At 43.9% G+C, this 142739-nt stretch overlaps 7 protein-coding genes and 1 long non-coding RNA gene across 13 annotated transcripts; 4 read left to right on the forward strand and 4 right to left on the reverse strand.

Moving 5' to 3' along the window:
* Window positions 1–8896: 8896 nt before the first annotated feature.
* Window positions 8897–23020, forward strand: ncln (nicalin). Of its 5 annotated transcripts, none has more exons than XM_004570178.4 (15): window positions 8897–9197; window positions 9801–9991; window positions 11314–11458; window positions 11538–11632; window positions 15218–15298; window positions 15472–15575; window positions 18244–18332; window positions 18505–18644; window positions 18745–18923; window positions 19540–19627; window positions 19716–19754; window positions 19961–20124; window positions 20244–20297; window positions 20485–20563; window positions 21661–23020. In XM_004570178.4, exons 1-15 carry the CDS (start codon window positions 9023–9025, stop codon window positions 21721–21723), a joined length of 1686 nt encoding a protein of 561 aa, XP_004570235.1. In that variant the 5' UTR covers window positions 8897–9022; the 3' UTR covers window positions 21724–23020. The 5 variants fall into 5 exon arrangements, with proteins under 5 accessions (XP_004570235.1, XP_023009939.1, XP_012779848.1 ...); XM_023154171.2 differs by having other exon boundaries at window positions 19964–20124; XM_012924394.3 differs by having other exon boundaries at window positions 11317–11458; window positions 18745–18971.
* Window positions 23021–23029: 9 nt separating this feature from the next.
* cers1 (ceramide synthase 1) lies at window positions 23030–59833 on the reverse strand. The gene is made up of 7 exons (XM_004570179.6): window positions 58718–59833; window positions 38030–38189; window positions 31841–32021; window positions 31017–31178; window positions 30701–30848; window positions 30449–30588; window positions 23030–26371 (listed from the first exon to the last, which is right to left on the reverse strand). Exons 1-7 carry the CDS (start codon window positions 58964–58966, stop codon window positions 26329–26331), a joined length of 1083 nt encoding a protein of 360 aa, XP_004570236.1. The 5' UTR covers window positions 58967–59833; the 3' UTR covers window positions 23030–26328.
* Window positions 59834–60060: 227 nt separating this feature from the next.
* Window positions 60061–68785, reverse strand: cope (COPI coat complex subunit epsilon). Its single transcript, XM_004570174.3, has 10 exons — window positions 68648–68785; window positions 68432–68494; window positions 68238–68338; window positions 65948–66100; window positions 65410–65463; window positions 63511–63592; window positions 63074–63229; window positions 61358–61426; window positions 60623–60697; window positions 60061–60397 (listed from the first exon to the last, which is right to left on the reverse strand). Exons 1-10 carry the CDS (start codon window positions 68747–68749, stop codon window positions 60344–60346), a joined length of 909 nt encoding a protein of 302 aa, XP_004570231.1. The 5' UTR covers window positions 68750–68785; the 3' UTR covers window positions 60061–60343.
* A 2110-nt stretch (window positions 68786–70895) lies between these two features.
* On the forward strand, window positions 70896–94486 carry tnfaip8l1 (tumor necrosis factor, alpha-induced protein 8-like 1). 2 transcript variants are annotated; one of them, XM_076880035.1, is made up of 3 exons: window positions 70896–71019; window positions 89723–90002; window positions 92154–94486. In XM_076880035.1, the coding sequence occupies exons 2-3, from the start codon at window positions 89731–89733 to the stop codon at window positions 92440–92442; spliced, it is 561 nt and encodes a 186-aa protein (XP_076736150.1). In that variant the 5' UTR covers window positions 70896–71019; window positions 89723–89730; the 3' UTR covers window positions 92443–94486. The 2 variants fall into 2 exon arrangements, with proteins under 2 accessions (XP_076736150.1, XP_004570230.1); XM_004570173.6 differs by lacking the exon at window positions 70896–71019 and adding an exon at window positions 73460–73842.
* Window positions 94487–102856: 8370 nt separating this feature from the next.
* On the forward strand, window positions 102857–109241 carry LOC101466866 (uncharacterized). Its single transcript, XM_014411474.2, has 2 exons — window positions 102857–104878; window positions 108181–109241. Exons 1-2 carry the CDS (start codon window positions 103769–103771, stop codon window positions 109096–109098), a joined length of 2028 nt encoding a protein of 675 aa, XP_014266960.1. The 5' UTR covers window positions 102857–103768; the 3' UTR covers window positions 109099–109241.
* A 5716-nt stretch (window positions 109242–114957) lies between these two features.
* mydgf (myeloid-derived growth factor) lies at window positions 114958–123733 on the reverse strand. The gene is made up of 6 exons (XM_076879978.1): window positions 123500–123733; window positions 121314–121364; window positions 121153–121214; window positions 120632–120713; window positions 117840–117912; window positions 114958–116488 (listed from the first exon to the last, which is right to left on the reverse strand). Exons 1-6 carry the CDS (start codon window positions 123659–123661, stop codon window positions 116409–116411), a joined length of 510 nt encoding a protein of 169 aa, XP_076736093.1. The 5' UTR covers window positions 123662–123733; the 3' UTR covers window positions 114958–116408.
* LOC143414940 (uncharacterized) lies at window positions 115118–118455 on the forward strand. The gene is made up of 2 exons (XR_013095546.1): window positions 115118–115249; window positions 118202–118455. It is a non-coding gene; the product is annotated as an uncharacterized LOC143414940 (long non-coding RNA).
* Window positions 123734–130239: 6506 nt separating the features above from the next.
* loxl5a (lysyl oxidase-like 5a) lies at window positions 130240–134943 on the reverse strand. Its single transcript, XM_076880501.1, has 7 exons — window positions 133623–134943; window positions 132328–132436; window positions 131610–131747; window positions 131070–131226; window positions 130851–130946; window positions 130652–130767; window positions 130240–130568 (listed from the first exon to the last, which is right to left on the reverse strand). The coding sequence occupies exons 1-7, from the start codon at window positions 134629–134631 to the stop codon at window positions 130562–130564; spliced, it is 1632 nt and encodes a 543-aa protein (XP_076736616.1). The 5' UTR covers window positions 134632–134943; the 3' UTR covers window positions 130240–130561.
* Between the last annotated feature and the right edge of the window lie 7796 nt (window positions 134944–142739).

The following is a 142739-nucleotide window of genomic DNA, read 5'->3' on the forward strand; positions in this document are numbered from 1 at the left end:
TTCCACTTACTGTTGTCCTCCTATCAGCTGAAAGCAGTCTGGCAATTCTCCTCTGACCTGTGGCATCAACAGGATCATTTGACCCAGATAACTGCTGCTCATTCTAAACTTTAGAGATGGCTGTGTGGGAAAATCACACCAAATCAGCTGTTTCTGAAATACTCAAACCAACACATTCAAAGTGAATTAAATCACCTTTCTTCCCTGTTCCGATGCTTTAATGTACCTAATTAAGCGGCCGGCCAGTGTATAATATTAATGGGACAACTTTAAGTGATAAACAGAGATGGACAGTAACGCGTTACTGTAATCCGATTACTTTTTTCAAGTAACGAGTAAAGTAAGGGATTACTATTGCAAAAATGGTAATTAGATTACCGTTACTTTCCCGTAGGAACGCTGCGTTACTGCGTTACTAAAACCGTGATTTTTTGCGAGAATGTCTCATGACAGTGATGTAAGCGAGTGCGACGTTCGTGACAACAGCTGTGTGCAGATCAACAGTGGATCATATATGGAGTGCAGAGAGAGTATGAGCGTGCAGCGTTTAAAGCGTGGAAGTACTGACCTTACTTTGAGTTTGATTCCATAAAAAGTGACAAAAACATTAGTGTCCGCTGTGCGTGGGAAGAAAACTTCTTTTTACAGCGAAAAAACCCCTAAACTTCCAACAAGCACCGAGTAGCTACGACGTAATGGGAAACTCACAGAGAAACTCGCGGATTCTTCCACTGACCGCGGCACACCTGCACCAGGGTAACCCTCCGCCTGCCCCACTCCTGCTTTACAGGTGAAAATAGAGCAACAGGACCGCTGAGTCTTTGACTTTATTTATGTTCTGCTGTGTTTTACTTGCATCTATTTGAAAGACTGAGTGTAAACACAAAAAATATTTTATTTATGAGCTGGAATGTGCAGAAAATAGGTTTAAATGTTAAACTAATTTCTTCCAGTCAGAGAATGTTGCAGATAATTAAATTTTTGCTTGATGCATAAAGTTAAAAGATTAAAACTAATAAAACAAGTTTTAAAAAGAGACTTTTCCATTTGATTACATTTTGTATGATGGATTATGTAGAAAAAGTAGAATTGGGCTGAAAGATCTATCACTTTATCACCTACTCAGGTTGTAAATCGTGTTTTTAAAAAGTAACTAAGTAATTAATTACTTTTGAAAATAAGTAATCAGTAATGTAACGGGATTACTTTTTGGGGGAAGTAATCTGTAATTAGTTACTAATTAGTTTTTTCAAGTAACTTGACCAACACTGGTGATAAACGTGAGGCAGCTCGGAAAGACTTTAGCTTTACAGATTTGGTTCACTGTCGCTACCGATAGAAGCTAATTTTAAACAGCAGGCAGTTTTCTAAGCAGATCGAAGCTCTAAAAAACCAAATCCCAACTTATAAAACACATTTTTAAAGAAGTGCTGCGCTTTAAACGAACAGTTACACAGTAAAATAAGAGACGTCATACATACACAAACTCATATCGACAAACACAACAGCAGTCTAAATTACCTACGATCTCCCGCTTTGTTAAAAGTCAGAGAATAAAAACGAGTTTTAAGGCGTACTTCAAAAATGTGCTCAGTGCGGAGCAGCCTAACATGCAAAGGTACTTCCATACGTTGTGAAATGAGTTACGTCGTGTGTAATGAGGGAACTTCTAGTAAGAAGGTGAACAGCAGCATTTTGGACCAGCTGAAGGTGTTCAAAGGAAGGCCTGATTTATACGATCATAAAGGGCATTACAGTAAAAACACGTACGACTCTCGCATGTTTAAGACTCGTTTGACCAAACACTAAACAACAGGTGAATATTCATTTTTTAAGCTGCTAGCTTCCAAGCAGAGAGTCTGTGTAATCTCTCTTTGTGCTAATTTTGGCAGTTTTTAAGTTTTCTTCATGCATCCTGATTGCTACACGCAGCACCTTTAGTTAAACCAAAGAAAGTCATCTCAGTACAGCTCGGCTGATGCAACATATTTCCTGCTGTGAGAGCGATGTTCTGAACTGTTACTGTGCAGAGTTCACGCGAGCTAGATATTGTTTCTGCTGATTATTATTTTAAAAATGTATTATTTATTTCTAGCAAATTGTTGAACGAGACTAAAACAGAGCAGCCAGATAGATGCTTTCCCGTCCTGATGTCGGACAGAGCGAGTCGACAGTTTTCACTCTTGCATGAACCAATGATCACTGAAACACCTTTTAATAACCACGACTTCATTAATAATTAATTATTTTGAATTTAATCAGTGAAATTAAGGAATTTACTTTAATATTGTGGCCTTTATTAAAGCCCTTTATTGAGTCCACATACCATGACTGTATTTTTGACTGATGTATCATTGAGTCGCTTCAACTTTTAAAGTTGATTTTATGCAAGATTTGACAAAAAGTGATCAAGTCAGTAAAGATGGGCCACAAAAAACAAAGTACATCAACATGGAAGCAACTCTGAGTGTCTTTGACGCTCGATCCTCCAGGTTTCTGAGATCAGGCTTCTCGGTCACACATCACAGATCAGTGTTGGCAGACAACACATCGGCTTGGTCCAGCTATTGATCTGTGGTTCAACACAAACTATTCTTAAAAGAAACAAAACTACGACTACCTTTACATGGAAAGCTGCAAAAACATTTCCCACTTGACCTGAGTATGAGTGAGACACACATCCCCAACTGACGTCTTTATTTTTAGCTTGTTAGTGAAAAACTGATTCAAGTCAAATGAATCCATCCAAACAAAAAGGAATGAACGACTCATATTGTGTAAGCTTTAAATACAAAAAGAATAACAAAAGAAAAAAATTACATGACCCACGAAAATTACAAAATACATCCTCCCCTCAAAATTTTGTGTGACCACTGCAAAGTGGACAGATGGTCGTGGGAGATAATTCCACAGTGGCCTCTAATGTGGCAGAAACAAACCCCACTCTACACTATACATTTCCATCGTTACACACAAGGGTGATTGCCACATGCAGCATATGCAAAAAGACACACCCATGTCTCCATTCATGAATTTCTCTTTGTTCCGCCTCCCAAAATGTAAAGTTTACACTGTACAGATAGTAGTTCACATTACACGCGCCTCTTGCTCAAGCCCAGAGTTCCCAGTTTGCCACACACGCATGTTGCACCCACACGGTTGCATAGTATTTGGGAGGCGCACAAATCTAAAAATAATATTCTAAGAATCTGGATTACAAAAGTGTGAATCAGCCACAAATCCCTCAGAGTAGTAAATCAGAGACAATATGTACCCCTTCGCCTTGTGCAATGATGCTGCAAGATCAGCTAATCTGAAACAGCAATGCCCATGATCGTCTGAGACTCAGCACAGAGAAGGAAACAAAGGCTAAAAAAAGGCAGAAACTCTGAGAGAAGAAAGGAGAAAGCAAACACTCTGATCTGCTGAAAGACTTAAGAGGAAGTTAACTGCAGAAACGGAGACGATGGGAAGAAAGAGAGAGAGAGAGACGGGGAGATTGGTTGAAGCAACCAGCCAGCAAGAGTGAGCGTCTCTGAAAGTGGATATGAAGGCGGATGAGCCACGCCAACCTCCTCTGACTGCATTAACGAAACCTAATGGAACGGCTGGCTCCGAGAGGCCTCGTCATCCATTATCTGACTGTTGCCCTGCGCAACCGAAGAGGCTCAGGGTCTGGGTGGCTGCAACTCAGCTGTCATACACCATTTTCTCCTTTTTCCTGTCTTATTTCCACTGGTCCTAATGAAAATGACCAATAGTCAATTGCCTGTTACATAAAGAAAACAGGGTATTATTGCATCCACCAGGCCACAAATCACTGTAAATCAGCAGGAGGAGAAAAGAGAAGGATGGCCTGTTTTCTACATGTAGTAGAACCACGAGGTCTTTATAGTCAAATATATGATGTCACAGTAAACGCGGCACCTATGGCACGGCCCTGCCAGCACTGGTGGTTATTAAGTGTTTTATTTTAGATTCAGGTGCTCTGTGAATCCTGGTATTTGTTTAATCTTATTAATTTATGTTCGTAAGATTTCATTTTACTGATTTATTTATCTGTTTTCAACCGAGTTTGTGTGTTTGTTTGGTTTAAGCTTTTATTCAAGGTTCAAGGTTCTTTATTTGTCACATGCATAGTTATACAAGTATAACACACAGTGAAATGTAGCCTGACACGCTCCTCGACATGTGCAAAAATGGGGGTGGGGTGGGGGGGGGGGGTGTAGAGGAAGAACATTATATATATATATATATATATATATATATATAGTGTATACATTGGGTGAATATAATATTACAAGACGTCTTTATCAGAGCTGTGAACTGAAGCATGTAGCTTCAGCTTGTTCTGAAGGTTATTCCATGATCATTTGTTATAATTAATAATGAAATATTATTAAATAAATTGGAGATATTTAAAATAAGTGAAAGCATTCAGAAATTACTGAACAATCGGGCAACAATTTGTGAAGATGGGAGAAGAGAAATGTGAATATTTAGAGGTTGTGGGTGGCGTCCCACAGGGGTCCGTGTTGGGGCCAAAGGCATTTATTATGCACATAAATGATTTATGTTAAGTGTCTGATTTGCCAACAATACAAATATCTTGGATCTGATTAGAATTTACAGCAACCTTTGAATTCGTTCACCTCAGAGATTAATAAAATATTTTATGGTTTGAAAAAAATAAGTCAGCGTTAAATCGGAATAAGACAAAAATGCTGCTATAGTAAAACATAGTGTCAACGTAGAACGTGAATTTATTTAGTCAGAAGTGGGACATGTTAACGAGCAAAGCACGTAATAAATGAGAAATCATTCACATTCTTTACTGGTGCTTCCGCTTTATAACTCCTTTATGACTGCTGTTTGAAATGTTGTAAAAGTGAGAAAAACAGCTGTGAACTGCTGATATTGTTGGATTTGTTGAACACACTAATTTTCTGTTCTTACAGTCAAAAACTGTAAAATTCAAAACCACACAAACAACAGAATAAAATAAAGTAAAAACGAAGCTTGGAAACAAACGTTAAACAGCTGAATAGAAATACAATGATATTATTGTTACCAGGTAAGGAGACGCACAGGTGTCCAATCAGGTTAGTTTGTGAACTGCATGTTGGATGTATGTGTGTGTATAGACTTGTGTATGCTTATGTATGCATACGTGAGCTGCTTAGTTCATAATTCATGTGCTGCTCCTTTTCAACAATGTAAATTTTCTGCCTATTTTTTATTACATGTTCAAAATCAAGCGATCAATCGATCAGCCAAAGAGGAGCCGTCTAATGTGAGGCCAATCACAGCAGCAGTCTGTGAGCGTTTGCAGGGCTAAGAAGGGCGTCTCTTTATGCTTCCTGACAGCCAAGAAACCAGCCAAAGTACACAGTGATGACTGGACAACTAGTTTGACATGAAAAATAAAGACGTGTGATGCACAGTTAGACAATGTGTGTAAATGATTTCACCATAATCAAGAATATTTAGGATTAACGCCTGTACAAGTGTATTCCTGGGTGCTACATTAGAAGAAGGCCGTATTTCCATAATAAAACTCTAAGTGCTCAATATGCAGACTAACGAGAAGTCCCTCCTCAGTTAAGCCTCCTCTTGGTGTATAAAGAAGGTAATGTGATTAGACATTGAATATATATATTGAATAAAGTTGGGTTGTAGACAGTGTGACTGCACATATCAGTAAGACTAATATAGGAAGATGGACTTTAGCTACTCCTAAAGCTCCATGAGGCTCACAATGGGCTGTCATATCATGGACCTCTGCACTTATTCTCACATTTATCCATCGGATGGGATCTTGTTGTTTTCCAGGCTTCTGCTCATTAACAAGGGGATTACAGCCGGTGGTGTTTTAAGGGTTGAATGTACCCAGACGAGCTGCTCCGAGGGTTTAGTCAGACAGACCACCATTGTGCCGTAATAGTGGTGTCTGTGTGGGGAACTCTGGCCCGAGAGCGCTCCCCCTTACAGTGTATCTTTGGCATTCTGCAGTGCTGACCTTGTCGTTGAAGCACTTCAGTGTGACCATGTGGTGAGAAAATGACAGCATCCTCTGAGAATGGGACGGGGGGGCTGCTACGTACACAGGCATGCTACACAGAAGTTGCTTACTTACAGCTCGGTAGATAATCTTTCGTTAATCCACCGTACTTACCCCGACACACACACTGACTGCATCTTTTGTGTGGTTTCACAGAGAAAGTGTTTCTCTGTGGCTCGGGGTCGGGAGCAGGGGCCAGACTGATTCAGGACATTCCCAGGAGCACTGGAAGGAAATGAGGACACTGAGCAGTTCATGCAGGGTGTGTTGGGCTGTTGTTGTATCGCTCAGGCTTCAGTAGAGGAAAATGATTATTATTATTTTTTAAGTTTTTGCCAAGGCGACATCAAGAGAAAAACGTGACCGCACACATTTCTGTGCGCCAGTGTGTCGGGTGACCGCGCGATAACAGAATGTTATGAATTTTGAGCGATTGGACTCATGTGATGCAGCTGCTGCCATGCCGCTCACGCTCCAGCCACACAAGAACATCACTTTCCTCCACGAACAATTCTCCTTTTCTACTTTTGTCTACAGCGGTTTGTTTTCCTTCAAGCAGGCGGCGGGCCGTGTTAGCGGATCTCCAGATGATCATTTCTCAATAATGCGAAATCATTACAATGAGAGTTTCAACATCCACACTAAATTGGTTTTGTGCTTTGTTTGCTGCCTGCCCTCTCACCAGCCTGGGCATGGATTACTCATACAACAGGAAATAATGACGCCAAGGTCCATTAAGTGGGATGGCAGGACATCATATCAGCATTAATCTCCCACTTAGCAGAGAAGCCCCGGGAGAAAAGGAGAGAGCGATGGAGGGGAGATGAGAGAGGGAGAATATAGCCTTTCCCTATTGTACTGGGGCCTTTAATTTTTATTGTTTTTGTTTTTTTAATTATATAAAACTTCATTAGAAATATCTTTTTGATTTGTCAAATCTGCACCCAAACACGAACACCAATGATTTAATACTCAACATGAAGAGACTTTTGAATCGAACTTTAGTCAAAATAGACAATTCGATTTGACTGGATGCCTTTATTTGATATAAATATTATAAAATGTTCGTTACTGCTGTGCATAATCGAATCATAGAATCTGTTTGCAAAGAGAAACAATACACGATCAGGCGTCACTCTGAGGGAAATCAGGGGGAGGGTAATTATTAGCAGTCTGTAAGATCCTGTGAACAGCAGGTTGTTAATGAATTAAATAAATGTATTATACCTTCCTGTGAAGTAACAAAAAAAAAGCTTGCTAAAATATTTATTTCGTTTACATGTTTTTCTTTTTTTGGGGGGGGTCCTCAGAGGAAGTCTTCTGGTTTTCCATAAAACTGGACAAAAACTCCAATAATGTAGGCCTCACTATAACTATACACATCTGAGCTTGTTTGTAGGCATGAACACCTCAGGAGAAATAGTTGAAATACTCAAATTAGTCATAAATGGTAAATGGCCTGTATTTATATAGCGCTTTACTTAGTCCCAAAGCGCTTCACACTACATTCAGTGGTCCACCCATCCACACACACATATTCACACACTGGTGATGGCAGCTACATTGTAGCCACAGCTGCCCTGGGGCGCACTGACAGAGGCGAAAAGTCATACAAAATCTATAAAATGAATTTCCAGTCAAATTTGACTTACAGTTCAGTGCAAAATTCTTGAGCTACCCCATATTTCTTAATACTTTGGTAGAAAAATGGGAAAAAGCTGCAGAAATGTATTGCTTGCGTATACTAAAATACAGTATATAAGGCTTCTTGAAGGTAATTCAAAGCGCTTCTTTGGATGTTGGCTGCCTTTAGTTCTGTTCTCTGTCAAGATGATCCCAGACTTTGGGTTCATTACTCCGTAAGTTCTGTGACCACGGACATGGACATCAGTGGCTCAGGAAGTAGCACTGGTCCTCTAAAAGGTCAGTGATTTGATTCTCCAGTCTGCATATCAAAAGATGGGAAATCATTTTAATATATCAAACATAAATAAATTATAACCCTGTGTTGCTTCCATCTGAGTATGTGTGCGAATGTTAGCCTTTGTATGAATGTGTGTGAATGGGTGAATGAGGCTTGTAGTAAAAAATGCTTCGAGTGCTCAGTTCACAGGTCCATTTACCATTTCTGACGGGGCTTCAGTGAAGAGTATCAAATGAATGAGCAGATGCATCATTCAGGTCCTGTATCAGGTCTTGGTTGGATTTCTTTTTTCCATTTCAAAGACATGACTTTCATTTCTTCTGCAAATAGTTTTTAGGCCCACTCCTTCTTTTCTTCTCCATTTGTACAGTTTTCATGGCTGTTTTTTTAAGGAAACACTGCACACAATGCTGAGGTATGCCAAGTTGTCAGCTAAAAGGTCTTTGGGAATGACTTTGTTGATACAAAAATACAATTTTATGTCAGTCAAACTGTCTTTGGCCTTTTTTTGTGGATTCAACGAAAGAAATGGAAACAAATGATTTGAAGTGCTTAAAGATACAATTTAAAGTCGGCTCTTTGCTAAGTTTTGTGTTATGTGTAGACACAACACTGATTCTCGAGTTAGTGCTTTTGCATGCTTCAGCATGATCACGCAGGGATTCTTCTGGTTTCCATGGTGCATAGCGCCATCTGGTGGTAGTAAATAATTTACAGTTCTTCCGTTATGGTTGTCCTACACGATCCCTGAAAGACCCATAATTTAACTCAGTCTAAAATAAGAAATTATCGATTGACTATTGTAAATAAAAAATAACATGTCTCTTATTGTTTACTGGGCACTTTAGCAAATCGGTTTAATGAAAAAACAAAAAACAGCGGCGTCAGACTCGTCGGTTTCCCGTCCAGAGGTCGTCCAACTGCCCGCCTGATCAGAAGTGGCTTCGGTTGCGGTTGGCTGGCTGTCAGTCTGTGGGAGCGGTGACAGCTCAACGGGTCGTTTTATCTTTAGCTTTGTGCCCAATACAGTCGCCACAATGTTTGAGGAAGCCAGCGAGGTGTTCGATAACATGTTTAAATCTTCGTTTCCCCTCACCTTCATCGTCTTCATCCCGGCGGTGCTGATCCTGGTGTCTCCGCTCCCGGCCGAGGCGTCGCACGAGTTCACGGTGTACCGCATGCAGCAGTACGACCTACAGGGACAGCCGTACGGTAAGGTGGCTGCTTCTTTAGCCTGCTTGTCACAAAAAAGCAGACGTCCCTGCGTGAAGTTGGTGAGACTGGGCTCAGTGTCCGACACCAGTTAGCCTTGCTGTCATACACAGTAAGCGCCCAATTTCCTGAAGCGGAGTTTCAATGACAACAGGCTGCTAATGTAGCTTAGCATAAGCTAGCTCATTTCCCCATGGCCCAAGCAGGAGCCAGGCTCCTTTAAATAATGCAACCAGAGCTCAGAGCTGAAGACGTATCCTCATTTAGTACGTTTAATGATTTTAACTTAAATGTGAGAGGCGCAAAACCCTGGCAGGCCGTTGCTCCTCAAATTGATAACTAGCTGGATGAGTGAATGACCTGTAGGGCTGTATAACATGTACACTGAAGAGTGACTGAGGAGATGAAGGGTGTCTTAAAGGGATTCCTCTGTCTAGTATCTGTGGCAGAAATAAGTAAATAGCAGCTGTCAGCCTTGACAAATAGTTCACCACTCCAAGGTCTGTGCCGGGCAGCTTTTTTCACCCTCAGCATCCCTGTGTTGAAAGATTAGTTTCAGGTCTCACTCAGTGCTGCTCCAAACCTTGTGTCTTGTGTCCTCAGGTACCAGGAATGCCATCCTGAACACGGAGGCCCGTACTGTGGAGGCAGAGGTGCTAAGTCGTCGCTGTGTAATCATGCGGCTGGCGGACTTCTCCTATGACAAGTACCAGAAAGCCCTGCGCCAGTCAGCGGGGGCTGTGGTCATCATCCTGCCAAGGAACATGTCTGCTATGCCGCAAGACATAGTGCAGGTAGCGTGCCAGTCTGTAACACCACAATCCACTATCGCATGCTTCTTCATTTTCAGTTCAGTGCTGTGTTGGTTTCCACGGTGGGTTTAGTATATAGTGAAGTCAGAGTTTATTTCTATAGCACATTTTAAACAAGTTGACCCAATTGCTCCACAGGTTATGCAAAATATACACTCTGCATGAGGTTCAGCGCACGTTCCTTTGACTGTTTCCAGGTTGATTGTTCTTTCATATTAAAGGTACTGTGTTAGGTTTGAATCCAGTCAAGGCCACACGATCAGACTTCAAAGGCTGAAGTTTTGGGATTGCGTTTGCACCGTAGCACCTTTTGGCCCATCATTCTTTTTAATTTAGTGAAGCTGTGGTTTTGCTGGCCAGAGTGCTTTTGTTTCAATCAGGGCAGGTCGCAGTCACATTTATGACAAGCCCGTCTGATTTGTATATTATTGGCTTATTTTAGTAACTCTGGTGTTTGTTTTTACATAATCGTCGGCCATTTTTTTAATGAAAATTCACTAAAGCAAAGAGAAATATATAAGCCTAATAAAAGCTCTGCTACCATTGAGTGAGTCATCACTGATTTCGTTAGTGTGCGCTATAATTTATTGCATTACAACAGCAGGTAAGCTACTTTGTGCTCACAGCTTTAGTTTATATTTATAATTTGCAGAAGATATGACCAAGTAAGGCATCAGGTCTTGAGAGAAAAATGTGCTCTTGATGGTTGTATTAAGACATTTCAGAACGTGTGGCTTACACGTTTACATCGCAGGAAGGCACAAATGCAGACACACCCAGTGTTGACATTTTTTTATGCATAGTATATTTTTTCCCTTTCTGCTGCTAATAGTCTGCACAGAGATAAAACTAAAGCATAATTTTACAGCAGTAAGTGCCATGCTCGAGGGCACCTCAGTTGTGATAGGAACAGGAAGGCAGTTGTTTTTTTGACAGCACCACCCCTTTGAGCTGTTTTTGACGGGTTTCTTTGCACCATATAAGCCTGAGCGTGTGCTGTGTTCCTGTGTTCATGCTCTACATCTTGTGACTAATTAAACCTCCCACTTCACGCGTGGGAATCTTCTGGAAAAGGAGGGACGTATAGTAGTAGTAGGCATTTGATGTGTTATGTTAAACTAATTAACATGTCTGGTGAATTGTTATCTGCACAGATTTTTGTTACACAGCTCTGTAAATGTGTAAAGCAGTTTGCTGCTTCCGCCCATCATTTGTTCTTCTCGGCGCTGGCAGAGATGAAGCGGTTGAGTCACATTTCCTTCCCTTTTATTAACTCTGCTGTCCTCGACCGTGTCTCCCGGTAGCAGTTCATGGAGTTGGAGCCTGAGATGTTGGCTACTGAGACCATCGTCCCCGTCTACTTCGCCATGGAGGATGACGAGCTGCTGTCTATCTACACACAGACCCTGACCTCCTCATCCTCACAGGGCTCCTTATCAGCGGCCGAAGGTAGAGAACCTGCTGATGATGTGTATGATTTTAAACGTCACGTTTTAGATTTTTATAATGTTTTTTGTGCTTTCTCTAGTCCTGCTGCATACGGCCACAGCCAACGGCTTTCAGATGGTGACCAGTGGAGCTCAGAGCAAAGCCGTCAGTGACTGGGCCATCACCAGTTTAGAGGTGAGCCACATTACAAACTGATTGGATGTTCATTTATCTTTTCTGATTTCATCCTTGTGTTGTTCCTTGCCAGACTTTGGCGGTGGATAATGCTCCTGCTTTACAGCCATATGTTAACCATACTTACCTCTGTAACAACTGATCCATGAGATAATTGCCAGAGTGTTTACTGCGCCTTATGACAAATAAAAAAAGGAGAAATTAGATATCAGTTATATGCATTTTAATTTGCTTTATGTTTTAGTTTGTTGCTCACAGTTAGTTTATATAAAAATATATATTTGGGGAGGTTGGGGTTTAAAAAAGTCACGTTGATGTAGAAGTCTAAAAAGCTCATGTAGCAGATATGACACCATTACTAGAGGTGGGAACATCCCATAATACACTATTATTTTTTATATTTTGTTATGCTGAATATTGCAATAACATATATGTGAGTTATCAGCTTTTTTCAACTGCAAACGATGTGCTTAAAGGTAAACTTTATCAATAACTTTTATCTTACTGGATAAAACAAATAACTCAAAAATTATTTATGCAAAATGAGATCATCGAGCACACAAACGCTGTCATTAAATCCAACCATAACTGAAATCAGTTTGCGATCGAATACGGTCATTCGATTTGTTTCTGATCATCACAAAGACACAAATGCAGAAAGTTTCCAGATTCATGTTTAACTGTTACATTTGCACCCAGCAACGTTCCTCTGTGGTGCATGAGGTGGGTCCTCTTGTTCTTGTGTTTTAATTCATAAAATATTTAATGTCCCCTGTGTAAATACAATATTACCACACAAAATACTGCAATACTATGCTGTATCGTGTTTTCCCCCCCACCTCTAATATTTAGATTGCAGGGACCTCCAGTGTAAGATTACAGTTTCCATGTTTGCTACGTGTGTGTTACTTCCAGTAACACTTCCACCACATGGTCAGTTGTCATTGTTGTCATTGCTGTTGTATCTTAGTCACTATTGTAAACTCTGTGTAGGATACCTGCATGTTCATGTCAGGTAGATGTAAAGTATTAGGTGGCTCCACAGTGTCGCCGTTTACACGCTTGTTTGACAAATGTCGCTCCCGGGAGAAGAGACGGATCCCTTTGGCAGTCCTTTGTGAATAAGGAAAAGTAGCTTCATGTATGTTAGAATATTACAGCCTTTTTGGAAGATAATTTTTTTGTCTACAGCCAAAGCAGTACGGTGGTTACGACTATGTTTTACATAATGAAGGGTCACAGTTTTGTTTGGATCGTTTCTCTGAGAGCTTTTGAAGGCGTTTTCGTCCTACGGTGAACACGAGGAAAATCAACTGAGTGAAATGAAACGCGGTTTAATTTACTCATTGGGAACATGGTGCTTGATTCTACTCATTGGTCTCTTAAATGTTGCCAAGGCGAGTTGTGTTAATTAGTATTTTTGTTTTCATAAAAAACACTAATACATAACAAAAACCTATTCAGAGGATTTTCTCTCTGCTTTGAGGTGGAACCTGCTGCTGCCTGAAGCTCTGACTGTTGGTTTAGTGTTTTGTGTGCGACTTCTGAATATGTGGGTGGGCTTAAACTCCTGAACGAGAAACAGTCGAGCAGGTCAAAAGCTGTGGATTTACTCAGCAGGGATTACTCTGACTCAGTGTTTCTGGATGGGAAATAATTCAAAGAGTTCTTACAATAAACTGCAGTTTTAAACTGCTTGGCGCTGTTTGACTTTAGGTACTTGTGTGTAGAGCGATATGACCAAAACCTCATCTCCCGATATCAGACATCTATCGTCCGATAACGATGTAAATCACAGAAATGTAACATTTTCTGTAAACTCTGTGAATCTCGGGCAGCTCGACTTGCGTGAAGTGTTTCCAGCTGCGCGTCGTGTAGCTGGAGTCGAGTGTTTTAACCGATGCATGAAACGATACATTTTTAGACATAAGTTGTAACGGCGCCGTTTTCTTTGTGAGTATTTATTACACGGCGTGCTGCGGGGAGAAGCCTGTTCTAACGTTTGAGTCTAAGATCTATTTTTTAGCACCTGGCGGCTCTTTTTTACTTCTCATCCGTAAATAATCTGCATCTTTCACGTGATTCAGTTTATTTTGAAAAGTCTCAACAGGATCTTGAGCTTTATTGTGAAAGGTTTATGTGGAACATAAACAAGCGGATACGCGATGGCGTTACCGTCGTTGTTGCTAATGACAACGCATAAAAACAGGCGCTTGTCTGTCCGTGGTGTGGTTATATCAAATATAAGAGAAAGAGAGAACTTTAAGAAATTAATATAAACACTGCAGCGACATCAGAACATGAACAAATATTGCTGTAAACAGTTTATTTTGTGACACCACGAAACAAACGACAGCGTAAAATGAAACGACAGACGCTTTTATATCGTCATCAGATATATATGGTTATATCGAACAGCCCTACTCATGTGTAAATAGGTGATGATGAAGAAGAATAACTGTAACACTGCTAAAAACTGCTAAAACACATGATCATATCTTTTGCTCTCAGCACATTAATTTGCCAAAATAGACTGAACGCAATGAACAAAGTCATTGATTTTGACTGTTAGCATAAATAAATATTCTAATAAAAACACTTTGATTAAAGGCTGCATGTGTTTTAGTCATTACATTTTTTTCAGGTTTCTTCCTGTTTTTCCTGCCCGCTGTTGCCAGGTGTTGGCGCATAAGTGGTCATGTGATTGCTGGACTGTTGTTGAGAATCAACACTCTAAATTAATAAAATATTCATAAAATAATAAAATAAATGCGTATAAATAAAATTGAATTGTTTTCTTTTAAACATGTAAATATAAATAAAAGAATACAGAACAAAAAACATAAATGAATGAATAACAATTCATGTTATTTAAAATTTACACGCTCAAAATGAATCTGAAGGCTTTGTCATCTGTCCTGCACAGTTCACAAGAATCTCTCCTCCTCCGAGAGTGGTCGTCAGATTTTAATGAAACAACAAGATTAGTTTGTCCTTGACTCTTAGTCTGTAAAGTCGGGACACTGATGGGAGCAAGACTTTACATTAGAGTAACCTTTGAACTGTATCAGACGAGCGCGTTGATGTTGTGATGTCCAAATGGACAGAAGCTGTGTTTGCCTGAGAGTTTCATGGACTATCTCAGTACCACAAACTCACCCCTTTGTTAAAAGAAAGAAAAATATTAGTTGTTTATGATCTTGAACAGAATGACTGCAGTTAGTGTGTACTCATATTTAATGAAACCTCTGTAGGGGATGCTTATCTCTGAACTCGCTTTACTCTAATTGGAGATAATTTATGTGAATTTCAGGAGCACATGTCACTCCATCCTCTGCTCTCTTTTAATAAATGTAGGCGCGGCCCTGCTGGTGAAAGGTGAAGATTAGAGCTGATGCAGCCTTTAAGTACATTATATTGACTAAAAACAGTCATTTTGAGCTTTGTGTTAAAAAAGCGCTTCAGTCTGACTGCAGAGGATCAGCAGATTAGCAGAAGAGTGGAATTAACTGAACACAGTGAGATTGTTTTCTGTTCCTCTTTTATTCTCAGCGTGATATAACGGCTGAATCTGTTTGCTCACAGGGCCGTCTGGCTGGAGTTGGAGGAGAGGACCTCCCCACCATCGTGGTGGTGGCTCATTACGACTCCTTTGGTGTTGCTCCGGTATGCTTCTTTTTTCCTAACTCGGTCATCACTGACAACTTGGACACAGTCAGGGGGTTTGTCAGGAAATATCTCCAGGATTTGCTGAAGTAGGAGAGGTTATATTTGTGGAGAGCTGGTCAAAAAAGAGAAAATAGGGCAGCAAAGTAATCAGCCTGTGCTCTGTTGTGTAGTGGCTGTCATACGGAGCAGACTCAAACGGCAGTGGAGTGTCCATGTTACTGGAACTGGCCCGACTCTTCTCCAAACTCTACACCTACAAGAGGACGCACGCTGCGTGAGTAACAACGATCACGTTACAATTCTTTCTGATCATTTGTGCCTCAGGTAGCACCGTGGTGCGATGTCTTTAAGCTAGACGTCGCGCTGAAGGTCTGTTCTGCCCCTGCGTTCACAAACGCATGAACTCGAGTGACATTCGTAATCCATACGGTTTAATATGATGTCAGCTATAACAGCTTCCGCTCTTCTGGCAAAGCTTTCCACGGGGTTTAAGAGTTTTGTCAAGAATCCCCCAAACTGTTCTTTCAGAAGCATTTTTGTGAGGTCAGACACTGATGTTGGCTCCGCTCTAATTCATCCCAAAGGTGTTCTGTCGGGTTGAGGTCAGGACTCCACGCTCGCTCATCCGTGTCTTTGTGCACTGGTGTGCAGTCATGTTGGAACAGGAAGGGGTCGTCCCCGAACTGTTTCCACAAAGTTGGGAGCATGAAATGGTCCAAAGTATGCTGAAGCATTAAGAATTCCTTTCACAGGAACTTCTCACATCTTACATAAAGGGCGAGCCCTTTTCCCTTTTCCCACTCCAGAGAACAAGTGTCCGCTGCTCCAGAGTCCAGCGGTGCTTTGCTTCACGCCAACACTTTGCATTGTGCTTGGTGATGAAAAGTAAGATGATTGAGCTGCGTCACTTCTGTCTGCCGTTTATTTACTTTGTGGCAAAATGTCGAGGAAAAGTGCCGAGTTTTATCTGAAGCTTGTACCACTGATATTAATCTTTAATAACTGTCAAAATTGAGAGGAAACCAAAACCACTGCTGTACAATGCTCTCTGCCGGCTTAGTTGAATTGGTCACATGACTGCATCAAATGACTAAAATGCTTTTGAAAGCCTCCGTTTACGCTGTCCACACCGCGACGCGAAACTGGCGCTTTCCAATTTATCCACTTTGAAGAGCGTTTTCAAAAAACGCCGTCTCAGTGTGGCTGGAAGGCCAAAACGGAGAGAAGAAGACGGGTTTTCAAACAAAAACATATCAGTGTGGACGTCTGCGCTCTATGATTGTCGTTCCAAATCACTTCTGCTTCACTTCAGCTGTCTCGGTGCAACGCTGGAGTTCACTGAGATCCTTTCACACGTTTGTAGGAGCGGTCTGCATGACTTTATACACCTGTGGCCATGAAAGTGATGTGAACGCCTGAGTCCAGTGACTTGGATGGGTCAGTGAATACATCTGCAGCAAAGTGTATATGAGAAAACAGACGTAGCATTGATCGCTGACCTCAGTAGTTCATGTGAACATAAGCCAGAGTCTGTTTGTTACGTCTGTCTCATTTGTTATGGTCAGGCTGCTTCTTGAGGACTGTATTGAATTATCTTTGCACTCGGCTGAGATAACGAGCACATCTGACCGTGTTAAACACTCAGAGTGGTCACTAATATCCTGATATGGTGTGTCTGAAAGTACTTAACAGCAGAGGAAGTGAAAGAAATCACTTGTTAAAGACTGTGAAAGTGGACTTTACCATAAGTGCAGCGTTGGCACTGCTGTAGGTCTTATATAAGATGGATGTAGTAAGTGATGGCATCCGTCAATGGTTTTTAATTGGAGCTGAACTGAAGCCTAGAGATTGGCTTCATCATCATTTTTTCCCTGCTGGAGCCAAGTGCGATCAAATATGGGAAGCTGTGTTATTACACAACAACCAAATCAAAACGATGTGACTGCAGGGCTGCGCTTAGCTCCAACTAAACTCCATCAGATGCTTATTTACAGTAAAAGAGATGTGCTGAGCATCTCACTTCAGATGATTGGGTAATGCCTCCTCAAAGTAATTTACACAAACACAGTATAGATTTGAATTTAAGGACCCTCTTGACATCACTGTAGTCAGTCCAAGCCACATATACTGTCAGTCTAATTTTATTCCTATTTATGGATATTATGGAAACGAGGGTGACACATGACTGGTAATCTGTGTTGTCTTGTTTTATTGAAAATCTGTGAATTTCTCTGTTATTTTGACCATTTGTTGAACGACCACAAGCACTCAGGAGATTTAGATTTGATCGATTGTTATTTCTATAGCCCCGAATCACAACAACAGCTGCCTCACGGCGCTTCATAACAATCAATTTACCCACTCTGAACAATCACTCGGCAACAATGGAAAAGAAACAGGAAGAAACCTTCGGCACAGGCTCAGGGAGGGACGTTCAGACATGCAGTGGAGGAGAGATTGATTTAGTTTGTTCGTTGTTATTTGTGCTTCTTCCACTTTAGCCTCAATTTCAAGTTGTGGCCGTTGCACTTTAGATAAAACTCGTTGGACATTTGCGTCATTTTAGAAAAACCTTGTTTTTTATTTTCCGTAGGCGCCATAATTACAGGCTGCATCATTTAAACACCACATTCTGTTGCTGACCATGTGTTTACAACCACAGTGATGGCTGCTTCCAGCCGGATAAGACGCCATGTCTCAAAGCTTAAAAGTGTGCTTAGAAGGCACCGCCCACACCATCACATCACCACCAATCACACAAAGGCAGGGCAGATCCATTCTTTCATGTCACATCAGCTTGAAGCATTTTGGACATTCCCCTCTGGGCTCCCATCTCTGATTGGATTGATTTGTTGCCATGTGATTGGCTGTTTAGATGTTTGCAGTGAGTGCATATACCAATATTGCAGAAACCTCTCATGTGTGAATCGTGCTGTGTTCAGGTACAACCTGCTGTTCTTTCTGTCCGGCGGAGGAAAGTTTAACTACCAGGGCACCAAACGCTGGCTGGAGGACAATTTAGACCACACAGGTATCGTTCAGCAGTCTCACACAAACCCTGCAGCATTCATGCGTCCATAATCCACATTTCAACAGCAAGTTAATAAAAACATATTTTATAATTATTGAATGTAGTTTGTAGTATTTTTTAGTAGTAATGTGTTTAAAAGCTGGTTACATCTGTTGTCTCTTCTTCCCGTCAGACTCCAGTCTGCTGCAGGATAACGTAGCCTTTGTGTTGTGTCTGGATACTTTGGGGAACGGAGACTCTCTGCACCTCCATGTGTCCAAACCTCCCAAAGAGGGAACCCCTCAGTATTCCCTTCTGAAAGAGCTGGAGGCGGTAAGAAGTCACAGACTCGATGAGTCTTGGAGCAGCTTAGACGGATCACCTTTCTTCTTACACCCAAAGCAGAGGTTACATTCTTCTGTCTTCCTCCCAGGTGGTTGCGAGTCAGTATCCAGAGGTCAAGTTCTCCATGGTCCACAAGAAAATCAACCTGGCTGACGACATGCTGGCGTGGGAGCACGAACGTTTTGGGATCCGCCGCCTGCCCGCCTTCACTCTGTCCCACCTGCCCTCGCACCGGCTGGCTCAGCGCTCCAGCATCATGGACGTGCGGTCAGTGTCCCCCTCCTCTCGCCACGGAGCGGGAGAGCCCCCTGCTGGGTGGGTTCATTACTGCAGTTTCTTGAATCACCAAAAAATAGTGTTTCCATTCCAGCTGCCGGTCATGAGCTGTGGTCAGATTCTTGTTTTGTTGATGTTTTTGCTCAGGAAGGTTGTGACTGAAATGGTCGTTATGATGAGATGGTCATGTTCTTTAAACTGCCGTTAACATCGATGCACCGTCTACATAACCTGTATTTCTTTTTTGTTTTTACTCCATTTGCTTTATTTGATGATATTTTCCACCAAGATTCAGGAAAATCTTAGCAAAGGCATCATCTAGATGGTCTTTTTTACTCTGCAGACAGGCAGGACTTTTCCATGCTGTCAATAATGTTTATGATGTTTAATCTAAACGAGGTTGTAAGGAGTCAGGAGAGTCGTTTCCTCTCCTGTAGCTGTCGATTTGTCTTTTCTCTGTGAGCGAGCATCTTCTCAGACTTCCTACGTCTCAGCCTGTCTGTGTGTGAAAACAGACGCTCTGTGATCAGCTCCCTGGTTTCTGCTCTTCGCCTCGGACGACTTCCTGTCGTCTAACTGTCTGCAAACTCGTATTTGTGTCTTACAGGCCTCACGTAGATGTGAAGAAGCTCAGCAGGAACACCAAGCTGGTAGCAGAGGCTCTGGCGAGGGTCGTCTACAACCTCACAGAAAAGGTCTAAACAGCAATTTTTAAAAAGGTTTAAACCGATGAAGATTGTAGGCACTGTGATGCTAATGTGACCTGTTTCTTTAAACTTAAAGGCAGCACCTGGAGACCTGCAGATTTTCACTGAGCAGATGGTACGTCACCTGTCTGTCCTGTTACATCATCATCCGAGTCGCACGCCTCCCTGGAACCTGATTCATTTTATTTTCCTAAAACATACACAGTGCAGCAGATAACTTGATTTTTAGTTCTGAATCTGGATTCGTTACATCTTCAGTCTCTCAGCGATCACAGGTGTTGAGCTCACGTGTCTTTTGTAATATGGTCGGTCTCCTACCAGCAGGTGCAGGACGAGCAGCTGTCAGCCGTGGTGGACTGGCTCACGGCGCAGCCCAGAGCTGCTCAGCTGGTGGACAAAGACAGCACCGTGGTGTCCACCCTGGAGTATCACCTGGGACGCTACCTCAAGGATGTCAAAAGACACTACGTCAAAGCTGACAAGAGGTAAAAAAAAGGAAAAAATCCACACCCGCAGCGATGGGAGGGAGGTTTATTTGATGTATTTCGTAGGTTTTGATCTGTGTCCTCGTCAGCATGTCAGCTCTTCATTCTCTCCTCTTCAGGGATCCAGAGTTTGTGTTTTATGACCAGCTGAAGCAGACGATGAATGCTTACAGGTACGGCTTCAGGGAGCTGGTTTTCTCTGCACAGAGGGGCTTTAAGGCTCCTCGTACCTCTGCAGCTCACAGCTGTGATGTCATAATTATTTTGAAACTTTGTTGCATATGAGATCAAATTCATAAATAAAACATGATGTAGTAACGCTCTCTGCCCCATGTTAAACTTTTCTTTCTCCTCACTCAGAGTGAAGCCCGCTATCTTTGACCTGCTGCTGGCTGTCTGCATCGCAGCCTACCTGGGGATGGTGTATTTGGCTATCCAGGTAAGTGTCACTTTATTCATGATGGCATCGTTTCGACTCATTAGGGGACACTTAACTCTCACATCAGATCCAGGGAACCAAATACTCCAGTCGGGTAATTCACTGAGCACAAAATGATGTAACGAACATCAGCGGAGACGAAAATTAAATTAACCATAAGGGCTTGATTTGATTCACAGTCACAGTTTAGAATCACAGGCTGAATCAGGATGTTGCTGTTTGCACTCCTGACAGTCTGGAGATGAACGCGTTCAGATTTGGATCACTGCTGTGGTGCTGTTTGGTGGATTTGAACACAGTGTTGCATAATGTCCTAAAACGACTGCGTGGGCCCGTCAGTGTCTTTGTCATCCAGGACCTGCAGAGACGCTCTGGGCGCTGTACCCACGTGAGGCCCAACAGCTGGTCTTTCATCCTGGTACCCAGCGGGTTACAAATATGCTCCCCCAGTTATACTGGATTGTGTTGCAGGTGGAATAAAGTTCACCACAGCAGAGACTTTCACATCTCTCACATTTACTCTGTGTGAACGGCTGGTGAAGAAAACGGCGTCCTCCTGTGGCCCCGTCCAGCTCCTCTCATGTTCCCTGGTGTCTCCTCCACACTCTGAGGATCTCTGTTAATTTTCTGTCAAGGCCTCTTTTTGTATAGGACACACCATCTTATTCTTTCGCCTTTTTAAAAGCAAACACTAACAGTGTTAACAAAGAGATCAGGCCTAGATTAACAGATTTATTGCACTTCTCAACAATGCAGCGCCATCTGGTGGCAGACTGCTGCATAACCTTCAGAATACAACAACTTAGCGGCTTTAAGCATCAATTGAAATGGAAAACAATTAGTCAGGTACCGACTACAAGAGCAGCTAGATTAGCCCCAAGGCCAGCTTCAGAATACCCTAACCCAGCGGTCTCCAACCTTTTTTGCGCCACGTACCGGTCCGAGGCCCGGGGGTTGGGGACCGCTGCCCTAACCCACACCTCACCAGGTGTAGTTAGTCGGGCAGTACCTGAAGACGAGTCCACTGCGGAGCTGCAGAGGTCTGCAGAGTGTGTTGGGCTCATGAGACTAACCCTGTTTCTTTTGTCTCTTTGCAGAACTTTGGAGTCCTGTACAGTGTTGTCCGTAGAATCACTCAACCCAAGGCCAAGGCCCACTAAGGCGTGCAGCAGCGTTTACTGCCCCGGACCCTACTGTACCCTTTTTCCTCAAATTCAATAAACTCTAGCCAATAAGACACTGAGGCTGGACCGAGCTGCTGTTGTCACGATGGTTTCCAAACCAGCAGAATCACTTCCGTTTCCTTCGTCCGTAATGCACAAACAATGATGTCAGATCCTGTCTTGCTGCCAACTTTGACCCGTTTGATCTCATGGACCAGAATAATCAGGAATCATTTCAGTCTCCACAGATGTCTCTGTCATTCATTCAGCGTGGTCACTCATGTTGTTTTTAACCTCTAATGACGGGGGTTAATGTCACAGGTCATGATGAGATTGGTTGAGATGTCACGTGGCTGCACCGATCGCTCCCCGTCCCTCTTCTCGGCGTACTTCACGAGCCAAACGTCGTGACATCACGTGTTGTCTCAGGCAGCTAGAGGGAGAAGCTGACCGCACAGTTTATCCCAGAATTTCCTTTTGTCAGGAGGGCTGATCACCAGGGAGTCTCTCTAAATATAACGCTCGCACGATCAGCCGCTGACGGTTCGCTGTGTCTGAAATCGTCTAGTGTTGTGTCGAGAGCGACTGGAGCGTTTCCTTTGAGTGAAACCCTCAAACACGAGTACTGTTTACGGACATGACGTCGATCTGTCTAAATGAAATGTGAAGTAGTCTTTAGATCGTATCTCCATGCCTTTAATACAAACCCCGTCACATCATTAATGTAGTTGTGCAGTGATAGTTTTCACTTTGGCGTTTCTGTTTGCTTTTCGTGCCATTTGTTTGTTTCCTGTGACGTGTCGTCTTTGTCTGATTTGCCTTTTTTTAAATCTCCAAACTGATTTAGAGAAACGGTCACGCTGGTGGCACCAGCTGCTCGGAGAGCTTGTTTCAAAATGTCACATGGAGCCATGTTTTGTTTTTCTTCCTTATCTAATCAATAAAATGAGCCCCTCCCCTTTCACCCCTTTCCTAATCAGTAGATGGGACCTTTTGCTGACTTGCAAAAATATGATTTGACCAAATCAGATATTTTTAAATCCTTGCCCTCGTCTTTGCTTTGGGTGAAAAGTGTTAATTTGCTTTTTAAAAAAATGTATTTTCTCTGTTACCACATGACCTGTGACCCCTCCCCCTCCCAATCAGCAGACCCGTGGAGGGGGAATATGAGTTATAATTTATTAAATGGCTTTGTTTTTGTTTCGTGCACTGAATCTGCTTCATCTGCAACACTTGATCTTTGCAATGAAAGTGAAAACGGTTGTGATTAAAAATAAATGACACATGAAAAACACTCAAATCGTTCTTTACCCACATGTTTTATTTCATGAGAAAAAAGAAACGATAACATTGGCTGAATGGTATTAAAATCGTATTACAAAAAAGCAAGTATGAGGTTTGTTTTTATCAAGTAGTCGTGTTTCAGAAAGTGGCCAGATTCAGTTCAACCTCGGGGGTCATTTGTACATCTTTGTGCATCAAGGGTCCAAAACAAGTTAAAACACATTTGAAATTAAGAGATTTAATTATTCATCCTTCAGTTGCTAAATCCACCTTTTAATTTTGATCTACTGATGAACAATAAAAATAATATTAAATTACAGTGCAATGCGTAAAAATACCTGCAGGGCTTTTTCTGGCCCTGTCGCTCTGTTAGCGCTCCTCTTTGCTCCCACAGACACTCGCCTCATCAGCTCGGGTGGAAATTTTGGCACAATCAAATCATGACAAAGCTTTGGGTCAAAAACTTTGAGGCAGTCTCTGAAAGTTTGTTTCTGCCACTGAATTTCTTATTTCATCTTTTTGCAATTGAAATTTTGATTAACTCTACTTGCCTTTGTTTTTCAGTGGTGGAAAAAAAGCTTCCATGTTGACCAGAAACAATCTGAACGCCATTTTTGTTGTTTGTTTATTGGGCGAGGACGAAGCTGAGGTGCCGAGATCAACGTGTAATAATCCGCTTACTGCAGCCTCTTAAATAAGGTGACTTCTCAAAGATGCCGTTACACCGATGAGTCTGTGGAAAGTTCCCTTTGTGTCGTCACTCCCTAAAACATTTTTAGTAACTGCGAACCAGCCAACATACCTGAACAACAAAAACACCTGATTGGACCTCATCAGTAAGGTCGCCCTGTCAGTTATGAAGCTTTGGCGACTGTATGCATACAGGGACCAAATACATCCTCATTTTACTTTCCATCACCTGCAACAGGAGGTCCTGTGAGTCCTTCATTCATTCATCATCACTCCCCTAAACATAAGGGAGTGGGGGTGATGAGGTGAGAGCGCACAGCGGGCTCTGCTGCTAACGTCTCGGTCCTGTTTGTGCACTTTAACATCGCGCCCCGATGTTCTTAGTGTGCGCTGATGGGGAGCGATGAGGTCAAGTTCACACGACCTCAGCTGTAAGCCAGTGTTGACAGGATGGTTTTAGTCAACTCTGAGCCGGGGGTGGGCGATGTGGGTGAAATCTGTCATAATGATCATTTTTAATATTCATAATTTGTACTTGCTGATTAAAAACACAATGAGGTTCTGAAGGACAGTAACCAGGGTGGAAGCAGTTAGCACATTGGCTAGTGTTACGCATAACCATACTGCCCACCCCACGAACAGTTACTTGTACAGACATCAGCGCAGTTGTACGAGACGTTTCTGAGAGCGCCACGTCAGGCTTTAGGGGGCGAGTCACACCCGATTCAGGACGTGGATTTTTGAGGGTTTACTGCAGACTTCATTCTGAGCTCATCGGCAAACTACGGATCGTCTCGCCTCACAGCAACATGTCGGATCAACCGTGTCACCTACAGTACAGATGTGTCACCACTACAGTAAAACGAGCGCAAGCCCGCATTCAGATTAAATGGAAGAGGTCGGAGACTAGATCCAGATGTTTGCCACGTAGATGGACAAGCCCCCCCCCCCGGAAAATATCCGACCTGGGCTGTCAGATCACGATCAGCGACTCACACGCAGCAGGAAAAACAACGACACATCTGACATACAAACTGCTCTCTCTCAGGAAAAATAACAGCAGCAAATTAAAATAAATCAATGCAGATAATCTGCACCAACAGATACTAAGGAAAAGGAAATAAGTTAGCTCTAACCCCCCCAAACACGATGCGAGCAGCGTGGAAGACACACAAAGCAAAGCGGATCGTCTCGTAGGGACAGACGACATCTGCAGCCTGCTCCAGCAGCACAAGCATGCTGTTCATCCAAACAAGCGCTTGAATTTGATCGAGAAGGTGGAGAAACTGAAATATCCCTTATTTTCGACAGCGGCCGTTCCCACTAAAGTGCGAGCTGGAAACCAGCGAGGGAAAACCGAGGGAACAGTTCCCTTTCACTCGAGTTCAAGTTATTAATATGCTCAAATTAGAAATCATAGAAAAATCTTCCCTTGGGCTGGGGGAAACGTTTCTGGGATATTTGTGTTCGGTGGCCTCGCTGCGCCAAAAACATAGAGAAAACAAACAGATCGCTTTTAGGACGAGTTAGTAAAAACTTCATGATTACACAGCTGTAGGATGTTTCGTGATCATTTCATAGCAGTTCCAAAATCATTCCGATGTCATGCATTTCTGAATTCCATAATCTGCGCATACATAACGTTTTGTTTGTCATCGTTCAGTCTTTCCATGATTATTATTGGCTCCTTTTTTTAGCCGCCACCACCTGAAATCTTTTGATTCTGAAACCCAGTCAATCAAGTCCAGCTATTTGCTGTCATTAAACCAGCTTGTACGCCTTCATGTCAGCGACAGATGCTCTGCGACACACACACACACACACACACACACACGAGAACAAATAATTTAAAAAACAAAGCAAATGAACTTTCCGTACAGGAATGACAGGTGGATATTCCTAATGCCTGCGATGGTCAGTACAAGAGAAACAAAAGATTAAAAAACATCCACTTTACACACACACACAGCCTGGTTTTTTGAAATCAAGATAATTGAAAGCAGGCAGCCAGAGCCGCCTGGTCCCAGCCACCGACTTGTGCGATGATATGAAAATCAATACATGTGGTGAAGCGGCCATAAGGCCAGGCAGCCTTTCTCACACCACTGCGCCATGTTTGTTTTTTACCCTTCCTCCTCATATCATAGGTCAGAGAGGACGGGCGGAGGTGTAAGACGGAGGAAGCGATTCATTAGGAATTACTAAATATCTAAATGTCTACAGAACCATTTACTGGCCAAAACCTTTCCTTGCCTGGGCGCTGCGGTGCTGTGCACGATGCTGCGCAGGGTGCTGTAGGCCCCGCACAACTGTACGCGACAATCACAGTCCAGCTCTCATTCAAACTGCTCGTTTCTACTGAATCTGTCAAATGTAAAGTTAACAAGAGTAAGACAAAAAGTCGGCTGAAATAACATTCACAGTGCTCCAATTAAACCAATCTGGAAACAAAATGACAGCGATGATTTGAAATGTTCTAAAAACAAATACAGAGAGTAAAAAGTCATCAGACGCGATGTTTCCCTTTCAAGATGCTCTTCCTTTAAAACATGCTCCACGCTGAAGGAGGGCGTCTTTGTCTTGCATGTACCAGCAGCCTAGTGCCAGGTGGTGGCGACGGAGGGCCTGTTATAAATGCTTCTCCTTTGTGATCCCGTTCTGCACGTGTTTCCTGGAAAGAAAGCCAGATGGGAGAGAAAGGAGTGAGAATCCTGAGGTGATCAGCAGAAGTGAGACATCAGCAGACACGGGGCATATCAGAAGTGCTCAAGGCCAGGCAGATAAGGACCAAACAGCACGTCCGGGGCTTTCTTACACGAACTCATTTGCCTTTGGGACAGGAGCGCACATCTGATAACTCAGCCTACCTGAGTTAGTATTCAAAATGAGGCTAGTTTTAGACACAGCACAGCAGGGATGCACATGGCAGCCCCTCAGATAACGACATGAACCTATAACCTCAGCTAAAAGTACACTTTGCTTTTTGTCAGCACTTCTTAGTTTAAAGCTCACTGCTGCAAATACAGATTACACAGGATTCACAGAGAAACAGCTTGTGACTATCATATCATGTGGTGACTTTTGATGTAAGCTAACTGCTTCCACAGGTTATGAAAGTGCATTTCTTCTGCTTAACCAGCTATTGGTGAGCTGTGGGACTGTGGAGCTCTGCAGGCAAATATGTATTACAGCATGTAGCAAACCAAGTTTACACAGCGGCACCCAGGTGAAAACAGAGGTTTTAAATTCTGTCACGGGCTGTGAAAGGGATTTTAAAATGTAATATTTCAGTTATAAACAAATGTAATTTGAGGTACCAGAACTTTTTCTGTAACTTTACACATTGGTCATGTAGAAAAACTGAGACTACTGTTGAAACTGAACTTCTTTTTCTTATCTTGAGAACATGTTTAGCTAAATGTCTTTACACTGACAGAAAGCGGAGTGTCACTGCTCCAGCATCCGGTGTCCCACAATGTCAAATTAATTTACTATCTCTGCATTAAAGCTTCCTCTTTGTCTAAGCAGCTGTACAATGTAGCCTACAAAGGCTTAAATATACAGCATCACATCTTACCTTAATGCTAGCAGTGCTACGTTAAACGCTAATTGTAGTGTCAGCTTGCTAACATGCTAAATTAGCTAAACATTAGCATGCTAAGATTAATGCAGTCATACATGCTGTTTGCAATGGATCATTAGCATCAAGCTAATAGACGCTATGCAGACCGACAGAACCACCTTTACCAGCATTAACGTGAAGTAATGGGAAGGAACTTTGACCTTAATTCTTTTCTTTCCTCAATTATTTCCAGTCAACTGCATGTAGGAGAGGAACACAGCTTTCAGCGTGGCAGTCTTTCTATTGGCCAGTAGGGGGCGATCTCCTGAGCATTGTCTATTAAGTCTACCAGAAAACGATCCTACATCTTACTTGATTGACCTTGTAGTCTCAAGTCTTCCTTAGTATAACATTATTCTTTGTTCCCACTTAAAGTGGAACAGCAGGAAATTCTTTAGGGCACGGCTACTTGGAGCCACAACAATTTAAGCGTCCAGTGTCCTCAGTTTGTCTCACAGCTTAGCACATTGCTGCCTCCCACTGGTGTTGTACATCAGTGCAGTGTTTGGCATCCCACTGAGTGGGTAGCGTTCTGTGTTTGTGTCCCATCAAACAGCATTATAAAGGGAAATCTGTCTAATGTCCAGTTTCCCAAATTCTCCTTTGACCCAGTCACACGGGAACCCACGAGCACATGCAGTGCAGGCTCCAGGAACCCACTGAGTTTCTCTGCTAGCTCCAATCCACTCGCCAGCCTGAATGTCCCGGCGTTAGCCTTGTAAATATGATGTCATCTTTCTGAGGCCACGTTTACCTGATGCTTCGATGTTGTATAGCTTTCTGCTGTCTGCTTCCCACTCAAGCTGTCACTGATGATTCAGCCTCTCGCTGATGAATCGGTCAGCTCAAAGCACAAAGCGCAGCATCAAAGAGCTGCTCGCATGGCTTTGGGCTCGCCGTTTTGTTTGTTTGTTTAGTATACTCGACATATTCCAGTAAGGCTTGGCTATAGAAATGTGTTTCATCATTAAATGTGTATTTTGGTAACGTCTGGATTAGAGATGGCACGATACCACTTTTTTATGTCCGATACCGATACCGATATCATAAATTTGGATATCTGCCGATACCGATATGAATCTGATATAGTGTTTTTTAATCAACAAAACTGTTTTTTAAATATCTTGCTGCATTTTGTATAAGTTCATACTCAAGTTCATACCCGCAGGCGATACGGTCTCTCAATCACACCACCACACAGTACTGACCCACACATATGGTTCTTACACACACACTGGACTTTCTGGACTTTGGTTTTGCACAACACTGGTCACTATATTCTTCATTTCCGGTTAATACTTGTACAGCTGCTGTTATTGTGTATATATTTATTTATATTTAAATTTCTTCATACATTCTTATATAGTTCTATATTGTGTATTGTGTATTTTGTTGTACAGTTATTTTATTTTCAACTTTAATTTATATATTTTATCTTATTCTTCCCAGTTAAATTTACCCTTCATTCTAATTTGTGTTGTACAGTTATTTCATTTTTAACCTTAATTTATATTTTATTCCTTCCTAGTTAAATTTACCCTTTTTAATTTTTCATATTTATTTCCTATCTTATTCATAGCCTTTTCCTTTTTTGTTTTCTTTAGGCCACGAGCAGTTGTCCAAGCATTTCACTACATATCGTACTGTGTATGACTGTGTACGTGACAAATAAAATTTGAATTTGAATTTGAATTTGAAGTTTAAAACAACAACTACACTAAAGCTATTCTGTTATACCTGTATGCAAAAAAAAATATTTCATAGTTCAGCAATACTGATCAATCTAATAAACTTAAACCTACACCATCCTCCCTATTCTGGTATTTTAAAGAGTACTTAGCATATATATTAAGCAACCTAACTAATAGGGTTCCAACTCCCAGCAACAACAAAAATAAATAAATAAAAAATAGGGAACCACCCCTCACGCTCCACCTCATGATGCTTAATCGACGTAATCAACCTTAATTTGATGCAGTGTGAAAAAAAATACACAGAAATCAATTATTTTTCAAGAAATATTAAATAGATTCAACATCTTTCTTCAACAAAATTGCAGACTGCACAGATGGTACCTTCCCAAAGGAAAAAGTACTATAGCTTACTAGGGTATATATATTAGACTTAACAGTTACTATATACAGTAATGGACTTCTATACATTTTACATCAGATTAAAACTTTGGGTGTAAGATTCAGATAAATATTAAATAATTAAAAGCTCGACATTTTAAATGAGAATAAGAAAGAAAAGTATGTCTTTGTGCCCCCTTTTCCCTGTTCATGCCCTATCGGCCCCCCTGGCTAAACTTTGCTAGATCCGCCCCTGCACAGTTACCAGCGTCAGCTGTAGAAAAAGATCCTGGTGTAGAAAGTAATATTAAATAAATTCTAACAACAGCTGATCAAGCTTAAACGTGCTGCTGTTGTTCAGCCGCTGGTTTCCTCTTTCTGGTGCAAAGTGGGCCAAAAGCAAACAAGAGACACGGACTCGCGACAGATAAGCCGATCAGCTGATCATTAAGCAGTTTCATGATTGAAGTAGCAGCCGGAGAGCGAGAGGCAGTCGCTCGTTAAGCTTAACGCAGGAATGCTTTACAAACATTCAGAGATGGACTTACACACTTGCTTTACTTCTCTCGGGGATAACTTTGTCGGAGATGAAATGCGGGGTTGCTAGCGAAGCTCCACATGCTATCCAGACCACCGACAGGTCCCGCATGCCACAGCCGCTCTATCACGTGATGCATACTGCTCCGACGTGCTAATGTTCTGAGGTGAGTTACAGCGTGTTGCAAGTTTTGTGAGGTGCTTTCGTGATATTTAATGGATCGGATTACATTTTTTATTTTTCTCCGATATCCGATCCAGTAATTTAGGTCAGTATCGGACCGATACCGATACGTAATATCGGATCGGTCCATCTCTAGTCTGGATGTCTTGTACTGTCAGGCAGCGCTCAGAGAGGATGGTTGAAACAGGACCGTTTACAGTCTAATGTGTTAAATCTAATAATTTATTAATGTGGAAATTCTGCCACTGAACATCAGCACAGCTGCTTTGGTTTCCTCTAAAATAAGATCTACATTACATGACCCAAAGTACACATGCTGAAGGTTGGGCTCACCCCTGTGCAGAGTTGTGATGTCCAGCATCATCAGTGCTGTTTTCTGCTGGAGGCTCCTTCCTGCTGTCCTCGTCCTCGTACTCCCTAACATCGTTCACCTCCTTTACTTTCAGCAGCTTCACTACAAACATCACAATGAACTGCACACAACAGGGGAGGAAAACAGGAAATGCAAAGAAATCAGACGGCGTGTCCAAAAATGAAAGACTTTCAGGGTTTGAATGAAACATTTGACAAAACCAGTGTCCTCACCAAGAACCAGTAGATGTTCATGAGAAGCAGGGCGAAGAGAAGCGCATTGAAGAAGAAGTAAAAGGGGATGTGGGGGACGGACTGGAGGCTGGACACACATGTGGCATACATGACTTTGAGGGGGAACCAGTACAGACGGAACCAGAACCTGAGAGAGACGAAAACGGGAACACAATGTATTACATATCCGCTCGTCTTCAGCGTCTTCCAGACAGAATAATTATAATGCTGTCAAGACTACAAAACGCTTCACCGTGATGGAGAACAAATGGAGAACAAGCAGCTGAGGAAAATAAGCCGATGTTAAATCTCTCACCAAGTGATGCTGAAGCTGACAGAGCCCAAGTTGGACAGCACGTCGTTTAGCAGGTAATAGCCTCCTCCTCTGGACTTCAGGTAGACGTTGAGCTTGGTGAACTCCAGCTGGATGTCGTTGATGTCGTGCAGGAATAACACTAGAATCCCGATGTTGTGGTATCTGGAGGGCAGAGAGCACAGACTGTGGCACGAGGATCCTGATAGATGCTGAGCTCGGTGACAAGAAGAAAGCAGACTTGACTTTTACATTTTCTATACATTCACTCTGTTGTCTTTGTTCTTTGGGTCGGTACAATGTGATATTTAGACACACCACATAGCTTTTTATCCTTTTTACCTCAAAACACTGAAGAGGTCAGCGGTCCAATTACAATTCAGTCTTATATATATATAGCTCCAAATCACAACAAAAGTTGCCCAAAAGCATTTTGTATGGCCTACAACAACACAGAGAAAGCCACAGTAATCATATGAGCCCCTAAGAGCAAGAGCTCTGGCGACAGTGGGAAGGAAAAACTCCCTTTTAACAGGAAGAAGCCTCCGACAGAGCCAGCCTCAGGGAGGGGCGGGGCCATCTGTAACGTGATAAATGTCATTCCCTCGATGTTGTCAGCAATCGTATTTACAGATTTACTTTTTTCTGATAATTTGCATTTTACTTAAGGCAGTGAACGAACACATCTGCTCTAGTTTCCACTAAACTCTGCCTCCTACCCTCCAGTCAAACTGGTGTTTCGACTAACCAACCAAAACTATACAATCATTCATGAACTGTGATTTTGTGCTTCTGTGTTAGAAAATGAGCTGAAAAACAAAAAGTACCTGAATGCGTAGGAGAAGCTGATGAGCGCCAGCGTGATGATGTGGTGCACCACCATGACAGCAGAGTCCTTCCTCCATGCGTCCATATAGATGGTAGCATAAATGGAGTGGCCGTAGAAGCTGCCCTGGATCAGGTAGGCGATGGCGATGTCTGTAGGCACTGACATACCGCTCTTCCAGTCTGCAGGGACAGATGGGAAATTTTATCCTGCTTGCATAAGAAGGTGTTTTAAGAACACGCTTGTGAATGTAGATAATGAATGATGTACAGTAAAGCATTTTGTTTTTATTCTGGACTTCACTGTTTCCCTTCCTGTCGCCAACGCCGTCTTTAACACGACCATAAATAACAAAGATACTCTGTTTACAGGGCAGCAACACCACACACTGGGCGATACGGGTTTCTAGTCTTAACGAGCTTTTGTGGGGGGTTTTTTTGGTAATACTTTTTTGTAACACTTTGTAATTTTAAGCCATTAAACTGTGGTCAACCAAACATGCAGAAAGGCCTCAGCTGACAGTGAGATTCAAATCCAGAGCTCATTAACATCCGTGCACAAGTCAATCATGTGTGCACTTCTTAAAGCCTCTAAAACACATGACTACCTGCCGCTCATCAACATCTTTGTTAATCGATAAATGCACGATGACCTCGGTTTGGATCGAGACGCGCAGTGAAATCAGAACATCTTCCAATAAACACAAAGAGTCGTGCAGCCTCTTGAAGAAGTTCACCTCTGAACTTCCTCACATGCATCCTATCTACATCCTTCTTCTCATAAGACAGCTTCTGCTCTTTGCACAATTTCTCACAAGATAAAAGGCGAAGAGGCGACTGCGTTGCATTTGTCACTGCGGTGGAACAGAGGCGTGCCTTTCACATCAGGCCCCCAGCTCACGTGATGGAGGCACATGTTTGTCTCTGCCAAAATGTGGTTTAACGCACTGTCGACCATTTGTGGCCAAAAATAGAGTCACAGTATCTGTCAGATCAGATTGTGGTGGCGTCTAGATCTCAGAAACATTTACAGTCAAACACCATCAGCATCTGCTGGTGACTGAGTGAAGAATGACTCAGCCACACTGTTTGTGACACATTTCATGAAACAGACGACTGTGGAGGCTTTTTTTTAAACTCTAACTATGACTGTAACCTTAACTGTGACTGTAGCTGTGACTGTGACTGTCGCTGTGACTGTGACTGTAGCTGTGACTGTGACTGTAGCTGTGACTGTGACTGTGACTGTAGCTGTGACTGTGACTGTAGCTGTAACTGTGACTGTGACTGTAGCTGTAACTGTAACTGTGACTGTAGCTGTGACTGTGACTGTAGCTGTAACTGTGACTGTAGCTGTAACTGTAACTGTAGCTGTAACTGTGACTGTAGCTGTAACTGTAACTGTGACTGTAGCTGTGACTGTGACTGTAGCTGTGACTGTGACTGTAGCTGTAACTGTAACTGTGACTGTAGCTGTAACTGTGACTGTAGCTGTAACTGTGACTGTAGCTGTAACTGTAACTGTGACTGTAGCTGTGACTGTGACTGTAGCTGTAACTGTGACTGTGACTGTAGCTGTAACTGTAACTGTGACTGTGACTGTAGCTGTGACTGTGACTGTAGCTGTAACTGTAACTGTGACTGTGACTGTAGCTGTAACTGTAACTGTGACTGTGACTGTAGCTGTGACTGTAGCTGTAACTGTGACTGTAACTGTAGCTGTAACTGTAACTGTGACTGTAGCTGTGACTGTGACTGTGACTGTGACTGTAGCTGTGACTGTGACTGTGACTGTAGCTGTAACTGTGACTGTAGCTGTGACTGTAGCTGTAACTGTAACTGTGACTGTGACTGTGACTGTAGCTGTAACTGTGACTGTGACTGTAGCTGTGACTGTAGCTGTAACTGTAACTGTGACTGTGACTGTAGCTGTGACTGTAGCTGTAACTGTGACTGTGACTGTAGCTGTAACTGTAACTGTGACTGTGACTGTAGCTGTGACTGTGACTGTAGCTGTAACTGTGACTGTGACTGTAGCTGTGACTGTAGCTGTAACTGTAACTGTGACTGTGACTGTAGCTGTAACTGTGACTGTGACTGTAGCTGTGACTGTAGCTGTAACTGTAACTGTGACTGTGACTGTAGCTGTGACTGTGACTGTAGCTGTGACTGTGACTGTAGCTGTAACTGTAACTGTGACTGTAGCTGTGACTGTGACTGTAGCTGTGACTGTGACTGTAGCTGTAACTGTGACTGTAGCTGTAACTGTAACTGTGACTGTAGCTGTAACTGTAACTGTGACTGTAGCTGTGACTGTGACTGTAGCTGTAACTGTGACTGTAGCTGTGACTGTGACTGTAGCTGTAACTGTGACTGTAGCTGTAACTGTGACTGTGACTGTAGCTGTAACTGTAACTGTGACTGTAGCTGTAACTGTAACTGTGACTGTAGCTGTGACTGTGACTGTAGCTGTAACTGTAACTGTGACTGTGACTGTAGCTGTAACTGTGACTGTGACTGTAGCTGTGACTGTGACTGTAGCTGTAACTGTAACTGTGACTGTGACTGTAGCTGTAACTGTAACTGTGACTGTGACTGTAGCTGTGACTGTGACTGTAGCTGTAACTGTGACTGTAACTGTAGCTGTAACTGTAACTGTGACTGTAGCTGTGACTGTGACTGTGACTGTAGCTGTAACTGTAACTGTGACTGTGACTGTAGCTGTGACTGTGACTGTAGCTGTAACTGTGACTGTAACTGTAGCTGTAACTGTAACTGTGACTGTAGCTGTAACTGTAACTGTGACTGTGACTGTAGCTGTGACTGTGACTGTAGCTGTAACTGTGACTGTAACTGTAGCTGTAACTGTAACTGTGACTGTAGCTGTGACTGTGACTGTGACTGTAGCTGTGACTGTAGCTGTAACTGTGACTGTGACTGTAGCTGTAACTGTGACTGTAGCTGTGACTGTGACTGTAGCTGTAACTGTGACTGTAGCTGTAACTGTGACTGTAACTGTAGCTGTAACTGTAACTGTGACTGTAGCTGTGACTGTGACTGTGACTGTAGCTGTGACTGTAGCTGTAACTGTGACTGTGACTGTAACTGTGACTGTGACTGTAGCTGTAACTGTGACTGTAACTGTGACTGTAGCTGTAACTGTAACTGTGACTGTAACTGTAACTGTGACTGTAGCTGTGACTGTGACTGTAGCTGTAACTGTGACTGTAACTGTGACTGTAACTGTAACTGTGACTGTAGCTGTGACTGTGACTGTAGCTGTAACTGTGACTGTAACTGTGACTGTAGCTGTAACTGTGACTGTGACTGTAACCTTAACTGTGACTGTAGCTGTGACTGTGACTGTAGCTGTAACTGTAACCTTAACTGTGACTGTAGCTGTAACTGTGACTGTGACTGTGACTGTAACTGTGACTAATAACGGCTCTGACTGGGGGTCTCTGGAGTCCAAAGCCTTAGTAATGGCTTTGTAACTCTTTTCAGACTGATAGATGTCAATGACTCATGTTGACGTGTTGCTTTTTGAGCTCTTTTAGCTAAATTGACTCAGTCAGCAGGTTTTATTTAAGTGAGTTCTTGATTTATCAGGTCTGGCAGTGGCTAATGGTTCATTCACAGTTAATTCATGACTTAACAAAAGTGGCCAATTACTTTATTCAGGGTCAGGTAAGATTTTTTTCCCTTAATAAATGAAATCATCATTTAAAAATGTTTATCTTTGGCTAATATTTGATGCTCAACAACATTTAAGTGTGACACATATGCAAGAAACCCGCTGCAAATGGACAATAACTTCCAGGGGATACCAGAAGTGAAGGGTCAGCTGTGGTAGTCAGGATGGGAGGAAGCTGGAGCGATCGCGTTTATCCCCGAGAGCTTTACAGAGGGTTTTTAAAGTGCTGTGAGAAACGAGCTAAATGCATGTAGCCTGGCTTATATCACTGAAACCTATCGGATGTTGGACGGAAACTTTCTCCTCCTGTGTTTGAGTAAGGCTCGTCTCCAGTGATATGGGGTTACGTTGGGGCCTTGTGTAATGTTCATTGATTGGACCGTCCGTCATTAAACATTGAGAGGAGGGCCGCTAGCTGCATCACAACAGAGGAGCTGCCAAGGGGGAGGCATGGGAACTGGAGCCTTTTTTCCCCTCTACTGGGGACCAAAGCTTTTCTCATCTCTTTGGGGCAGCGATACACTCCTCCTCCTCAGTCCCGTCACTGCACTTTGATTTCGACTAATTTCCTAAATTCTCACAGTAGCTGTATCTCTCTTTCCCTTCCTCCCTCCATTAGTAACAGTCCAGCCTTGTAGAGGAATAAAGCTTCTGCACACATCTCAGGCTGACAGCTATTAAAAGCGAAGCAGCGATTAAACACGAACCTGGCGCCGTCAGCTAGCCTTTGTGAGCTCGGCGCAGGAGCCTTGACAACTCTGTGTCTGATAGAAGAGGCTGAGAGACTATGAAAGGCACCACTGAATTATATGTGAAATCCCCAGTGTGCATCTATCCTCTATTAGCAATGCAATGATGAGCACTACACAGGGTCTCAGCCGCGGCGCTGCTCTCCATGAAGTACAATTTGCCGCTGATTTATTGTAAACGGTGGGGCAGAACTCGGAAAACATGAATAAATTATTAATAGATAGCTTTATTTTAACAAATACTGGTCTGTATAAACAAGTAAATAAATATGCTTTTTGCATTGTATAAAAAAACTACAATAAATCCTCCTGCGCGTCCAATCTCATTGTTAAGTTTGCAGATGACACTACAGTGCTCGGACTTATATCCAACAATGATGAGACAAACTATAGGACAGAGGTGCAACAACTAGAGTCATGGTGCCACGACAATAACTTGGTCTTAAACACCAAAAAGACCAAGGAGATCATTGTAGATTTCCGGAAGAGGGGCCATAACAACCATCTGCCTCTCTTCATTGGCAGTGAGGCGGTGGAGAGGGTGAGCAGTTTTAAATTCTTGGGGGTAACTGTGACCGAGGACCTGTCCTGGGGCAACCATATCACCTCAGTTGTACGGAAGGCCCAACAGCGCCTCTACTACCTGAGGAGACTGCGGAGCGCACACATTCCCAGATCTCTGATGTTGAACTTCTACAACTGTGCCATCAGCAGCGTTCTGACGTATGGATTTCTAGTGTGGTTCCCCAGCTGCACCAAGGCCGATCAGCAAGCACTCCAGCGGGTGGTGAAAGAAGCTGGCAGAATTATTGGAACAAGTCTGCCAGAGATCAGTAATATCTTCCCCACTCGCTGTCTGAGGAGGGTGCACAGTATCCTGCGGGACCAACATCACCCTGCGCGCCACCTTTTCCATCTGCTGCCCTCAGGGAGAAGGTACAGGTCTATACAGGCCAGAACATCCAGACTGGCCAACAGCCTGTATCCACAGGCTGTGAGGCTCCTGAACTCTCTGCCCCCCTCTCACGGACAATAACCATATCCAACTTCTTAATAGCAATGAACTGGTCTGCATTGGTGCATCATATCTTTATTCTCTTCCCCCTCCTGCCCCCCTCTTTCTTAAATAGATAACTATCATATCTGATATCATATCTCACAGTACAATAATATTGAATGGGTTGCATTGTTGTATTTTGTCATGTTTCTCAGGTCTTTGTCTGAATTTCTACGAACATTATTGCTAAGGATTGTCTTATTGCATTGGAGTCACACTGGGTTAAATATGTACACTTGGGTTTTAAGGGGTATTTATTATTTTCTTCTTTTTTTGGGGTTGTATGGAAGCCCCAAACGCAATTTCATTGTTCTTGACAATGACAATAAATAAATAAATACTAAATACTAAAGAACCATAAAAGGTGACCAGTTAAAAGCTGCAAATATGCATAAACCAGAACCACATCCTGCATGCGCTGCTATAAATATCTGCCTATTTGAGGACTCAAGGTGGCATTTTACCCCCACAGTGTCTCCACAGGATTAGGCAGCGCTCCTGCTGTTTCATTAGATTAAAATGGCTTCAGCTTCTGAGCTGAGAGGTTCGGTATCTGTGTAAGTTAAAGTGCTGAGAGAATTGTGACTTAAAAATCGCCTGTTCGGGTTTTGTAGCATCCTGTATGATGAAGAGCTTAGGATTCAGTTAGCACAGGCTACAGAAGACATGTGATCAGTGTTGTGTATCGTACCGTAGAAGACAGAGGGCGGGTCATGGAAATAGGAGTAGGAGGTGAAGAAGAGCAGGTAGGTGCTGTAGGACCAGGACATGGTGTAGAAGACCAGCTTCCACGCGCTCTCTGGCATCTTGGCAGCATCTTTGGGCAGCAGCCTACACCACTGTCCGAGAGGCTGCAGAGAGAGCAGAGAGAGAGACGGTGAGAAAAAAACACCAGAGGAAGTCGAGCTGAGAATTAAATGAGCTGTTTCTAGACTTTTGGGTAGATCCTTGGAAACTGACGCTTTTTAAAAAATCTATTCTACATGCAGTGAGAGTCTGGGAAGGCAAACATGGCTGCTCGCTCTGCTCACGGTCGGCTGATACACGTTGAGGCTGCAGAGCTGAGGAAGTCGTTTAGTTGCCCATAATTCATTTTAGAGAATCGATCTTGTCTTGCGCTGCACTGCAAGTACTGAGAAAGATCATTAATAATTAATTTCAAATATTTTGCACAGAGTTGCAAGTTTATTGCCAGTAAGCTAAACAGTTCATGCATGAAGCTTCATGAAGCTTTGAGAGTTTTGCAGGTGCAGTGCTGTGCAAAAGTCTCGAGCTGTGAATAAGTAGTAGGTACAGCGATTTATTGAAATGTGCAATAGTATATGGAAATGCAGTATGCAAGGCAAAAATGCAATTTGCTTGAAAGCCAATATTTGGTGTGACCAGCTTTGTTCCTAACAGCGTCTGAAGTCTGTTAGGCATCTTCTCTGACCGGATGAGGCCAATCCATGACTGATCCTCTTCCACTGGTTGCTTTCGCTGCACTGGCAGCGTGTTTGGCATGACTGCAATGTTGACACTGAAGCTGCTGCCAGTCAGGTGGACCAAAATCTGATGGCACTTTTCTACGTCCATAATTTGGATCCCCAGCACCTCTTACTGAAATGTTTTACAGATGTGTGCATCTCTCCTCACCTCGTCCGTACATACTGATGATGATTTGAGCCGAAGAATCTCAAATTTGGTTTCATCACTCCATTATTATTATTTCCACTCATTTTCACTCCAGTTCTGCTGTAATCTGGCAAACCTCAGCCTTTTCTGCCTGTTTCCTTATCTTAAGAATGGCTTCTTGACAGCAACTATCCACTGACCGTGACCGACTGCATCAGGTCTTTGCTCCCCATTTCTAAAGGACACGACGTCCACAAACAGTTACCACAACTTTAAGGACACACTGCACATCATGCCATTTTTTTGAAAAAAAAATACAAACACACAATTGGTTAGTTGTTAAGTTGTCTGTAAATAGTTTGGTTCCTTTTTTATGCTTGAATGGACGGCATGAAACGAACACAGCCAGTGCTAAATTTACTCACATTTGTATACAGTGTAATAAAACATCTGTTTAACTTCTGCACTTCAAAACTAGACTGAAAAGTAAAACCAGCATGTTGAGGATTCATTCCACTGCAGTTTACAGCCAGGCTATCATATGCTTGTTTAATTGTTCCTAATAATCTGGCAACTGAGTGCAGAATGAAACCAAAGTACAAACAACTGAACAGACACTAAAAAATGTGCAGGGGTCGAAATGCCCTTCGTTAAATAAGAGAGGTCAGCTGCACGGTTTGGAGAACAACGACGTCCTGCAGTCTGTGAAGCTCGCGAGCTTCAGCACGCCTCTGCAGACTACAGTAGCAGCACATGACCGCCAGTCCCCAGAAAAGTCTGCTAATGCTTTGCTTTCAAGCAGAAATAGAGGAAGTTGGTGAAGAGGCTCCTCATCAGACAAACCCGTGTAGGCGGTACCTAACCGACCCACCCACTCACGTTGAGCCTGTGTTATCTTCTTGGTTGCCCTCCCCCAAACTCACTTCCACCACTTTGTGAGGCCTTTTGTTGTCGCGGCAGCAGAAACTCTTAAAAATGAGCATAATTGATTAATTTTGAATGAAAGGGAGGAATCACTTGTGACCGTCGAACTAATAGAGACGTGGACAAAGGCACAGCACGTAGGTGAAGTAGTGCACCAGGTAAATTAATCAGACAGGCAAGTGCTTAGTGTTGCACAGCTGCGCCAAGACAGGAAACCAGAGTCAGCTCACCGCCTCGTACACAAACGACACGCACACGCGCTGGAAAGCAATGAAACGGTAACAGGAGGCAGCAGAGTGAAAGCTGGCTGTGTCAGTGATACGCTGCATCTCAATCAGTTGTTACCGAGCTGCTGGTCTACGGCTCCGTGATCCTTTTACATACATGACAAATTAATGGAGCGAGCGTGGCTGCAGATTAGAAAGCGCTCTGGTTTCTGCTTTTCCTGCATGACGCTGCTGTTTCTAACTTTTACTCCCGTTTTTAGGTTTTTTATCCTTCTTCTCCTGCTTTTTTGTGTCTCTGCTGTTTTCTGGGTCTGACGTCTGTCTGCGTCACACGCACGAGTCAAAACAGGACGAGAAGCTGATGGAGCAACACAGATGTGAGATTATGTGTTACATGTTCAGAAGAACAGGCAGCACGCGGGGGGCGGGGCACACGATCCCCAGCCGGGGCTGCTGATTGGTTGAGACACGGTGCGTGCTGAGTAAGTCATGACACTGTCCACGTTCTTTTAAGTCTCCAGTACATCTCCATCAGCCCTCCCATCCGTCTCCTCCCCTCACCCCCAGCTCTCTCTCACTACCCTCGTCTCCCTCCTGCCTGCGACATTTATTTATAGAAGCCAGCTGTCAGCACACAGCCCCCCTCCCACACTCTTTTAACACACACCCCCCTCGATTCACTCAAAAAAATAAGCTTTCCCACGTTCACAGTGGCTGAAACACTCGAGTCCGAAGACTCAGATATTAACTTTTAACTATGAGCCCAATTATGAAATTAAGGCTAAAGCCAATTTGAAATGGGAAACGGAGCAGATGAAGTATCTTGGAGTAAATATTACTAAAGATCTGTCTAAGATATACAATGCAAACTTTAATCCTTTAAGTTATAAAATAAATGAGGATATTAAAAGATGGAATTTATTACCATTTTTAAATTTTGAATCACGTATAGATACAGTTAAAATGAATATCTTGCCCAGGATGCTCTACCTATTCCAAACACTCCCTGTAGAAATAACTGACAAACAATTTCGGGAATGGGACAAAATAATCTCTAGGTTTATATGGCAGGGAAAAAACCACGGATTAAGTACCAAACTATTCAGTTGGCTAAAGACAAAGGAGGGTTGGGGTTCCCATGTTTGAAAGACTATTATATTTCTGCTCAATTGAGGACATTAGTGTGTTGGTGTAATGTAGATTATCAAGCGAGATGGAAAGAACTAGAAACAGTGACCTTAAAAGATTCTCCAATTCAGGCAATTCTAGGGGATGTGACACTTATTAAAAAACAAATTCATCAAGGAAACCAATGGATTAACCTACCTTTAAAACTCTGGTTACAATTTCTTAATAAGAATGATTGGATTGAAGAGGTTAGGATTTTAAGATGGTGTGCTTTTGACAGTGATTTTTTACCTAATGAATTAGACGTAAGATATAAAAAATGGTCTGGACAAGGTTTAACGGCATATTGTATGTTTTACGATAAGGGAATTCTTAGGGACTTCCAATCAATAAAAGATCAATACCAGTTAAGTAAAACTGACTTTTTTAGGTTCTTACAAATTAGGCATCATCTATATAATTTTATACCTAAGAGAACAGATCTTTTTTCTTTACCTGTTCTGAGTATATTTGTCAAGGCTTATCAGGCTGACACAGGCCTTAAGGTGATTTCAAGATTGTACAAGGGTATAAAAGAGGTTAAGAAGTGGAATACTACCTACATCAAAAAAAAAATGGGAAAGCGAAACAAATATAGCAATATCAGACAACATTTGGTATGAGCAGTGCGCTTTTCAGTGGAGAATTTCTAGTTCTAATACATGGAGATGTTACGGTTGGAAGAGTATCTGTAGGTTTTTTATTACCCCTGCACAAAGTAAACATTACTTTAATCACTCTAATTGCTGGAGAAACTGTGGGGCCCAAGGAGTAAAACATTTTCATCTGTTCTGGTCTTGCCCAAGGATCAACATTTTTTGGGTATTGATCCACTCTGAGTTGCAGATTATTTTTGGTATGCAGCTTCCCTTTAATTGGGACGAACTTTTGTTTGGATATTTATACTCAGTAAATGTAGATAAAATGTCTAAGCAGTTGTATGGTATCCTGAGTTTGGCTGCCCGTAAAATTATTACCAAGAAATGGCTTAGTGTGAAAATTCCATCACTGGGTGATTGGCATGAGACTGTACATGGGATGTTTAAAATGGAAAGAATTACCTTCATTAAAAGACTCCAGTTTGATATATTTAGTGAAATTTGGGGTAAATGGAAACACTACATCCGGTTAAGGAGACCCGATCTTGTTTGAATCTCTGTAACTATATATGCCACATTTCTGAATCGTTATGTGTTTATATGTATATGTTAGTATGTATGAGACTACAAGTGAACACATATGTAAGTAGGTATGTGTATGTATGCTTAAGAATATGGGTGTGTGAGTGAATATGTGTGTGCGAGTACATACACACTAGAGGGTACACCCGTCTGTTTTTCTTATTTTTATTTTATTTAATTTTTTTTATTTACGTCTGTTCTTGATTATATGTTTATTTTGGATTATTTGTGTTTATATAGGTTGTTTAATAAAAAGAGAATAACAAAAAAGAAACACTCGAGTCTGCTACAGGCTGCAGCAAAAGCACCAGCTCATATCTCACTGGTTAGTCGCCCTCATTCCGGATCCATCTCCAAGTAAAGTTAAAAAATATGGATCCTATCTGTTATATTCACCTCTGGCTGTTTCGCCCAGACTTGTCTGTCACTACACTACATAAATATATACACACACATCACATGCATTACATGTGTTTTGAGTCATCTGCAGTATTTCTGTCACTGTGTTTCCACTGCAGCGACTCTGCACTGGGTTACACAACCAAAGGTCTGTCCCAGTCGTGTAGTGACAAACACTACCATGTGTTTCTGTGGACTATACCAAAACTGTCTAACACGAGCATAGACTGTTTATGGAAGACAGACGTCTGGGTGTGAAGAGTAAACTATCGTAGAAGTGCTTCCCTGATTTATGGCCTCAGTTTATGGTTGAATCTGTCCTTTAAAACTGTATTAAATAAGACATCGTGGTCCTTTTTTAAAATTACAGTAACATGTAGCTAGCCAATGAGTGAAAAGTGTCCCACAGTTTGATGAGTAGAGTCCATCTTGTGTTTGGAGTCTATGGATTTGAGTACTTTTCATTCTTTCTGCTATTCTTGTTCAGGCTGAGAAGAGAAAAAACTGATAGCAGCCAAAACTATTTACAGAGGAAGTCTAAAAAAAGAGCTGAACGCTTTTAAACTTTTGACTTCTAATAGTTTGTTTACTCTGATCCAAATCATGCACGAGTTTGCACGACTTTTAGCTTTTTCGTCTGGTTTGGTTTCTGTTCACACAAAGAAATCTGCACTCGTAGCAACCCAAATGTGCTGCTACAAACCAAACATTCAGTCTGCTTATTGGCCAGATGTGTCTGCAGCGAGAGCAACAAAAGTAAATAAACGAAAGACAAATGTGGTCATCTGACCAAACATCGCCGCTCATCCAAATGAGTCCTCGGGTCATTTTACAGCTAGTTACTACAGCTTGTGTACTCTGCTGCATCCCAGAATGCAAAGCATAGCTAGAAGGTATTTCTCAGATATACAGATATTCACCTATATATATATTTGTGTATACAATATAATATCAACACATACAGCAGCGTACACATCACAGCTAATGCAGTGCAGAGTCAAGCTCTGCCTCCATAGTAGCTGGTCTCCTACACCTGACATATATATATATAGACAGAGAGAGAGAGAGCGAGCTCCTGTATGACTCAGGCTCTAACTCACAGTACAGCAAATCGATGGTTGTTACTTTTTTATACCCTTTTGTGTATTGGTGCTCCTTACATCCTGAGTATTAAGTCCAATAATAAACCAAGTTGTTATATTTTTTGGTGAGTGTGTATAATCCCTACAAGATTACAATGACAACCACAAAACATTGGGTTCTTTGTAGACGTGCAGGCAGGGATCTATTACTTTGGCCTTCCTGGTTTGTATTAGGTTTCAGTACTTGTTGTAACATGCACACAGCAAGGCAGCCCCCCTGTGCTGGCTATTTTTTGACAATGCCACTCTCAACAAAGTGATATGACCCAACAGCATCGAGTGGCTGTTAGCAGATTTATGACTGAGTCACTGGTGTTTTTGGGGAATACCAAAGATTCATTCTGGGAAAGGTGCGCTCTCTATACTCTGGTCTTCTGGCCTTCGAGTATCCCAAACCCCACAACATTTGTTTCAAATGCAGATTGTGAGATTATGTAACAGTCTGCCAACGGCTCCCTTCTTGTCTCGCTGCGTGCCACCCAGCCCACCATCTCTTTGGGTCCTCTCCGCCCACTCCATCCATCTACCCTTCGGTTTTCTGTGCCAGCCTACAGAGCGGGGGTATAGTGGGTCAAGGACACTGAGATAATCCGCTCGTCCTCTGTCGGATAAATGACAGGGCCTTGAGTTACACTCAGCTGGGACCTACGACCACTCAACAGCTCCCCCCCCCCCTTCCTCTCTCGCTCTGACAGACAGACTCTGGCTGAACTCGTTCTCTAGCCGGAGGCTTCATCTCTCTGTCCCCTTCTGTGGTTTCTCTCCCTGCCACAGAGAGAGGCCGGCCTTTAAAACAGAAGGAGAAAAGCGTATAGTGTACAAGTGTATATGGAGGAAGTGTGAGAGGGACTTGATGACAAATGGCTGGTTCCCATAGCAACCATGCAGGGATGCTGGCAAGGCCCTGCAGTGTGGCTTACGATCTCTTTCCATTATGCTTCCACTTCCTTATCGGTTTTCTCCCCACTCTTTCCCAGCTTAAGTGTAGCAGGACCCCCTTATTACCCTCTTCACTCTCCCTCCCCCTGCACTTCCTGGAAGCGAGTGATGAGAGAAGGTGAATGGACTGTGCCCTGTTGCATAAGGAGATAAACTGGGCCAGTGAGTCAGGATGCTGGCTCATGCGTGGCTCTGTTCAATAAGGGTTGCACTCTCTCTCTAAACCTCTTTCATTCCTTTGCTTCAGCCTGGCTTCGATTCCTCTCAGCGAGTCTGACGTCACTGCGTCCGTCTCAGTGTCACCTTTAAACTGGATTCTGTAACACATTCCCTCTGTGCTCTTTACATCTTTTTTCCACACCGAGGCCAAATAGGATTTGCAAAGGCTAATCCAAGGGATGGCCAGATTTTTACACTATATATATATATGCGAGTAAAGACAGCCTGTTTATCTGTGATTAACCATTTACGCAACCCCATCTCGTAGAAGTTTCTCGTGCCGTTAAGTAGGTTAGAATCCACTGGCTTGACCTTAATGCGAAATTACCAAATATCCTTTTCATTACACTTCCAGCCCACCTCCTCACCTGATTCGGGTTATTTGGCTCTCTAAAGACAAAATCATCTCGCTCACTCCATCCATGTCATTGCTTGTTCCTAACAAGGTGAAGAGGGGACAGCTGTCAGTGGGGATAAAGATTATCGCCCAGAGAGACAGAAGGAGCTGGAAACACTCCACTTATTGCATTGTTTAGAAAGCCTGACCTGTATAGCTGATTTGATTAGTTAAGAACACTCTGCATGCTTACACTTCCTGTTCCTGTCTTTGATATTTGTGGTGAGTTGATCTTGCGCTCATCTTGTTTTCCATGGATGTAGAAAATCAAGCAACCACTGCTTGGAGTCCTTAAACTGGATCAGCTTAGATCAAAACACCATTTCATAAAGTTAGACGGACCTCACAGAGCTTCATTTTCTTGTTTTTCATACCATCTAAAAGTGACCACAGCAATAAGGACTTTACACATAACTGAAGTTTACACAGCGATGCAGTTATTCAATTATATCACGTAAAATCACAACAACAGCCACCTAAAGACACTTAACACTGTAAGGCAAAGAGAAGATTAATTAAAATAGTCCAGCCTAGAAGTAATGTAGCTAAATGTCTGCACTGAAGGACACGCAGTGTTGCTGGAGGCCACTGCAACACTAACCAGAGTAAGTATGTAGTTAGATACAATGTTTCTTTTTTTAGGGCGAATATAATAACGTCAGAAAATGACAAGACGTCCAGGTCTTTATGTCTTTAAGACGCCTGTAGTTTAAATAATTGATTTCTATCTGGGCATCATCTGCATAGCAATGAAAATATATGTAGGGTTTTCTAATCATATTGCTTAAAGGAAGCATGTGTAATGTAAAACGTACTGGTCCCAGCACAGAACCCTGTGGAACTCCAGGACTCGCTTCCATATGTAAGGAAGGCTCCACACGTACAAGAACAAACTCTATCAGACAGATAAGATTCAAACCGTTTCAGTGAATTTCATGTCAACAGCGTATTCTAATCTCTAATCTAAGAGTCAAAGGAGCTTGCAAAGAAAAGCGTCTGGACTTCTTTAAGTTGCTTGAAGACGTTTCACCTCTCATCCGAGAAGCTTCTTCAGTTCTAAGGTCAAATGGTGGAGAGTCCCAGATATAAACCTAGTGGGAGTGACCCCCCACAGAGGGACAAAAGGACCCCCTGATGATCCTCTAATCGCCTGAGCCAAGGTGGGAAACTGGGCGTGGGTCCCAATCAGCCAGAGTTTCGGGTTTGTTCATTGTGAAACCTGGCCCCACAGAGGCGGGGGTTTACGACACCAACTCTCTGCCATCTATAATCCAGTTTTGAGATCCCTTCCCAGACGCCTTAACGCCCACTCACATCCTGGGCCATCTGACCTCAGGAATTCGCATGATAAGGTGGGGCCAGGTTTCACAATGAACTCACCCGAAACTCTGGCTGATTGGGACCCACACCCAGTTTCACACCTTGGGTCATGTGATTAGAGGATCATCAGGGGGTCCTTTTGTCCCTCTGTGGGGGGTCACTCCCACTGGGTTTAAATCTGGGACTCTCCACCATTTGACCTTAGAACTGAAGAAGCTTCTCGGATGAAGGTGAAACGTCTTCAAGCAACTTAAAGAAGTCCAGACGCTTTTCTTTGCAAGCTCCTTTGACTACGATGACCTGGATGACTGAGAATCTTCACAGACTCTAATCTAAGATGCATCATGTACCCACTAACTTTACAATGTAACAAGTATTTGTAAGAAATATTGGACAAGCTCAGTGAATCAGTGGAGACTGTGTAGCAAATGTGACCCGTTTATATTATTAGCAGTCTCTATTGTTCTCATTAGAAGCTTCTGGGTAGTTCAAGAGTGGCTGGCCTTTAATGTGAAGCAGCAACAAAGGAAATACCAGTAATGTGAAAGTCGAGTCATATCAAAGATGTGTTGAAGTGTTGTGGGCCAACAAGGAGATAAAGACAAACACCACTAACGTCACTGATTTGTTTCTAGCACTGCACTGTTGGTGCATCTCACACTTCCTTCCTTCTCTCCTCCTATTCTCTACGGACAGCGACAGACGCGCCCTGACTCGTCTTCTAATCTCTCCAGTTGGTATGTTGTAGGCATGCATTCATATCCTGCCTACTCAGAGGTCTGCTGAGGCCGACGGCGAGCCGTGGATGCTGGGAAATGAGTCAACTGCTAATTTGTATGTGACTAAACAGAAAGAGATGGATTTCAGTTCTCTCTGAGCCTTGATGAATCAGCTCACCACGGCATGAATGACTTTATGGAAAAAAACTGGATGATTAATCACAAAGGGAAGGAACATATGTGTCTTGATGCACACATGAACAATTCCCACTACGGCAGTCAGATGTTTTACAAACATACATTTGATTTGGTACTTTTATGCTGGTTTTCACACCTACACTACAGCCTATGGCCAGAAGCTTTTAACTGCTGTTTGCATACTGTAGAACACAAAACTTTCACTTTTTAATTTACAGAAAATCCTAAAGACCCAACTAAATAACTCAGAATTCAGCCCCATAAATGAAAGGTCAAATGTGGGCTTTGAAGGACACCAGAAATATTTTCCTGTTTCAAGGGAAACAACATATACTGTAATTCTAAATACATCTGTAGGAAGTGAGCCTAACAGGACCAAACAGCATCTGATGGGTTTTTAAACTTTCATGTGAAGGTTCCTAAACTGCTGAACATTTCAACTTGATTTGATTAAAGACACACGATTAGACAGGGCTCTGTCTAGTGAAACAACTAATTTGCATGCCAGAACGTGATTGGACGAGCGCTGATAACCCATCAGCATCTCCAGCTGAGCGAATGAACAGAAATCGTGACTGACAGCTGCAGAAGTGCATTAGTGTGGCATGGAAAAGCCATTTCTGAAGATTTGACTCTGCTGGCTTCAGTACGCCACAATCATGATTATTGTTTTTAGGTGCACTCAACACAGAAAAATGGAAACAACTTCAGGATGAACAGAATTTGACTGATTATCAACTTGATTTGGTTATTTAAACAAAGGTTTGCATGCCATACATACTATAAACGGCACAATAAAACATGAGGAACTCTCTGAATCTGTTCAGCGTGTTCTACCAGAGACTTCGGAGGCAAAAATAAACCTGTAGTTTCACTTCCTGCTGAGTAAATTTATTATTTCATTGACATAAGACATGGGTAAGGCAGGGTATGTGTTTTATATTCCAGCACATATTGTAATGTGTCAAACTTAACATGACATGGGGAGAGAAAAGGCAGCCGCTCCTATTAGGAGGAGGTGTAGCCTGTTAGTGGAGCCAATAAGCCGACGCTTGTTCTCAGATTAACTGACAAATGATCATTAACTTATCATTACATATGTGAAGCAGCATTATGTTTCCTAACTAACAGATTAGCAGCTATGCTGACTGAGACCTAACGTTCAACTGGAAGAGGACTGAACAGTTTCTTTTTTGTATTATACAGTTGTTATGTTTATATAACCAAGTTTTTACTCATTCGTTAGTCCTATTTTTACACCTGCCTCAGAAAAACAAAGCCGAGCAAGTGAAGTGTTTACGTCCTGCATGACACTGACCCTCATCTACATGGTTCCTAATGACAAGTAGACAATTATATAACCGCTTCTGCAGTTTTGCACAATTAAGTATCGTTTCTAGTGTAGATGGAGCTGGTTCAAGTTTCATATTTGCTGTTTGCAATCAGACCAGCAGGTTTAAGCAGGTTACAGCAAAGTTTCTAAGCTGATATAGACCAGAGGACTGTGTCCATCCAACTGGTAAAAATGACAAAGCACTATGGATCTGTCCGATAGCAGGAACAACATGTAACACTGCTACCCAGAAATACAGTTTCATAAGTGTCATACAGTCTACTTCATTAGTTCTGTCACAGGCAACAGCAACATAAAGCCTGTGATGGTCACATGGTTATCATTTGTGTCTAATGATTTAATGCCATAGTATTATACTATATGTCTCTGTAATATGATTTATGGTAACAGTAGTGAAACCCACATTGTGACATTGTTCTATAAACTTTGACCTCCAGGCACTTTTCTCCTTTAGAAGTAACACAGGACAAGAATCTTCTGCAGAAGGACCAAAGAAAGCAACATACACACTCAAAGAGCTGAGATACTCCAACTAACAGCTAGAAGACATATGGCTGTCGTTCATAATGCAGTATGGACCATATTGTGACAGCACAAGGACTGTAATAGTAAAATGCATGTGTGCGTGTGTGTGTCTTCAATGGAATAATTTACTCTGATCAGACAAAGCTTTATTCAGAGGTTAAGTGAGCAACATTGATTATGTATCAGCAGCACACCCGGCTGGATTAAATATGTTCGATGGTAAGTAAACAGTTGATTCTTGCTGTGAACACTGACGGTTGTAGCCAGTGTGAAGTCCAATTACAGTCCTCGAGCTGAGCACACTTTGGTGTATGTATGAGTGTGAAACGACCTACTAATTTGTTAGTAACTGATGTAAATATTCTATTTAACCTGACCTGAAACTAATGATTGAGACCATAAAGCAATCAGGAACTCAAGGCTGTTGTCGTAAAGACTTTTATACGACGCTTTTAACTCATTAAAAAGAGAATCTAGGTTCAAAGGACTTAGCAGACATGGAAGTTATGTTGTTTTATATGGTTGTGAGCCCACTGGATACGAGCTTATTGGCGTCATGCAGCCATACAGAGGAACAAGTTTGATGCGTTGCAAATAGAAAGATGGGACTCTTTCCTGCGGTGCCAGAGGTCTTGCAGAGTCTTTGCCTCAGGTGGTTCTAGGTGGACGTGAACGTATCTGTCATGGTTCGTTACGTAGCTGCACTGCAGGTGGCGTTCGTTAGTGCATCACAGCAATTTACTCATGATGGTCTAAACCATCATTAAACAAATACAGAGGAAAGCTAACTGCTACAATGGAAAGGTCATATGGTGACTTACCATAACTTTACATTTGATGAACTTTTATAGTTTATTTATGCAGTCTGCATATTATAACCACTGATTGTTGTCACGTCTGAGACGTGTAAAATGATTCGCAGTGAAAGCAAGTGTGCAGCATAAAGATACCCAAGCTCAGCTGCTAACGTTTAGCCTAGCTCTGGTGCTAATCCCTCATGTAGCTGCTTTAATGTATCCAGGATGTAATGAAAAGAGTTGTTGTTTGCAAGCCACATATTGCAACCATGCAACTGACAAAAAGACACAAGTGCGTCAAAACCCCCAAAGGAAGAATCGCACCAGAGCGGTGTGGAAATCTAACTTCGTCCTTTTTATTTAAGATTAATTTATGATGCAAGCACCGTAAACATATCAAACAGCTTCTACACAAAGGCCAGGCGTATTAAAAATGAACAGAAGTCATTGAAAAAACCATTCTGAGAACACTTGGATGGAGTACTTCAAAGTGGCACCGAGATATTGAGAAAGATAAAGACACTATTAATTCTTATAGCTACCACAGAGAGACCTCATTACATAAATGATGGAGTTGAAATGAAATAACGACTTTAGTTGAATTGTTAGTTTGGACAGAACCTGTGATATGACTCCACTCACACCTGTGCAGACACCCACTTTAGCTTTCAAATGCTTCAGTAGTTAATAACGTTTTCTGTTGATAGTTTTCCATATTTATTTATTTTTTGTAATTTCCCACATTTTATAGTCACAGTAAATGATCGCAGCCAGAAAGAGCGGATCATCTGTGAATCAGAAGGCTGGTTGGAGCAAGTCCCCGCCTACTCTGGTCTTCCTTCTCTCACCCCAACCAATCGCAGCAGATGGCCCCGCCCCTCCCTGAACCTGGTTCTGCTGGAGGTTTCTTCCTGTTAAAAGGGAGTTTTTCCTTCCCACTGTCACCAGAGTGCTTGTTCATAGGGGGTCATATGATTGTTGGGTTTTTCTCTGTATGTATTATTGTAGGGTCTACCTTACAATATAAAGCGCCTTGAGGCGACTGTTGTTGTGATTTGGCGCTGTATCAATAAAACTGAATTGGATTGCATGTTGAAGTATGCTTGGGCACGATACTAAACGCATCATGGTCTTTTATTAGACTCTCGAGTAATGACAAATACACAACAGGTCTGTTCTAAACACAGATGTTCATATCAAACACGACCACAGTTTGTGCCCGGGATCACTAAGAGCTCAAAGCTCTTTAAATGGTTGGTTAGAAACTTTTTTTCTGCTCTTGGCTCTGTATGATGTTAAGGAAATTGAATATTCTTATATGGTCTTCTCAGGCCATCGCAGAAGCCCCACCCACCTGCTGCTCAAATATTCTATTTGCACGTGGCAGCCAATCAGAAGAAAATTGGCTTAAAAGGAGCGCATGAACTGATGGGCTCCACTGAAGCCTCGCGAGAGATAAATAAGTCTTAATTTGAGCTGTAAGTCATTCGAAGGTTAGTCCAAGAATAAAACCATGCAGCCAAACTTTAGCATGATGGATCCACTTTAAAAAATATTATCACACACTAATGTTCATATTGTTTGTAATGCTACAATTTGTCTTGGAGAGGATGGTGAAGCGTGACATGCCGGTGTCTGCATGCTGTCTCTGACTCACTCACCTTGGCTATTCCTGTAAGAACAGCCTCTATAATCACTGCCAGATGTCAGTGAGAACCTATAAAGGTCCAGCTCTAAACTCCAGTTTTGCTATGTGTAGCTATAAAATCCAACAGCACACGGTGGGTGGTGAGACAGAGAAGAAGATATCCAAGGGCGAGTGCAACAGAGGGATGGAGAGGAAGAGATTTTGAAAGAGAGGATGACAAAGACTAAAGAAGGAAACTATTCTGGACGCATTTAGCACAGACTGTGTCTGTGTTTGTTTCCCACAGAGAGAGAGAGAGACTGGGGTAAAGAAACTGATCTAATTGCATCTCAAAACTGCTCCAAAGAATGCCTGGATCTTAGATTCCCCCTAACTACACTGAACAAATGAAGCACGCAAGTGCTGCAGAGATGGCTCTGAAAAACAATGCGTGCGAAGTGATGAGCAGACCGAATGAACTGGGGTTTCTCATGACTGCTGAGTCCTCAAACACTTTTGTAAAGTGTCCTTGTTAGAGGAAGGACATCTGCCAAGTGTGAAAACTTGAGTGACAGCATGTTATTGCACAGTGGCGGCCTGTCCACTGTGTCAGTCTGGAGGAAAACAAGGGGAAGAGAAAAAGCTGGCCAGCGGCACGGCAACTCTGCTGCGGTCAAGGCCGCACGACACATGCCAGGCAACTGGAGGGAACGCCGTGACACTCACCAAACAGAGCTGATGCATGACCCCGCTCTGTAGCTGCTGGTGCACGCTGTTAAAAGCTGCACACGACTCTCAGTTTTATCTGCAAATCAAATGAACGATCTGCTGTGCTTTTCTGTCTGGAGTCACAGAGACTCACGGTCGCACTAAATCCTGGGATATGAAAGAGTCGTCTGCAAGATGATTCAGTAAATGTGAAGAAAGTCTGCAGAAATCTGAAGCCTGCTGGAGGTTAACATTAAGGACTCAATTAATGACAACTCATTAATAATCTATTTGACACTTATTTATATAATTCAGGCTATGAAATGTCAAACATGTGATGAATCTGTCTGCAGAAAAAGGCCAATTTTTGGGAAGTGGTGACCAGAGCGGTTTGCGCTGGTTTAATTTCAGAAACTCTGCTTCGGTTTCTGAAATGAAGTTAGCGTGGCACTGATGGATAGGCAGCGTGTGGGAGCTGTGTGGGAGTTCCAAATGATTTTAGTATCTTGACAAAAAACAAAACAAAAAAACACATATGCAGGTATACGAAACTCAGCAGGTGAAAACATCTAGAAAGCAAAGGAAATCAAATCTGCGCTAGTCGGCATGAAGCCGAGTGCACGCTAGGCTGAAACGGACCAGTGCGGGACCAAGTCTGCAAGTGCGTGAAGCCCATTATTAGCACATGAGCTATGAGCAGACATTCAACTATGTGTGAGCACTGTCAGGAACACGCTACGCTGGTATTATTCAGACTAAAATGTACATGTGCACGTATAACGTATAACATCCGTACTGATCCAGCGCAGTGACAAATGATGATTAATCGCAGCCATGCTCTGTGGAGAACACAGCGGAGATAGCCTGGCACTTTAATGCACCTGTAAGTGCTGTGTATTTATGATGTCTGACACACTGGAGCACACAGGAGAGAAAGATCGTGTGACAGGTGATGGAGGAGGTGCTGCCTGTCTAAATGCAAAGTGATGATATATTAGAGGGGAGGAGAGGAGAGGAGAGGAGAGGAGAGGAGAGGAGAGGAGAGGAAAACTTCTCGACAAATAACGATTGCTTGTAATCAGTGTCAAAATTACACACTTCCTACAAGTTTCACCTGAGTGGGCACTTTTGGCTGAATAGATATCGCTTCCCCTCAACCTCAAGTCCAGTTTCAGGTTTCTCACTGTGGCTCTAATGCAAAACAATGAGCAGAGGCTTAGTGGAAAGTGATCTGGGATCTGTGGTTGGGAACCTTGTCAAACCTCAGGCTGCTTTCACATTTAGAGCGGCCGAGGATGAGGAACCATTCAGCTCGATAACGGGAGACAACCTCTGCAACAAGGCTGAAGCTGGCAAGCTGTGTGTGTGTGTGTGTGTGTGTGTGTGTGTGTGTGTGTGTGTGTGTGTGTGTGTGTGTGTGTGTGTGTGTGTGTGTGTGTAAGACAAATGTTCCTGCTCCCAGTTTGACCACTGAGCACTTAGTACTACCACTTTTAAAACACAGACACTATGCAGCCTAATGCAGCATTTAGATGGTGAACAGCAGGTACATGTGCTTTTACAAACATGTGCGTGCGTGTGGGTGTGTACGCACATTTGTGTTAGCGATTGGCCGCTGCCTGCTGAGTCAGCAGGCTCGGCCCCAGCCATGACACCCTTCAGCTCACTTCCCCCTCTCCTTCCTTCCTTCCCCTGCCTCCTTCTTCATTAATTTCTTGATTATTGTTTTTATTATTATTCCCTCTAATCACCGCTTCTCTCTTCTGCTCACTCCTCTATCGCCCTTCCTCTCTCTCCTCACTGATTTCACACACCGGTCGTCATTCCTTTGCTGCCGGGAGTCGGGAGTGGCCCGTTTTGAAATTGGACTTAATGACAGACAAAATGCATGCAAACATAAACAAATGTTTTTAAAGTCTTACGTTCTCATAAACACAAGCACACGCCCTGATAAGTGTAATGCACACTCTAACAACAAGCATCCGTGTAAACCACGTAAACACAGAACCAAAGATGTTTGTGCAAACAGGAAGCTGTCGTGTGTAATTATTCTGTGTCACATTTTCCTCAGAAGAAAAGTCTTCCAGCACTTGCAGGTCTCGTGCACCTTTGAAACGGTGTCGTGGTGCTAATGATGCGCTACAGCATCTTGTGCAACAGCAGACCTCAAGTGCCTTATAAACAAGTTGTATTTAACCTAATAAGGTGCTGCTGTGCCTCAGACACCAAACCGAATGTGAAACATTCTGAAAAACACTCGACCACACATGCGCTTCGGTGCCACCCCCACTGCGCTCAGCTAACCCTCCCCAAGGGCTCGGTGACGTGAAGTGATAGTAGCGTGTGTGCAGGCTGCTTTGGTATCTTTCTGGTTCACACAAACACCAAACGCAACACCGTAGGATTGTTGCCAGGTTTGCAACCTTGACCTAATTTCCTTGCTTTTGAGGCACAAAGTTCACGCACCATAAAAAGATATGCGCTTGTCCGCGTGCCTGAATAGCCGCTGCATCTAAATGTCTCCGGACTGCCAGGTTGTGAATATAAAGCCTCCCAGAAAGCGTGATGCCTCTTTTTAACTTTGAATGTGTCTTTGTGCTTCTATCAGTCATCCAAGTGGAACAAGGTTCGGCTTTTGTTACAAGGCAAGCTGGCCAAACACCAATCAAAATCCAGTATTCTGCTCTGCTTTCATAATTGGGATTTCCACAGTGAAAAAATGCAAACCCCGGTAACTGTAGACTTGTAAAGTGGGTCAACTTTCATTCTTCAAAAGGGACTGGGAGCGCTGTAAGTAACAAAACAGGAAACTAATTATTTTTATCCGTCAAAGCATCATCTACAGGTGTTAATGTTAGAGGCGAAAGCAGGGCTGCAATTAACCATGATTTACTTTGCAAAGATAAAACAGCCATTAAAATGTCCTTGAGTACCAGGCAATACCTTTAAATGTCCACGAAACAAAATATTAGTTGATGCAATGTAAAAGCAACAAGATCACAAAATCTTCCACTGAAAACAATTCAGTCAATTCTGTTCTTTCATGTGAAGCCTTTGTGTTGAATTGTGTTGCATGTCAATGCTCCTCTGCTGGTAATAAGGGACACAACGTGTGACAGGAAAATATCCCCCACAATTACACCACCACTCGCAGCACCGCTCTGCTGCATACTTTGGTCTTAATGAGTGGTTATATCAGTCACTTGCCTTCCTATCAGCTCGAAGCAGTCTCACCACCCTCTGACCTCTGACCTCTGATCACATCAGCAACAACCTTAAAGTCTCTTAAATCACAATTCTTCCTCTTTCTGATGCTCAGCACGTCATCTTTACCATGTTCACTCAGTTGTTGCCACGGGAATATTTGCAGTACCTAATTTATTTCTTATTTATTTATTTTATTTAGAAAGAGGGGCAATACATATTAATTAAGATTTTAACAAATGTAAATATGCCAGATTACAGCCTTGGGCTAACTTCCATCCGCAGACCTTCTGGCAGGTTGGTGTTAAACACAAGACGAAAACAGTGATCACATCATATTAGAAGAAACAATGACAAGAAGAGTGGACAACAGAGGACAGTATAGATGACAATAACGGAAACACGTCAATTATATTGCAAACCCCAGTATTGCACATGCCCCGACTGCCCTGATGTTGCACTGACCAGTTACACTAATAGTTGTTTCCCTTTTTGTAATACACTAACTCTTTTTAGTGTACGCACTCCCTGATGTGACAGAGCATCTGTGAAAAGGTGCTCCGTCTGAACGCCAGTTCAGTTACCTCTAACAGTGGCTCCAGTCAGGCGGGACCCGGCAACACTGCTGGACTTTTGTTTAATAAAATCACTCATTGGTGGAGGCGCCGGACCATGTAGACCTTTGTATATTAGACAGGCAGATTTAAACAATTAGAAATTAGTAAAATGTAGAAACTTTTAATTTAAATTTGACAATGGTGATATGAAAAAGGTTTCTTATCTAATATCTTCATTGCTCTTTTGTAGCGTTTGATTGGCCCAATAGCAGCAAAGCTGGTATGAAATACAGTATTCGATATGAGCCAGTATCACAGAGTGCAGGAATGTAGTCGCTGCTGTCTGGTAATGATGTGCGGATATGTCTACAGTTCTGTATATTAACATTTACATGTAGCTTTGGCACTGTTCATTTGTGTGACTTTATTCCTTGCAGATATAAAATTTAATCGATCAGAAAAGCACCAGGAAACATCTAACATCTGTGCTAGTATCTGATGCACGTAGGGTCTCATCAGCTCTGAAGTTAATGACGTGTGTTTATGTATAACAGTTTAGCCACTTTACTCCAAATCAGAAACCACAGCAACAGCACAGAGTGAGTAACTATGAACAGGTCGAGGTTAAATGCTCTGTCGTTTACTTCAAATCCAAGTTCAGGAGAGGGAGGCTTGTTCCCATTCTGCTAAGAAAGACATCGCACAAGGACGTCGGGCTCCTCTGGCAGCCAGCTGAGCTTTTCTGATGAGTAGCAGTCACATGGCTGAACGAACACTGAGCCCATCCTCTTCATCCCTGATAAGAACTCGAAAAGTGAACTGAGCTTTGACTCAGCATCTACAGCCCCCCCCCACCCCCCCACCCCATTATGTAGCACATATGTTTCATTGAGTCAAACATACATACGCTGACACACATGCATAATGTAAAAATGAAAACAGGCCTCCTTCTTTACATTCACAGGCAGCATCTGGCTCTGCACACAGTGCTTTCAGCTCCTGTGTGCAACTCTGGCCGAATCATCCTCATCACAACATCTATGTGTGTAGACACCCCGCCCCCACCACCGGGCAGATTAACTGGCCAGAGACCACATGCCCAGTCTGTGGTCAGAGAGCCCCTCCCTGGCAACGCCGGCCGGATGGAAATGCTCAGGCCTCAGATGAGTAAAAGAATAGTCTGAGTATGTGACCAGCAGGAGACACGCAGAGGTAAAACACATGCTGCCAGGCTGCTCTCAGAGACACTCTGTGCACATGGTTACACACATTAAAAAAATCACCATTTCTACTCTATGAAAGCAGATTGGTGTGTGTGTGTGTGTGTGTGTGTGTGTGTGATAAAGAAAGAAGCGAGGGGAGGCGCAGGCAGGAAATCCGCATCACTTGCTAATAATATGAAATTATATCGTTTCTAATAGGTTAGTTGCCCTTAAAACACAACAGTTGTAATCTGTGACTAATTACCAGAAACACGACGAGTCAAGATTTACATAATAATAATAATAATAACCGTGATGATGATGATGAAGGATAAAAGGAAGAGAATGGATGGATGGATAACAATAATAATAAACTTGCAGAAACAAGGCGTGCAGCATTAATAAAATACTCCAAAATAAAGTGAAACTAGAATAATTTTTCTAACAAGCATCCATTGGACCTGTTCACCCAGCACGTGTAGATAAGGCTATCTAACACGCACACATTTCTTCCCCTGGGAGTCCCCCTGTCTTCCTCTGCACACAGCGTGCACATTCAGAGCGTGCGCTGTGAAGCTGTGCGGCAGCTACCGTGTGCATCTGCGAGAGCATACGGACAGTTTCGTCCCCTACTTGAACGGCACTAAAATGAGAACCTGCGGTACGGGAAGCTGCGCGCGCCGCTGCAGCGGTGTTTGTGGTAGCCTGAGAGTCAGGTTAATATTTTCTGACACTGTGGTTAGGCTATCTGAGAAGGATTTAAGGTGCCCCTTCCTCTAACTTGTTCCTTTGTATTAAACCTGCAACAGGTTCCAGACAGTTCTTCTTAAACTCCCACCTGCCTGCACAGAGCATCGTGCGCCTCCCGTTATAACTACTGACAGATGGGAGGCCACACTTGTTTCAATTAGAAGAAAGAATCCCTAAGCCGAGCGTATTAGGGACTGCATGGCACCCACCTTAAACAGACTTTCTGTCAGTCCCCTCCTGACCTTCGTCCACAAATAGGCGCAAAAGAAAAACAGGGCGATTTCGGTCCAGGTAATGTAAGCGTTATCCAGGAAAGTCCGTTTGCTGAGCTCCAGACCGCAGCTGCTACAGTCTCTCCATGCGTCCAGCATGACGATGGCGGATCTGGTGATGAACTCTATGTAGCCCGGCATGGGCTCCACTTCAACCGCCCCGGCGCTCCCGGCAAGACTATCCATTGTGGTGAGGCGCAAAAACCAGCACGCAAGAAAAATATGGGCAAAGACACCAGCGAGCAGTGCGGTCCAGACGCGGCGACTGACTGGTTCAACAGCTTGCTAGCTGTGCTTAAAAAAAGGAAGCCAGAGCAAGCCTCTCTAACCAGCTTAACCTCTTCAGTAGCCTAATTCTTTGTTTTCCAAATTAAGACCGGGGCCCATTCTTTTGCGTCCAGGACAGTTTATGAATGATACAGGGCCCCCGCCAGGTATGAGAGCAGACACGGCGGACTGCGCGGCTGGATTCGAGAATCACGCAGAAAAATTACGAAGCCAGTACAGACAATTAATGTGAGCCATCAGCGGCAGTCTGGAGGAGGTTTCTTCTGTTAATCATTCCGCTACGCACTCAGCTCATCTGCGCCCCGGTTAGCCGCCTAGCTAAATGAAATCGCAGCGCACACCGCAGTGAATGGAGCAGCATTGGCAGGGGCTTCCAAGCTAGCTAGCGACTTGAATGAATTAGCATTTATCGCCTTTGAGCGCACAAACACAGAGGGAGGGGGGTGAAAAAAGAGGTCCAAAGCTCCTGTCGCTTCTCCGGTGATGGTGGCAAACCCTGCTGCGCTGTCACACGCGCGCTCTCATCGGGGTCCGTTATTCGCCTTATATAACGTCTCCTGAGTTTAACCTGCAGCTTCCCGTCACACGGCCGAGTCTCAGACGAACACAAGTTACTCCAGCTTCAGAAAACGGATGAATGAGGATGTTCTCATCCCACCAGGAGCCCCGTCGCCTCCTCTTATTCTCCTCCTCCTCGTCTGGCTACTAAACGTGTCCGAGGGTTTGACGAGCCGCGCTCACTGGTGCGTTCAAAGACGCACAGACAACCCAGCTACGCTTAAAAGAAACCGGGTAAAATAAATAAATGGAAGAAAAATAGAAAGGGGGGAAAAAAGCAGAGGGGCTGTGACGTAATTACCGCTCTGTCTTTGTGTTTGAAAGAAAAAAGCGTCATGTGCACGATTTGCATCACAGATAATTCAGAAAGCGCGTTCATGTCTGAATTTCCGGTCTAATACATTCAGGCACACAAATCCACACACCATCACACAGCCGGGTCACACGTTTATTATCATTTCAAAGGAATGCTCGCATTACACAGATGTGTTGTAAAACAAATGCAATTTTCAAGAGTGGATAGCAAAAGAAAGACGCGTTGGGCTGTCCCCACGGGGAGTTGTGACATCCAGTGTGGTTTAAATATTACAGCCAAAGTTTCAGAGCAAAAAATACCAAAGCACAGTACACGTTTAAATGAAAGGGAGAAGCTGGGTCTGTGGTGTTAAAGTGAACTCCATCCATTGTTAGAGCGCCTCCTCGGTACGAGCAGATGCTCTACGCTGTAGCTGTGGGAGCGTACTGCATGGCTAGTCTGTCAAACTCGTTCTCCTGCAAGAGAACAAAGAGCAGAGGGAACAGTTCAGCACCACAGGAGCACTGTAACCCACTTTAAGCATGTTTATGTACATCTGCACTCTTATGTAATGACACCAGTGTGGGACAAGGGCTAAAGACCCACAGTGGCTTCGCTCCAAAGGACACCTGGCACTAAAACTTTCATAACATCCATTAAATCGTTATATTTGTCAGAATGCTTAACGACAAGAATGTTACCTTAGCTAAATAGTCTTTGAGGAACGGGTGGGCTCTGTGTGCATCTTTCAGCTGGGAGAGGTATCGACTGGTTACCTGGGGACATCATAAACTCATCAGACACACAGTACCAAAAACAGGTAACGTTGGCCAAAAACAAAGTTTAAAAGTCCACAAAAAGCAGGTTTACAGACGAAAGGTGACACAGGGTTACCAACAGAGAAACAACTTTTCCAAAATGTCTGCAAACAAACTGTAACATGTTACACTGGTAAAGAATATCAGAGTAATGCCATAAAACCTCTAAATGCTCCACCTGTGTACTCCTTTCTATAATACCAGATATTAAGACCCTGTGTTTCGTATAGTTTGCAAATACATTTCCTCACAACTCCAGGAAACCTTGAGTGAGATGTGCTAATCAGCAGTTACTGCAGGTGGAAACAATCTAATGATGACTTGTAGCTTCATGTCAGCAATGTGCTGCTATCTGTGTGCTCTGAAGTCCTTATAATGTAAGGAAGATAAGTGAGCGTTATCTCATGAACTCAGATTGTGCAACTCCTCTATGGCAGAAAGGATTTGTCTGGTTCAAAACAAAACAAGAAGTGCATCTTATTTTTAATCCTCGATGTAGGCATGAAGGGTGAGGGGGCAAAGCTGCTTCAAACCTCTTTGAAAGATGGTGACTTAATCTATAGGATATTGATAAAACCAATGGTTAAATCACAGACGGCTTTGGGTTCAAAGTCTCACCTCGGGAGCTTTGCCCAAGTGCTGGGTCAGCACGATGAGGTTGATCAGTGTCTCAGGGTGGCTGCTGTCCTGATAGGGATAAGAGAGAGGAAGACGCTTTACTGTCAGCAGGTTTAAAGTTTCTTACTGAAAGACTCAGATTGACCTGCTGCAGGTCGCAGTGATCCAGTTTAATGTCACCCTGCTTTAAATGAATCACAGCAAAAACATGTGTGCTTACAGCAACATGAACCAATGCTCTCTAAAATCAATACCTGCAAACATGATAAGACCAGACTCACAGCAGGCATCACCAACCAAGGTTATTCCAGGCAAATCGTTAGTATCTGTTAGTTTGGTTAAGATTTCCTAACAGTTTACCTGATGTGTTTATTGAGAATCTAAGATAAGATAAGATAAGATAGAACTTTATTAATCCCTCGGGTGGGTTCCTCTGGGAAATTCGATTTCCAAAAAAGCACAGCACCGACAGAAGTTACAGAGTTATACACACACACATATATATAAATACAGAGACAATATAAATAAAATATACGAAGGGGATAAATAGAATAAATAGGAATAAAAATAAAAATACAAGTGAATTGCACATTTCAAGTATTGAGTCTGAATCTGGACTCAAATTAACCCCGAAACTAATACAAGCTAAGCTAAAGCTTAACATTTTAAAACAAAGATGTTAACTCAAGTGAGAAAATACACCCAGGAAACCAAACTGAATCAAAAAGGCAAAATCAAATAAAAACTAATTAGAAAAAACTATAATAACCACTGGCATCAAAGCGATCTGCACTCACAGATGGATTCAAAATGCAGATGACTTTGATTTATAAAGTGACCTGTAGTTTTTATTTACAACAGATTATATTCAATAGTTTAAATAATGAACACGGATAAATAACATTTGTTGACTGGAGGAATAAAAACTACAGTCCAACCAAATCCTGTTAGAGATCAAGTGCAGGAAGTGTGCATGTGCTGCCCCCTGCTGTCACACTCAGATCATTTACTTCTTCAGTTATACACTAAGATGCTTTATTCTTCAGGTCGTCTGGATTCAGCAGTTATAATATGGTTCACACTAAAACGAACCCCGCCTCCCACCCAAACACACGACCAATCACGTTCACTGAGCGTGACGCAAAATGTAACAGCTGCTGTCACAAACAAGAGGATCAGCAACAACTGTCATTTTTATCTGTGTTGAACCACTCACTGGTGGTCAGGATGCACGAACGTGGAGTCAGTGTGAAGAAATTCCCAGGTTTTCTAACTAAACTTGTGTTAAGCAGAATTGATGGTGCGGCAGAAGCGGCGCGTTTGCAGTCCGCTCAGGTCCGAGGACGGCCCGTCTGGCAGCGTACCAACTAAGTTGTACGACCATAAATTATGCTTTAGGAGTTCTTCATCCCCAGAGCAGTGCAGAAAACGAATTAATATGGGGTTCAAAAATAAGCTTCTGTGCAGGCTGTACATGTAACACAAGCATCTGACTGACTATCACACATATTGGCTGAGATCACGACAAGGAGGAAGATGTTCCTTAACATGAGTTTATTCATTACGTAAAAAGTGGCACTACTCTCAGCTCTAAGACCGTGGATCTAAAAGCTGCCTTAGAAACAAGTTAATAAAGCATTAAGTGAATTGTGCATAAATGCAGAGACCAGACAGACACACAAAAACCAAAAAAGCCAACTCCTGTGGTCCTCCAACCTTATCAAGCGCCTCCTGCAGCACTCCTTCAGCCTCCTCCCACTTGTTCTGAGCCATGTAGCAGGCCGCCTGGCCATTGAGGAGCAACAGTGTAGAAGAGTACTTGTCAGACATCTCTTGGAAAATGTAGTAGGCATCCTGCAGCTTCTCTCCACCCTGGAATAACAAACAGACTGTGAGTCAGTGATGATTCTGAAAAGTCAGTCGCAGCTGCTTTATATGCATCGTATTGTTTTTCTAATGAGGACGGGGGTGCAGAGCTCCTGAAGATATGAGCTGTTTAAGAAGCAGAACAGTCCATTCACCACCTGTCACACTCTGGCTAGGTTAGCTTTACACTGCACCAATATTTCCTGCTGCTTCAGTTCGTTTCAATGCAGCTACACCAACTCCTGTATTGTGCACTGAGGGACATTAATGAAGGTTTGTCCCCTCACCACAGCAATGTTAACCCAGGCTGTTGCTAGCTGGGTTAGGGTGGCGTCTTCATCCTGCTCCTGCATCTTCTTCAGTTCTTTCCTATGAAAAAAGAAAATGTGATGAGAGGATGACTGCCCCAATTTACAGTCTGTTTTTGTTAATGCAAGCTTTTCTAATTCACAGAATTAGTAACACACACTGCAGGTCTGCTGAGTTTAACTGTTTGATAGAGTGCTGTGCAAAAGTCTTGAGCTCCCCCTCATTTCTCTGTATTATGCTATTATTATTGAAACATGCAAACATACGATAGAAAGTAGCTGCTCTCTTATTTCCCAAGAGGTCACCACAGCGGATGTACGCGCATGCTGATTTTACACACGATGCCCTTTCCTGACGCCACCCTCCCATTTTTATCCGGCACTAGGAGTAGGCTAGCATGTGACCCCTGAGACTGGGTGTGTGTCTGCTGCCATAATCTTGTAATTTCTGTAAGCAGACTTCACGAATAGTTCTCCAGGCTTCTTGAAGGATATTCAAAGCTCGTCTTTGGATGCTGGCCTCCTTTTTTTTTTTGTTCTCTGTCAAGACGATCCCACACTCTGGGGGATTTCATCACACCGGCTGTGTTTGGGATACACTGCACACCCTGCAGAGATAGCTGTGTTTTTGGCTAAACGCTCTTTGAAAATCCCCCAGTCTGTGTAAGACGCTTGTTTGACAAGTTGTTCATTATGTGTAGATACAGCACTGTGTCCTCCTTTTTTAGGCTAAACTCCTTTGACAATGGTCGGGTACAAGAGCTGGATTAACCCTTTAGGACCTACCATAGAACCAAGTCCGCCTGAGCTATCTTTATAGTTTTACATGCTGTAGCGCCATTTTTGGGAGCATTTCAAGTTGCTATACATCAATACAGCGGTTATATCCCAAATTTTAATAATATGTATGCTTTAAGTCCATAGTAACTACATAAATAGCAAAAAAGTGCAATAAACTACAAAAAAGAAAATCATTTTTGGTTCTTTACACATATTTGCAGTCAGAGAAATTTCAGAGGTTTATCCCTCAAAACCGTAAATGCAAAAAAGTTGCACAAAATAGTTTCCAACCACAGGAAATTTATTTTGAGTGTCTTCATAGTTTTATGAAGACACTCGTTTTTATATACTTCTCTCTATACTTTTTATATACTGCAGGGAAAACGAAAATATTATAATGCAAATTTGGAAAAACAAACAAAAAACGGCGTGTGCATCAAAATAAACTGTTTCCAGCAGTGTAAACATGAATTTTAATAACACCAGCATAGCTTTGTAAATGCGCTATAGAAAAAAAAACAACGATATTTTCCGCAAAAATGACGTCACTTCTGGTTTCGGGCAGGTGATGGCGGACATCAGATAAATCGCACTGACGTCTATTCCAACGTAGGAAGTGTCATGAACAGCTGATCAGATCGGCAAAGCGTGTTTCTGGAATATTTTGGTTTTGTTGCTGCAAATGCTTTTAAAGAAATTTTTGCAAAGCCATGTGTGGAAGGAAACCGTGACCTCGGACAAGCTGAATGCATAAGATGTAAGTACAACTCTTCTGTTATCATGTGCACAAAAAACGATTGCGCTAGCTTATGTGCTTCCAGTTCTACCAGGCTTTTAAAATAGTTACGCAAAACGGAGCGTGCCCACTCCGACCGGCCATAAAGGGTTAAAAATGAGCCAATATCCAGAGAAGAACCTGGAGAACTATTGTTTGACGCTGCATCAAAATAAATCATAAGAACGCCTGAAAGCTGGTTGAAGATTTTTGTGCAGAACTGTAGATGTGCGCTTCCAGAAGCTGATCAACCAATTCTAGTGGAAATTCTCTAGTGTCATGTTCATTTTTCTCTTGGATGAAAACACCAGGTAATGTCATACCTCGCCAGGTCAACACGATCCAAGCTCAGAAGCACCTGAATGGTCATGGCCATACTGATGACAAAAACAGAACAACAAGGGTAGGGCTTGGTCAGTTTCATGCAGAGCTCTTTAAACAGCAGGGAGTGAAGATCCCACTGAGTACAGATGACACAGGACACATTTCACATCCCAAAAACAAATTACGAGGGCTCAGAGTTACAGAGTTCAGACTGTAAACAACCCAGAAATCATCTGTGATATTTAGAAAAACGTCAAACAAAATACATGATTGATGTATATGTAAATGTAGTTCATCTCACACTCCCACATATTAGCTGTGTAGGCACTTGTGCGCATTTGTCAAAGCAGCACAGTGAGTCCAGTAATCATGCAGATGACTGAGCATCTCCATCAAATATTGGTTATGAATAAAAATGAACGTTAAAATTTAAACTGTTCTTGTTTTTGTGGTGATTACTAGTCAAATATGGGGGAAATGTTTGGAGCGGATCATAAATCAAACCTTGTTAAGCTAAAAATTTCACTCCCTTCTTACCACTCGAGGCTTTCTCCTTGGTGCAGAGCCCTGAGGGCAGCATCAGTATTCATCTCGTGGTGATAGATGGAGGCAGCCATGAGTAGGAAGGTGGTGTTGGCAGCATCCACACTCTTTGCCATCTTTTTGTCCAAATCGGCAACGATTACGTCCCTGAACAAAAACAAAGCCTAATTAAAAGCTGTGAAGAAAAAACAACTACCATCTGAAGAGTAAGCTGTTTCCATCTTCTGTCTTCTTCATTCAAATTTGTACATGGACACCTTCCTGAATTCTGTCAGGCTTGTTAAGCAGTAAAACATGAATAAAAACTAAGCAAACGTAACATCACAAAACACAGTTTCCACTGAGAACAGGAAACAGTCTGTAACTATGACTATATGAGAGTGAAATAAACAAAAGTCCCACCATCAATATATATTTTTATACAATCTGTTAACCACAGAGGAACTGAATTATTTATTGTATCTTGTGTGCATTATTAACACAACACTTATTTCTCTTCTTTAGGACACACAGGACATTATTGAACACCTGGAGTTTGGAGTGGCAACAGATATAAGACCTGTTGGTGTTGATCAGGCCTGTATCAAGAACGAATGAAAACCTGGGACCCTCAAACACTCAAGAAGTCTCTGCTGAACCCAAATCTCTGCATTTTAAAAGTCATCGCACATCTAATTCTTCTTCTTCTTCTTTCAGCTGCTCCCTCGGGGGATGACACAGTCAATTAACTGCCCATCACACCAACCCTCTGCACAGCTTTTCTCAGAGGTCTTCCTCCTACCATATTACAACATCCTTTGTCCAGTATATCCACTCTCCTCTTCTCTGCACACGCAGACCATTTCTGCTTCGCCTCTTTAACTTTGTCTTCAAAGTCAGAAGCCTGAGCCGTCTGATATACTCATTTTCACAGAGAGAGATCTGCGCATCTTCATTCGGCCTCCAGCTCCATCATTTCGACATCACACATCAGAGCATGTCACTGCCATCATATAAACCTTCCCTTTCAAGCTTGCTGCCATCCTTCTGTCACAAATTGCTCCTAACACTCATATCTACCCACTCTGTCCACTGCCTTGGATGATCGTCCTTTACTACCTCTCCTCCTTGTATTTTCACTCTTACACAGACATGCATCTTTTTTCTGTTGACATTCATTCCTCTTTTCTCTAGCACATATACACACACACCTCCACCTCTCCTCCACCCATTTTCTCCTCCCACTACAGTTCAGAATGTTGTCTGCAATCCTCAGAGTCCACAGAGACTCCTGCCTTACCTCATCCGACAGCCTGTCCATCACCAGCACAAACAAAAAGGCGCTCGGAGCCAGAGCCTGATGTAATCCCACCTCCACCTTGAAACCACCTCTCACTCCTCCCTCACAACAGTCTCGCTGTCGTCATACACCACCCTCAAATAAACTCTTGACACCCTCACACAGCATTGCAGTTCCTCTCTTGGCAACCTTAAATCTGCTTTCCACAGAGCCACAAACACCAGCACATATCGAACTGCTTGTGTGAACTTTAGCCTACTACTGATACAGACTGGAAGGCCACAGTGACAACTAGTATTAACTACAGAAAAATAATACGTTTTATCCATATCCGGGGGCGATCGTGGCTCAAGAGTTGGGAGTTCGCCTTGTAATCGGAAGGTTGCCGGTTCGAGCCCCGGCTTGGACAGTCTCGGTCGTTGTGTCCTTGGGCAAGACGCTTCACCCGTTGCCTACTGGTGGTGGTCAGAGGGCCCGGTGGCGCCAGTGTCCGGCAGCCTCGCCTCTGTCAGCGCGCCCCGGGGCGGCTGTGGCTACAATGTAGCTGCCATCACCAGTGTGTGTGTGTGTGAATGGGTGGATGACTGGATGTAGTGTAAAGCGCTTTGGGGTCCTTAGGGACTAGTAAAGTGCTATACAGGCCATTTACCATCTACTCTATCGCCAAGTCCTATGTCCCTCCCGTGGCGGACTAGTGTAAGTGGATGTACAAATGGTACGTCTCGATGCATCTCAATCATCCAGGAAAGTAAATCTCCAAAAGTTGATTCTGTTCATCTGGACGTAGCGTTTTGTGGGAGAAACGTTTCGTCACTCATCCAGGTGACTTCTTCAGTGTCAGCTGACTGCAGGTTTCCCCATCTTATAAAGAGTAAATTTGCATAATGACTGAAACCAGCCCACTGAAGGAACAATGGGCTGGGAGGTTTATAAGATGAGTGACGAAACGTTTCTCCCACAAAACGCTACGTCCAGATGAACAGAATCAAGAGGTAAAAATGGTACCTTTTGCTCTCACTCGACAAATACTCTGCAAACATCTTCACAGCCTGCAGCTCGGGGGGAGAGTTGGCCTTGATGTCATCCAGGACAACAGCATACTTCCTCTGCAATAACACAGAAAGTAAGAGGACGGGTCTCATCGACACTCCGTGACAGCGGTGGGTGCGCAGTGACAGAGCTCTGATGGAGACACTCACCTGAGCAATGTACGCTCTATACAAAAACATGTCCCTCTCGATCTCCTTTTCTGGTGACGACGGCTTCAAAGACAAAACACAGGCAGCATTTCAGCACCGAGAGAAGTTTGAGCTAACAGGTTTAGCACTGCTGCTCGCAAACGGGACGCTGGCTCACACAGAGCCGCGGGACAGCTTCGTTTAAACGCATTCAGGTGTTAACTGTTTGTCACCTACCTTCACTTTCTGCGCCTCGTTGATGCACTGCTGATAGCTGCCGATGTAATACGCATTTTTCACATCGAACAGCTCATCAACATCTCCCTGCTGCGCCGCCATGTTGACTACAGAACTTCCTGGACACGTAGCACATATACGTCACCTGCTTACGTTTTGCTCAGGATTCTGGGAGATGGAGTTCAACAACAAACTGCTGAGAGCATAGATTTATGATATATCTCTGTGATACATGCTGAAAATTTGCTGTCTTTAGTCAACTCTTTTTTTTAATGCTCTGGTTATATGTGTTTATATTTTTTTGAATTTTTACATTTCTATTTTGAGGCACTTTGTGATCGTCACTTTCTTACTTTGTTAGGAGTAGTACCCATTTATAGCACAGAAGAGCCCTTCCAGCTCTCCTCTCTCCTGTCTTGTCTTACTTCTCTCTTTCACCTTTTCTATCTCTTTGAAGAAGTGAGGCTCCATAAATATTAAAGAGGTAAGTATTACTTCTCAGTTGCAGTGAATTGATAGAAGAAAATAAAGAGAAAACTAGATCAGTAGAAAACTAAACAGAAGAAAGTAGAAGAGAAATAACAAGTTAACATAAACCAGTGACACACTCCGGGGCCTGATCAGCCCTGGCAGGGCCTCCTTGGATGAGGGTGTCTAGTGATAATGGCCAAAACACCCGATGAATCCAAGGTCCACTACTGACAATGTGTCCCAAATTTTAATATGATAATCTAGATCAGATCTCTAATCCCTAAACCTAACCAAGGAAGGTAAAAAATGGCAGATTAGCCTGGGTAAAAGACCGAAACACCCTGTGAAGTTGAGGCACACAACGATGTGTGCCGCTGGTAAAGTTTCTGGGCTGCCTTTCCTCATAACAGCCATCCCTCAAGACTTTCTCCATTTGAAGCAATGCATTACCAGGGATTGTAACATCTAGTCCTTTTACTGTACCCATTTATATGCGCCTTTACTTATTTCAATGTGATTTATTCTTGTGCATTTAGACAAAAGTGATTATTCTGCTTTTGTTCTGCTTGACGTATCTGCAGCCTCTGACACCAGTAATCATGGGAGGGGTTGGTATTTCTGGTTCAAATGGTTCTCATCATACTTACCTGTTTGACCTCATCGGCCCCCCTCACACGTGGGGTTCCTCAGGGCTCAATCCTTGGTGCAGTTTTCTTTCCTGGGCATTCTGCTAAACAGCTTCAAAGGCACTTCCTAGAATTTCTTTGCTGATGACACACAGCTGTATTTTTCTGTCAAGACAAACAACCTCTCCTCAGTGAATGCTCCACTGAGATTAAAAACTTCTGTTGTGCTAAAACTGAGGTTTTTATTAGTTCGGGCCTGAAGACATCTCTAAGCAGGTCAGTTATTACACCAGCCTGCTCTCAGGCAACATCAAATCATGTATTAAGGCCGTTGGTATTATTTATGAACAGCAAGTTTGAATCTCAGAGCTCAGCCAGTCGTGTTTCTTTCATTTAAGAAACATCTCAAAAATCAAACATTCGCTGAAACCCAACAGTTTGCCACTTTTAGTGCACACTTGCATTTTCTGCTCGGACGCCTCCCTTGACTGTGTTCATGGTCCAGAACGCAGCAGTGAGGCTCCTTACATGAAGGTGCTCGCACATCACCCCTATTCTTGCTTCCCGCCTCAGTTTCCAGTGATTTTCAGAATTTGTTTAAAGATTTCTGAAAATCAGCCCTACATAGCCAGGCTCCTGTCTATTAGGGGTGCAACGATACTCGTATCGATATTGAACCGTTTGATACAGTGCTTCCGGTTCAGTAAATGGTAAATGGCCTGCATTTGTATAGCGCTTTTCTAGTCCCTAAGGACCCCAAAGCGCTTCACACTACATTCACACACTGGTGATGGCAGCTACATTGTAGCCACAGCTGCCCTGGGGCGCACTGACAGAGGCGAGGCTGCCGGACACTGGCGCCACCGGGCCCTCTGACCACCACCAGTAGGCAAACGTGGGCTTAGTATCTTGCCCAAGGATATTTGGCATGCAGTCAGGATCGAACCACCGACCTTCTGATTAGTGGCTGACCTGCTCTGCCACCTGAGCTACAGCCACCCTACACCACGCATATGTATCGAACAATACAAAATTTTTAATTTATTTTATCAACTTTCCTTCTGACGATGCTGTCTGTGTTGAGCGCTCAGTGAATCTGCGTTCGACTACTCCGCCTAGGCTGCACTGTCGAGCGCAGATCCACTGAGCGCAGGGCAAGCTAGCAAGACAGAAGCTAAGCTCTCCTTGCAACATGGCAAATTGAACCTCCCCCACCCTCATTCAGATCTGGTCTTTGGAACTATTTTGGTCTTCATGTGACATATGACCCTGAAGGTAAGCGCGTCATGGACTGAAGTAAAACAGTATGTTGGATGTGCCACGCAATGCTCAATTACATGGGTGGGAACTAGTGTGTTAGCGCAGTTTTCTCGTTAACATGTTGGCCGTCCAGCCCCAGGCACGGGGCGATCCGCGGCAGCTCGTTAACGGAGATTTGCCGTGTTGTGGCGTTAACGTCATTTCAGATTAACGCTGACAGCACTAGTGGGAACACAACGAATATGACTGCACATTTACTCCGACAGCATCCTAGTGCAAAGACAAGTGGAAGCAGACAAAAACAACAAGCACGCATGCTACAAACTTTACCCGAGTCATTTAGACAGCCGTTAGCACAGGATTCTCCTTATGGGGACCTGATATGTTTAATATGCTGCTGAGAATATAGCCCAGAAGAAGCGTATAGTAGAGCTTTTATTTTGAAAGAGCCATTTCTCTGTAATAAACTCTCTTTTCCAAAGATGAGGGATTCCTCCATCAGATTTATTTTTTATTACTTTGTTGTTTCAGCAACATTAAATTTTAAAAACTGTACTTTTGAGTTAAAATATATATTTATAATTTTAATAAATGACAAATTAAAAAGGCACGAACATTTTTTGTATCGAAAAAATATCGAACCGAACCGTGAATTTTGTGTATTGTTGCACCCCTAGTGTCTATATATGAGACCTTACAACAGCAGTCAGCCTCTCAAGTCTTCTGATCAGGGTCTTTTAACTGTTTCATGCACCTATTTTAAATCCAGAGACAATCACGCTTTTAAAGTCATAACTCCTAAGCTTTGGCTTCAGGTCAGCTGAATCTGTGGTTTGTTTTAAATGACTGCTGAAGAGTCATTTTTACAGGCTAGGATTAGCCCTTGTTCTTCTAATGTGCATATCTCACTGTGTGTTTCCATGTTTAAATATGAACACTTATCACTGTGTGATTTTATCCAAACTGTTAAGCACTTTGTAAATGTGTGTTTTAGAAAGTGCTATACAAATACTCATTCTTCTGCTTATAATTATTACTTATTATAAATGGGCATCAGTATTGTTTTAAAACCCTGCTGTACAACAAACAGCATGTAAGCTGAAGGCTGTGTAAAAATGGAGAACTCTCAGCCCCAACTATATGGATGACAGACTGCCCGACAGGACACAGTCTGTGAGATTGGGCAGTGCTCTGCCTGGTTTGGTGATGTGCAGGGCTCCACAGGGGATCGTGCTTTCTCCATTCCTGTTTACCTCGCACACCTCAGATTGTCAGTACAAGTCCGGGTCACGCCACCTACAGAAACACTCTGATGACTCTGCAGTGGTTGGATGTATTGTATTTTAGTGATGAGCAAGCAACTGAACACAAGTAGACGATTTTGCTGAATTGTCTGGGGGGAATCACCTGCTTCTGGAAGTAAATAAGACCAGAGAGATGACGATTGACTTCATGACCCGTGTCTTTCCTGGGACAGGATGGTGATGAGTTGCAGGGAGTACAGGCACCTACGCATCCACACTGGCAATAGGCTGAACTGGAAGACCAACATAGATATGAGCATGGCCTATCGTCTAAGGAAGCTGAGATCCTTCAATGTGTGCAGCAAAATGATGCAGATTGAGTGTCCTTTGTCTGCTAGCAGCATCAGAGCTGAATGAACTGCAACCTGGACTCTTTCCAGGATCCTTCTATCACAGATAATCCCGACCACTCTCTGCACCACTTAGTACTAATGGAAGAAAAACAGCACACGATTTACTTTGTGTGCATTTCTGCAAAGGTCTTCAGCTTACAGAGTAATTTCTCACATTGTACCACAAGGGGGCGCTCCAGATCAATCTCACCACTGCAACTGTTCCATGTTATCCTCATTGTCACAGACTCATCCCATAGAAACACAAATCTTACAGTAAATGAGATTATACAAAAATGTTCTTGTAGCTCAGTAAGATAACGCCTCAATAATCACACCTGAACATAGCACTGCAAGTGCAAGAGTATCAGGCCTACATCATATATATAAAATAAACTATTGTCTTAACATAACAATCCAAAACGGACATGACCTTGGGAATTTCTGTATCCTCATTAGACAGACGGGGAAACACTTCCCCTGTCCCGAAAACATCCGCTGATAGTTTCCCCCTCTCTCACATCAGGCTCATTATCCCAACAGCCTGCTCTCAGCAGCGTTTAGCACATTTTGTCTGCAAAACTGTCACCAGAAGCACCAACGCAGGCTAGAAAGACACATTATAGGCTATTTATTATTTTGACCCTGACAGAAAAGTTGCTCCCACAGTTCCTGCTCATTGTTCCCCTAACACCGTTTCCTCTGGGAAACTTTCAGCCTTGGGAGTGGGAGCTGGACGAGGATAATTACTGGAAGCCCTGCACGGGGGCAGGGACTGCACTGGCTGTAAATGGCCCTTTTCTTTCGGCCTGATTGGGCCTGGACCACTCCCCCTCGTTGCTCCTCCATTGGTCCGAGCCCACATCAATCTGGTGATTTCCAAGTGCCCCTCAAGTTTGAAACTTTTTTTACGAGTGGGAGGAATCGAGTTACAGCAAACTGTGGTAACTGATCGCAGCAGCCGAGGGAAGAAAACACGCGTTCAATAATTTACACATCTGTGCCGAGGACACGGTTACAGAACAAAACCTGAATTGAACAGCAGCGAGGACGTTTCACGGCCGACACGCAGCAGAACGAGTGGAAGAAAACCTGAATATGCTGTGAAGTGAATTCATCTGCTCTGCCAGGATGAACTCTTTTCGCTCACAGTACTAACTTGCTGTCATCTGGCTGACCGTGTCCCCGTGAAGCTGAGTAAGGTGAGTCCCACCTCAACGGCCGACCAGTTCTTAATGAAACCTCCCAGCGGCCTGTGGTTAAACCAGCTCCCCCTCCTCTCCTCGGACAAACACGGACTTGATGAGAGCTGTTTTTGTTTTCTGCGTTTCTTTACGTGTTTGACAGCCTCCATGTTTGGCTCGAGCTCAGCGGAAGTAACGGCCAATCAGTTCGTGCGTGATTGGGATACTTTAGCGTCTGATAAGAGATTTAGCGGCTAACGGACCGTTTCCGAAGCGAAGGAGAGTCGCTCGGGTTGTTGGTTTAATAAGATGTGGACGCGGTGCGAGAAATGAAAGATAAACCGAGTTTGTGCTTCTCCACGCGGAGGATCATTAGGATCATGTGTCTGCTGTTATTAGTCATTGATTGGTAATGAGAAAGCACCGCTGAAGCTCTGACTGTGGGGGTGGTGTACTCTGCCAGCCGCCCATGTTTCAGACTTGTGCGGCTTTACACCGTGTTTGCTGGATTTAATAGGAAGACATTAACGTTTATTAGTAACCATACTGTACACACTACAGTGGGACTGTGCAAAAGTCCATGATCATTTTGTTTACAAGGACCTGTGCCTTGTAATCTTTCACAGTTCTCCTTTGGATACTGGCTGCGTTTTAAGCCCAGTCCTTGTACCTTTTTGTTGAACCACTTGTGAATCATACAACCACAAAAAGGAACCAAAATCGAGGGACAAACCAGTATTGTGTCTACACGTGACCGACAACTTGGCAGAGAACCAATTTTAAATGGTATCTTTGGGCACTTTGTTACTAACAGCCTGTTGCAAAAACGCATCATTTGTTAAACAGTTTCAAAATGGTAGTTTTGATGCCGCAGGAGCGATTAGCTGAAAACCTGCCATATCTCCACATGGTCTGCAGTGAGTCCTTAAAAAGTCTGAGGCACGTGGAGGGCAAAAGCAGAAGTGGCAGACTTAAAAATAAAAACTACCTACAGTATTAAGAAATAATGAGGGGGGGGGGGGGGAGGCTGCAAATACCTGACAAAGGACTGGAGAGCTGCATCTGGGCCTTCAATCGATCCAGCTACTGTTTGCTGAAGCCTCATCAGAAATTGTCCCAGTGGAAGAGTGACTGTCAATAGGTCATTTTTAAAGAACTCCAAGAAGTGCAGTGATAACGGTTCTTCATCAATGCAGTGAAGGACACAGATGCGTATGGAGGTCAGGAGAGATGTGCAACAGTTATGTATTAGCCTCACAGTCTAATCCTCAGCTTATCAAAATCAAAACTGTGGGAAAAACCCTCTAACACGCACGTTTTGTAACACATTGCTGTGTTTACATTGCAAAGCTTTTCTCCATGACAAGGCCGGGGGTGGATGAATAGCTTCACTGTGCAGCGGTGGCACACATTACCACGCTCAGCCTCAGAAGGCATGTTAAATGAAATATGGCCTTGGATTAGGACTCGGAGGTCCGTCTCTCCGTGCGCAAGCAAAACTGCTTTGGCATTTTTCGACCTGCTGTCTTTTAGTCGCAAAGCCTTCCTTTGTAGCGTCGTTGTTGGTGGCAACTGCAACAAGTGAGCCGAGGAAGAATGAACAATAGAGTAACTGCAGGACCTCATTTCAACACCTGCTGTTTTTGAAAAGGGAAAGGTGGAGGCTGTGCCTTTAAATCCTCCTAAACTGCATATTTAATTGGCTATATTTGTCTCCTCTTACTCTTTAGAAATGACGATGGGCATTTTTCTGGACTATTTTCCAATAACAGGTCATAACCTTTCCACAAATCCCTGAAGCGATTGCCTTCATTTTCTAAATGAAAGCCTGCAGCAGGTTGTGCACTGGTCATGCAAAGCAAAACCACCTCCAGTGTTTGGGAAGTGGGATCATTATTTTTGAGGTTTTGCTGTATGCAAGATGAATTGGTTAATCAGTGTAACAATCAATAATGAGAATAATCATAAGTTATAGCTGTAAAGTAATCATATTGGCCTCCATTGCTACAGACAGCCGCAGAATAACTGATGGCAGGTTTTAAGAACTATAAATATGTTTTCCTCATTAATCGTGGCTTTTGTGTTCATTGTTTTTTATACTGTATGATTTTTGAAAGACAATCAATAATATATAAAGCTTTCCCAGCAGGATTAAGCAGACGCTGGTAAGCCTCGTCTGTTTGTATTTCCGTGTAACTCTATCTGTGCGCATCTCCTCCTTTGCGTGTCTTGTCGAGCAGGACAAAGCAGTCACGTTGCTCTACATTCCCCATGCAGTGTTATTAAGGGCAGTGCATGAAATTGCGGCAGTAATCCCAGAGACACTGTTGGTCCTGCTGAGGAGACGCCATGGTTACTCATTAACAAGACAAGAGAGGTGTTTGACCTTTCTTTTACTGGCCTGCGACGCTCAGCCGAGCACGCAGGTGGCCGCTAAAACCCGTGATTCTGCATGAAAGGCCAGCGCTGTATGACCTGAAAATATCGTGACGTTACCTGAAATAAAGGCAGCGAGGGACGGTATCAGTTATGTCACAATCATATCCTCTCGTGCCGGTGACCCCTCTGTTTTCACTAATCCTCAGCCCTGCTGTTCTTGCAGCCAGGCGCGCTCCTTTTATTAAACATCAAGTTAGCAAATTATGCTCTCTGGGCTCTGAGGTAAGGCAAATTAGTCATAATGTGTCGTACTCCTATGGTGGCCTTAATTAAAATGTCACAGGCCCGGCCATCAGTCACAGCACGAGCAGCTTGACTATGTCCTGCATTATTTGCAGCGGTGTTAACGTGATAAATAATACAGAATTGAAACTGAAACACGCCAGTTAAAGCGAAGTAACAAGCAGGCTGTTTATCCCTCTCGATTTGTTGCCAGTCTTTCTCTTTGCACGTTGGTCCAAATTAACTGGGCTCTAAGTTAAAACAACTACCCACTTATGCATTTTAATGCAAGAACAAATGTTGTCAGTGAGTGCTGCGCTGGCCCCCAGGCAGCGCGGCAGCGACTGTATTCCCAGCCTTATTACACATGCGTAACACTGACTGATGTTCCTAAATTATTGCCAGCAGCTCGCAGTTGCTGTCTCTTACTGTATGCGCTGACGGCCCACCCTTTATCCGTATCCCACGTGTCTGCCTGAACCTGTTGCTCCACAGCAGACTGCTCTTAGCCTTTAGTCTATTTTAGTCCATATCGGCAGACTGAATTATTAATTTCCGATCCATTATGTGCCAATGCGTTAATTATTAATTGTTGAGCGGGCTCTGGCAGATCTGAGGAAAGTGTTAAAAAGAAAAGAAAATGGGGGGTGGGTTGGAGTGCGGTTTCTGAGCGAAAGGCATTGATTGCTTCCTTTCTTAGCAAATCTGCACAAGTCTTCAGAGATGACTGTGTGGGAAGCAGAGGGCTCGCCATTCAAAGCATGCATGTTGCATGTATGTTCCCCCGTCCGCGTGTTCTGCGTGCAATTATGGCTCTTCATGTCAGCACTGCTGAGCTGGATGAGTGCGAGCAGAGAGAGCATCATTACGCAGACATACAGCTGTTAGCACGTACAATGCTCCCAGCTCTGGCTCTATTAGCAGTCAGCACCTCCTCTGTTATGCAACACCTCAAGAGAAGAGCGAGACAAACACTACAAAAGTTGATGAAAGATGAAATTGCAGCGTTCACTTGTCCTGAAATCCTGCTGTTGATTCCCCCAACAGTTGAGTGGCTCCATTGGAGCTCATTTGAGTGGTTACTCTCATAACACAAAGCACGGATGTACCTTATATAACAACCTGGATTGTCTATTGTATCTCAGAGTGGAGACAGATTATATCATACAGCTGGGGAGAATGTGTAGAGAAGTCTGTTTTTTTTCCCTTTCATTCAAGGTTTGCCACACAAAAATCAATTTAATGACATCGTTAATGTTTTGGGGATTTCCCCCCCAAACCTGACACTTTGTTTTTCTTACAGCTCTGCAGTTTTACGAGGCTTTTAAATGGAAACGCTGGTACACTGGATGCATCTTTTTTAATAACTTGTGGAAGTTTAACCAGAAGCAAGAAAGCAAATACAACACACCAGTGTGTACACAGCAGGGCGTCGTCCAGTCCAGTCCGGCAGCCGTGCAATAAATGCTTTGTGATGCTTATCATGCAGATTTTTTGTTGTGTCGAAGAAGTCTCGACTCCGCTCCTTTTGTTGATGCTCGACTGTAATGCAAAATGCAGGGCAGCCATTAACCTTGCACTGCTGCTCTAATATTGCAATTAACTGCTGATTACTGGAAATAACCAGTAAGTAATCCTGAATTAAAAACTGAATGCCGTCAGTTGTGCAATCAAGTGCTTTTTCAGAATCAGAATCAGAATCAGAATACTTTATTGATCCCTGGGGGAAATTATTTTTTGTTACAGTGCTCCATTTTAAACCAACATTAAGACAAGACAGACAATACGCTAACTAAGAATAGTACAATATATACATATATATACATACATACATACATAAGTCACTTATAAATAAATATTTGGAAAAGAAACATGTGTAGTTGTAGCAGCAAACAGTGTGTTAAGTGGATGCGTTGTACAGGGAGATGGCCACAGGCAGGAATGATTTCCTGTGTCGTTCAGTGGTGCTTTTCGGTAATCTCAGTCTCTCACTGAACGAGCTCCTGTGACTGACCAACATGTCATGGAGTGGGTGGGAGGTGTTATCCAACATTGTCTTTATCTTGGACAGCATCCGCCTCTCCGACACCACCTTGAGGGAGTCCAGCTCCATCCCCACAACATTGCTGGCCTTACGGATCAGTTTATTAAGTCTGTTGGCATCTGCGACCCTCAGCCTGCTCCCCCAGCATGCAACAGCATAGAGGATCGCACTGGCCACCACAGACTCATAGAAAATCCTCAGCATTTTCTGGCAGATGTTGAAGGACCTCAGTCGCCTCAAAAAATAGAGACGACTCTGGCCCTTCCTGTAAAGTGCTGTGGTGTTTTTAGCCCAGTCCAGTTTATTGTCAATGTGTACTCCAAGGTATTTATAGTCCTCCACAATGTCAACACTGACCCCCTGGATTGAAACAGGGGTCAAGTGTTTCCTGGTCTTCCTGAAGTCAACGATCAGTTCCTTGGTCTTTGCCACGTTGAGCTGCAGATGATTCTGCTCACACCACGTGACAAAGGAGTCGACCACAGCCCGGTACTCTGTCTCATCATCCCTGCTGATGCATCCAACCACCGCAGAGTCATCAGAAAACTTCTGAAGATGGAGGTCTCTGTGCAGTGGCTGAAGTCTGTGGTGTAGAGGGTGAAGAGGAAGGGGGAGAGGACAGTCCCCTGTGGTGCCCCTGTGTTGCTAATCACCTTGTCAGACACACACTGTGGGAGACGTACATATTGTGGTCTTCCTGTCAGGTAATCAACAATCCAGGACACCAGAGAAGCATCCACCTACATCGCTGCTAACTTATCACCCAGGAGGGTCGGCCTGATGGTGTTGAAAGCACTGGAAAAGTCAAAAAACATGACCCTCACAGTGCTCGCCGGCTGGTCCAGATGGGTGTAGACACGATTGAGCAGGTAGATGATGGCGTCCTCTGTTCCGAGATGAGGCTGATAAGCAAACTGAAGGGGATCCAGATGTGGTCTTACTATGGGTCGCAGCTGGTCCAGGATGAGCCTTTCCAGGGTCTTCATGATGTGGGAGGTCAGTGCCACGGGCCTGTAATCCTGGGGGCCACTGGGACGAGGCGTCTTTGGTACAGGGACGAGGCATGATGTCTTCCACATCACCGGGACCCTCTGCAGACTCAGACTCAGCATAAACAGTTTATGAAAGACTCCACACAGCTGGGGGGCACAGGCCTTGAGGACGAGGGGACTCACTCCGTCTGGTCCAGCAGACTTGCCTGAGTGAAGTCTCCTCATTTGCATCTCAACCTGGTATTGAGTGAAGGTGATGGGTGGGGGAGGGGTGTCAGGACTCTCACAGGAGGCAACATGTGAAGAGAGAGGCTGGCACAGTGGTGTGGCTCTGGATTCCAGGCTGACTGCAGGTGAGGTTGTGGGGGTGGGAGCAGACACTGTGGTGTCGAATCTACTGAAAAACAGATTCAACTCGTCGGCTCTATTCTCACCTCCCTCAGCTCCCCTGCTGTTGGTTGGCCTGAATCCAGTGATGGTCTTCATGCCCCTCCACACCTCTCTCATGCTGTTCTGCTGGAGTTTCCACTCCAGCTTCCTCCTGTAATTGTCCTTAGCCTCTCTGATCTTGTCCTTTAGTAACACCTGGACCTTCCTCACCTCCTCTTTGTTGCCCCCTCTGAAAGCCCTCTTCTTGTTGTTGAGGAGGGCTTTGATGTCCTTAGTCACCCACGGCTTGTTATTTGGGTAACAATGAACAGTCTGAGCTGGAACAATGGAGTCGGTGCAGAAAGTTATGTAGTCTGTGATACACTCAGTAAGCCCATTGATGTCCTCGGCGTGAGGCTCACAGAGTGTTTCCCAGTCGGTCACCTCGAAACAGCCCTGTAGTTCCGCTATTGCCTCCTCTGACCACCTCCTAACAGTCCTGGTGGTCACAGGTTCCCTCCTCACAATTGGCACATAGCGGGGGGTGAGGTGAATCAGGTTATGATCTGACCTACCAAGTGGGGGGAGGGAGGAGGAGCTGTATGCATCCTTGACGTTAGCATACAGTAAGTCTAAAGTTTTCTCTCCCCTGGTGGGACAGTCCACATATTGTTTGAATGTTGGTAGTGTATTGTCCAGTGATACATGGTTGAAGTCACCCGAGATCACAATAAAGGCACTCGGGTGCTGAGTCTGTAGCCGAGCTATGGCAGAGTGGATAGTGTCACATGCAGCTGTGGGGTTAGCAGAGGGGGGAACATAAACAGCCACCAAGATGACGTGAGAGAATTCCCTGGGTAAATAATACGGCCTGAGTCCAACAGCACACAGTTCAGTGTCCGGGCAACAAATCCTTTCTTTGATTGTTATGTTGGCAGGGTTACACCACCGGTTGTTAACTAAAACAGCAAGCCCACCTCCTTTACGCTTACCGCTAGCGATGCTGTCCCTGTCCGCCCGAACAGTGTGGAAGCCTTCCACGGAAGCATTCTCATCGGGAATGACCTGGTGCAGCCATGATTCGGTGAAACACATCAGGCTACACTCTCGGTATTCCCTCTGACTCCGTACCAGTGCTGAGAGCTCGTCGATTTTACTTGCCAACGATCGCACATTTCCCATCACGATAGACGGCAGACACGGTTTAAACCTCCTCCTCGCTTCGAGCCTCCGCTGTCTCACCGTCACCTTTTTTCTTCTCTTCTGTCCTTGACCTCTGCATCCCCGATGTGTTTTCCTCCAAATTTCAGCTGGTACTTCTGCGGGCACTTCTGCGGGCCTGGCCAGCGAGCCGGCCGGCATCAGGGCGATCAGCTGATCTCTGGAGTAAACAGTCCGTGCGTGTAGGAGATGTGCCGCGGTCCCGTTCCATGATAAAAGTAACAGTTCCACGGCCACCAGAAGAACAAAAACTCTCTCAATCCACATGATTGAGTAAGAGATAGACAACGGAGGAAAATACAAGTCAGAAAAAAAAAAGAATACGTAAGAAAAAAGAGCTAAACTAAGAGAAAAGCAGGAGCGACTGTAACAGGCTGCACGCTGGTTGGCGCATGGTTTGAATCTGAATGGATGAACTATTTAACCAGTGGGAGAGCAACAAAAATATTTTTCCAAAAAAGCAAATAAGACTAAAAACTCTTAAGAATAAATTGCTATTCATAAAAAAAACGATAAAAATATCGATCCTGTTTGGAGCACCTTTTGTCTTTTTGTGGTATCTGTTATTTTACTTGGACGACTACAGCAGGAAATGACAGGAGAGGAGCGATCTGGAGTGGTAGAGGATGTGGTAAAGGTCACTTGCATGCTCGCCGAGGTTTATGCTTTTGGAAAGGTGAGACTTAAAACCGGGAAAGAGTCTTCCTGTGTTTAATACACCTGGACGCATTATTTTGTGTTCGCAGCAGATAAAAATAGTTAGTGAGAAATGCCAGAGGTAATTATCGACACGTGATGCAGTGGAGAGCAGATAATGGGGCTGTTTTTTGTTGTTGTGCAGTGCACAATTCAGTATGATTTATGTCTCTTCAGTAATCGCCTCCATCCTGAAGCGGTGAAGATTTTTCTCTGCTGATGGAGTTGTCTTTTTCAGGGTCACAGTGCCCCAATCCATGTGACTAGCGATCCCTGAAGAGCATGAAAGTCGTGACATTTTCTGCTGCCATCAACCAATCACTTAGAGGATGAAGTGTCATGGAAAGTTCTACAGACTCTGCCAAAGCTTTTTTAGCAACTTTTGGTGGCCAAGCAGTGTAGAAACACATCTTTCACTGGTTTTTCTCTTTATGCTGGCTCTTATCAGCATCCAACAAGCTGTCTAGATTGGCAGCAGGTATTAAAGTGGTGGTATTTTGGTAGCTGTGACCTCCTCTTCCTCGTGAGGCACAACGCCACGGTTTAGAGTGGGCGGTAGCTACAGGTGTATCCAATTTCCACCTCTTTTTCACCTGTCACACCTCAGCTTTAGTTTGATTGACAGGTGAGTATAGCAGATGCTGAGGCTGCAGCCTGGATCCTGAACAACGCTCCCCTTTGGAAAAGCAATGCTGCGCTCGTATCATGTTGGTTTCATCCTACATGTGAGCAGCCAGAAGCCAAAAACATGTTTGTGTCAAGTAGCACGTGTGGACCATAAAACAACACGTGCAAATCAAATAATGCTGAAATAATGTCAATAACTATCCCCTTTGTTGGGGAAATGTAAATGGTTTTGGTTAGATTTCCAGTTTTTGGGCCTTTATGGAAATTTCTTTAGAACTTGTTTGTGATAGTTTTAGGGTTGGGGTGCCATCACTAATGCATCAGACCTCAGGTTAAGTTAAACACTGATTGTTTCCACTGTGAGGATTTTGTAAATTTTCTTTGTTTTATAAATTTGGAAGTTGCATATTTTGAAATTCTACACTTAAACTGTTTGTTGTTGTTGTTGTTTTTTCGTTGGGCTCATTGAATCAGAGCCTGACAGATATTAGATTTTTGGGACAAATTATTTTTACATTATTTTTCAGCTACAAGTATCGATTTCTGATAAGGTTCAGGATCTTCTTTTTAAAAATGCCACTGAAACCATAGATGGTATAAAATAGACACAGATTCCAGGCCTGAAAAGTGAAGGCAACAATTAAGTTTAAATTAATTAGTACATTTTGATGGCCACCAGGGGGCAATATCCGTGTTTGCGAAAAACCAACAACTACACGACCTCGGTAAACGACTTGTCTTTGACAGCTCACAAATGCTAATGAGCGGTTTCACGGTCAAGGAGTGACGTGGTTATGCTTCAGTCCAGCATTGTTACAACTGTTTACTGCCACCAGGGGGCAGCATCACAAACAAACGTACTTTAGTTTTTCCTCTTCTTCAGGCAGTTATACCAATATTGTTATAATGCTGTTTTTCCAGCCAGTTAGCATTCGGCCTATGCAACGCATGCTTGTGTTTTGTTATCTTGGGTTTTCTTTTTGTTTGGTGTGCTGCACACAAGCGCGCCTTCTTCGGTTGCATCCCCATAGTCCTTTGCTTCCGGAAGCCAAATTTGTGCCGCGAGTCTGACCCATCTCTCAGTCGGCACATCTGGTTTCAAAATGCAAAACTAGCAATGGCAACCCCAAAAATGGGCGACGGCATGCCGACGATGACAGAGCGCGTGTAAGATGTTTGCATTGGCTCTGATATGAGCTGATGCTAATATGATTACTAACATCTTACATATGTTTTTGGGGGTTAGTCCTTGTGACCTTTGGCCTCCTTTAAGGGGGAAAAAAAAAGGGAGCTTTAGTGATGACACATTCATTCGGCTCGATGAGTTATTATTTCTGTCATCATACAATGAAATCCAACTATAGTGACAAAAAAGTATTTTAAATTGTGGCATTTGTTTGGTAACTGGGAGCGTCGAGGCTGTAGCCACTACATCAAGATCTTGTTGCTGTCTTTACAGCTCGTCTTCTCTGTATCAGTGTAAAAGGTCACAGTGGCCACATTACAGAAACACTAACTGAAAGTGACAGCCAGTAGGAGTTGTCATCCCACTTATTCCTCTTTTCCCATATGACCTGGAGAAGCTTTTAGCTGCCACGTCTCCACCACAGACCGCGCTGTCACCTGCCCTGAAACTCAAACAAAGGAAATTAAATGTAGATAATAAAGGTGGCTGTCCGGCTTAAATAGTCCTCTGAGGAGTAGGGGGGGGGGGACGGGAAGGTCATTTTATTTTATTTTTTTATTTTTATAAAAGTCATCACAGCTTCTCGTCACCGCGATCCTTCAGCCAGGCTGCCACGCAGGCTTGACAGGCCTGTCTGCACCTGCAGGCGGGAGCGTCCCTGGGTTCATTACCCAGGCTCCCTTATTGTCTTGAGACATCAATCCGACACTCTGTGGGGTCTGGTTTCATTTCCCATGAGTCATCTTTGCTTTGAGATTTTTGCTCAGTGTCTATATGAGCGAGTGCAGCTCATTTTGAGTGAGTATATGAGTTTGTGACTTGTCTCACTGCTGCAATTATAAGTGCTGAGCTCTCGGCTGCTGCAATCTGTCTTTGTTTCATGTTCAGCTGCTCAGTAAGTCGGCCTATCAGTAACGTGTGTGAGCCAACAGATGTTTGTTCCTCTGATGTCTGCGTGCACTGATGACTGTGGCTCGTACACTTTGCCACAATACTCAGCAGGATTTGCCGTTGTCATGTCTTGTTTTGCCTTAAATCCGTTAAAATGTTGCCTCTAAATACTACGGAGACGCCGTGTTGGGGTTGGTGGGCTGTCCCTGGACGCCGCCGCGCTTCACAGGCCATTTAGATTTGGCACTAAGCGCTTTGGTGCAGCAGAGTCACAGAAGAAAAATAGGATTTGAATCGAAAACCTTTTCATCGCTTGTCCCTTGAGAGCATGTTTTCGCGAAACCTTTAGCTTTGGGCGGGGACTAAGAGCCGGAGTGAGGATATCCTTCCGTCCTCGAGATAAGAGTGTCAGGAGTCTGTTTGTCACTCTTAAGCCTCGAGTGAAGCCAGAGGCAGACAATGCTGAGAGCCAGACATTTGAATTGTACGACAGGCGAACCCTCCACCCTTCCCCACTTCTTGCCTTCCTCCTCTTCCAGCTCGTTGGCGGGCCTCGGAGAGTCGACAGCTACGACGCCTCAGATCTGCAGCAAAAGTATAATTTAATGAGCGCCATGAAATCACCCTTGAGCCTGTAAATGGCGTCTGCCCATTATCCATTTGCACTTTTCGAAACTCTCGTACATCCATCAGCGGAGGCAGAGAGAGGATGGAGGCTGATGCAGACGCGTGTTCTGATAAGTGCATCTCCTGTGGAGGCCGTCCTCTGTGATTAACTCGTGTCAACAGGACAAAGTGACGTTTCTTTTCTTCCAGTTGTCACTCGCATAGAAATAAAGATTCCAAGTTCAGGTTTTGTTTGTTTGGGTTTTTCTCTCACTCTGATCATTAGTGTCTTTCTCATCTTATCCGTTTCACACGCGTTGCATCAGAGCAGGATTTTCTGTAACAAGCGTAGCACGGCAAGTTTAGAGTTACGAAGCGGTCGATAGGGATCTGCCAGTGATCCTTGATCAGCGCGGCGAGAGGCCCGATTAAATGTCCAGCACCTGCAACAAGACGCTGCGAAAACTAGATTTGGCGTGAGACGGTATATAAATGACCCCTCGTGCTAACGCCCACAGTTATTTCCTGCATGTTTCAGGGTTGATGTACAACAAACCTCCACCCCGGCTCTGCCTCTCCTCGCTCCTCTCTGGGAAGCATCCTGCTGACACTCTCTCCGAGGAGTCTTATTGATATTCTTCGAGAGGCATTGCAGAGAGAGAGCAAGGGAGGAATGAAAGTCACACACTGTAGCAGGCAGCAGATGCGCTACCTTCCAGTACCAACGACGGCAAACGTCACAAGTCACCCAGCAGGGATGTGTCAGCGCTCTGCGTCGGCTGCACTAATTGCACCTCTCACGCTTTGTGTGCACGTTATCCGGATTATTACGGAGAGGCAATTTGCCATTCATGTATTTGTTTACAGTTAATCCTCTTTAACGTGGAGATGTATGGCGTGAAGAGTAATCACTTATGATGCGAACAGGACATTTGTTTCAGTGCAGCAGCCACGCGTTCGGCGACGTGCGGCTCGTCAGAGGATTTATACAGGGTGTGACTGTTTGCCTCATTTTTATGCGCATTGTTTTCCACTAATCCTCGCATTTGGCTGAGTCATTGTCATTTTTTTTTTTTTTTTGCTGTGCGATCAGTTTACACAATCGGACGAAAATAAGTTTATTAGCCGATTAGTCAGCCGACAAAAACGACCTGGATTTGTTTTAGCTGGACACAAACCAGTCGCTGCCTCCTGCACCAGTCTTTCAGAATCAGCTCGCTTTCAGTATATTTAATGAAGCCATGCAGAATTTTTACCTTCACGCTTTACAAGCACAGGGGTCAAAGGTTATGATGCATTTTTAATCAGCTGTTTCTCAGGTGGTTTGATGGGAACTAAATTTAGCTGTTTTTGTTTTAGTCCCAGAAAAGTCAAAGTTTGACACTTGACCTTTGTCTTCATCAGACTATAGCAGTCTTCACAATCCAAGATATTATTATATTCCAAAAAGATTTTAGCTTCAGTTTTTCTTGAGACAAAATGATTTTTCTTATTTTAGATTTAAAGTATTAAAGTTTAAACTAAAAGTAAAAAGGAGCCAAAAGTGGAGTGCCAACGTTTGGTGCTTTTTGTTTTGGACACTTTTCAGTAGCAGAATGTGCTGAGGTTTCAGTCTCGACCCTACAAGCTCAGCTTGATTCGTACATCTGCACTGAAACGTTGCCTCAGGCTGATCCTACGTCAGTGGCAAACGCTGTTGGCACCGTTACTCTCGTGCGTGAAGGTGGGATTTCCGCCTTTGAGTCGCTCCATCCTCTCCTGACCATTCAAAAAAACGTCTGCAGGAGAAACCCAGTCAGTCGCAGTTATGTGAGGGTTTGTGGTTGGGTTTTGGCATATCTACAGCTTAGATGACGGTACAGGAGAAATCTTTGTTGGGTGATTTACGTTAAATTGAAAGTGTGTCATTAACGTGTCAGGACACCGCTGCAGCTTCATCTACAGCTCGGCTCTCAAAGCCTCGGCTCTTTTCTGAAACATATTCTGTCATTTGGTGTTTTGACGACGGGGTCGCCGAACCGCCATCTAACACGTCGGGCCAAAATCTTCCAGACATGTTCAATTTGTTGACATCTAGCGACTGCAAAGGCCAAGCATATGACCAACATCGTCTTCATACTCATCAAGCTGTTCACCGACTCCCCTCGTGCTGTACCGTGACTCATCAGGATGAAGGTGATCGCTCAGAACAATTTCATATCTGTTTTCAGTCCCCGCGTAGGTGACGCTTCACATTATTGGTTTAGTTTGTCACCTGTCTGTATATCAGAATATTTATTTATGTAAAACCGAGGCCTGTGTGTTTGTTTACAGAGCTCTGTTTACGGCAGAATAATTTTACATAATTATTAGGAAATAAATTGCAGCAAAGGAGACTCTTTGCATGTTTTCACAGCACATACTCGGCAGTAAACACTGAAAATAAATCGGTGACTTTAGATTTAAGTAATATTAAACATTTATGAGGCAGAAAATCTAAAGACTAATAGTTTGCCTATATGTTCATAATGATGTAGGAAACGTGACGTCTGCTAATGAGTACAGATGGCGGTGCTGTATTAGATTGTGAAATGCTGTGCACTCATCTTTTAGGGACCAGCAATATTTGTACCATATTTTCATGAATATTCCCAAAAAGACACATTTTTAAAGAACCTCCAGGAATTTTGAGCATTTAGTTCAAATTTCATAGAAATCCATCAAACGGTATGTGAGAGATTTCAGTCCAAAGGTGCAAACACATTACGACGCCACTGTGACCACAGCGCCTGCAAGAGCTCCTAATCCGAGCGTGCAAAGATTGACACGTTTTAACTGCACGCTGTGACCACTTCCTGCCCAGCCAACAGGCGGAGGAAACGATGACACGTGCATCTCTGCTACACAGCATACTGTACACTGGAGTTTGGATCAAGTCCACAGGAGGAAACTCTTTCTTGGCAGGTTTCCCTTCAGATTCACGTCAGGTGTACAGTTTAACAGTCTGTAGCTCTCTGTTTGTAAATACAGCTTAGATTTGCTGTGGTTTCTTCCCAGTAGCCCTAACGATCTATTAAACTGCAGAGACCACTGACATGATGCAGTGAAGCCAGCGCTGACCCAGCACATGTCATGTCTGGTATCTAAACACCAAAAGCAACTGAGTAATGTTATTGTCTCGAGTGGCTAAAAAAAATCAAACCCTGATCTGGATCTTTATTATATGAAGGTTTAGACTTAGAAATAAATTCCTGCCATTGTCCCACCTCTTCCTTGTGGATTCGTTAATATGTGACATGATGCGGCGTCCGCCCAACCCCTCCATCACGAGTCCCAGTGAAACGGCGAGCAGAGGAGAGAAACTGCAGCAGACTCTCACACTGCTGAAATTAAATTAGTGTCCATAAAATAGGTCAGTAACTTGAATAAAACGCTTCTTTGGGTTTTTGAGGCACTGAGTGGACACTCTGCACTGCGCTCGTACATCTCACCATCACTTATACTCACTTTATAAACACAATGAGGGCCAACGGTTTCAAAGAGAGGCTCAAACGCACTCAGCATGCAGGCATGATGAGACCTAAAGTAGAGAGAGGAGAAGCTCAGATTGCAACGATTACGTCTGTTTACTGTTTTAGTAAAGCCAAACACCGTATTCAGTTTCATTTAGAGTTCCTTTCTATATATTTCTGAGAGTGCGAACCTCTAAAAATGTTGAACATGTCCGAACAAAATGAAACTCGTAACACAGATGCCCCTTCCTTCACCCTCATTCTTCCCCCTGCATTATAAGGCAGGCGTGGAAAATGACTGCGGTGCCTGTTTACGCTCGTGCGCTCTGAGGTTATCCTTGGAGATCTGTGAAAGTTAGAGAGGGAGTGCTCAGGAAAATAGATTTTTGTTGCTTTATTGCTTTAAAAGGAGACTGTTCAAGCCTAAAGAAGTGACCTGCAGAAGGCTGCTGAAACGATACGGCGTGCTGCGCTCTCGCTCGCTCCCCTCAGCGAGGCTCTGAAAGCCGGCAGACCCGATGACCCCCCCCCCCTCCTTCTGAGCCTCTATCACGGGCGCAGCCTTTCACTGAGTCACCCCACTTGCCACACAAACACACACTCAGAAACGACATGCATAAATAAATCCACACATGTGCAGAGTGGGCTCTGTCTGCCTCCTGCTCGCCTTGTTTCGTCAGTGCATTCAGCTGATGAGACGTTCGGATTACTTTGCCTGCTTTGCGTGGTCGGGATGTAACTGACTTTACTCCCACACGTGTAATGACACATTCTTCTCTAACTACCTTGCAGGCACCGAGCCAGAGGGTTGCTGGGACTAATTTGACAGCTGCCACGGCTCATTATCTGATAAAGCGGACAGTTCTCGGCCCCGCAGTTTAAACAGAATTCGACGATGCTATATCTTCACACATTGTGTGTTGGTAGTGTGGTATTCTTGGCTCATTTTGCTTTTGATATGAGAAGGTCAAAGAGGACATCTAAGAAACGGTTCTTGTTTTATTTCTCAATTTGTGCCAATTTTAGAAAACTTTCAAGATGTTTTCACGTTGATGGGGTTTATCGATAAGACTGTGGCTTGATAGCATGTTCTCTCTGTCTCTTCTCGACCCAGACTTGACCATGGACTCCTTCAGCACCAAGAGCCTGGCCCTGCAGGCGCAGAAGAAGCTGATGAGCAAGATGGCTACCAAGAGCGTGGCCAGCCTCTTCATCGACGACACCAGCAGCGAAGTGCTGGACGAGCTGTACCGCGTCACCAAGGAGTACACCCGCAACCGCAAAGAGTCCCAGAAGATCATCAAGAACTTGATCAAGATGGTGGTGAAGCTGGGAGTGCTCTACAGAAACAACCAGTTCAACAGTGAGGAGCTGATCCTGGTGGAGAACTTCAGGTGACGACCGTCATTTATCGCTCTCGTGTCTACACGAGGCAGTTTAGACCGAAGCCCAACTTTGCTGCTTCTCCTTCAAAGCCATGTTATAGTTTCCTGGTATGTGAGCATGTTAGGGTCCATGTTGGCTGATGTACCAACTACGTATGCTACAGATGAGCACCAGTTATATTTATTTAAAGGACATGAATGGGGATCATCCTCTGTTGTAGAGGTGGGTGGTATAAACAGTATACGGTAGAAACTATGAATTTAGCCAACGGTAGAGATTTTGACTGTACCGCTCTATCGCGATAGCGCATGTTGATGGTGTCATCAAGCTGCGCCTGTTTTTGTCAAAAGCATTGCAGCGGCTGCAAACATCACCTGCAAATGATGGCGGGCGACAGTAAGTGCAAAGAGACGAGGCACGTTTTTGAATATGGGGAAAGCCAAAAACTGCGCTTCCTCCACTTCTGTACCGTTGATTCATTAATGTTGAATTCTCTCCAGTGGCTCTATTCCCATGTTGTTGCAGTATATGAATGACTAACTTCGTATTGTGGATGGATTATCTCAGCTGTTCTCCTGACTGAAGTTTGGTCCGTTTACAGCATCCTGCCATGCGATTGCATTTGTCCCTAACCATCAGGAACCCTCACGTTAACTTTTATCGAGGGGAAAAAAGTTAGCGTTCATCCTCCAGCTTCACTGTGTTTATGCTAACATAGCTGTGTCGCTAGCGATCATGTAGCACGGCGGTCCCCAACCCCCGGGCCTCGGACCGGTACCGGTCCGTGAGTCGTTTGGTACCAGGCCGCGAGAGTTGAGGCTCAGGTGTGAAATGTATAGTTTTCAGGGTTTTTATCGGTTTTCAGAGTTATTTTGTTATCGTTTTTATCGTTTACTCAGTTTTCCTGGGTCTTTCCACGTGTGTTATGAATAAATCTTCTTTTTTTCGGTACCGGTACTGGTTTTATTTTGTTGTATTTATCCGCGACACCTTAAAGGCCGGTCCATGAAAATATTGTCGGGCATAAACCGGTCCGTGGTGCAAAAAAGGTTGGGGACCGCTGACGTAGCACATCATTATATACCAGCTAGCCCAACTTCAGTAACCCTACAAACATCACTGCTGTTTAGTTTTCTGTCTTCATTTATGTTGGAAGTGACAGCAGAGCTGTACGTTTGAATTAGTTTCCAAAATCTCTGTCAGAACATGCTACATCATGTTTAGGTGGAAGCTAGCGAGCTAACCATCAAGCGGTGCGGCTTCGTAGCTTACCAAAGTCACACTAAAACATTTTTGACAGATGTTTGAGCGCCGTGTAGCACATACAATCTGTTCGAGGTCAGTAAGCACAACAGAATTCATACATAAGGTGCACTGTAGATTTTTGAGAAAATTAAAGCATTTTAAGTGCACTTATAATGCGGAAAATACGTATGTATGTATGTAAGCATGTTAGGGATCATCATCTGTTGATGCACCACCTACGTATGCTACAGATGAGCACCAGTTGCATTTCTTTAAAGGACATGAATGGGGATCGTCCTCTGTTCTGGACACAGACAGTATGTGAAGGTCATTTTATGTTTTGTCAGAGACGAACCTGCTGGAATAATATCTGTACAAAATCAGAAGTTTATCAACCTGCTGGTTCTTTAACAGCGGTGCTACATTTTACCTTTGATTTCTTTTTCTTTCTTATGAAGCGATGCGGCTCTTACAGCAGAGTCCTCATCGCTGCAATAAACGATCGGTTACTCGACTGTGTCTGAGCGAAGTACAAGTCGTGTTATATTGTTGGTCAGGAGGTTGGAAGCCTTGTGAAACATTGAAGATGTGATTCTGGGGAGAAGTGCAGTTAAAGGATGTTTCTGTGTGCTGATGGAAGCAAATTAAGGGAATGGACATTTCCATCAGTTTATGTGTTTCCAGTAAAACCGAGCTCGGAGGGACGCAAAGCTGACACAAGCGCTCAGTGCAGAGACGGGTTATTATATTAGCATGGAGATGTGAGCTTTGCACAGGACAATACTATAACTAATATATGGGGGTTGTGAAAGTTTTCTGGAGAAATTCCTGCGGCAGCACTTTCTATTTTTACTTCTGCTGCTCTGGTCAGAATTAGAAAGTGACAGCGTCTCCTCTCTCTTGTCTCCTCGCAGGAAGAAGGTCCACACTCTGGCCATGACGGCGGTCAGTTTCCACCAGATCGAGTTCACCTTTGACCGGCGCGTCATGAGCGCCATCTTGAATGATTGCCGCGACCTGCTGCACCAGGCCATCAAGCGCCACCTGACAGCCAAGAGCCACTCGCGAGTCAACCACGTCTTCAATCACTTTGCCGACTGTGACTTCCTGGCGACTCTGTACGGGCCCTCGGAGGTTTATCGCGGCCACCTGCAGAGGATCTGTAACGGGATCAATAAGATGCTCGACGAAGGCAACCTCTGACCTCTGCCTCGGCGTTAGGCTCGTTTACCTCGAATCATCACGAAGCATTTCTCCTTTTTTTGAGACAACGATCGTGAACATTTTTCTTTTTCCTTTGTTTGTGTTTGCGTTTACTGTAACATCGAAATTCGCTTGGCAACTTTGTCCAAAGTATATTTCTTTTTCCAGCCTTCTTTTTAATGAATGTAAAACTTCATGCTCTTATCTCCATAGCCTTGACAACTGTGCCTTAAATAGCATATTTTATCTTTGTTCCAAGGGCTCGCTTTCTCTCTGTCACTTCAAAAAGGCAAGAAAACAGGCACAGGCCTCCAGCTGTATCTGTTAAATGGACAAAAGTGGGTCTGGGAGCAAAACGAGGAGAAGAGAGCGAATTTCCAAGGACAAAAAGAAGTTTTACTGTCTGTTTGCTTTTCCTGAAAGCAGTGTTGCACTCGATCCCAAACAAGCGCTGTACTGTAGTGAAACCATGTGAACGACGGCAGTAATCCTGCTCAGCCAGCATTTTGCGGCTCTCGCCATCATGCACTGAACTCTGGCTTTTTGTTTCGGAGCCACTTATAAACCCACATTTGCTTCCAATAGCCTGGTTTATAGCCACCACAACAAAGGCAAAGTATTTGGGTCATGGGGGGAATGTAAACTCGAAGGAATTTGAGCGTGCTGCGTGTTGTTGATCGTCTCTGCGCCGACTCGAATGTCTCGCCGCCTGGACGCTCATCTAGCCTGAAAAATCACGGCCGGGCGGCGAGGGCGGTGCACAATGTGGCACCAGGTGCAAAGATTGCTCTGGCATTTTGTCAGAAGGGAATTAAGCGCCAACTCGGTCGAACCACTCGCCGTAACGGATGCCGTTAGTCCGGGGTCAGCTGTGTTTCAGGTTGGGGAGCCTCACGTTTATCCTTAAAAGCACTAAAACTCCAGCTCAAATTCTGACTGATCCCAACTAAAAAGTGAGCAGGCAGATGAAAGACTGCAGCACCGTGTCTGTGAAGAGCGCCGGGCAGAGCACGGAGATTAGAGCAGAGACAAACACAGCACCTGATTGTGCTCTCCCACTGCAATTATCGCTCCCCGCTCCAGGGTGGCGTAATGGCTGGGAGCCGGCCTCCGTCGAGCAGCCACTCCATTTCACCGCACGGCAGCCTCGTGTGATGAGATGGGGATAACGTCTCTGTTTGCGCGATGCCAGTCCTTCTAATGGAGTGAAAGATGATGTTGTGTTTCTCCCTTACAAAGGAGTATATGAGTAGTTACTACAGCCCTCTCCAACCTTGCATAATGGGCATCTTTCCTTTTTTTTGTCTGTGTTTTTGTATCACTGAGCCTGTCTGGGAGATTGTTTTGTGCCGCGGCCTCATTTTGTATTCTGTGTGTGTGTGTGTGTGTGTGTGTGTGTGTGTGTGTGTGTGTGTGTGTGTGTGTGTACCTGTGAGAGAATTGGAAATTGAGCCGTGTAATAAGCGCTGTGCATTCCCAGATAGGATTGCTGAAACTTTAACTTCTTCTGCAGCAGCTCTGCCAAAGAGAGAGGAGAGAAGGGACTGCTGTTACTTAAAAAGCACTCCCCCCCCCCCCCCCCCCCCCCCCAGGACAACACTTCAGAAAATGGTGTGAACGTGATCGTTCTAACCCCTTAATGGTGAAAATGAAGACCGAGGTGGTGGCTGTTGTCATTTTAGTCCTGCGCCGGTTTAATTGTGAGATGACTTCTCATTTGTTAGATTCATTTAAGACCAGCCTCATCATTTTGGGAAGGCTTTGAAGTAAATCCTTTAATTGTCTTTAAATGCAATTTTCTCCAAATCCTCCTCATCTCAGGGCGAGTTTCAATCTCACTCCTTCTGAAATCCACCAAAAAGCAGCACGAGCCCTCGAAACAGTCGCACTTATTTTACTCAAACGTGCTTTTCTTGTTGCATTTTCACTCTTGTGACTGTGGTGAGTGTTTTTATTTTCACTCGTGTACATAGGATTGTGTTTGTGCGTTCTCTGTATCCAGACACAACAAATTTAATACAAAATGCTTTTTTTTAAAAACTGATACATTTCCTGTCTTTTTATTTTTGTCCTAATCACCCATCTCCTTATCTGGATGGTGGATGTTTCTGACCCGATCAGGAGGGTCATCTGACTGCAGCTGACCTGGATTTAGTCGGGACACACACACACACACGCACGCACGCCCCAGCTCCCAGCATTGTTAGGAAACTATGAAAACAAACCCATCTGACTGACAAACAATTCAACTTGGGGTCATTTCTTTCCACTTCCTATAAGGCCACGCCACAGTCAAAGGTAGAACAGGAAATGAGTAAGCCAGAGGACTTTGTGCTTCTGTTTTTGGAAGTTTAAACATTCGACTCAGCTGCTGCTTAATTTCAAGTGTACAACGAGCAGCACTCTGTGGACTCAGTTTGAGTTTAATCTGTCATTGACTTTGCTACTTCTCAGACTTTGGAATGATAATTTGGCCAGTAGCACGTCTGCTGATCCTCCCTGTAGCACACTTGAAAGGCTACTGCAGTACCAAGTGCCCATTTATCCTCTAATACGGTCATTATCTAAACGTGTGTGTGTGTGTGTGTGTGTGTGTGTGTGTGTGTGTGTGGATTCACCCTCGAGTTCAAAGCTCTACGATGTGACTAAAAAGATGTGTGACCAACTCAGTCACGTCTTATTTTCCTTCCCGTTCCTAAAAGCCGTAACTTTGATATGGAGTAAACAAAAACATCTTTAAAGTTAAAGGGACAGTTCTCAGTAAAACCCTATTTACATATTTTGCTCCCAGCCTCTAGTGCTGTTTACCCATGCACATTGTTTTGGTGCGAGTCGCCCGGTTCTGGAGATGCCTGCCTCTCTTGAACATAATGAATCTCGATGGAACTCGCCTTGCGGTGCTCAGAGTGCCAGAAATGCATCTGAAAAATGTAGCAGCAGTGTCGCTCCAGAAATCATGGCTGATGACTCAAAAAAACACAAAACAAACCATCATATGAGCAGTTTATTGTAGAAACAGTTTCCACTCGGATACACCCGCCAACCGTATCGCTGTGCAGACAGCTTGAGATGGAGAGCCTTGGGATTGACAGGATGTAAACACTGATGATTCACCCATCAGCTGAGCTGTAATATCAGTCAGCTGAGTGCTTTCTGTGCTTGATGGATGGAGTTGAGTGGAAACACAGTAGTTCCTACATAAACGTCTCACAACAAAGTTTGCAGACTGTTAGCTGTCAATTAAGCGGCGCCCTCGGGAGCTCGGCAGTGAAGGTAAAACTGCAGAACCACTAGGAGCCACTCGAGGCTGGCTCCAAAAGGGCGTCGACCCCCCCACCAACTCTGATCCTAAACGTTACAGCAGAGAGAGCCTGGTACAAAATACAGTTTGGCCTCTATCAGTAGTTTTGGCTCTGCTGCTGCGGGTAAGTCGAAATTTTAGGGTTTTTTTAGTTTCATAGTATTTTACAGCTCATTTAAATGGATAATTGAGTTGGTCAAAGTTAAGCATCTGCTAGACTTCATCCAATAATTTGAATCATTAAACTGTGTTTGCACTGTTGGACCACTTTTAATGGACCATCTGACCAACATTATTACTCTGTGTGGCATAAACTATCCAAGACATTAGGGCTTCAGTGTTGGTGAGTGAAATTCAGTTTTTATTCTCACTAACACAACTTCTGCTTTAGAAAATAAACGTGGGGTGACTAAAACACTGTATCCTCACACCACAGCAAAAGCAAGATTTGAATACCCCAAGAATTATGTGAACTGCTGTGAGCAACCACTTGGTGACGGTGGGAAGTAAAAACCCAACAGGAAGAAACATCCAGCAGAACCAGGCTTGAGGAGAGGCGTCCATCTGCTGCAACCACAAGGGGATGAGTGGAAGGAAAGGGCGAAAGGCACAATGTGGTTTAGAGAGACCGTTTAGTGAACACTGAAGATATCTGATAACAAGGGTCACCTGATCAAGCCCAAAACTAAAATGCTTTGAGTTAAAAGTGGAGAGAGTCCGCCTTCTGAATCCAAGCTGGCAGCTGGTTGCACAGGAGTGAGGCCTGAAAGCTGGAGGTCTGCCTCCCATTCTGACAACCACAAGGAAGCCAGCAGTCTGACTGCAAAGCGCTCTGCTGGGCTGATGTGGTAAAGTGTAAGATAGAAAGGACTGCTGCATTACTCATTTTAACTGTCCTTCAGATATTTTCATTTCAAATATCATAAAGTCACCAAAACTGAAAGTGAAGGATAATTTACTCATTTGTTAGTGTGTGACTCCAGAGGCCTGTGAAAGGAGCAGCAGAGGCAGCACGTGGAGTAAATGTGCAAAAACAAATCTGTAACTTGGTCTAAGCTTCGATGTTAGAAAAAGAAACACATTTTAATAAGACCTTTTGCCAAAATGTTTCTGTAGAATGAGCCCTTTGAGGTTTTTGTTGCTTGAAGCCTGACAGCAAAGTGCCATGTAGCTGCCGTCTCTGTTTCTGATGTCTGAAAAACTGGGAAACTCACACCAAATGATGTCGATGCACGTGTGAGGCTACAGGCCAGGATGAAAATATGTAAATGTGATTTTGAGGTGTGCGGCCCCTTTAAATGATTAATTTCTGTTGCTGCCTGAGAGGTAAAAGTGTCTCCGGGGGGAAGGAGGTGTGAGGGAATTTAAGTTTGCTTATTTTCTCATTTGCAGTGTGGGAGTCTCGCTTAAACACTTTCTGAAAATGAAAATTTCCAAATGACAGTCACGACGTGATTATCAGCGGATGTGAACGAGGGCTCTGATACATTTTGGTGAGGCTTCCATTGGGGCATAATTATCATTTTTACATAATGAAGTGACTACAAAGGAGCCGGCCTGCATCCTAAGAAGGGAGCCGAAACGACGAGGCATACAGAGGAACCATTACTCTTTCCGCTCGTGTTCGAGCCCAGATTACCGAGTTGTGATTTGCGCTATAGACTCGCACCCGAACTAAACGCAGCTGAGCTGAGATGCTGTGGCGTCGCACTTCTCTCTGCGATCAAAAATGACAAAAGGGATGATTTCCCTGCTCGGCTGCGTACAAACGCGAGGAAGGACGAACCGAGCAGCATTTCCACGGTCCATCCCTGCAAGGATACAGGCAGTTAGTTTTGGCACAAGACTGCGAAAACCTGGCCGCATGTCAATGCGGGCACAAACACCCTAATGTTTGAGTTGTGGGTGGTGCAACAAAACAAACCAAAGGGCATTGTGTTCAAACAACAGGCAACGCTCTGCCCTCGTACAACAACACGGCCGTATTTTTAGATTTTCTTTTATCATCCATGCCAGAATAAAATGCCTTTCAGGCCTAATGAGTGAGAAAGGGACTGGGCCTGGAGTCAAAGGATTAGTGGCACTGAAGAAAAAACTGCAAAATGAATCAACGGCCTATTTCTACGATGATAGCATTTATTGTGTCATTTTAAAGAAAACCAGCGGAGGAAACGTGTGTTTGCTGCAGGTTTGTTGTCCCCGCAGCAGAGCTTACGGACGGCAGATAAGATAGTTTGTCGTGTTTTGATTTGGACACAACATTATCTGTGGGGCTTTTTCGTCTCAAGGCCAACATCCCACTGTAACAACTGCTTCCACGCTTTCTTAATCTTATTACAGTGCGCGCACGCTCGTAAAAGAGGAGCCTCTTTTACGCGAGGCCTTTGCTGACCTTTTGAGCACTTGCAATTTTTTTCTCGCCACCAATCTCATGTAGGTTAGCTGGCAGAGCAGAGCCGAGCGAGTGCTGCTTATTATGTATTACTTTGCTTTTGTAGTCCCTCCACATCGTTACTCATCCAGTATGCTTAAAGGTGCTCTCCCCTCTGGCAAGCACAACTATGACAGTCAGCTTGGAAGTTAGAAGTCTTTCAAAACTCGCCTTTTTTCCCTCCCTCTCCCCGTGTCTGCCGCCTCTTTTCTTTGCCTCTCTTGGTGTCCCCACGTCTATCTCTTCCTTTCTCGCTCTAGTCCTCAGAGAGCACCTGACTGACGTGTTGTTCAAGGATGAAAAGCACAGTGGAGGGGAATCCAAAAGCAAACAACACAAAAATATACATGAGAGGACGGGAAAGACACTGTTAAACACGCACACACACACACGAGCATGCGCACACAGAAGTCTAAGAGGAACCCCTTAGGATTATCACCAGCGCGACACTGGACACTTCAGGGAAGACAGCATCTGCTCACTTCCATATTTAATACTGCAAAAAAAGAAGAACATTGTGTTCTCGAGAAACTTTTCATTTTCACTTTGTGTGAATGCAGAACCAAATACAGTCATGCGAACAGGTTTAATCCTCCCCAGACTTCACGTTTCCGCTGTCCAGGTGGCTATAGAAAGTTCCCAAGTGCCCCGAGGCATTCACACTGTGACTAAAAGCCATTTTGCACAGGAAATTTTGACAGACATGGGGGCCTTTGACTTTCAAAGAACTGCTTTTACATCCATCTTTTCCACCAAGTTATGTAAGGTTTCCTTGGTGCTCTCTCCCTCTCTGTGAGTGTGTGTGTGTATAAAAAATAATCATCCAGGACACTGGTGTATGTGCAGGGGCAGTAAAGTTTAGCAAACACACATGCAGGAGGCTGAAGTATCCGTGCGCACACGCTCTGCTGCTTCTCGATGGGCAGTCGGACTGCTGCAGGACTCAAAACAAGCGAGGGAGCGCTGCAGGAGGCAGTAGACAAGGTTACAAGGAGACCATATGCTCTGACTGCCTGTACGATGGTGACAAAAAGGCCTCCTGTTTAAAAAAGGACAACGTTCCCTTTTTGTTTTTGTCCTTCAATCACTCAAACACATATTCAGCGGATTAATATAATGGGGAGAATAAAGGCAACCGCGCTCGAGAGGCTGTCCAGCGAGCCTGAAATGGACAGCAACTGTGACAGCTGCTTATTCTGCATTGACTTTAAAATGAGCGATGATTGTGTGTTTGGCTGCCATGTTATTTATGGACCTCACAAAGTGGGTGGTTGATTGGAGGAAAGCTGAGACCTTGAAGAGGCCTGAATTCAAGGTCTTTAACCCTTTAAGACCTACCATAGAACCAAGTCCGCCAGAGCTTATATTATATTTTTACATGCTGTGGAGCCATTTTTGGGAGCATTTCAAGTTGCTATACATCAATACAACCATTATAGCCCAGATTTTAATAATATGTATTCATTAAGTGCATAGTAATTACATAAATTGCAAAAAAGTGCAATAAACTACAAAAAAATTGAAAATCGTTTTTGATTTTTTAACATATATTTGTAGTTAGAGAAATTTAAGAGTCTTATCCCTCAAAACTGTAAATACAAAAAAGTTGCACAAAATAGTTTCCCACCACAGGAAATTTATTTTGAGTGTCTTCATAGTTTTATTTTTGAAATACACCAATTTTTATACACTGCAGGAAAAATGAAAATAAATATTATACTGCAAATTTGCAAAAAAGCAGCATATGCATCAAAATAAACTATTTCCAGCAGTGCAATATGAGTCCTAAGAATCCCAGAAACGACACAGAAAGTCATAAAGTCAAAGATAACTTTTAAAAAGAGCAGTATAGGCCCTGAGGCCCTGATCGCAAAAAAGACTACATTTCCGCGAAAATGACGTCACTTCCGGTTTCGGGCAGGTAATGGCGGAAATGCAAAAGTTCGCGCTGACCTCTATTCCAACGTAGGAAGTGTTTTGAACAGCTGATCGGAGCGGCAAAGCGTGTTTCTGGAATATTATGTTTTTGTTCCTGCAAGCGCTTTTTATGCAGTTTTTGCAAAGCTTTATGTGGAAGGAAACCGTGACCTAGGACAAGCTGATGGCATAAGATGTAAGTACAACTCCTCCGGTTTCATATGCAAAAAATTTTTTTGCGCTAGCTTACGTGGTTGCAGTGCTACTGGGATTTAAAAATAGTTACGCATAACAGAGCGTTCCCGCTCCGATCGGCTCTAAAGGGTTAACACACACAGAAACCCACTCAGAGAGTTTATTGGAATGAATGTGCAATAGTAAACTGCTCTGCACTTCATCACTGTCTAGTGCAAACTTCATGTAACATGAAACCCCAGAAATGTCATGCTCGTTTTCATAGGTTTAAATCATCGCACAATAAACTGTGAAATATTATCTGCGGTCATCTGAGCGCGAGTGGTGCTGACGAATTCATTCGGTGAACCAGTCCCAGCACCTACCAGCCACATCACCTCCTCAACTGCTCGTTAATAAGTTAATAACATGGTGCGTTTAGACATGTAGACACGGTCAAGAATTTAGTGTTTTAAGCGACTGGTTGTTGGTGCCAGACTGAGTATTTCAGAAACTGTTGATCTGCTGGGATTTTCCTGCACAACCATCTGTAGAGTTCACAGAGTGCGATCTGAGAAAGAAAATTTCCAGTGAGCGGCAGTTCTCTGGGTGAAGATGCCTTGTTGATGTCAGAGGTCAAAAGAGACTGGCCAGACTGATTCGAGCTGATAGGATGGCTAAAAAAACACTTGTTACAGCCAAGTTATGCAGAGAAGCAGCTCTGAATGCAGCAGGAAACTGAGGCTACAGTTCGTACATGACAGAACAAGACGAGTCTCCGTTTCCACTGCAATCCTTGGATTTGGGTGGGAAAAATTTGGTGTAAACAACATGAAAGCATGGATCCATCCTGCCTTGTATCAGCGGTTCAGGCTGCCAGTGGTGGTGTAATAGTGTTGGGGATACTTTCTTGGCACACTTTGGGCCACTTGGTATCAAGCAGAAAAGTAGCAGAGTATTATTGTTGTCCAGCCCTTCGTGATCGCAGCGTACCCATCTTCTGATGGGCGCTTTCAGCAGGATAATGCGATAGTGAATTTCATGGCGCTCGAATGTCCTCCACAGCTACCAGATCTCAGTCGAACAGAGCAGGGATGTCAAAGTCATTTCACTCATCCAGGGACACATAAAGCCCACTCTAATCTCAAGTGGGCTGGACGAGTGAAACTCCACTTTCTGTCAGTGTAAAGATGGTCAACTACACATTCAATCACTGAGATGTGTTAATATAAGATAAAGAAGTGCAATTTCAACAGCACGTGTCAGTTTTTCTACATGAGAAATGTGTATAATTACAGAAAAAAGTGCTTTCATTTGCCCTGTCCTCACTGTATTAATAAAACATAAAGTTTTAAATGAACTGCTTTGGTGTAGTATGAACGGCTGTGGGAAAAGCTGTAAAACACATAAAAATACAGTTAAAGGTCCAAAAATGTATGCTCCCCTTCATATTTTCCAAAGCCACCCAGGGGGCCAGATTGGAGTCTTTTCTGGGACGATTGTGGCCCCCGGGCCTTTTGTGTGACACCCAATAGAGCAATATAGCACCTTTGGGATGTGGTGAATGCAGAGCCTACAACTCTGCAGCAACCTTTGCTTTGAAGAGTTAAGGCACCTCCGAAGGCAAAAGAGGGTCCAACGTACCTAAACTGGCTGGTGAGTGTTTGTCTCTGTGCTTCTGATCAATCTTTACAGCACTTTAAATTACTTGTTGTTCGCAAATAAAGCTGACTGATTAACCATTTGTGTCACAGTGAAATCCAGTGCAATAAAAATGCAATCTCCAGCTGTTAAGCGGAGCAGGACTCGGTTGCGTGCAGCAGGATGTCGTGAGCAGTAAGAAGCTGTAAGGTCAATAACGGCGGCTCTATCGCTCGCACGCTTTATTGTTTTGGTTTTTTTATCCCGGCTAATGGCCATCAGAGGCCGACAGCCGTCTGTCGACATGCAGGCAGGAATCTTCTTAGCCTGCAGATTACGCCGAGCCCGCGACTCTATTTTCACTCCCATCATGTACCTGTATAGTAAAATATGTCAGCGAATGAAGTCATGTTTCAGCAGGGCACTACCGGAGGAGTATATTGCAATGCTGACTAACAGAATGACAGATGCTTTGAGTGTTTCGCTGTTGAGTGACAGCAGACTTGTCAGGGCTTTTGTGTGGCTCTGCTGCCATCTTTTCATTTTGGCTGCTGCCAGTGAGGGAGGGACGCATCTATGCAGCCACAGCTGAGTGAAAAGGCACCTAGGAGGCATTTTTCTGAGCTTGTCAGACACAAGAAATCTAATCCAGACAGCCAAGAACTGGAATGTAAATGAGAAACCCGAAAATAGCAGCTGTCTCTGCGTAATTGGAACAAATGGAAGTTGGATGTGTGGTAGAAAATAAAAACAAGAAAACAACTGGGATGTAACGTGACACTGTTTGCTGACAGTTACAATAAGCTGGGGAGAGCCGAGCCACAGGCAGGCTGTTGTTTGTAGCCAGGCAGCTTATAGTTTCTGTCAAACCGCTGCTGATCTCAGATCTTGAAGGTCGCAATTATGTGCCCCCCCTACCCCCCCGCCTCCTACTATTCCTGCTTCATCCCTTTCTGCTGTTATCCTCCTCTTTTCCTTTAAACCCCCTCTGGTGTCCTAAGCAGCATTTAATTGTGAAGGGCTGAGCCGAGGAAGGAGTAATCAGATGAGAACGGAGGCAGGGGGAATCACGTGGGCACACATTCACTAAAGGGGGATTAATAACACTGGCGTCTTGATTGAACTTCGGCTGCTCTCCCTGGCAAATTGGAGGTGGGGCAAGGGGAGAAAAATAGTGACACGGAGAGAGGAGGGAAAGAGACGAGAGTTGTAAAGACGAGGACGATCGGAGGTTCTCAGATGAGAGCAGCAGGGAGAGGAGACACAGATGAGGAGAGAAGAGGGAAACAGAGAAAGGGAGTTAGAGCAGTGAGAGGGAGTGGGAGGAAGAAAGAGCGAGGAGAGGAGGCAGTGCAGCGCAGTGCGGGGGGGAGAGAGACAGGAAGGGAGAGAGAGAGAGATGTAGAGACAGGAAGCCTCCACTGCCACTGAGCCAGTGAGATGCAGGCAGGCAGAGAGAGACGACAGAGGGAGAGAGAGGCCCTCGGCATCTCCACGGCTGGCCCAGCGAGGGGGCGAGGGGCTCAAGAGCACTACAGCGGAGAGAAGAGTGGGAGGGGAAGCTGAAACTGAGGGAAAAGAAGAAGGGCGATACAATCAGAAGCAGGCTTCGCCAGGAAAAAGGGGAGTGGGGTGAGAGCCGAGGAGGGAAAAAGCAGATAAAAGTTTTGGAGACGGAGTAAGAGAGGGGAGAGGGAAGGGGGAGACGAGACTGAACATCAGAGCGGATAAAGCCCGTTAATGGCAAAGGTAGGAGGAGATTCGTGGAAGAAGAGGAGGAAGCTCTCGGTGTCTCAGGAGTCCTCCCGTTCCCCTTTTACTTCGTCTTCATTCTGCCAGGCTGCCGGACATCATCCATCACCATGTTCTCTGACAGCAGGGCTCCGGCGCCTGGGGAGCAGAAAGGCTTCAAGTCCCACACCCCTCACTTCATCCCGTGGCTGCGCAATAGCTTGAAGCCTCACCAGAGCAGCGACCTGGGGCTCAACGGACCGTACAAATCCAACTCAGAGACCCGAAACAACCTGACCCCGCTGGAGAGAGCCAAGGGGATCGGCTTTTTCTCCATCCAGGGGAAGGGCCGTGGAAAAAAGGCTGAACTTCGGTGCAATGGGGTGGGGAAGGCGAGGATGCTGCCAGTTGCGCTGAGGGGGCACCACATCCTGCCAGGGAGCCTGGGGAAGCAGAGGGAGGACAGTCCTGCCAGGTGGAACCGGACTAAAGAGCTTGGCACAGACCGCAACGCACAGACCAGCCCAGGGGAGGGGCCGCAGGGACCAGCCAACAGCTCCTCCGCTGCTCAGGGCAACCACACCTTTGTTAGGAAGCACAGCAGCCACCTGAGCCCCCATCAGTCGCAGAGTGACAGCAGTAGCAACTCAGTGAAGAAATACGGGCCACTGCTTGGACCTCCTGCTGCTCCTGTTGCTGCGCTGCTCTCTGAGGAGCCAAACTTTAACGTGCCTGTTGTTATGTGTATGGAGGGCAAAGAGGGGAAGGTGTGGGACTGCGCCAGCCACACCACCCACCGTCAGAGAGACCACCGTTCATCCAGCTGGCTGAACTATGACACTCAGGGACTAATAGAGAGGCAGCATGGATTCAGCTCCAACTTCAGCTACACCAGTAAACACAGCAGGAGCTCCCAGAGCCAACGAGACCTGACAGCGCTGCGGGAGCCACCTGTGGAGGATCTAAACGGAGTTATCTTCTCCACCGAGGTTCCTCACGGGGGGCTCAGCAGTACGACAACTCTACAAGGCCCCGAGAAACCCAGACCGAGCTCAGAGCGCACCGCTTTCCTGGCTCAGAACCAGACGTGGGTCCAGCACAGACCAAAGAGCGAAGGGGAGTCACAGAGGAAAGAGGCCGGCTGCAGGAGGAAGGTGGTGCGAAACCAAATTAAACGGGTGGTGGTCAACCTGGAGCAGGTTCTCAAAGCCCTGAGGGATGTTCATCAGGAAATGAAAGAGGTAACATGACATATTTTTCTCGACTATGACTAAAAAAATGAGATGAAAGCTTTTTCAGTGTCAGATTCAGCCACGTCACCCTCTCAATCATCACATTTCACTCGAGCGACTGAGAAGTGAGAAATCCAAACAAAACAGGACAGAAAAGTTACTGTGTCCTTTCACATTCATTTTCTGAAAGTGTTCATGCTCGAGGGCCTGTGCACTGACGAATAACAAGCCGGTCTCCAAATGCACGTCCTCAGCAAGAATTTGCCATGCATTAAACAGTCAGCAGCACAGCTTGCATGAATGCAGCACCAAAATTTCCCAAATTTCCTCTGTCGTCTGTCTGCACGCTTCAGCTCGAGTCGTGTGCACATTTTCATAAAGGTGAATGAGACACTAGTCATGCCCCATTTGCCTGATGCGTTCAGAGGTTGTTGAGATGAAGGATCTCTCCCTCCACTCGCTCTTCTTATGGACAGATGTGCTCCAGGCACAGCTGGATTGCGTCCGATGCTTTTTATAATCCATTTATGTCTGAGTTTCTCTGCCTCACACAGTAAAAGTGACACATAAATCTTGCCTCTTGCCATTTGATCTGCCTCTGTGGGGTCACAGCTAAACCCGAGGTAGTAACCTCATCATCCTGGCTGTGAGCTTTATTAATAAAACCCCAACGACTGCACACACAAAGAAGGGAAAGAGGGGGGCGAGTAAGCAGACACTGAAATAGAAAAGTCCCAAATTTTCACAACAGAGACAACAGATGAAAAGGGAGATAAGGTACCAGAGAAGACTGGTCGCATATTTATTCCAAAGCCGTGTTTTTTATTCCGCTGCATGAGCAGCAAACCTCAGCTTTGTTTAATATTCATCACGGCTACGAAAAGAAATTAGTGGAGGCCTTTGTCTGAAGCTAAACAAATATTACACTAAAGATCTCTCTCACACACTGGAGGAGGAAAAGACATCACAAAAGTGGGCTTGCACTTGAATATGATAGCGATCCTCTGCTGAGGCGCTTTGATAGATCAAAAAACTGAACTATGACTCAGAACTTCAAGAGAAACAACAACAGAATTGAACTTAAAGAGCTAAACGCAACTTAAATACCGGCGCTCCACAACAAACGTCTCTCGGTACTCATCAGGAGGACCTGCAGGGTCAACCCCCCCACACTGCTTCTAACAAACACCCTTGGGGGAAGCACATGAAAACCAGGGTCCTCTGCACTTTTATCTCATCTGATTTCTGACATTAACGAGCAGCACCTGCCCAGAGTCACTGGATGTGCATATACACGCTGTACTTCAAAGCAATATGAAATGCCTCGCTCAAACAGCTCCAGCATTAAAAAAAGACAGAGAGAGACAAATCAGGTCATCCACTGACATCAGCAAGGATATTGAACACGGCGAACAAAACAATCCAGCACGGACCGAGGATTTATCCGTGCACATTGAGCAGGTGGCGTGATGGGTCAAGCATTTTCCCCAGAGTAATTTCCTCCAATCTCTTCCATCTATGTATGGCTGTGTGTGTGGCTGTTTCTTCTAGTCTTGTTGTGTGGGTTGTGTGTGTGGATGCTCTGCACGCACTTGGATACGTGCGCGTGTGCCTCGTCTGATTTTTACTAAACTGGCAGGACAAATCTGATTTGTTTTACCAGACTGAGCTGCGCTGCTTTAACTTAGTTCTGTATGTTATGAAACATTTATTTGAGGTTTGCAGGAATTCATCTTTGTACAGCTCTGTTAAGCTCCTGCCAGTGTCTCAATTTTGGATGAGATCTGAGGTCTGTGGAAGATTTGACGCTGCGCTTGGGATCACTGGCCCCTCGTGTGATTCGATTTCAGCCAAGCTGTAGCTGTCGGACAGATGGCCTCACATTTACTCAAGAATACTTTGGTATACGGAGGAGTTCACAGTGGACTCAATGACTGCAAGGTGCCCAGATCTGCAAAACCAAAATCATCACCCTGCCACCACCGTGCTGACAGATGGTAGAGGGGTTGGTGCACCATGGTCAAACATCTCCACTTTGGTTTTGTCTGTCCAAAGAAATTTGTTCCCGGAGTTTTGTGGTAACATGCTAGCTGAGGCCTGCAGGCTCTGAGAAGTAGCTCTTGGGTTCTTTGCAGTTTCTCTGAGCATTGCACAGTCTGACCTCTGCTTCCGGAAAGATTGGAGCATTGTGTTCGACACATATAGAGGTGCTATATGTGCATATTTATAGAGGTGCTCAAACTTGCTGATGATAAAATAATGACGTGTATATGAGACGTACTGGCTGCTATTTACCTCTTAATTCCTGAGGAAGCAGAAACGGCGGCGTTAGCGTTTCACATCCTGGTGGATTAGGGGATCAAGCTGATAAGCATTTAAACACAGTTTCCCAGCTGAAATTCAGATCTTTGTGGAATTATGAATCTTTCCCCTTCTTCCCTTCGCTTCAGCGCTGCTGTCCAGGCAAAGAATATTTCCTCTTGTCAGCTAACTGAGGAAATGATCAAATTTAAGCCAATAGTTGTTAAGTGTGATTTGTTAAAATATCTATCATACATAATGCCAAATATTAACTGTTTCCAGCTGCACTCAAATTTGTGCTGCTATCGAGAGATTTGCTTTAGGAGTTTGACTCTCGGTGGTCAATTATGCAGAATTTATGGAGAAGAAAAAGCAGCAATTTGGAGATGCAAGTGTTATTTTTCTAGTGTGTTATTATCTCTATAATAAATTATGTATTGCAGCACTTTTATAAAACGAGTGACTCACAAGAGACAGGTTAAACAGAGGATGGTGCTACACTGATAGCGTTAAAGTGAAAATGCAGCTCGTGGTGTCTTTGATTAAACCCTCTCTGCCCGGTAACAGAGGCTTTCTGACAAAGCTCAAAAACTCTTTGAGTTTAGTCTAAGATTACTCTGATGACATCACCATGACATCATCTGTTTTCACAGGCTGTTACTCACTGCCAGAGGTGAACCGATCTGTATAAGGAAACAATGGAGAGCTCTGTTCTCAATCTATCGCCTCTCTTTTCATTCAGCACACAGAGCTGGACCAGCAGCCAAGCAGAGTGGCAACTCCCAAAAAGCTCAGTGTTTTACTCTGTGTGTGCAACCTTTGATCAGTCTGCTAATATGTGTTTCTCTAAAGGGGAACCTCGCCATCAGGTCCTGCATCCTCTTTCTTGGAGCAGTGGCACCAAAACCCAAAGCAAACAAAAACTATAGAAGACATTTTTCAATCACAGAAACTGGAGGAAGACTTCACTTACTGACTCTATCTTTATCTGTCAATCATGTATTTTCTAGGTGGTGCAGCAGATTGACCATCTAACATCAACCATTGATCTGAATGAGGAGGAGGAGGAGGAGGAGGGAACTGGAAGAGAAAGCACCAAACCTCCCAGCGACAGCAGCTACAGTTCAGGCTCGAGCTCCAGTGAAACAACTGTGGGCTTCACACATCAGAGGCTGTCAGAGCCTGCAAACCAGCCAGAAACTGGGTATTTATCTGGCACCCTGAGGGGAGAGCATCATAGCAGGAGCCAGTCTCCACCCAATGTGCAGCTGCGCCCGCTAACCTCTGGACTTTTATCGGAGAGGAGTTGGACTCTTCACCTCACCGGTAGTGTTGGGGCCTCACCCAAACATGGTGGGAAGCTGCCATACCCCAGTAACCTCACGACCCACGACCACACTCGCTCCCCCCAAAGAAGCCTCCCTGCTCGGCCTCCAACTCCTGGTCTTTCCCCTCTAACGGTAAACTTCCATCTCCCCAGTAGCTCTGGTTCTCAGCCTCACTCCCCTGGGGCTACCTCCTCCATCAGGATCAGCCCCATCTCACCTCCCTCTCCCCTGTCTTCAAAGGCTAACCCACCCCCTGCTCTTAGCCCGTCTGTCATCATCCAGACCAAAGTGGGGTCTTATCAGACCACACAAAGCGATCTCCCATCTGCTGGGCCGCTCTCTCCATCGTCCAACCTGCTGCCGTCTGCCAGCTGCCCACCCACCGACTCAGAGACTGAAACCGGGTTCGCCGCTAACACGGAGAGGCGAGCATCCTCAGCGGGACCGTCACACGTATGCGCTGCGGCACAAGGCCACAGAGGTCGCAAGCCTCCACCTTACCCACATCACAGACTCTCTGAAAACACAAAGAAAGTGAAGGAGCCCCGCAAAGCTCCTCCGTACCCTGAGAAAAGAAGGCTGCTCTCGACCACAGTGTGAGACAATGCAGCAGGAGAGGGGGGCTGATCGAATGGAGCCATATTCACAGCACCAGCCACAAGTCTGCAAGAGTGGAGAGTGATTTAAGGCTTGCCAAGCTGAGCTGAGACCAAGTTTCCAAGGTGACAAGGCGCAGACGCAACTTGGGGTGAGTATGTCAGGAGGAACAGCTTGCTTCTGCTAATGTCCTCTTACTCTCTCCTTCTATACAAACCTCTCGGGTTCACACACTGAACATACAGAGGGCATCGTAACATCTGTCTGGTTAACTGCTCTGGTAACAAGAGCCTCTATACAGATGTTCACTTTGCCCTGCAGATCTCAGACTCCCACCAACTGCACAGTTAAAGGGCAAGGGACTGAAAAGGCCTAATTAGAGAGAAATTGCAATTATTGCAAAATGACAAGGCAAAGCAAGAAGTGATTACCTTAGTGCACTTCAGCCCATGCAGCCAAAGAGGTCCACTCACATGTATCAGCATCGTCTGAGGTGGATAATTGCTGTCTCACTGCAGCTCAGGCTACCTTGGCTTGCAGTGTTAAAGAGCACATGCGGGGGAAGTGAGGTCAGAGATCTGTGACAGAGCTAGAGACAAGAAAACGTGTCATAATATGAAAAACTTTGCAAGAAAGTGCCCGAGCCCAGTGTCCCTGCTCCGACTGGGTCACCAGCCTAGCACTGGGGTGCGCGTCAGGGGAGACAGGGGGCAGCTGGCCATTCGTTGTACCCTTCACCGGGCCCCTGGTGATACAAAAATCCCATCTCCTTTGCTGCCTCTGGCTTGACCGACCCAGCCACAATCTCCATCTGTTCCCCTCCAAATGTCAGGAGATGCAGAGAGAGAGAAATAGGGGGCAGGTGCGAGAGAGCAAAGAGAGAAAAGCAGACACGGGAATGCCAGCCGGATTAACTACATAAACACAGCACAGCAAATCGATGGCTCATTCATTTAGGTCAGCTTATGTTGTCCTCTCTGAAATGTTGCTTTGGGTTATTTCAGCTGGCTCTTTATTTTTCTCAAAGAATAAAGCTGAGGTTATTTTATATTCTCTCTCATGACCAACAGGCCCGATAAAAAGAGCCTGTTTCTCAATAGAGAGACCTAATGGTTACTGCCTGTGGCACTCAGAGGTTACATCTTCAACAGACGTCTAGTTTCAGTCTTTGTACAAAGACTCAGCTATTTACCCCAAATAGGTAAACACTGTAGAGCATTATATATATATATATATATATATATATATATATATATACATATATATATTAGGGGTGCAACGATATTCGTATCGATATTGAACCGTTCGATACAGTGCTTTCGGTTCGGTACGCATATGTATCGAACAATACAACATTTGTAATTTATTTTATCAATTTTCCTTCTGACGATGCTGTCTGTGTTGAGCGCTCAGTGAATCTGTGTTGACTACTCCGCCTAGGCTGCACTGTCGAGCGCAGATCCACTGAGCGCTCCACACAGACAGCATTGTCAGAAGGAAGAGTGCAGGGCAAGCTAGCGAGACAGAAGTTAAGCTCTCCTTGCAACATGGACCTCCCCCACCCTCATTCAGATCTGGCGTTTGGAATTATTTTGGTTTTCATGTGACGTATGACCCTGAAGGTAAGCGAGTCATGGACTAAAGTAAAACAGTATGTTGGATGTGCCATGCAATGCTTAATTACATTGGTGTGAACTAGTGTGTTAGCGCAGTTAGCTCGTTAACGTGTTGGCCGTCTAGCCCCATGCACGGGCGATCGGCGGTAGCTCGTTAACGGAGATTTGCGGTGTTGTGGCGTTAAGGTCATTTCAACGAGGTTAACCTGAAAGCACTAGTGGGAACACAACGAATATGACTGCACATTTACGCCGACATCATCCTAGTGCAAAGACAAGTGGAAGCAGACAAAAAAAAGCAAGCATGCTACAAACTTTACCCGAGTCATTTAGACAGCTGTTAGCACGTGATTCTCCTTATGCTGCTGAGAATATAGCCCAGAAGAAGCGGATAGTATAGCTTTTATTTTGGAAAGAGCCATTTCTCTGTAATAAACTCTCTTTTCCAAAGATGAGTGATTCCTCAATCAGATACAGGGCTTGCAATATCGCTAGCCCGACGTCCTGGGGCTAGCGATTTTTCCAGTCGGGCTACAAAAATCTCTCTGCCCTGCCCGTCGGGCTATTGTAGGAAAAATATATGTCAATGCTTTTGCATTCTTTCAGAAATGTAGCTGGGTAATTATGTCATTGGCATCGGTGAGCCACTGTCAATATGTGACATATTGAAATCGCGTTTGAATTTGCGCTTGTTTTTTTGCTTTCACTTTGCAATCATGCGAACTGTGTATAGGGTTAGGGTTAAATTTAAAAACTGTACTTTTGAGTTAAAATATATATTTATAATTTTAATAAATGACAAATTAAAAATGCATGAACATTTTTTTGTATCGAAAAAATATCGAACCGTGACACCAAAGTATCGAACCGAACCGAACCGTGAATTTTGTGTATCTTGCACCCCTAATATATATATATATATATATATATATATATATATATATATATATATATATATATATATATATATATATATTAGTGCTGCAGCGTTAATCTTGTTAAATTGACGTTAACGCAATAACCGGATTAACGCGGCAAATCTTCGATAGCGAGTTAACGCGGATCGCCCCGTGCTTGGGGCTGGACGGCGCTAGCGCGTTAACGTTAGCGCGGTTCCTCAGCCTCACAAACAGCTAGGAATGAATAACCACTGGTGCTCCAGAGAGCGCTTCCATCACCAGCATGGTATATGTGGGTTTATGTTCATAATGAATATCACACAGTGATACTCTGTGACTCATTCAAGCATTTTTAGGCAAATTTTGCGATAGTTTTATTAGTAATTAGTCATTTTTGTGCAGATCTACCCCTCAGAGGTGTCTACCATCATGCTACAAGTGCAGTGCTTACATGCTTAAAGCTGGAGCGCCAACATGATGCTCAGAAAGAATCACATCCTGAGTGTAATCTGCTAACCTGTTAACTTTAAGGACTTAAAACCTTATGTGCAGCTGAGGTCAGTGGAGATCTTGTTAGTGTTGCAGGTGAACTGAATGGTTTTCCTAATAATGAGCAGTCCACACTAAAAATGCCACACTACAGCTGTGCAAAAACAAAACAAGTTTTCAAGTAATGAAAGTGCAGTCCTGTGGAAAAACTACATACATCCTTACTGCTTCCATAGGAACTGAGAAGCTGCGCTGCAGCCAGGCGCTGCTAATTAAATGCATTTGATCAACTGATCATAAGCAGAAGTTTTAGCAGTTTGCAGGTCTGAAGCATTCAGGTGTGTGTTAACTCGATGCCCAGGAGGAAATACACCAGCAGTGATCTAAGAAAAGCAATTCTTGCTGCCGATCAATCTGAAAAAGGTCATAAGTCCATTTTCAAAGAATCTGGTCCATCATTCTGCCGTGAGAAAGATTATTCACAAGTGGGAAACATTCAAGACAGCTGCCAGTCGTACCAGAAGTGAACATCCCAGCAAATCGACCCCAATGTCATCCTGTGCAGTGGTCAGGGAAATTGAAACAAACCCAAAGACTGCATGCCAATCCCTACGGGCCTCCATTAGCACCTTAAAGTTCATGACAATACATTTAGAAAGCAAAGTTGCACAAACCACAGACCACAAGGTTGGCCTTTGCCACTGGACTATGAGTGGTGATGAAGGCTGAGGCAGAGTACAGTGGAAGCAAAATAACTGGACAATTAAAGGCAAGTCAAGCCTTCCAACTGCAACACAAATCACACTGTCTAATATTCTATTTCTAATTAAATATTATATATTTTAATCTTAATTAGCGCCATTATGAAAACACTCCATGTACAGGAATTCCCCACACTCATGTGACCTGGCCTCTACTGGACCCCCAGGGAAACATCTGCACACACAGACAGGCGAGTAATCTCATCTCCACAAGCAAGTTTTACTCAACAGTAGACCTTATTTGGTGCCAGTGTCTTTGAACATACAAGAGCAAAAAGGAAATGCTCGACAATAACGCACAGCACCACGTTTGCGGGAAACCAAACGCAGCACGCCAGCTGTCGAGCACAGTGGTGGAGGCGTGATGATTTGGGTTCGTTTTGCAGCCACAGAAACTGGACACTTTACAGTTATTGAGTCGAACACAAACAGCAGCAGCTTGGCTGAAATATGTTCATGCAACAGAAAAAGCACAGCAGTAAATCTACAACAGAATAGCTGCAAAGGTGCTGCAGCGACCGAGTGTTATCCAGAACTCACCGGGACCTTGTTCCTGCAAACCTCAGTTCCTGCAACGCTGTAAAGACCAGCGGGCCAAGATTCCTGCGCAACGATGTGGAAGACTGATAAAGTCGTACAGAAAACAATTCAAGTTATTGCTGCTAAAGGTGGCTGCAGAACCACACTGATTTGCTTTTGGTCAAACATCTCTTAAGGCAACAAGTGTACAAGCTTTGTTTTAAGGGGTCACAAGAAGATGGCAAACATCCTCCTGAAGCCAAGAAAGTTGTACCCCTCAACCCACAACTTTCTGTCAGTTAGTAATTAAATCACATGAATTTAATTTTGCTCCATGTTTCTCTCCTGTCGGCCTGCACACCCTCTTGCAGTGGCTTTGTGAACCATTACAGTGTGTCTGCACCACATTTGAACAGTTAGAGGTATTTCAGTCTGGACAGCAGCGGGGTGGCAGGATGGGGGGTTCTGATCAAAGCTCTTTAATTGACGTCATCATAATCTAGGCCAATTCTTTGCAGGAGAGTGTATTAATTCTTTGTGATGGTTGTACTGTAAAGGGAGAAGTTGAAAGTAAACATCTGTACCGCTGCCAGATGGTAAACAGCAGCGATATGTGTTCAGGGTTTGCATGACAGCATCGAGGCAGCTCCGAGTCCCATAGACGGAGTGAAATGATGATAATCAAAGAGCTACTGTGCAACAGAGACCTATTACTCGATGGAACAACCAACTCGAGAACAAAGTGTCTCATTTTCTCCCCCTGCAAGGCCACAAAACTAGAAACGAGAGTCTGAAAATGTCCCCGCTTTGCTATAAGATGCTTTAATTACAAATAAGAGCCTCTGTGGGAGTTTCATCGCACAGCTTGTTGTGATCTTAGCTCTGCCACACTTGAGATTTTCAGATGTTTCATAGTCACGGCTGTAAAAGCAGCGCTAAACGTGCTGGTTACAGTTCTGACACTACGCTTCAAACAAACTTGCGCCGATATGCCGACAATCTAGATTACAGATTTTTCTCTTTGGCTTAACATAAAATGAATAAATCCCCACCAACTTTCTATCTCTATAAACCCATAAAGATCAGAGCTCTATAGATTCCCATTTGTGCCTGTGGATTTAGAAGAGCCTCGCTCCAAAGCTTTTCTCCCAGAAATAAAGAAGAAACAATAGAAGCTCTTTATCTCATGGCAACATTTATCTGAGGACAATATATGTTAATTTCCTACGCCAGCAGAATACATTTTAAAACAACATTTCTTATAATGCTTATTTTAATTGCAAGTTTTGCTCGGGGCCTCAGATGTCCTGTACACTGTATTTATGGTGCTTATAAACTGAGTCTAAATTAGGGATGCATTAGTGCTGCTACTAAAATTACTGTTGTTCTGGATGGGATATGATGGGGTATAAAAATGCTTTCCACCGTGTTTACTGTTGCCCAGCTTTGACAGTGCTCCGAATATTTATTGTCTCAATGCTGGCACTCAAATCTTTCCTCTTTTTATGTTTACCCTCTAACAAGCTGTGGGAGCTTCAGTGAGATCATGACTGACATTAACAAGACACAAACATTGAGTTATCTCCAGAAAATGTCTTTATTGAGACGCCCATCACATTTCATCATGAATCAGAAGAATCAACAAGTAGAAAAAGAAAACGTACAAAATAAGTAACATTGGGTTTGTTTGTTTTCAAATCTGTCACGCCAGGATCTGGAGGTGATTATTTCCAGACGACGCATCGACATCAGCGGTGACAACGAGGAAAAGGGGAAACGCTCCTGCTAAGCATTTCCTCAGTTCCTTAGGATCACCTCCGGACGGACGAGGGAAACCGATCCCGGGCCAAACAAGGCAGAGAGATAACAGGTAACACAACCACACAATCAAATCAGCAAAATCCTCAAATCTGAAATCAATCGTCCTCTGGAGACTGGCGTGGATCTGAGAGGGCTGGATCAATGACGGGGGGATAAAGGTTCTCGCAACATCACGAAGGGGGGGGGGGCGCGAAATAATGAAGTCCTTGTGAAATCTGCACATTATCCTCGCTGATCCACACATGTGGCACCGAAAGATGAAAGTAAAGGGTTCAAGGAGGACTCAGAGATACCTGCTGGCATCTCTTTTGCCTCGCGTGTTATCATCCAAACGTCTGTGCATGCCCTACATTTTAGTATTCTGTGGTTAACAATGTAACTGAAAACTTGTTGCAATAAACTCAAATTAGATCCATTTGTTAATGGGAATTTGTTTGAGAAAGATTTGCATCTTCTGCTGCAGAATGATGAAGATTTGAAGACATAAGTGGGAATACACGTGTCCTCTTAACATGTTTAAAAGCGGCTATCTGCTGCATTATGGCTTCAGGCAAAAACACAAAACAAAGATTTATCACAAGAAGAAGTGATTGGTGGTTGCTGGGGATCAAATGTGGTGCTTACAATCATCTGGAACGGATAAACAGAGAGAGATGAAGACAGAAGGAGGCAGTTCGCTCAACAGCGGCTCAGAGCAGAGCCAGACGGGGGAAATTGTTTATGTGCGCGCAGTGACGATATTGGGGAATACTCACTTTTCTCTCGGGATTACATAAGATGGATAAATCCTTCCCTAGTCTAAATATGTTATCTATACTCCACAAAGCCCCCAGACATCCTCTATACAATCACAGACATCCCCAGTGTATCAGGACACAATTCTTTGTAAATCTTGTAGCATAAGAAAAATAACAACTATGGAAGCACTTCATCTCAGAGCAAGCATTTTGTTGTTGTTGTTGTTGTTGTTTACTCAGCTGATCCCTTTTGTCCCGTGTAGCTCCGATCCACTATAGCAACAAAGTATCAGGTAACTTTTGTAGCGACACAAAGTGCTGTCAGGGCAGTATCCAGTTTATCCTTCTTCAATTTTTAGTTGTAACTCAGGAAGAAATCCATCCTTCATCGATCACTGAGGGAAAAGCAGAGGCTCCAGTCGGAGCTCGTTGGGATGCTCTGATTGGTCAAAGCGCTTCACTTCTGACCAGCTACAGCTCGTCTTTTCGTGTCCGTCCAATCACGGTCAGTTTGGAGAGTTGAGCGCTGAACTTTCCATCCCTGTGGGTCACTTGAGGTTAAAAAAAAGAGGAAATGCATGAAATGCCGCCACAGATGACGACAGAGCAAAAACAATCATTCAGCTGCAAACAAAGCACAAGGAGAATAACAGGACATCACGTCTGTAGGTTTGATGAGCTCCACCTGCAGGTGAGCTGGTGTAAATGAGACATGCCTGCTACCTGCAGGCAGTGAGCCCAACAGCAACGTTGCTGATCCTGTTAAAGACCTCACACACAAACAGCATCTTTATCTTTTATGTATTTGAAAAAGTCTATATTTCAGCATTTTTCAGACATGCACTAAAAAAAAATGCTTATTTGCTTTTTTGAAGGGTGGAAAGAAAAAAAACACACGAATCTCGTGTCTGTTTATTATACGCAGAGCTAGAAACCACAGCGTGGCGAGCTTAGCTTACAAAGAAAGCAAATGATAATTTAACCTTTATTACACTGGGGAAGATATTTATACAGGAACTAAACATATTTTTATTCCAGGCAAGCAGTTCCCATAAAGCAGGGGTGGGCAATTCATTTCCCCAAGGGGCCACAGCTTATTGGTGCGGCCCTACACAACAGTCCCAGTGTATCATGTGGCCCCTTGGGAAAATTAATTGCCCACCTTTACTCTAAAAGCTTAAACATGATCAGTTATTTTGTACTTTGATGGAGTCGTACATTAAAATACATTTTTGGAGCTGAACAGTTGATGCATGTTGTAGCTGTTAGCTTATAAACAAATGTAAAGGAAAATGTGTAATAAGTGGACTTCAAGCGATTTAATTAAAGCCTTACAAATTAAGAGCCTGACCATAACCTTAAAACACGTCCCAGCCTAAAATAAAACAGCACTTATGATAAATCACCAGCTGTAACACTCACTGCCTCCATGTGGCACAAACATAAGGACATGTCAGCATGTCTTTATCTGCACGTCTGAGCTCGGTTGCTCTCCTTTCCTATAGATGCTAAAGGCTACTCGTAGGTTTGTAATTAATACGCTCTCCACTGTTAAGCAGTCTATCAAAACAAACCCAGACTGCAAGTGTTTTCCAGCATCTGTAACTGTAGCGTTTAATATGCTGAAAAAGACACAGGAAATTGCTGGTCGGCTCGACTCGTCAAATCCTGCTAATCACAGTCTGGAGCCTCGGTTTGCGCGGAAACGGAATAACAAGAAATAATGCTACAGGGACAAATGACAACCCACTCACAGCTGGAGCATATGCTTTAGAGGGAAATCAGCAGGGTACTTGCAGCGTGATGGAGAGGGAGGGAGGCAGACGGAGAGAAAGAGCAAGGGATTGATGTGACAAGCAGAGGGAGTTGATTGAACACTCGGAAACACAATAAATTTCTCACCTGTTGATTCTCCGATGGTGAATTCTTCTGGCTTCAAAGGCACGTCACTCTGTCCTCCTGCTGCCGACTGAGACTGGAAACGCAAACAGCAGCCGCGATGAAGACGAGGAGGAGGAGAGCAGGGGAAGAGAGACAAAAAAGAAACAATGAAACAGAGAGGGAAACAGGATGAGAGGCGGCACAGATGACAACAATTTTGTTTGGAACAGACGGGCCGGGACAGTAGGAGGACGTGACGGCAAGGTCAAGGAAATGTTGCGCGGGGGTGGCAGGTGTGTTTGTTTGTGCGTGCAAAGTTATTTCGGTCTCATCATTCAAGGAAGTTGTGTTTTTTTCCCTGTGTGTTCGTCTTTGGCTTGCAGGGCACGGAGCTGAGCGGGAGGAGGAAACATGCGCTCGCACTAATGACAGAAAGTGTCAGGACTGTCCTTGCTGTGGGAAGGAGGCGTGTCGAGGTGCGCTCCACTTCACAGACGACCACATCAGACAGGCAGACCGCGCAAAGTGGCTGAGCTCAGACCGGGCGCGGACATTAACCTTCCACGAGACATTAAAGTGCACAGACTCGATTCCGAGTGTGACGTCAAGAAGAAATAAAGTTTTCGTGCTACTTTGACTCACTCGACTTGTGTTAGTTTGTCAAGGGCACATTATGGGTTTGTTGTATACAAGTGGAGGGAAGATGATATGTCCAACCCACCCATGTCTAGCTTATGGTCGGGTACATTCTGCTACTCAGGTGACAAATCCAAGTCCTCGAGCTACAAAATCCCGCAGCTGCAACTTTATCGACTTTGTGTCTGGGGGCACGCCTTATGTAACGGGCGCCATCGTTGTAGTAAAGCAACATATTATGCATTCGCTTTTCATTGATTTCTAAGTAGAGGGACCCAGCGCCGCCCCTTTTTGCAGAAGGCTCGTGTGCCAACATTTAAAGTTGAGCAGTTAATCAAACATATTTGATAGGTGATAAATCACAGAACACTGCAAAACATTATCTGCTTCCAGCTTTTCAAATGTGAGAACTGGCAGCTTTGCTGTATTTTATAATCACTGAAAAATTAACCGTGAAATGCTTCGGACAGCCATTCGATCACACCGAGGAACTTGAAGACGTACTCTTGGGCTGCGAGATGGAAGTTTTTTTAAATACTTTTCAGATATTATGAACTAAATGAATATTAAAATGGTAAGCTGCTGCTTCTTTCTCTTTGAGTCCGATTAGACAAAAGTCTGAAGGCAGCTCATCCTGTTCACAAATCATTAAATGTCAGACTTACAATAATCCTCGTTCGTGCGGAGACGTGGCACGCACTGACATTTACATATCCAGGAACGAGGCGCAAGCGTCATTATCAAACTGTTTAATTAAATACAGCTCTGAGATTTTTTCTCTATTTGTCGCACGAGACGAGATAAAAGTGCAGATGGCGACAGCTGTGACGATCTTACAGCCCCTACGTGCTGGAGAAAAAGCATATAAGAAGCGGCTGCACACAAACGTCTGCCTCAGATTTGGTCCCAGAGGCTGATGAATGTGTTGCTGGTATAAAGGTGGATGTTTTATTATTTGCAGGCTATGCAGAAATGCTCATCAACAGAGTTTCGCCTTGTTTTTCCTGACAACTGTGCTGATGAAGCTTTAATCTCTGCACCGAAGGGGCGCCTGGAACAGCGAGGCAATACAAAGCAGAAAGTTTTTGTTTGTCCTGTCAAACCAACCGCAGAACTGTGAGGCGTTATGATGTGTTGCACCGACAGTATCGCAACTACGCTGCACAGGTTGTGGTGCAGTTTGACTACCAACAGGCAAACTTCAGTGCAAGGAAGAAAGACCTGCACTGAACCGCTGGCTTTAAGCGTGACTCATCTTGAATTTGAAAAAGAAACCAGATGAATCCAAGCTGAATGAGCTTACAGTGCTTTCATGCGATGTCAGGAAAATGAATCCCTGACTGGAGATATTCACGTGTCTGAGAAACCTCTGGCGCTTTAGACAGAAACACAGCGAACATGACGGCAGAAACTCTCGGTGCAAATTCATGATTGGCAGGAGATTTGGTGCAGCGTCTGCATTACTGCGGATGGTGCCTGGGCTCCGGCTCGGAGAGGGGATGAGGAGCTTGGTCATTTGCGAGGAGCTCAGAATCAAGCTGACATCGTAAGGAGCCAGCTGAGGTGGCTCGGCCATTTGATTAGGACGCCTCCTAGGTGAAGTGTTTTGGGCATGTCCATCAGTGAGGATAGCCCTCTAATATACTGTTAGGCTGTAACCATTAGTTACCATCTATGCAGGCTGGGCTAGATTAGTGAAAGAGGTTATTTATTAGTAGTAATTCTGACAGAAAGTCAGTGGAGCGCTGTTCTGGAATCAGCTAACACGGTGTTGTTCTGCTTTGGGCCATGAGAGGATGGACGCGAGACTCCTTGTGGACATCCTTCAATAGTTTGCATCTTCAAGGACCAGCCCGAAAAACAGTGAACCAACCACACACCTGCAGGCGAACTCCAGCCAGCTTTTTAAAGAATCATGTGGAATATTTATCGGCAGTGTCCACAGCAAGTATGATCCTGGTTTTAAAAGCATCACTGAAGCACAGCCCTCCTCTGGAAATGGGATCAGCCCACTGACAGTAATAAATAACAAACTCAGCAGCACAAAGAAACAAAACCCAGCAATCACAGTTTTTCAGCTTTGTCCATGTTGAGCACTGGGATAATTTGACAACTCAAAAACAAATGAATGAACACAGGCCCACTAAAAGCTCAGCTAACAGTTTCTTTGTACTTACATACGCGTTGGCATACTCGATTTTGGTTCCCTTCAGTTCAGCTTTGAACTGAGTGAAAAACAGGTACGACTTCCCCTGAGGCCTGGCGGGAATGAAAAGGAAATATTTGCTGTCAGTGTCACGGGTTTGCATAAATTCATTTCAATCAGAGGTTAGAAGTTTGCTGTGTTGTTTCCCCTTCTAGTCTCTACCGCCACTGTCACGATTAAGCAAAATCAATGAGGTGACTCAGCAGACGCACACATTAGCGGTGAGGGTGCTCTTAGCATCGGGGTCACCGAACTGAAGAAGAAGAGTACCTCCGCGGGCTGCTCATTGGCCTGTGAGTGTTGTCCTGGTATAACTGCAGTTACGGGGACCTAAATCTGGTTACACAATCACAACACGGGGGCCCGACTTCCTTATGGGGACATTTTAGGGTGAAGGCAGGCTTTAAGGTTAAGGTGAGGTAAGCAGTAGTTGTGCAGCCTCCATTAAGCCAATGCAAGTCAGTGCAGCGTCCTCTAAAATCTGTGTCTCACCTCCACACAGAGCAGGAGAACAGTCTGTTGTCATCAGTCAGGCCCACACTCATCAGCCATTGCTGCATTACAGAAAAAAGGGACAATATTTTAGCATAAAGACCGCAGTAATCAGTGATGTGAGGCTGGAGACGCACAGTGAGAGAGAGGGAGGGGCTCACCTCGTTGGTTCCTCCTTGAGAGGCGTACGTGAAAGAGCATTCATACTCCCCCTGCAGAAGGAGAATGAAACCAGGTGTTAGTGCCGTGTTTTGGATTCACCTACAAAACTTTCCTGTAAAACGAGAAACTCTGTGTTCCACTGATCTCACTCAGGTTCCAGTTTAACCTTACATAGAAATAAAGACAGAATATGGTTGCATGTAAACTCACATCCTTTCCAATAATACCCTGAACACTAACACGTTACTCTTTAGGAGGAACCCAAGAAGCTCTGTTCTGTCTGTGCATCGGAGGTTAGCGAGGGTGGTCTCTGCCAGACAGCTCCCCTAAGAAAAGCCCAGAAACGATTTCTTTATTTTGTACTGAGGTCTCAAAACCTTTCTTAATGCTAGAGCGTGTCAGATGTTGTTTATGGGGGAAAGAGTTGAGCCAGATTAAAAAAGCCATAAGAAATTACCGCTGGTCTTTTTGGTTTTGGATGTTTCTTTTGCTTGTTGATCATCATTTAAAAGAACGCCGTTTAAAGTCTGGTCTACGTGACCTGGTACAGATGTTTAGAATTAGCCTGGGTACTGCTAAAAAAACAATTTCTCTCTATTCAGATTTCAGCGTAGCACGACAGACACGCCTGTGGTTATTTTCTGCCACATTAGTAACAGCTTTCACCAGTTTCAGCTTGAATAGTTCATTCATATTAAGCTTTTCAGCATCACGTAGACTGAATGGCTCCGTAACGTAGTGGTTAACATATTCACCTAACGTGTAAAAAGGCCCTTGGTTTGATACCAGGAGGAATCACAAACTGTTTGGGGTTGGCTCAGGAATCTGGTAAATCCAATGTGTACTGAGCCAACCTGAAAGTAGTTTTAAATATATTTAATTGGTCCTGAAATGACCTAAATGAGCTAAACAGGGCTTCCTGATGTGAAGATAAGATGTGCATGAAGCTTTAGAAAATGTGAATGAGGGCAATAATGTTGGACATCTAACTGCAACATTTCCTACTGATGAAGGCCTTCCTCTGGACCATTCATACTATACTAAAGTAATTAAGTAACAGATTGAAAAAATGAAATGAAAGAAAAATTCCAGTTTTTTCACTTTGTAGTACAGAATTAGTTTTCACCTTTATTTCTTAAATCTCGCTGACAGATTCCTCTCATTTACTACAGCAGCATTTGTCTATTACGTAGAAAGAAATGAGAGGTAAGGTTGTATTTGCACCTTTTTTTCTCATACTCAGATATCTGTGGGAATAAATGTGCAGCTAATCTTCGGTCCACTGACAGAGAAGGGGAATTCCACTGCTCTGGACTCTGGACACTTGAGATTAAAGTGGGCTGTCTGTGGCCAACGACGCAGAGGGAGTCTGACATTCCTGGTTTAGAGCATGAAAGTGAGTCAGAGTCACACCTCTGCCATCGAAACGAGGAAATAACAAATAATAAGTCAAGCTACAGCTGGACGAGTCAGCGAGTTTCTTTTTCTATTTAAAGTAATAATCTAATGTAACAGCTTGTAAGATGACTTTGACTTTTTTAAACTGCGACTTTGCAAACACCTCCCACGTCAGAATATTAGAGACACGTAATGGTTCTCTTTGTCACCGCTGAAGCTATCAGGGACACTGAGCTTTACCTGCTGTGACCAATGACGAGTCAGCTTTTCTTTGATTAATCAAACAAGAAAAACATTAATTCATTAAATAATTAGTTCGATCGTTAGTTTAACAATCAGACAAAAGTTGTTTTTACAATTTAAAGTGAGCAGTCTTTAAGTTAAAAGAAAAGAAGCTCTCAACCAATCAAAAGCGCCATTGTGACAGCGACGTGTCAGCCCCTCACAGGCTGTGTCGTCATCAGACAGCGACTAAAGCTGCCCAGCAGATTGTAGTTTTTCTCTTTTGTTGTTTATAACATCGATTATGTCCGACTGTAATAAGAGAAGCAGACCTCAGCTCCTCAATGATAATTAATTTAGCTATTAATGTGTTAATAACTGACTGATAAATCACATTGGAGTGGGTTACAGTGAGCTGCGCGGTGAATTCAAATTTAATCCACGTAAAATTAAATTTTACGATTCAGGATTTATCGGTAGCTCCGTGTTTCCCTGCACGAGGGCTCGTTTTAAAGCGGGAGATTTACAGCGAGAAATAAAGACACCGCTCGGCGGAGGCACTTACAATGCCCTCGGAGAAGGTGTGCACGACTCCTCCCGGTTTCACGTTGAACTCCACCGTCTTCGCCTGCTCCTCGGACGCCTCCGCCGGGACACGCGCTGCAATCAGCGCGAGCGCAAACAGAAACGCCAGATTACCGGCGCAGGTGTTACTTTGACGAGCCATGTTTTCCTCCTCTGACCTGCAGCTGGTGCGAGCAGCGCCTCCGGTGTCCCGTCCACTGTGAGTGTCGTCACACTCCACGTCACGAACGCTGTAAAACAGAGACAAAAGGGCTACGAGTAACATCACCGCGCGTGACTGACAGATAATAATAATAATAATAATAATAATAATAATAATAATAATAATAATAACTGTGTTAAATGTTGACTGAATAAAGTTACTTTAATGGAGACGCTGACCGTGTTGGCCACACGGTGTCGCTGTAGTTTAACCAATTTTACATAGTACTTTATGTTTAAGGGATACTAAGGGTATTATTATTATTATCATTATTATTATTATTATTTAAACACGAAGAAATAATTTAATTTTAGCATTTTATTTTACTTGTTGTTATTATACAAGTGATGTAACAAAATAGAGATAAATAACAGAGAGATAAGAGGTGTGAAAGAGTTTCTATATTTGTCCTTGTGGCAGTAGAGATAATTCAGTCTGTTAGGAAATGTGCTCTGCTGTCTGTCCCGTAAGTGTTGCAGGGGGTGGTCAAAATGACTGAAGAGTCTCCACCACACCTGCAAAAGAGCAGTTTGCAGCCCATCACAGAGTCGGCCTTCATCAGCTTATTGGTGCTTGTGTGTGTCTAAAGCTCAGATGAAGCTCCCCCGGCAGACCACAGCAAAGTATGCCGTGATCACCACAAACTGAGTGGCAGAAAATGATCACTGAATGATCTCAGCCTCCTCAGACAAGACAGGCTGCTCATCCCCCATCGTGCAGCCGGTGTGCTGCTCTTCCATTTAAGCATGTTCTTATTTATATGCTAATTTGTAGGATTACGCCACTACAACCTTTTTAATTCGACACTCTGCTGCATTTATCTGCCAGTTTACAAATTCTTTGTACAAATTGATTGAAATCCTGGAAGGCAAAATAGTTAAGCCTGCAGTATGTCATCTATAATTTCTAAAAAGGGGTCATTAGTTGGTGCGATCATTGGTAAAATGTCTGACGCTCTGATGCTGGGTTATTTTATATAACGCCTTTAGATTACTTATACAGAACAATTAGTGTTTAAGCAACATGTTGCTGTTTCTGCTGCTGAGTTACTTTAAAGTATTTCATGTTCAGAAATATTAATATGTGGAGGCCAAATTAATCAGATGTGTCCAGAACTTTAATTAAATTGAATTTATATAGCAGCAAATTACAAGGCACTTTATACTGGAAGGTAAAGATCCTACAGAAAAGCCCAACAATCAGAACAAGGCTGACATCTGTATTTATTATTTTTAACCACCTGGCTGTAGCCCTGAATGTTTGGCCAAGGATGTCACATTCAGGTGTGAAGGGGTGAGGTCAAAGGGCACATTTTGTCTTTCCAAACACGTGCAGCAGTTTAAGAGGAGCATTAGCTGCTGGCTCATTGTTCTTATTCTTTCGCTGCACAGATACTGAACGTGATAACATCCTTCATTAAGATGAAAGCTGATAAAAGGACACGTTTCCTATAAAGCACGCTGCAGTTACTTCCCCAGTGTGTCCACATTTTCTCCACAATTAGCAATGTTTGTATTTCCTGTCTGGGATTTAAGAAAGAAAGAAAGTGTACTTTATTGATCCCCGTGGGGAAATTCCTCTCTGCATTTAACCCATTCACTCAGTGAAGCAGTGGGCAGCCATTGGAGGGTGTAGGGACGGTACCTTACTCAGGGGTACCTCAGGGTAGCTGTTCAGGGGAATCGAACCCCCGACCTTCCAATCATGGGGCCACCATTCTACCTACTGAGCTATCCCTGTAGTAATAACACACTCGCAGCCTACATATGTACCACAGCCCTTTTAAAACTGTCTATACTGCTGTAGTTATAACTTTTGTTATAGAGTTTCATGTATAGTATATTTAATATAGTATATTACACACTGTGGCAATGCTCACAAGCATATACAAAGCGGGATGAATGAAATACTTAGATCAGCCCGTCTGGCACCAACGACCACGCCACATTCAGAGTGACTTTTAAAAGAACCTTTTTCCTGATTTTGATGTTCAGTTTGAACTTCAGCAGGTCGTCTCGGCCACGCCTCTATGTCTAAATGCACTAACGTGCTGCCACACGGTTGGCTGATTAGAAATTTGCATTAATGAGGAGTTGAGCAGGTGTACCTAACAAAGTGACCGCTGAGTATCCTCCAGTGCAAAAGTAAGAATAAGTACTTAAACACAGCTCTTGCTGTTACAGTTAGACCTAGAAACTGTTGCTGTCACGCTTCTGTACAGAACCGCAGCAGATGAAATGAGTCAGTTAAGATGCAAATGAAGAATCTCTGCTTTAATCCGAGGGGTTGAACAAAGATCCTGCATCAACACTTGACGAACAGCTGTCATTTTATTTATCCGCGGCTCAAATTGGACAAATTAACATAATAATAAACGAGCTGTTCATTTTCAAAACTTTGTCATAAATCCAGTAAGATTATTTGTTTTGTAATCCACACATATTAAATCCACACTACAATAATTAGGCGTGTGTAAACTGCATTTCTTTGGTATTGCTTTTGACTTACTCGAGATTTCTTTAGGCGCTGTTTGAGGCCCGCTCTGCCTCAGCAGGCTGTGATTCATGAGGCAACCCTCCGATTAAACTTTGCACTACTCTCGTGCTCTTGCATATAGCAAACATGTCGACAGCTGTCTTTTTCACACTGCAGTAACATTTTGTTTTACACGAGGCAGCAGCACAGTCTCACGTCTGCTCACGTCTCCGTGGATGTGTTTTATATGTCTCCGGAGCCAACATGCGTCCTCCCGGTGTAGCGTGAACAGATGTTAGGCACGGCAGGAGACACGCTAACGTCGTCTGACAGCCAAGTGTAAAACCCATAAAACAATATGAACATTCAGAACAGAAAGAAATGGAAGGCTTCAGCTGGGCGACCTCCCGCCCTCTCTCCCCTGCACCTCCTCATCCAGACCTCCTCCCGGCCCCAAAATTATACAATAACAGGATAAATAAAACAGCATGCATTTGCACAGGGCTGTCGAGTGTTTGCTTCAGGAGGGAAACCACACACAGGATCCTTCTCTTTCAAACAGGGGAAGCTGTTGAATCTACAGCGGTGTGTAAACGGCCCAGTTTAGAGCCCTCGTCCAGTCCAGGTAAACATTGTTTCCACTTTTGGGACATCAGACGCCGCCGGCGGGAGAGCCGTGAAAATGATTCAGTCATTTCCCCCCCGCTCGCACAAATAGCTTCGACTCTTTGCTTTAGACAAACAGTTCACTCACAGCAAACACAGAGCACGGATGGAGGAAGGGAACATTAAGTTGCCATCGAATAATTTCACTCGTGATGGAAGCTCGTATTCCAGACTTTACACACACACTCACACAGTGGGAGGAAAACAACACAGCAGCACGTCGGTGGTGTGTGTGTGTGACTCTACAGGCGTCAGGGTTAATTTGGTGCTTTTATTAGTTCTGAGCAGCTGCTGTTGAGCTGAGTCGCCCTGTGGCGTGAAAACTTTCCAATTTCTTCCTCTTAGTTAAAAACAAACAACCAGCACAGGAAAACTGCATCGTTTGTTTCTTACCTCTGGGTGATTGATCACTGTGGCTACAACTGCAATGTTTTGGTATTTATGTATTCATGGTGCTGATGTCTGCGATCGATCTGAAACAGAGTTATATGTGATGGTTTTACGCTGTTATGGACATCTGGACCCACAGTGGGCCGGGCATCGTGGTTTCTAACTGACAGGTGCTGAATATAGGAAGAGATCACACTGTGCATGTCGTGATGCGGCCACTGGTGTTTGGTGTTAACAGCAGATGTAGTGACTTGATCAGACTTTGTCAGATCTGCCGTATTTCTTCGTGGCTCTGATTTTCACTGGAAACATTCCTGGGATATTCTGGTCCATACTCGCATTGCACAGCTGATGCAGATTTGTTGGCTGCACAACCATGATGTGAATCTTCTGTTCCACCACATCCCAAAGGTCTCTTTTGGATTGAGATCCGTTGACTGTGGAGGCCATTTGTACCGTCATGTACAAGATAGTTGGAGATGATTTGTGACACAGTCGACAGACATGGTCAGCAACAATACTCAGGTAGCCTCATTCTGATGCTCAGTTCGAACTTCAGAAGGTTATCTGAATGATATCTACATGACTATATGCACTGTGATTAGCCGATTAGACATTTGCAATAAGATGGACTACACCAGGTATACCTAATGAAGTGGCCAGTGAGCGTATGTTTGAGTCAGTCCCAAAACCAAAATGATCTCTTTTCAAAAGGTTTAGTTTAACAGATTAACAGGCATCTCTTATTGTCTCTAGTGATACGTATTAACATCATTTTCTGCAGTGTTAACATGCAGATGAATAGGTGTACCTAATGAAGTGGCTGGTCAGCGCTGTGATAATGTTCTCGGAGTGCATTAAAGAGAACACTTGACATCGTGGCGCACAAAGCTGTGATTAAGTGGAGTCTGTGACCTGTTAATGCGTCCTTTTAAAATGCGTTTCAGTGATCTGGACACAAGTGGAGCGCGTCATTGTCCACACCTGTTATTGTCACACACCTCCAAGCTGCCCGCTGTGGTACTTCGCACAAGCTTTTAGTGCTGTCCATTTGTGATCTGATTGCATTTTAAAAGGTGATGTGTTTTAGTGTCTTTGAGTGTTTTCTTACCCACAGTCTGTGGCAGGAAAAAATGAATTCAGAACAATTACCAAATACAGAGTAGAGTTAAATTGCACATAAATGTCTGAGTTTGTGTGCAGGGGATGATCAGTGTTGTGCTCACATAGGCGGTTATGCTGCCACTAAGTGACTGTAAAAATCTGACAATGCATCTTTAATACAAGTGTGGTGCTTTAGTGAAGTCACAAGACAAGCGTAACAATATGGGCGTGAAACTAACACACGTGCATATTTTTAGTCTGTGACTGCTTATCGACACTGTTCCAGTCTAAGTCTGTACCCAGGAATATTGACGTCCATCATGTGTCGCTGGGGTCTGGGCTCTTGGCTCGGACACTTGTTGACTGGGCGTCTCAGACAGTCTGGGCACGGCCTCACAGACACTCAGCCCACAGTAAGAAAGGCTCCGTCGCTGATGTCAGCAGTTTGCAGTCGGGTTTTCCTGCCCGTCAGTGGATCTGTGGAATTTCTCTCCTCCTTGTCATCTCCAGCCGGAGCGACCGGCAGCTCTGCCCACACCCTGCAGGCTTAGTGCACCGGCCCACCCTTAGCACACAGCAGCTGGGAGCGCTGGAGGAGGTGGCTCTGCCCTGACCCTCTTTCACACTCAGATGGTTCACTGGCCAGAGACGGTGTAGGTTCAGCACAGAGTCCATGTTTGGATAAGAGGATGAGTGAAATGGGTTTCAGCACAGTGTGATGCGGTTATACAGGATGCGGTGCAGGCAGCATGCTTTCCATGTCATCTCTGGTAGTTTTTCCATCTCTTGCATCAGTGTGTGTATTTGATTTCCTCTGTGTCCTTAAAACATAACAAATAGAGGTGACCTCATCAGGACCGACAGACTCTTACTATTATTGTGCGAGGAACTGGAGAAGTTGGTGACAGGCTGTGACTTGATGCTGCCACAGACAAACTCTGCAAATGATTCAGTGAATGTGATCCTAGAACAAACTCCCGCGACCCCGCTCTGCACCTGTTAGCATATGCATCTCATCAAAATCCTCTTTCATTTAGGCTTACTGCTGCTAAAAGCTTCCATTTTACTGCAAGAAGTTTTCTGCTGAGGTTCAAATTACTGCAGTGGGCATGTTTGGTTTGGAATGGTTCCCACGACAGTCCTGCTGTGCCTAATGACGAGTGCCAAAGAAAAAGCCCGTACAATACAGGACATACCTCCTGCTTGTTTTTCTGCCAATCTTCTGTGAGGCAAACAGGCCTCATTAAAAAAAATAATAAAAACACCGAGCAAAGAGGAAGAATTGTGTTTTGCGCTGGTTATGTCCTCCAGACAGCGTCCCAGTTGGTCCCGACTAAATTCGGTGACAAAGTGTAAACAGAGCGAGACACTCGCAGGCGTCTCACATGGAGCCACTGCCAGGTGACTAAATGTTTTCCCAATCACTCACCAGCAATAACACAACACAACAAGCACGCAAAAACACACTGGTGTCACAGCGCTCTCGTTCTCTCGCTGCTATTTTGATGACGTTAATGAGCAAAGTGGGATCGTTTCAGGTATTTCTCTGAGGTGTGTTATTCCTAAAGCATTTAGGAAATGTACCGCTCGACACTGAACCGCCTCTCAGCTCGTGTTAACTGGTGTTAATGGGCAGCCAGATGAGTTCAGGCTGAGAAATATTTGCTCCCAATTGTAATTAGACTAATTCAATAATTAGATGTCGGGGTTGCCTTTGTTTTCAGAAATCTAAATAAGTTTTACCATAAAGTAAAAAGCTTTTAAAAGTCGAGCCTTGTTTCAGTAGAATACATAAAACTATAAACTGCTGCTGGAGCAAAGCATTGCAAATAATCCACACGTGACAGCTTTTGAACTTTTTAAATAAGAGCAGCGGCACGCTGTATACTTCAGGGTATATTTGCTGGTCTCTGACAAAATCCTAATAGATGTGATGGAGGAAAGCTGGAGCACCACTGCTTCCCCACAGTCAGCACCAAGTCAGTCTCACAGTAACAGCCAACAGCACAAAATCCACTTAAAATGAATATTCATATAAATAAGTAAAAGGTCAAATTGAGCCATCCTGGCTTTGGATACAATAAATCATATAAATACAGATTCATTTAGAAGCAAACAGATGATGGTATCAGCAGCTGCTCATTAGGAGCAGTAAGAAGAGATTAAGTACATGTTTGCCTGTGAGATGTTCAGTCTGCTGTCAGGTCAGCTCCTGTGAAGCAAAGAAAAAAATACTTTAAACATTTTTACCTCCAGAGTCACTCGTGAAAATCGAGAATACTTGACCCGACTTACACAACGATCCTGCAGTTTCTCGCCTGGACGTAGCTTCCCGTGTACCTGACGTCACACTGAGCCTCGTTGTTGGAGAAGTCAGACTCCTCGACCAGGTGAGAGGGGTTCACCGTTACCTGAAAATCAAATAAACAACAATCATTTAGAGATGAAATGTGAATAATAATATAAATAATATAAATCCGTCCTGCAAACCCACCTTGAGTATGTAGTTCCCCGGCGGCACATCAGTGATGTCGATCCACTGGCAGTCGATGTTGGCGTGGTACGTGTCATAGCATCCAGGACTGAGACCCTAAGAAGACGCCAAACTTACACAACCTGCTTCTGCGATGCTTTAAAAGCGGAAATCTTTACGTTTTTACGAGAAAGACGTAACCAGTGAAAATCCTGCACAGATACAAAAGTGCAAACTGACTTGTGTGTGAGTAGTGCAGGCAAAGCGTCGCCGTACTCCTGCATCACACGACGTGTCCTCTAGACAGAAACTGGCTTTGTGTCCCTCAGCAACCTTCAGTCCAGTGGAGACATCCAGCAGGTCGTAGTTACTAAATGCTTCCATGCTGTGGTAATGCCTGAAGAGGAGAGAAATCTTCTCTGCTAATGTGTTCAGGAAACCGTCCTTTCTGCTGTATTTACAGTACGTAACATTCTCTTAAATCTCATGTTTCCCTTTTTCAAAAAACAAAACGTGTAATTACTCCAATTAAAACAGATGAAGAGATTTGGTCTACTCTCAGCTGTTTCTGAACTGTTGGCTCTGTGGGATGTCAGAGTGGATGTTCCTAAAACGCTCACCTCAGGCATCTTTGGCTGAGAAACTACAGTTTCCTAAAATTAACTTCTCCCTCGGACATGTTTTAATGTTTTATCTGTTAGTTATAAATCCTGTGTCCACACATCACTCTGCAGGAACTGGGGTGTGACTTTGAGGACATATATGGTGTTTCTAACTCACTGGTGACAGCTGTGCCACTCCCACTCATGCCTGGGTCTCACCGGGAGGAAGTCTGCTGTTCCCTGGTTCTTCACTCGCTGTGGGAAGCGCAGCAGAACTCGATAGTCGAGGTCACTCACACTCGGGTGATATGCAGAGCTGAAGGAAAAGGAAACAGGAAATGAGCCAAGATACCTGGAGCACCTTCACTGTGTGCCGAGATGACACTCGGAGGGTTTTAAGCACTCAGTGCGCAGCCGGAATCGACTTGCACCACCTTTTTAAGTCTTTGTCCTCCACACATACATGCCTCACTGCACAGTTTACTCTATTTCCTGCTCACCGAGCGGCAGACGCAATGATTTACTGCAGAGGTGGTTTCTGGTCTTGCCTCAGCAGTTTTTGCATTCACCTCAGAAATCCTTTGCCTTTCGTTTCAGAGTTTATTTTATTTGGCAGAGCGGCTGCTCAGATCAGAGGAGAGAATCTCAGGCAGCAGCCAGGTTTGCGTCCAGTCATTCTGTCACTCAGCTGTAGCATCCAAATGGGATGTGGGCCAACACAGTGAGGCAGGCTCAAAGAAGTCCTATCTTTTATTATCTCGATGTAAATGTGTTTGTCCTGCCTGACGTCACACGTTTCTGCTGCACAGCAAAAATAACCTGTATTGTAAAATGTCAGTGAAGAACAACTTAAATTATTTTTGACAGACAGATTCATATAAAGCCCAATAAAGCACCTGGAAAGACAGTTCTCCTCAGCTGCACAGCGAAGTGCATACATCTGTGCTCTCTGAATGTACGAGGCTGCTTGGATGTAGTAAGGGTCAGGAACCAAGTCTGGAAGACCTGCAGAGGAAAAAAATCAGAAACTTAAACGATTAAAACAACCTAAAGGCAAAAACTGGGGCATCAACTTTCCACTAATGGGATTTCAAACTCATTTTACTCATCAAGAGTCACATAAATGTCCACATTTAATCCCTCAGATATCTGAATATAAGATAACAAAGGGCAATTTTAACAGAATATCTGAATTTTTCTACATGATAAATGTGTAAAATAAAAGAAAAAGTGCTCTTAGATCACTGACCAGACTGTCCTGTACTTATGAAACATAAAGCTTTGTTGATGGAGTCTGTCCTCTGTGTTTGACAGCTCTGTTCTACACTGTCTAATAAACTGCATCCTTATTGAAAAGTGCTGCATGTGTTGATTTGACTATGCAGACGTCACAAAACCTGTATCTATACAGATCAGCATAATAAGAATCTGCTTGGGAAGAATAATGAATGGACAACTTTAGATATACTGTCATAAGCTGCAGAAGTAATTTCTCCATCACTGCTGGCTAATCACTAATGACTCTCAAAGTCTATCAATCAAGCATTTAATTTTAACTTTGCTCAGAGGCTCTGGCACGGGAGACATTAGTTTTGTCATAACGGGGCATTAACTCCGGTTCTCATTAAAATGCATTAAAATCTGCATTAGATGGGATTTAAATGTGGGGCTCGGCACTCCTTTCGGCGCCAAACCAATTTGATTGATTGGGCGTGATAATGTCTCTAAAGCTTCAAGATGCGTGCCTCTCCATAACTACTTTTTAACCCTTGTATGGTGTTCGGGTCTGTGAGACCCGTGTTCAGTTTTTTTCAAAAGAAAAATTAAACAATTAATTATTTTTTCACGTGTAAATGTGTTGTGTCTTTCCACTCACTCCACTGGATTATAACTGATTTATTTATAACATTTTATATAAAAGAAAAACGAGAAGCACATTAATTCATAAATGTGATCTAACAAAGGTAAAGGGAAAAAATTAACCATGTTTGCTGTTCATATGTCTTGTAATTGGGATGAAGTAAACATCTGTTGAGTAATTTAACATAAAATTGTTTGATAGTGTTAATTTGGAAAGCCAAAACTCTAGCGGGTCCACCAGACCCATGAACACTGGCTGAGTAACAAAAATACGAACACCACACAAGGGTTAATACACGTTGGTGTCTTTGCCGCGGTGCTTCTGTCTCACCGTTGTGGAAGAACCTGGTCCCGTAGCCGGCTCCTGGTGGAGGGCGCGCACTCAGCCTGTTCCTGCGGTCTGGTGGGTAAACGTTATAGAAAACCGAGTTCCTGTGATGAATACTGTGCGGGTCTCGTGGGTCAGTCGCGTCTGTAGTGCGTGAGGCATCGGGTCCGCTACGTGGAAATTGTAATTCTACAGCGTTGCTGTACAGTGCTGTGGGAGAAACAATTAACTCTGGCGTGACTCTGGTCAGAGTGTGCGCTCTTTGCACACCGCGCGCACTGGGAGCGTCTCCCAGCGTGGTCTCCTGGGTTATATGACGTGCGTTCCCAGCGTCCTCTGCCGTGGTCACCCATATTGATGTGGCAGGTGATCGAACAGTTGAATGCGTGCTCTGGGACCTGGTTCTGCCGCTTCGGCTGTGGGTAAAATCCGGCGATCTTGCCTGTGACGCGCTGGCCCGTTGTACACCTGTATCATCTCCAAGTGCACTACGGCCTCCCCGTGGGACTCCGCTGCCGGAGAACTCTTGGACGGAGGTAAGAGCTGAAGAGCTGCTGGACTGTGACCGGAGGGACCCGGAGTATCCCACAGCCTCTGTGGTGGTTTGGCTGCGGGGTGGGGACTGACTGCGTGTGCCAGGTCGTCCCGAGGCGAGTATATACTGATCCGTATCAGCACCAAGGACCGACGCATCCACTTGACTGCGCTCGTTTTGTTGAAAATGGCCGTTGAGTTCGTTAAATTCCCAAGATCCGGTTCTGGTGGGTCTACTGGACGCAGCCGGAGGGTTCACTTGGTTGTTTGCTCTCAATAGAAGCTGAGCGCGTCTCCGTGTCTGTGCTGGTAAACGATACTGAGTCCCAGTGCTCAGTAAACTGTACACCTGACCGTTATTCTCCCACTGAATCCGGTGTGTCCACGGTCCAACACGTGCACGCAGATGGTGCTGACCGGTGCCCAAACACACCAGAACACCAAATAAGTAAAATAACACAAACACGAACTTCTCCATGGCTCGTCGGGATGGCAACTGCTCCAAAAGTGACACATGAAATAGGCTGACATTTGAGTTTGACACGGGAGGTGAGGGGGTGTTTTGAATATGCTTGACTCCGTCACGAGGTTGCGCACAGCATCACCGGCAAGGGGGCTTGGTTTGAGAGGTTTTTGGCATCTGTGATGTGATTTACAACCATCCACCCATGTACAGCAAGAAGCCGCACTCACAACCGTGGGCATCAGCAAGTTGGTGAAATTTAAACAAAACAAAACAGCATTCCATCTGAAACTCTCTTATTGTACCCAAAATACAAATTTTAGTGATTACATGTGGCTTCATTAATTATGTTCAAACGGATGAATATAACGCAAGTAATAACTTTATGATCAGTCAGTGAATGAAGGAGCTCAAGAGTGCAAATATAGTTGCAATAAAGTGACAAATATGCCCTTTTATGTCAAACAAAGACCGAAATAAGTGGCATCAGTGTGAGGATGAGAATGAGCGATCCAACCTCACACTGCAGATATCAGGGCAAAGCACAGTGGGGGGGTTGCAGTCTTCTTGGCTGGACCTTCTTCTGCAGTGTGTGATCTTCTAGGAGAGTCTTCATGCAGCATGCCTGCCAGTGTGGTCCACACTGCTTCTCTGTCAGTCTTGGGCACACTGCGTAGGTCTTTAAAACGTGGGTCCAGTGCAGTTGCGATCTGGAGCCATGCATAGTTGGTATGTTCCTGGCGGGAAGCAAGGTCTTCCTTAAACTTCTCTTTAAACCTCACCACATATGCAGGGTCCTCATCAGTTACTTCCATGACACGGCGCAGGTGGCAGAAGGCTGGTAGAACTACAGAGCAGGAGACGTAGGCCTCTCCTCCCAGCAGTTCAGTCACATATCTGCAGTGGAATACACACACACACACACACACACACACACACACACACACACACACACACACACACACACACACACACACACACACACACACACACACACACACACACACACAGAGAGAGAGAGAGATAAGACAGCAAATTTAAAAAAGCTTTTTAATACTAGGTAATATTAATAAAATATTTGATTTCATTTATTTTTTAAATAAGACATTTTCATAATAACAAAACTGATTTAAGATGTATGTTTGATACATTTAATCTAAACCTACAATTATGGTCACAATGACAGGCTCACCTGCAGGGCTCTAGAAGTGTCTCCAGTCTCTGGAGTTTGTCCCACTCTGGAGGCGTCAGGAGGACAAGTTTATGCTTTTGTTTATCCAGAGTCGCGGTTACTGCAGTTTGGTTGCGGATCAAGCGCTTCACCATCTCCAGCGTGGAGTTCCAGCGCGTAGGCACGTCCTGGGCCAACGGCTCCTGCTTGCGCCCCAGTGACACCTGCTCTGCGTTCAGCTCTGCTGTGTTTGCTGGGCTGTGCTTAAAATGGCCAACAATTTTGCGGCATTTGGCCAGCGCAGTGACAAAGCCACTGTCTGCGAGACTCACTGTGATGCATCTCTGTAGAATGTGCGCGGTACACGGCATGTGATTGAATGGCATGATGCGAGCCGCGGCGATCATATTGCGCGCACTGTCCGTGCCTACTGTTGTCACCTTCTCCTCAATTCTCCACCTGCGAGCAACAGTCTGGAACTGCTCTGCACAAGCCTCCGCAAAGTGCCGCTCTTCCGTTTTCATTATAGTCAGCGCAAAGGATGTCAGACCCCAGGCTTCAGTGATTAAATGCGCAGTAACTCCCAGGTAATTGTCATTACTCAATGATGTCCAGTGGTCTCCTGTCAGAGCCACGCATTCTGTGTGAACTAAAGCCTCTTCTTTTTTCTTTTTCTCCGTTTCATACAGTTCGTGGATTCGAATTGTTATTGTGCTTCTCGCTGGGGGCTTGTAGGACGCGTCCTGAGATGCAACCTTTAAAACATCCGCAAAGCCCTTGTCCTCCACAATGCTTAGCGGTCTGCAGTCCTTTGCTATCCATTTGGCTATATTGTCGGTCAGTTTGTCCAAAGAAGACTTACCGAGTGGCCTGCGTTCACTAAGAGTGGTCTGACGCAGGCCGGGTGAAGCTGCTGCCCCGACAAACGCGTGTTTGGCATTAAGGTGGTATTTTAAGGTCGAATTTGAACGGTGAAATTGAAACTCTTTACTACAGTGAGTGCAAATTACAACGCGTTTGTTTATTGTCCCATCTATGTTCTTCTTGTATTTAAATTCCCCATCCAGAAGGCCATCCGCTTCCTGCTTCTCCATTTTCAGTGGCGCGGTAAACAAATCAAGTGGAATTATGGGAGCGACTTATCTGCGTGTTGCGCTAAATAGTTAAATATTCTAACGTAATTAATTCCAAAATTTAATTATCGCAATTAACGCGTTAATTTCGACAGCTATAAATATAATATAATATAATATAATATAATATAATATAATATAATATAATATAATATAATATAATATATCATGTTGCTATTTAATGTTTTTTGTTCGTGTTGCAGCTGCTCTGTGAGCCAAGCTTTCGTTGTCTAAATTCAATGGCAATATATCTCTGCACCACACGATGGCGATAGATTCTCACAGACAGTCTGTGCTCTGCTTCCGCCACCAGTCATCTTTAAATCTTTTTTTTAATTCAATGAAACCTTTATTTAACTGTCCATCTCGCGGCATTACTTAAAAAAAATCATATTTAAATACAAAGAAGATTAAATACATGAACGACAGTAAATTGATAAAATAAGAGCAAATAAATATATTTACAAATGATAGCAACATCAATGGAATAAAAGCATGAACAGCAGCAGAAGGAGAAAGAGGCCTGTATCTACATTATTACTCTGGCAGCTCTCAGTCTCCATACAGACAGGACACGTTGCAGCGTAATTGCAGACAGGTGCGTGGGCCTGAGCTCCGCCCAGGCAGAATGACGAGTGGAAGAAAGCAGCAACACAATAAACATATGTAGCCTTGCGGAGCCGGCCGGGCAGACACCGAGACAGAGTGCAACGATTTTATACGTGACAACACACACAAAAAAACACACACAACAAAAATCAGAATGTGTTTGTGATTTGGATTTTTATTTAAAGGTGAAACCTTTTTTCTTTTCTTGTTTTGCCAGATTAGACATTTTGATTCATTTCATTTAGTTTTTTTGTTTTACTTTGATGCTATAATAGATGTTTTTAAAATGTAGTCATATTTAATACTATATTGCAGGGGTGCCCAATCCCGGTCCTCGAGAGCTACCGTCCTGCAGCTTTTAGATGCATCCCTACTCCAACACAGCTGAATCAAATGGTTTGATTACCTCTTCAGCATGCCATCGTGTTTGGCAAAGGCCTGATAACAAGCCATTCATTTGATTCAGCTGTGTTGGAGTAGGGATGCATCTAAAAGCTGCAGGATAGTAGCTCTCGAGGACTGGGATTGGGCAGCCCTGCTATATTGCATCATGGCAAAACAACAGTCTCCTCAAGCTGCTTTATACTGTAAGGTAAAAACACTACAGTAAAAGCCAGAAAACCCCAACAATCCAATGATCCCCTTTGAGCAAGCACTGGGCGACAGTGGGGAGGAAAAACTCCCTTTAGGAAGAAACCTCCGGCAGAACCAGGCTCAAGAAGGGGCGGCCATCTGCTGCGACCGGTTGGGGGTGGGTGGGCAATCTCAGTCCACGAGGGCCGGTGTCCCTGCAGGTTTTAGATGTGTCCTCGAACCAACACAGCTGATTTAAACGGCTAAATTAGCTCCTCAACATGTCCTGAAGTTCTCCAGAGGCCTGGTAACGAACTAATCATGTGATTCAGGTGTGTTGAGCCAAGGTGAGATCTAAAACCTGCAGGGACACCGGCCCTCGTGGACTGAGAATGCCCACCCATGATATAGGGAGACAAGATGAAGTATACTTCTAATGGCCTATTTTAGCAGTTAATTTTTAACAATCAACTGGTGGTAATCCATCATCAGAATTGAGGAAAGGTGGTGTTGATGGAGACTCTACAGGAGGATTCACTGGGGAAGCCATACCTGCACTTCTGCCAGGGTGTCTTGGACGTACCTGAATAAATGTAGTTTTCCCTGGAAGTGGACGAGGATTAATCTGAGACGGAGTCTCCTCAGAACATCTCCCCATCATGCTTCTATGGTCCAACGATGCCAGCTTTTGTCCTTTCTGTTTTTCTAATTTAAGCTGGAGTTGAGCGTCTTTCACTCTAGATTTTAGATGACCTATCTCTTTTTCTTCATTGGCAGCCTTTTGGATAATCTGGTTCACTGGTCCAATGAGCTCCTCTCTTTGTCGGAATAAAGCGTACTCGGAAGACTTTACCATGTCATTGTACTGCTTTTTAAATGATTCCAGCTCCCGTGTTTTAGCTAGTAAAGCTGCATCTAGATCCTTGCATCTGATACGTAGACAGTTCAGCTGTTTTTCAAGAAACTCCGTTGTTCCAACAAAGGGGGTGCCTTCCACTCCGTCTACGTATTTCTTTTTCAAGTAGTGGAACATATCCCTAAATTCCACCTTTTCTTTTCCTCTCAAGTGACCTTCATGTGGAAATGCCTTTTCAAAGGACAAAACGCACTGGCACAATTCCTCTTGGAAGTAGCGCTCTTTCTTCTCCAGCCAATTCACTTTGGATATAAATCTTTCCCGTTGCTTTTTTGTGGAGCGCAGTTTCTCTTCCAGCGCCACCTTTTCAGCCAGTGCCTGATTGTGTGCCGCTTTTACTTTGTGCCGGTCCACTGCTGTCTTTCTGTGGTTTTCCTGCTCTGTGCTTAGGGCCTTTTTGACGTCTTCAATTTTCTTTTTCAAAGAATCAACTTCGTCTTCAAGCATAGCCTTCATTTTCTTTTCCAAGGCCAGAGCTCTAATATTACTCTGGCATTTCTGCTTGATCGCCATATTCTGGGCCTTTTGGTCGTCTATCACTTTGCCCATTTGACCTTTCTCCTCTGTTAATTCTTTCATGTTTTTAACCATAAATTCATTTTCGTCTTGTAACTGTGTATTATGCCACAAAACACCGTCAATCCAACACTGCGAGGATTGACGTTCTTCCTCGCGTTCCTTAACCGCATTGACGGTCACACCTCTACTATTTTTTACTGCCGTCTGCAGCTTTTCTATTTTGGAGTCATACATGTTGATCACCTCTTCTAACTTCCTGTCTGCAGCATTTGCTTTGTTTTCCAGTTTTTTAGTATTTTCCTGGTAAAACTGCTGCATCTTATTTTTTTCCTCTTTGTGGCGTTTCAATAATAATTCAACAACTTGGCTGTTGTGAAATTGCTGACGTGCCACCTTTTCTTTCTCTGTTTCCAGCAGTCCTTGCAGGACTTGGACTTCGTCCTCGTGTTTTTCTTTAAGCTCAGCCAGAGTTTTCTCCGTCTCTGCGCGGAACTTTACCAGAGCTTCGTGGTCATCTTTTATCGAGTCCAACCTGTCTGCGATGTTTGTCCTGTCATCCAAGACCGAACCCAGCAGCTTATTATTCTGCAAAAGTTCATTGTTTTCTTTTGTTAGATCCTCGATCCGTTTCTTATTGACTGTATGCAGGTTTTTGAAGTAGTCAAGCTCAGTTTTGAGCTTTTCAACCTCGTCGATCATTGGCTGCAGTCTTTGCTCGAACTGTCTGGCATATGTTTCTTTTTCTTTTTCACTTTTTTTAACCATTGTTTTCGAGAAATTAACATTTCTGTCTTTGTTAGCTTTCGAACTCATTTCTGCTTTTTTATGTGCTGTATCACTCCAACAAAACGATAGCTTAATGAATTCCCTTTGACAGCTGTCCTCTATTTATAGACTTGAACATCAAAGGATGAAAGGACTGTCACTATGACATCACCACGTTCTGTGACGTAACAGGGCTTTGGAGCGTGATGTCACGGGGGTGGGCGTGGAAAGGATTTTGGGGGTCTAAACAAAGCGTGTCTTTTTTTTAAAACTTTATTTAACAAACAATGAGTATACAACATACGAACAGATGAAGTATACAACAGAACATGAACACAAAAAGCCAAGGGTGAAAGAAAAAGGTAACAATTATAAGAATACACGCAAAAATTCACATACATATATTGTTGTGAGAGCCTTTTTGTTGGTGCAGTCTGATATTGATTGTATGTGCATGTGCACATCCTTAAAATAATGACAGAAATATGGTGTTTTGTTAGTAAACTTACATTTATGGATAAAAAATTTAGCTAAAAGTATTAAGAAATTTATCATAAAAAACATTTCTCATACTTCTTGGGGAACTTAAAGAAACAGAATAAAACATTTTCCCATCGTAAAGAAAACTCCCTTAAAATATGGACAATAACAAAGCTGCTAAATTCCTTCCAGAATCTCTGTGTAAAAGAACAGTACCAAAAAAGATGTGTCACCGTTTCTGGATGATCCCCACAGAAAGTACAATTAGTATTTATGTCCCTTTTAAATTTGACCATGTAGTGACTGGCTGGATAACATGTATGTCGAATTTTAAAAGAGACTTCTTTCACCTTATTTACAATCAAATATTTATGGGGGACCATCCAGACTGTCTTCCGCTTGATATCTGGAACACTGATTGGAAAATTATATAGTGCAATAAAGTCGTTGTAAGTAAGTAGTTGTCCCTCTTTACTAACCAGCTGAGCCACCAATAGGATCCCATTTTGGAGCCAAGTTTCCAGGAAAAGTGATTTATTTTTCTATAAAATATCTCTGTTGTTCCAGATAAGGTATTTGTGAGGTGAGAAGTTGTGTTTATAAATGAGGGTCCACGCTAAGAGGACCTGCTTATGGAAGGATGAAAGCTTTACAGGGACTTTCTCAACATTGTAATTACAATTTCAAATAAAAGTAAAGCCACCAAAACGAGAGAAAATGTGGTATGGTATAAAGTTCCAGATAGAGGTAGGGTTTTAAGAAAATGTTTGGCCCAATTAATTTTGAAAGTGTTATTTAAAGTAGAAAAGTCTAAGACGTTAAGCCCACCTGATTCGTACTTATTCATCACAACAGTTTTTCTAATATAGTGCGTACGGTTTTTCCATATAAAATTAAAGAGCATACGGTCAATATCTTTACTACTTTTCTTATCCAGATGTAAGGAGAGAGCAGCATATGTTCATCGGGATATCCCTTCAGCTTTAGTAATTAACACTCTACCTTTCAAAGACAAGTCCCTTGTTCCAAGATGGCGCCGCCGCGTATGGATGCCCCGGTGCTTCAGTGCGTTACTTCTGTTTTGTTTTTGTGCATAACTTCTGTGTCTGGGCACTCCTCTGGATATTCTTACACTAGAGAAGAGCTTCTTAACTACAGGACTACAACACCTGTGGATTTACTTCCAATATTTGTCGCATCTGCGGCAGATTTACTGCAGACTCTGATCAGGAAAGTGAGACGCCGAAAGCGAGGAAAGCGAGCCGGCGCACTCGTGCGTCTGAGGAGACGCGGACTGCGAACTGCTCTTCCTGGGATCTTCCTTTCCAACGTACGCTCACTCAGGAATGAGATGGACGAGCTGGCCCTGATGAGAAGCATGAACAGAGACGTTGCCTCCTCCTGTGTCTTGTGTTTTACGGAGTCGTGGCTCTGTGAGGACATCCCGGACAGCGCGCTCAAGCTGGAGGGCTTTCATCTGCTGCGCGCGGACCGGCAGGCCTCTCTCTCTGGTAAGACCACAGGTGGACGTGTCTGCTTCTACATTAATAGTGGCTGGTGCACAGATGTAACAGTGATTGCTCAGCACTGCTCTTCCTCTCTGGAATACCTTTTTATTCACTGCAAACCGTTTTATTCTCCGCGGGAGTTTGCTTCATTCATCTTGGCCGCTGTTTACATCCCGCCAGATGCGGATGCGCAGGCAGCTCAGTGCGCACTCGCGGAGCAGATACTGCACATGGAGCGGACATTCCCGGACTCTCTCATCATTGCTCTTGGGGACTTTTACAACACCCCCCTCCTCACCCCACACAAAAGAGGATTTCACACCACCTCCTCCCACCACAACCCTTCATATTCATGAAGCAGATGCGAGGAAGCAGTTTAAGAGTCTGAATGCTCGGAAAGCTCCCGGCCCAGACGGTGTGTCTCGTCTACTGGACGCAGCCGGAGGGTT

The sequence above is a fragment of the Maylandia zebra genome, linkage group LG23 (assembly GCF_041146795.1).
Source record: "Maylandia zebra isolate NMK-2024a linkage group LG23, Mzebra_GT3a, whole genome shotgun sequence".
In the NCBI taxonomy this organism is placed as follows: Eukaryota; Metazoa; Chordata; class Actinopteri; order Cichliformes; family Cichlidae; genus Maylandia; species Maylandia zebra.

Coding starts and splice junctions, on each gene's coding strand:
- cers1 (XM_004570179.6), bottom strand. CDS start 58,966: ATGGATAGTCTTGCCGGGAGCGCCGGGGCGGTTGAAGTGGAGCCCATG. Junction 30,849..31,016: donor GTCAGCTTCAGCATCACTTG/GTGAGAGATTTA, acceptor CGTCTCTCTCAG/GTTCTGGTTCCGTCTGTACT. Junction 30,589..30,700: donor TGAACATCTACTGGTTCTTG/GTGAGGACACTG, acceptor TGTTGTGTGCAG/TTCATTGTGATGTTTGTAGT.
- LOC101466866 (XM_014411474.2), top strand. CDS start 103,769: ATGTTCTCTGACAGCAGGGCTCCGGCGCCTGGGGAGCAGAAAGGCTTC. Junction 104,879..108,180: donor TTCATCAGGAAATGAAAGAG/GTAACATGACAT, acceptor TGTATTTTCTAG/GTGGTGCAGCAGATTGACCA.
- cope (XM_004570174.3), bottom strand. CDS start 68,749: ATGGCGGCGCAGCAGGGAGATGTTGATGAGCTGTTCGATGTGAAAAAT. Junction 68,339..68,431: donor ATAGAGCGTACATTGCTCAG/GTGAGTGTCTCC, acceptor GTGTTATTGCAG/AGGAAGTATGCTGTTGTCCT. Junction 60,698..61,357: donor ACTTGGGCAAAGCTCCCGAG/GTGAGACTTTGA, acceptor TGATGTCCCCAG/GTAACCAGTCGATACCTCTC.
- tnfaip8l1 (XM_076880035.1), top strand. CDS start 89,731: ATGGACTCCTTCAGCACCAAGAGCCTGGCCCTGCAGGCGCAGAAGAAG. Junction 90,003..92,153: donor ATCCTGGTGGAGAACTTCAG/GTGACGACCGTC, acceptor GTCTCCTCGCAG/GAAGAAGGTCCACACTCTGG.
- ncln (XM_004570176.4), top strand. CDS start 9,023: ATGTTTGAGGAAGCCAGCGAGGTGTTCGATAACATGTTTAAATCTTCG. Junction 11,459..11,537: donor CTCCTTATCAGCGGCCGAAG/GTAGAGAACCTG, acceptor TGCTTTCTCTAG/TCCTGCTGCATACGGCCACA. Junction 20,125..20,243: donor TACGTCAAAGCTGACAAGAG/GTAAAAAAAAGG, acceptor TCTCCTCTTCAG/GGATCCAGAGTTTGTGTTTT.
- loxl5a (XM_076880501.1), bottom strand. CDS start 134,631: ATGGAGAAGTTCGTGTTTGTGTTATTTTACTTATTTGGTGTTCTGGTG. Junction 132,437..133,622: donor GACCAGGTTCTTCCACAACG/GTGAGACAGAAG, acceptor TTTCCTCTGCAG/GTCTTCCAGACTTGGTTCCT. Junction 130,768..130,850: donor CGGGGAACTACATACTCAAG/GTGGGTTTGCAG, acceptor TTTGATTTTCAG/GTAACGGTGAACCCCTCTCA.
- mydgf (XM_076879978.1), bottom strand. CDS start 123,661: ATGGCTCGTCAAAGTAACACCTGCGCCGGTAATCTGGCGTTTCTGTTT. Junction 121,215..121,313: donor CTCAAGGAGGAACCAACGAG/GTGAGCCCCTCC, acceptor TCTGTAATGCAG/CAATGGCTGATGAGTGTGGG. Junction 120,714..121,152: donor TTCTCCTGCTCTGTGTGGAG/GTGAGACACAGA, acceptor CATTCCCGCCAG/GCCTCAGGGGAAGTCGTACC.